This window comes from Neovison vison, chromosome 11 (genome assembly GCF_020171115.1).
Source record: "Neovison vison isolate M4711 chromosome 11, ASM_NN_V1, whole genome shotgun sequence".
NCBI classification, from domain to species: Eukaryota; Metazoa; Chordata; class Mammalia; order Carnivora; family Mustelidae; genus Neogale; species Neogale vison.
Genome location: NC_058101.1, coordinates 204352317 through 204496495, shown reverse-complemented (window position 1 = coordinate 204496495; position 144179 = coordinate 204352317). Strand labels below are relative to the sequence as shown.

The following is a 144179-nucleotide window of genomic DNA, read 5'->3' as shown; positions in this document are numbered from 1 at the left end:
TTGAGACACACTAGTTGATGGCCAAAGATTTTTTTTCCACATATCAAAACTGTTACTTTGATATCTTTCTCCAACTTCTTTTTTTGCCATAGGGATCATTTTAAAGATATTATCAGTATTTTTTTTGAAGAAACTTCCCTCTCTAGAATGACCCTCCTTTTTAGAATCTTTTCTGATTTAATTTATTTTAATAAATGTTTATCTGTGTATTCATATTTCTATAGTATAAATCTACTAAATACATTTAAGTGACAATTTATTTGTTTTCTGAAACAAACTGCTATATAAAGTTTAACTGAAAATTCACTAAGCTTCAGTGAATTTATTTTTATTCCAGTCATAAATAGGAAAAAGTTGTAATATACTACTGATTGTGTATTGCTTTATGTGTTTGCTTGTCACCCTCTGCATTGAGGGCTTCAAGGTAGAACTCTGTTGGGTGCTGAGATATACACGGATTCAGAAGAATAATAGAACAATAAGGTGTGCAAAGATTTGTATTAGAATGTCTGTAATGTAGTTGCTAATGAAAATAGAGCTGATGAGATGTTTGGAACAATAGGATACCATTTTTTTAAGTATATACCATAACAAAATACAATTTTTCAAGAACATTACATCAAAGTGTTAACTCAGAGTAGTTGGGATAGAATTAGTGTGAGTTTGAAATTTATTTTCTGAATGTTTGGTAATCAAGTTATAGTCCTTGTAACTTGGTTCACTATGAAAATAGTTTCTGTAGAAAATATGACCTTCCTCATAGAGGTAAGACATCAGTAAGGTGAACAGGAATGAGACCTGCGGTCCCAAAAGGGGACTGGCACCAAGAAAGCGTTGTGTTGGGAAAAGTGAAGGAGAACTGGATATTGGGGGGGGGTGGAGGGTCCAGTCCAGACTTACTGAAATCTGGATAGTAGTAGAACATTCCTACTGGGATTTTGGTGGAAAGAGGGGAGAATTCTGCTTATGATCTGGAAGGTAACACTGTAAATGCTTTGGCAGAGAAGACAGTCTAAGCAGTGTTTTAGGAACATTACTCTACTTTTGGTATTTAAGTTGAATTAGTGACAAATGGGAATGAGGAGGCTGGATAAAGTAATGCTCAGTTCTTTTTTTTTTTTTTTAATATTTTGTTTATTTATTTGACAGAGAGAGATCACAAGTAGAAGAGGGGCAGGCAGAGAGAGAGGGAGAAGCAGGCTCCCTGCCAAGCGGAAAGCCCAATGCGGGGCTCGATCCCTGGACCCTGAGATCATGACCTGAGCCGAAGGCAGAGGCTTAACCCACTGAGCCACCCAGGCGCTCCTGCTCAGTTGTTCTTATAGGAATAAAAAATATTTGATGATGAACACAAACTAATTTGAGAATTAATCCAGCTTTACTGAGTGTAAAGAAGAAAAGTACACATTGGGTGTACTAGTCTTCCTGAAGGAAAGAGTTACATGTTTCTCTGCATACATTATAAAAAGCCACTTATTTATAGATGAGTTAGTTTCTCTATACTAGGTCTTCCTTAAATAAAGACTTAGTCATATAAACTAGTTTTAAGAACTGGTAAAACTTCCATATTAACTTTTTGATTGACAAAACACTTTTGTGACTGGTACTTTGGCTTATTAGTAATTAGGCAGTTGAAATACAGCTCTTAGTCCAAGAGGAATGCAAAGTGGCTGGAATTCTTTTAGTGGAAATACATTGTGGTCAATTAAAAGAAGTGAGCAAAGCGTCAAAGGATTTGGATAAGGCATACAGATAGGAAAACCATTTCCATTTACCTCTTGTCAGCTCATTTTAAACTTAATGAGTATGACCACTCAGTTTTTAAAAGGCCATTGATTTATTAGAGGTCATAATTCTGATTTTTAAATTCACCTACATTTCTAAAAGTTAGAAAATATCCAAGAATTCTTTAAACTTTAATGGTGGAATAAATTTAGAGGCCTCCTCAGTAGTGGATTCCCCAAATCCTTTTAGCTTTCTTTCCTTTCTTTCTTTCTTCACTGCCCCCCCCACCCCCGCCACTTGCCAAATCCTCCAATGATAGAAACCAGCCCCACGCTTCCAAATTTCTGGAATAGTTGCAGATGAGTTGATTAAAAATGCCAGCTTTCTGTTTTGGTCTCGTGTAATTATTTTGGTGGTAGTTTTGATACTTGGTGCTTTTGAATCCACTTATGAGAAATGCAGCTTTTTTCACTTTTGTTTTTTGGAGAAAATGCACTGAAGCACGGGAAGCTTTTCTGTTATTTCTTAGTTGTTTTTTGGTTTTTGGGTTTTTTGTATCAATGGGGGAAGAAAACACAAAAATCCTGGAAACATCTGTTTTCCTTCAAGTGTCTGACTTTCCATGTCCGTTCCTCAGTTATTACCAACAACTGATTATAAAGTGGGTGATTTTTTTCTAGGATGCTCTGTACAGAAGAACAGGAATTTTAAAAAGCTTGGGGATATGATGTTTCTGAACCCATGAGATAATGCACTTGGGACTGGCAAGCAATTCTCAGCTCTTAGCAAACCAAACCATGACCTGGGTTAACTTGCTGTTTGGAGATGGTTTGCTTATTTCACTAAGCTGTTCTTCTGCATTTGGAGGTAGAAACATTTGGAAGATGTGAAGGTAGCATTGTGGTCCATGGCTTAGTGTAGGACTTGGGTCACTTGTTCTGTCTTAGGAGACAGTTATTCTGGAATTTTCCTAATCCTGCCATGAACTTATTTAACAAATCCTGAGGAACTATTTAAATTATTCTCAAATTTCATCTGCAAAATGGGCATATATACACTTATCTAAATCATTGGAATTTTCTGAACTGTGACAAATACAGGTAGTAGGAACTTTATAACTTAATAGAGAAAGACATTTGATTAGTACTGGCATATACGTTCCTTAGAAATAGGATTGTTATGAAATTAACAGCACTTTTCCAGAGCTTAATGGCATTACACTTGAAATCAAATGTGCCAGAAGTATATTATTTTTTTCTTGTATGTACCAGATTCGCCTACTAAATATACACTAACTGGTATAGCCCAAGTCCAAGAACACTGCTATACTCAGAATTTTCAGTGCTCTTCTGCTGGTGGCATAGTGCTCTTAGTTTGAGTATTGCAACAATTTGACCTAAATGGATTGTAAAAGGGTACTGAGAAAGATGCTGAGCATCTAAGGTGATGGGGTGGGAATAAATTCTTATAGCCCACCTGCAATTTTGTGGAAGAAAAATAGAGTTTGGGGATTTCTTTTCAGTGCCCACGATGCACAAAGCATAGAACTAGATTTGTTTTACATTTATTAGCTCAGTTAATTCTCACAAAAACCCTCGAGGATGTGTATTGTTTTCTCCTTTTCCTTTCCAAATGTAGAACTCGGGGTTCAGTGTGACAAATGGTGAGGTCTGTTGTCACAGAGTTGGTAAGGGGCAGAAGCGGAACTCTAAATTCACTTGTGCCTCTGACATCAGACTACGTTGAAGGCCACAGTTCCTAACAGTTGAAATTAGCCATCTAAATAGGGAGGGATAGGGGATTTCTTATTTTTAGTTTTTTTTTGTTGATTTAACAATGCGGTTCCACTGATGTGGGCTAATCATAAGCTAAGTTCCAAGGTGACCTCAGTGACCTTCTACCACCAGTGTTCCTCCCTTGATTATGTTACCTTATATGGCAAAATAGATTTTTCAGATGCTAGGATTACTGATCATTTCACCTTAAAATAGGTTAAACCCACTCCGATCATTTTCTGATCATCTGACACTCATTAAGTTTCTTGACAAGGTCAAAGTAGAGTGAGTAAGTGCCAGAGGGATTCTTTGTGAGAAGAGTTCACGGCCGTTAAGAGATGGGGAGTCCCTGAGGCCGGGACCTGCAAGTGGCCCCTGCGAGGCACTGAATTGTGTCAACGAGGCGAAGGAGCTGGGGAGCAGACTCTTCCCAGAATCTTCAGATGGAGGCTGCCTGGCCGACACCACGAGGGCAGCCCGTTAGCTCCTCACGGAGCAGCCAGCCTTCCGGGCTCGTGACCCATAGGAAGATGAGCTGGTCAGTGGGTGTTTAAAGCTGCTCAGGTTTTGGTAATCACTTCTGTGGCGAGAGGGAACTAATATGTTGAGTGAATGGTCAACTGTGCCCTTGACACAGTTCCTAATCTTGACCTTGGCTGCCCACTTGGATAACACCATCATTTCCTCATCCTTCAGCCTGAGCAGATGCCCTCACCTTGTCTGAGCAGGTTGACTTGTGCCAGCCGGAACAGTGAATCAGTTCTGCCCCGTTAGTCTTCCTACACATTGTTCAAAGGAGAACAGGGTCTGGTCTAAAACCTGCACTTTCTTGTACACATGAATAAGGAGCCCTGTTTTTCCGAAGAGTTGTAAAGTCCTACTGGAAGCCCAGTGCTGCCTGTAAAACACACACGCGCGTCTGTGTTTGTGGAGGAGACAAGTCACCGCAGGAAAAGCATCTTGTGTACTGTTAAGAATCAAAAATGCTTTGACTCCATTGGAAAATCTGGCAACTTCGCTCTAAAGTCTTGTTTTTATTAACATGGTTTGGGCTGGACCTTTCTTTGATAATTTAAAATTCCTTTCCACTCTCCCTCCTCCCTGCCTCCAACCCCCATGCCTAAAACATTATTGGTATTTTGGCAAATCCGGCGGGCTTAGAAACAAACTACTTGCTGACATTTTGTCAAGCATCTGTCTGACCCAAAAATATGTTGATGGGTCTGCTCTCCCCACGCTGCTCTTGGGCACGTACTGGGTTCTGCCTTGCAACCCTGAGCTGCATGTGGTTCGAGGAGCACTCGCTGCCCTCCGGGTGCCTTTGCAGGGGCCGCCTACCCTCACGGAGGCCAACCGCTGCTGGCGAACTATAGCCTCGGCTGTGGTGCCCTCTACCACCTCTGCAGCCGTCTGGAGTCCCTCTCCCTTCGCTTGAGTTTTTTTGTTACAAGACCATCCATATTTACTATTGTGAGGCGGCAGTAATTGTGTTACAGTCACTGAGTCTATGGGTCAGGAGTTCAGATGGGGAGTAGCAGGGATGGCCGGTGTCTAGTGTAAGGCCTGGGGCCTCCGCGGAGGGAGTTTCAAGTGTCTGAGGCCTGGAATTATCTGGAGGCTCTTTAACTCACATGTCTGGTGTCCGGGTTGGTATGACTCAAAGGCTGGGCTCGGCGGGGACGGGTGACTGGCAGCCACTCATGACCTCCCTGTGTGGGTCGTGGTCCACATGGCGCCGTGGCTGGGTTCTGTGAGGCCACAGCAGGGAGGCAGTGCCTGGAGTGAGTGCTGCGAATGACCAGGCCCATAGAGGCAGCACGGTATTCGGCCCAGTCGGAAAGTCCCAGAGCTTCCCTGCACTGTGCTCTCTTGCTTCAAGCCACCAGAAACCCACCTAGGTTTGGAGACAAGGCACAGGGACTAGATGGTGCTTCTTGATGGGAGGGTAGCCAGGCACACTTGAGTAAAGCATCTTGGACAGGATCTATGTGGCTGCCTTCTTTAGCAAATAGAGCATGCCCCCGTTCACCCTCGGGGACACAGCCATTCACGGTCCACGACACGCACCATAGTCACGGTCTCTCAAGACCCCAAAACTACTCCTCTTTTTAGTTTCCACCTCAGGCTCAAGGCCCAGCATCTTGTCGTCTAAATGGAGCAGCATGTAGGTAAGACACAGGAATCCAGTTTCTCAAGGGTGGGGTCTCTCAGTTTGAACTGTGAACAGGGGAGACAGGTTACGTGCTCCCCAAGCTGTAACTATACAGTGGGTAAGCAGATTGGGATAACCGGAGCAGACTCTCCTAGGCAGCAGTAGACCTACTGTTCCAGAACAACTCGGAAATGGCAGGGACTAAGATACCAGTCCCTGGAATAAGGATTAGACGTACACCCTGAGACATGTTTCTATGACTTTTGGGTCTGTCCTGGGTTCTTTGTTCAACCCCTGGATCATACTTTCTCAGAACCCATAGCTTATGTGCAGCTAAGCAGAGTTTTAGTTACTTTTGGTTTTATCTTCTATCTTGTCTGTAGTTCATGGATTTAAGTTTTGGGGTTTTATTTATTTATTTATTTATTTTCCATTTTGTCTTGCCTGGCCAGTTTAGTCCCAATAAAGACAGTTTCTCTAAGAACTTTGTGGGTTCATTATATGACAGTTTATGAACTTAGCTCTTTAGATAGAATCCATATTCACAAATCTCTTGGAGACAAGCCCATTTCTACCTTGGGTCCCTTGTGTGACTTCTGTGGAATAACATCCTTAAGATTTTTAGAAACCCTGATTTTTCTTAAAAGTCTCTCTCTCTTTTTTTTTTTTTTTAAAGATTTTATTTATTTATTTGACAGGGAGAGGTACAGTGAGGAAGGGAACACAAGCTGTTCAAGTGAAAGAGGGGGAAGCAGGCTTCCCGCAGAGCAGGGAGCCCGATGTGGGGCTCAGTCCCAGGATCCTGAGATCATGACCGGAGCTAAAGGCTCAGGCTTGAGTTTGGGTCATGACCCCGGGGTCCTGGGATCAAATTCTGCGTCGGGCTCCCTGCCGCATGGGGCGTCTGCTGCTTCATCTCCCCCTCCTACGCCCCCTACTCGTGCTCTCTCACTCTCTCAAATAAATACATAAAATCTTAAAAAAAAAATACAAAACCCAGCAACAGATATCAATTCTCTCTCCGTTCAGGAGGACCGGTCTACAGTCAGTGTAACTGGGCAAAATCAAGGCATGGGCAGGGCTGCGTTTCCTCTGAAAGTTCTGGTGGAGAACCAGCTGCTTGCTTCTCCCAGGGGCATGGCTTGTGGCCGTGCTGACCAGGGTCTCCACGTGTGGCTTCTCCACGGCTCAGACTTCTCACAGGCTGGAAGCAGAGCTCCGGAAAGCCGCCTGAGAGAGGGGGTCTGGTCACCATGCACCCAGACTTAAGGGCCTGGGGGACAAGTACGAAGTGCAGCTGAGAGTCTGTGAGGCGAGCAGTGTCACTGAGGCCTTCCTGGGAGTAGCAGCGCGCCTCAGCCCTGCTTCGGTTTCTGGGGAAGTGTTTACAGTATGTGCTGAATTAGGGTTTGGGTTTTTTTTTTTTTTTTTTTTTCTTTTTGCCTGTTTCTGGGTTCCTATCTAAGGTACACCTGTCTTTAGAATAAGGGACAGGGGAGCCCATCAGATCCAGCTTTCGCAGTGAACGAAAGCTTACCCTCATTTGTAGAGTAAATCTAGGCACCAAAATAACGTGCAGGTAGCTCGTGGGAAATGACTGGAATCTGCATTAGGGAGTCAAAAAAATATAGTGTATGTGTTTTTCACTCAATAGCTGGGTAGTTAACAATGAACTTGAGAGCCAGGTGCCCCTCGTTATATCCTACTGGTATCATGTATTATCTCTGTAGTTTAAGGAAGTTTCTTTAACCATTCTGTGCCTCAGAGTCCTCATTTCTAAAGTGGAGATAACATTACCTACCTCATATGATGTTGTGGGGATTAAAGTATTATCCATATGCAAAGCACACAGAACAATATAAGAAGTAGCAAACAATTGTTTCTACTAAAAATGCAATTTTAAATATTCTTGTCACACATTGTTACGAAGAGACATACACAGGTAGCCTTCCCCAACACACTATAAAAGCCTTAAACTTCTATCCAGTACTTCCTTGTGAACCAAATAACTATGAAAAATCTTGGGTGCCATCATGAATATTTATGGGCTAAGCATTCATAGAAGGATTGCCTGACATAAAATTTGAAAAGTCACTGAAGAAAAAGAAATATTTTTTAAAAGATATATGTATTTATTTGAGAGAGAGACAGACTGAAGGTCAGTGGGGGAGGGGGCAGAGGAGAGAGAGTCTGAAGTGGAGCCTGATGCAGGGATCGATCTCACAACCTAGAGATCACAACCTGAGCCAAAACCAAGTTGAGTCAGACGCTTAACTGATTGCACCACCCAGGTGCCCTGGAAAAAGAAATATTTTTAGAAATACCCAAATCCTATCCTTTTTTTGCCTCAATAATTTTCTACAAGGTGGAATTTTTGGGAGACCTGAATAATTCCCTAAGATGCTTGGAAGCATTTCCCCCTTTCATTTATTCTTTAAAATCTTTTTTGTTTTTAAACTATTTAGTGAAATCAGCTTCCTGTTTTCAAACCATGACATGTAAGGAGGGTTGGAATGTTACTATACAGTTATTTGCCAGTTTGCATCTGCAGGAAGTACGTTGAGAGTTTACCGTGGAGAGAAGAGGGAAATAGATGATATATTTACGTGGAATATTGTCCTTCATTGCAGCATTGAAGGAATTCTCCCTTTACAGACCCAAATTAGAACCATCTTAAGAAACCATACAGCCTTTTTTTGAAAATGAGAAGTGAAAATTATCCTGGAATATCACATGAATGCATTGAAGAAAAAAGTACAGGGTGGGAAGGGCCATGGTAAGCCCCAGAATTTCCAAACACAAGGCCTGACTCTCTAAGCACTTAGATGAAGCTTTTCGTTTCATAGGAAGTTGGCCTCAGCCTTTTCTGGGTGTATTTTTGGACTGTCAAGACTGGGATGACTAATGAGTGGTTTGCTCATGGCTTTCGACCTGTGGCAACACTGGATGGCTCAGACTCCAGCACCCCCACAGCGACATGTTCATGTCACGCGTGCCCTTTCATGGAGGGATGATTCCCCCCTCTCTCAGCGCCCCTGCCCCTGCCTTCAATATGTGAGCATCCTCCGTGTGGAAGTCTCTTGGTTGTCCCACAGGGACCGATCAGTCACCTTGTCACCCTCATAAAGACATGCCTGCCATCTCATGGTGAAATAGGTACAAAAGAGATCTGTGACCAGAGGTAGTTTTGAGACTTCTTGTCCTCGTCGGTGCTGTCATTTTTGTCCGGTGGAGGATGCCAGGAGTGTTGTGTTTTCAGCCGGGGCTGCTAACACAGTGCATCACGCCCAGGCAGTCCCCACCCCCTACGCGTGTTCTTGATTTGGATGATATCTACGGACACGTGGGTTGCCGTCTCTGGTTGCCATGAGTATCACCATGGCTGTAAACTTGCTGGGTAGTGTGTGACCTTTGAGAGGCTCCCTGTGGGCTTCACAGTTAAAACTCTGTGCAGCTGAAAGTGAACATTGTTTTCCCTGGTTTGTAATGGCATGGCAGGAAGATGAGAGCTCTCGCATGATTATTCAGGATTTGGCAGATTCTTGAGCTGGATTTTAAGTGATTGGGGAAAAAAGACTTTTTTGAGAAAATACTGCTTCATCATCCCTCGAATGCTCTCGTACTCTGAGCAGCTCTGATATGCATGTGAACATATCAATGTGGTCAATATTTTTGAGCTGTTAGAAACTCTTATTTCTCTTTAGCTTTGAAAGGAGGTTGTACCAGGGGACATTTGACTTGCTGCCTGGATAGAAACCCCTAACCCTGAAAATGTTCTGTGCACGTCACAGCACTCCCTCTATCACCAAGGGCAGCATTGATTTCCTTGCCTCCACTTTGAATGTTGCAGCCTTCCTAGAGGGAGCACAGTTGGTTATCTGTATCTAACTGACAAAAAATCCAAGATGTGGGAGAAATAATGAGTCATTTTGTCTTCAGAATATGTGCTTTTAACCACAAGCTTCTTATTCTCTAAATCTGTAAATTAGAAAAGTTGTAACTACAGTATGAGGATTTCTGAAAAAGTTTTAAAAAATTGTGTAAGGTGCCAAGTGGGAAGCCCTAGATATAGTAGGTATTGCACTTTAAAAAAAAAAAAGGAAGAAAGAAAAAAAGAAAGAAAGAAAAGGCTGCAAAAACTTGATTTAGATGAAAAGGTGCCTGAATTTAGTAAGTTTCCATATTACCTAAAATGAAAGAATTGATTTGCCCCATACATATTACACTTTGAAAAGCCAACACAATTCTGGTTCTCTTCTCCTGAGTTCAGAGTTACTTAAGCAGGAATTAGCTTGTTACTCCTTACGTGGTGATTATGTGATGACATTAGGTCATTGCCTTTTACTGAACATTTTGTGTATGTTATGACTGTTTCAAGGACTGAAGTTTCATGAGTCAAATATATTTTTTTCTCTAAAATTTGGCTGTGAAATGGTCTAAAATTACTTCTCTTCTGACCATTTCTACCTCCAACCTTTTTGTTGTTGTTGTTGTTGTTTTTGTTTTTTTCTCTCTAGTAGGCTAAAAGCCATGGTACTCTACATGAAATAGAATGTAGGTAAGGCTTTGGCTCTTCGGGGATTCTGACACAGAGACATGAGGGATCTCTTACTTGTTGCCTACTCAGAGGACTGAACAGTAACATCTTAGTTTGGGGAGAAAGATTAAAAAGCAGAGCATGTTTGGGGGGCGCCTGGGTGGTTCAGTGGGTTAAAGCCTCTGCTTTCGGCTCAGGTCATGATCCCAGTGTCCTGGGATCTAGCCCCGCATTGGGCTCTCTGTTCAGCAGGGAGCCTGCTTCCCCCCACCCCCGCCTGCCTCTCTGCCTACTTGTGATCTCTGTCTGTCCAATGAATAAATAAATAAATCTTAAAAAAAAAAAAAAAAAGCAGAGCACGTTGAAAATGGCCAAGTTTTCTGAGATCTATGGGAAAATCTGTATTAGTCCCATGTTACTGATTTGACTCTCAAAAGCCAAAAATGGAGGTGAATCTTCCTTATCTTGAGGTTAGGCAAGGTAGATTTCCTCCAGGTGTTTCTGCACAGACAACTCCCTACCTACCAATAGGAATTTTTTAAAAATGTGATTTCTCAATTAAACAACTGAGTAGATAAATTGCAAGAGAGAACATGATCACCTTTGAAGCTTAAATTATTTGACTAGAAGATCAAGTGCAAAAATATTTCAAAACCCAGAAAAAAAATTGAAAATTGAAAAATTGAAAAAAATTTGAAAATCATGATGGAAAAAGGAAACACGTCTGAGATGATAGATTTAAGAAGCCAAATATATTACTGATAAGAATTGTAAAGAAAAGATAAAATGCCAAAGACAAAATAATGTTGTATTAGATGTCCACTGCTATGTAATTAATTATCTCTAAACTAAGTGGCTTAAAATGATTTTGTTATCTCATAGCTTCTGTTGGGGGAGGCCAGGGAACCTTAGCAGGGTAGTATTATGGCTATCAAGAGATTACCGTCAAATCAGGTGTCAAGGCTGCAGTGTCTGAACTTGACTGTTGCCCAAGCATCCACGTTCAAGCAAATTCGTGGCCTAGAGAGAATGAAAGAGTGGGCAAGTGCTCCATAGAGGAGTCAAAGTCTTACAACCTTATCTCTGAAGTGACATACCATCATTTGCACTGTACGCTGTAACAGAGATGTCCTGGCACAGTCTTTGAGGGAACTCCACAGGAGTTCCCAGGAAGTGGGGACCATTGGGGGCCATCTTCAAGACTGCCTACAATGAAAATCATAGAAGGAAAACCTCTAGAATTGAAGGAAACTTGAATCTAGAATTTCAAAGCTCTCAGTCGGTTACAGGCTGGTTAAGAAAGCATGCACGTCTACTCTGCCAAAACCAAATGAGCGACAAGGTTAAACTCATTTATTACTACAAAGAGAAAAACATCAAACTGACCAGAGACTGACTTTTGCAAAAATGCAGACTAGAAGACTGGGGTCCTATCTACAGATGAGTGAGAAGAAAGGACCACAACTCTAAAGCTGTAGATCACTAAAGTAGCATACACTTAAATAAAATAGGAACATGAGTTTAGAATGTATATTACTCATTTATCCCGTGAGAAAAACAATTGAGAAAATACATTAACCAATAACCAGATGAAGTATTATACAGAATTCAAGATCTGGGAAGATAAAGAAGAAAGGAAACAGAAACACGGTAGCATGCAGGTTCATGAGAATATGTGATACCAGTGGAAGGGAAGGACTCCTGCAAGGGGAACATAGAACACTCCGTATTTTTGTAACAGCCTCCGAATTTCTGTGGTTTTCTACAATAAAAACTTAGCCCTCACTTGATTATGCTAATCCTCTTCACCTTGGATGACTCTCCCAGAGAGCTGACCTCTGTCAGGCCTTCTGATTTCAAGCCACTCAAGTTCTGGGACTCTACCATCTTAAGTGCTTTTCCATGATTTTTCGGGGAGAGGTAGACAGAGGCTATAAAAAAGGGTACAAAAGCTTTCTGCTGACTCAGCTTAGAAATGCTCTGCATGACTTGTACTTACATTTCATTGGGTCAAACATGTTCTGTGGCCTCAACGGAGTGCAGGGGAGCTGGAAGTGAAATCCAGAAGGCAAAGGACAGCTATATGTGGATGAGCTCGAAGCCGGGCCATTGTACCGTTAAGTGATCTTAGCAAACATGGGGGTAAGAAATGGAGGTCAAATGCAGTTATGGGAAAAGGCAAGAAAATGAGTAAGAGGTTAGATATAAATTATTTTAAAGTTGTCTTCTAATTGATAAGGGCAGGGGAATACTCTGTCTTCGTTAAAGAAGGGAGTTTTTATCTTGCCTTCATATAAATGCATCTTCTCTCTATGAGAGCAGAAAAAGCAAAGCCTAACAATAAGTAGAACGGACAGTTGAACTGGATTTCGCCTGTTGTATGAACAAAAATAACTGAGTAAGTGACTATAAAATTAATAATAGAGCAAGGTAGAAAAATGAAATCAGTTATATAAGACATTAAATTAAATGTGAGAAATCAAAACTTTTACATTAAAAGAAAAAACCTATATGCTATTTTCAAGAAACAAACATAAGTGGATCAAGAAATATTAAAAATAGAGAGGCAGTTATAAACTCCTCAAAGAGTGGAGATGGCAATGTCAGATGATGTAGTTCTTTAAAAAGGCCAAATGGTATAAAGGGGATATTTGTATAAAACACCCCCATTCCAGTTTACTAAAAATCACTTCCCTGTAATGGACAGAAACGCCTTCTTCATAATTAAACAAGTAGTTGAAATCAGTCATTAACACTGTGCATTGGCTGTGTCACAAATTGGTGCCAGATGCTTGCATTGAACTTGTTTTCATCTTGCAAATGTTCTCATCCTAAGCGCTCTGATACCCTGGTGTGATGCTCTTTGACGTGGTAGATAGCTTGGAGTATGAGATTTGCAACATAGAAATAAGATGGCTGTTTTCAACAAGTATTTCAATATACTCAATGCCGTACATGATAAAAAAAAAATATACCGACGTTCTTCATTTGCCAAGTGTCTGGCTCTTGAACAGGACTTTAAACTGACACTCCAGTCCAGTGACAAAGGTCGCCAGTCCAGTGACAAAGGCCCTATACATCAGGGCTCAAGACAGCCAAACCTCCCAAGTATGAATGGCATCCGTCCTTGTTTCTCCAGTGGTTCAGCTCTCTTGGACTTTCCATGGCTCAACCAGAAATTCAGTTGTAACAATTTAGTTGCTAATTGAATCAGACTTTGTGTTCCACACAATGGTTCTATGGGGCAAATGCATCGAAAACAGGAAACATTTAAAAGAAATCCATTCCATTAGTCTGCTGTTCCTGAGATCTTTTTTTTTTTTTTTTAAAGATATTATCTCAGAAGTTCACTTGTTGAGTTTACTTGGCTATGGAAAAAACCATTGCAGAGAATATGAAATTACATGGAAATATCTGGTTTAATATAAATGGAATTGTGTGGTGCAGAAGCTCACGAGGCCATGGGGGATGAAAGCTGTTTTGTTACTGACAGGCAGACAAGGTCCGCAGGCCACGCAAGAAGAAGCCAAGTCCATCGGGCAGAGTGGAGGACTGACAGCCCGGCCGGAGCCTTGACTAAGACACAAGATGGGGAAGGTGTGGTTGGTGGTACTGAAAAGTACACCTAGCTGGCAAAACTTTCAGGCAGAAAATTCATCAGATTCCTTTGGCGATAAAGCAAAAAATGGCAGACTGCATTTAATATTTCCAAGTGGAATAAATTAACCTTTGAATATTTTACTTCTGTCTAAGGGACAAACATATACACACAAACTGAAATAATGGTTAGAGATGTATTAAAAATGGTATCTAAAAGCAAGCTTCACCCCTTCAGACCACTTGAAGCAGATGGGCCCTCGGAGGGGCGGATGTCTCGGAAGTTTTCATGGAAGGTTAAAATCCAAAAAGAAGACAACAAGGTAAGAGAGAAAAACAGAATTTGAGATCATTTCTGTTGTGGTCCTTCCTTTCAAATAGGACTATTGTTCATAACATCGTGTGAAGAAAAATACGTGGAAGGCTGCCAGGAATAATGTTTTAGATTTGCTCCATTACCCACAACTTCTTTGACTTCTGTTTGGAAACTATAAATGGTATTGTAACCTGAAAGGCCATTTCTGGTTCAGAGAGGCTGGAGGCTGTGTTCCTATTCCTTTATAATTTTTTTTTTTAATTCCCAATAGCATAAGCTTCTACCAGATATCTTTCAGCTTTTAACCAGATGCATTGTTTTGAAGTCTGCTAGGGATGAGCTTAGAGCTGCCTCTTTAGGGTTGAGGTGGGAGGTGTAGGGTCAGGAAAAGAGGAAAAAAGACTAGAGATTTGTAAATATGTGGCTTAATAATGTTTTTATTCTTATGTACTTAGGGACAGTCTTCTTGGAAGTGAAAGAGTGACTTTTTAAAAAGTCATAGTCCATAGTTTGAAACCTTTTAAAAACACATATGTCTATTTTGGTGACCGAAAGAATTGCTTTTTTCAAGCTTATGCAATTATGTGATCCAAACTTCCTTATCTCAGCATTGTAAGTTACTAGATGAAATGGATGGACGCGTATTTATTCAGTGTTTCCTACTGAAAGTAACCATAATATGTGGGAAAATGAATATGAAATATAAGAAAACTGAATGTTTTGAAATGGCTCAGTCAAGGAGAGTTAATTTTTAAAAAGTTGTCCAGGGGCACTGGGTGACTTGGTTAAGCATCTGCCTTCAGCTCAGGTAATCATCCCATGGTCCTGACATCGAGATCCCGCTTTGGGCTCCCTGTTCAGTGGGGAGCCTGCTTCCCCCTCTCTCTCTGCCTGCCACTCCTCCTGCTTGTGCTCTCTCTCTCTGTGTCAAAGAAATAAAATCTTAAATCAAATTTAAGAATTTGTCCAATTAGGTCTGCATAAGCCAACGATCAATGTTTCAAGCTTCTATGAAATGTGGCAGAAAAATATTATTTTTGGGGATTGCTTTGCAAGTGACTTTAATTTCTCAATTCCCTTTAATGAAGTAAAAACTAAAACAAAGCACTGCAGGTAATGTATATGCAGGAAAGCCAATAGTTGACTCCAAAGATAACACCTTGTTCTTGTAACAAAAGTCTAGTGAATTAGTGTACACGCACATAAAAAATTTATATTTAAAACATGATTATATTCTTAATAATCTTCACTTTAACTTCTTCAACTAACCAGTAACCCAGTATGGCTTCTAGTTATCTGTGGTAGGACTCTTCTGTTCCAGTAGATTTTAATCTTTAGATGCAAATTATACTACAAGCAGAGTTGAAAGACCCTTATTATTTTAATATCTCTATTTTGGACGATGCAAATGAAAAACCTCATTCCATACCTAACGCTAAACTCCATGTCAAGCGACAAGTGTGATTTGTCAAAGGACCTCAACTGAAATTTTGTTACCGGTGCATTCAGAGATGCTGTTCCCCCCCACCCCGCCCCGCACTTAATTCTCCTACCCAAACTGCTTTTTATTTTAACAGAGATTTTGTATTTTCATCTGAAGACCAATAACCCAAAATGCCATCAAAAGGGGAGAAGTTATTCTTATATTTTCCTTCTTAGAAGGCAGGTTCATAAGGACTCTTGAAGGGTTACCAGGTTGGTGACAGACAAGCTGCTGGTCCACACTGTTACTGTCTCTGAGCGCCTCTCCCACAGGGAGAGTAGCGCCCTACACCACAGGGAGGTGTAGAGCCTTTTCAGATTGTAGGATGAGGCTTTTTTGACTGTGTTCCCATGAACATCACAGACTCAAGAGGCAGAGGGACTTGGAGATAAAACGCCACCTGCCTGGTGAGCAGGGCATCCCTTCCTTCTCTCAACTTTGTAACAAAATTCTAATCAAGACCCTCCTCCTCCTCCCTAAAGCCTCCCCCCTCCCAATTGATCCATGATATATAGAGTCTGGGAGGAATTTGTCCACACTAGAGGGTTGAAATAGAGCTTTTAAAAAGCTGATGATGGGCCAGTGTTTTGCTTTCTGAAGTAAAGCAGTGAAGAGGACCTCAGTAAAATGGCAAGTCCCAGTGTAATTCTCCCACAGTGTGACAGGTGGCTTGAGAGATCACCAAGGGCTGAGGCAGCTTTTCTCTCCTGCCTTGGTGCCAGGTGTGATGTGGGAACATCATTAGCGGGGCTAATGCTCTCCTCTCCTTCCATCTACATACATCAGTTGGAGATTACAACTTCCAGAAAGTGCCAGTCAGGAGGTTGTGGGGTGATGGTGTCTTCAGAGAGAATCCCCGTGACTCCCGAGAACTAAAAAATGTTCAGAAGAGAAATGAAGGATGCTTGCTGTGCCTACCAAAACTTAAAAATAATTTAGGCTAAAATATCACAGCACTGATGAAAGAATCAAAAACAGATGGATTAAAAAAAGCAGATGGTCTTGGAAGCAATCAATAGTTCATAAGAAAATAAGGCATAATAATGCATACATAGGAAAAGAATGCCATACACAGAACTCACATGAAGAAATAATTATTTAAAAGTATTGGTAGGGCAGTTGGGTAGATGTTTTGGGTAAAAGTTTAATTAAACCACACCCTATAATTTCTGTTGGTTTAGGAAATTGGATTTTGTAAATGCTATTTAGAAACCATTTAGTTTTATAATGAGATTTTTAAAAGAGGGAATGATTGGTATTTTATGTCCTATATTCTCTAGCAAACTTAGTTGTAAGTTTGTTTTTTCTCTGGATAATTTTACTTCCTTATGCTAGATATTATACTACTCTATAGATTTCATATTCTAGGAATAGAGCATGTCCAGTATAATTCTCATTGGTGTTACTGTGTGAAGGAGACACTGAATGTGCCTACCAAGAAATCAAGGTCATTGTTGTGGAAAAGGAAAAGAGGCATGACAGGTTTGCCTGTAGACCTTTTTCCCACATGGAGAAGAGAGACAGGTTCATATCCTAGCTTCAGTATTATGGTGCCTTGTAGATGTTCCTCTGTGATTAATGACACCATTTTCTCAATAATTGGCATAATTCTGAAATAAAGGGAAGGAGGCTATGCATAAAGGACATGAAAAATAGCAAATAGAAAAAAGGTTTGAGTCTATAAAATTAAAAAAAATACGTAAACTATATAAACTACAATAGTAGGCTAAAAACAAATAAAAATTTATGAACAAGTAGATAATCAAAATTAAATTAGTATTGCTGTTTAAAAAGCTCATACAATTTGGTAAGTCAAGTAACCAAATAATAATTGACCAAGAATAAGATTGTCTTGGAGAAATAATACACAAAGGTGTATTCTATTTCACTATTGATCAAAAGAACTTCAGATTAAAATAACTTAAGGTATCTTTTCCACCTACAAATTAGCCGAGATTCTTTTAAAGATAACATTTGTCCGGTTGCAAGAAAACTTACAGCTCTCTCAGAATAGGAGCAGGAGAACTAAAGGTCACATCTTTCTAGAGAATGATGTTGGAACTATGTACCAAGATCCCTAGAAGATTAACAAATTTGACCCATAGATTTTAGACAGGAATGAGCTTAACTAGTCTCTCTCTCTCAAAATAAATAAATCTTTAAAAAAATAAAGCAAATAGAGACTAATTCTCAAAGATCTTGTGGAATTAGACTAAGCAAATCAGTCTTTCTGCAAAGGAGTAAACAAATATGGGGAAAAATGAAATAGATTTTTATTTTATGATATGTTGAATTCTTTTTTTTTTTAAAGATTTTATTTATTTATTTATTTATTTGACAGAGAGAGAGAGAGAGAGAGAGAGAGATCACAAGTAGGCAGAGAGGCAGGCAGAGAGAGAGGAGGAAGCAGGCTCCCCGCTGAGCAGAGAGCCTGATGCAGGGCTCCGATCCCAGGACCCTGGGACCATGACCTGAGCTGAAGGCAGAGGCTTTAACCCACTGAGCCACCCAGGCGCCCCAATATGTTGAATTCTAAAATGGGACACACACACAGTGAAGTGTTGAATAAATGTTTGAGTGTCCTTTACATGCAAAATCCTTTGTTAGGGACTTTGTATACATTGTAGCATAGAGCAGCACTGACAACCAGGGTTCAGAGCTGAGGTTTAGAGAGGGCATGTGGTCCCACAGCTTTGGAGGAGTGTTGGACTTTGAACTCTTCCTGCTAGCCCTAAGGGAATTCTGTCAGAAGAGCTCATTTTGGGCAATCTATTTTTTCATTTCATGTTGACTAAACAAGATATGTGAAAGTGCTTGGGAAATACAGTTTAAAACACTCCTATTTCCGCTATGTAGATATTTTTCCAAAATAAGATGGCTTATAATTTTGGATAGATATCTAGCCACCTTAAAACTGTGAAATCTAGCCTGCAAGGGTTTTGATAGTCTAATCAAAATTTGTATAGATGGAGTGTTTTATTCCAAGGCCAACATGTGGAGGGGGAATTATTATAGATGAGTGTTAGGTGATTACAGTAAAATAAAAGTATCTCGTGAAAGTTGAATTTTGTTAATGATACTTAGGCTTTTTTGGGATTTGCAATATACGGAGAATGGTCCTATTTTACTTTTGCTTATTAGGATTTTTACGTTATATGTGCACACCCTTTTTGGTCTGATGATTTTTATAGTTTTATTTTTATTTTATTTTTAAAGATTTTATTTATTTATTTGACAGAGACACAGTGAGAGAGGGAACACAAGCAGGAGTAGAGAGAGAGGGAGAAGCAGGCTTCCACTGAGCAGGGAGCCCAATGCAGGGCTTGATCCCAGGACCCTGGGATCATGCCCTGAACCGAAGGCAGACGCTTAACAACTGAGTCACCCAAATGCCCCTATAGTTTAATTTTTAAATTACAACCTCCCCCTTTCCCTAGGCTCACAGAATTTTATACTTTAAACTGTAACCTTTTTCAACAAACTATGTTTTGAACTACACTGACTGAACCTTTTGTTGTTCATCTTTTATAAAAGGTACTCTGTATTTCAATAGATCTCTATAAATTTATTTTCTTTTGAAGAAGGAAAGAGTAAAAAAAAATAAATTCAAATCTTCTAGAAATACATGAGAATTCCCAACACAGCTATTTCTGAGTTACGGTATTTTTTTCCAACAGCTGTTTAATAGTTACATCTAATCTTATAAGCAAGTTGTATGTTCAGGACACATTGTGGCCTCCTTTGTTCAGTGTAAAACACAGGAGCATTATGTTTTGCTCAGTGACATTTTCCAGATCCTATTGCTTTTAAAAATTGCAGTAAGAATTCTCTCATAGATAGTGTTTGAAAAATGCTTATTTAAACTGAATTTCTCAGGTTTATGAGCAAAGTGCAGTTTCTTAACAGTGAAGGAAATTCACACCAAAATGATAGGAGAAATTCTTAACCAAGTCAAAATTTGAATAACACATCTATTTCCAACCTGGTGCCATTAATATTTAGATGCTTTTAAATTCTCTCACATTTGTTTCCTTTTTCTGTATTCTAAAATAAATTTTAAAGATTAAGTTAAAACTCCCTTATTCTCAGACTATTTATCTTGCTCTTTCACAGCCTCTAGACTTTGTGTGCCTCTTTACATATAAAAGGGGAAAGAGTTGGAATTGATGTATTTGAAGTACAAGTTTCATGACCTCATTTGACAAAAAGTATGATTGAATTCCAAAATGTGTTACGACATTGTTTTATATAATCACAAGTGGTGACGAATTAAGGTTCTAAAATTTGGACTCAAATTTTGGACTCAATTGGCTGAGTCCTGACATTTACTCACTTTGCTGTCTTAGAACTTTGTGGCAATTTGTAAATGAGGCTGAATTTCTGGACACTTTAATTCTGATTAAAAAGGATTTGGCATTTGGAACTTTCAGAGCTTGTGGGAATTACTTATTGAGGGCTTATTGTGGATCAAGCACTCTTCTAAACAGGAACATATTTGGCAGTTCTGCAGCCAGCAATCAAGGAATTAAAGAATTTCTCTTGGAAATCAACAACTGTGGCCTTGATTCTTGGTCCCAGTGCTGAATGGGGCCATGAGCTCACATCTTCTGCTTAGAAAACCAGTTATAGATCACCACGGTTACCACTTGAGTTCCTTCTGCCAATTTAATAACCAGATTAGCAATATATGAAAGCAGCAGGCTGCTCTGTATAAACTCACTACAGTAGGAAGCATCTTGATGTATCAGCTCTCTCAGCAAATAAATTTAAGACCCATGCTGGGAGCAAAGTATATGCAAGTATTTTACATATTTATACATACAAGTATAAATACAGCATTTTGTCAGCTTTACTTTCAAGTATTTTGTCAGTTTTACCTACAACTCAGTGGAGCTATCACTCAAAACCCCTCAGGTGGAAGTTCAAGTATATCTTGGATGTTCTTGAATTTGTTATTCTCTCGGAAGACCTTGTTTGCTCTGCTTGCCTACCAACATGCAGTACTATTCAGGCACTCTGCCTTGAAGTAATTACTTTTTTGGTCTCAAAATGTTTGATTTGTATTTGACTCTTTCTTGCCAATTAAAATTTGTGCATAAAGAGGAATTTCAGTGGAGAGAATTATGTCCCCTCCAAATTTGTATGTTGAAGTCCTGACTCCCAGTGTTTGAAGATGAAGTCTTTAGGGTGAAGACTAAGGGTAAAAGAGGTCATAAGAGTGGAACCCTGGTCTGCTAAGGCTGGGGTCCTCGTGTGAAGAGACACTAGAGATCTTGTTTACCCCACGTGTACACAGAAGAAAGACCGTGTGAGGACAATGAAAAGAGAGAAGGCTGCCCTCTCCAGCTAGGCAGAGGTTTCACTGGAAATTCCCAGAAACAACATTGGTGGTACCTTGATGGCACTTCCAGCCTCCAAGAAGCGAGGAGATAAATTGCTGTTGTGTGGCCACCCACGCTGTGTTGTGTTACAGCAGCTGAGCTGACGGGGACAGGGCAACGTGTGTTTCTAAGGGGATAAGCTCCCACTCGGCTCCTGACAGAGAATTCGGTGGGTCTAGATGAGTTTTCTGTCTGTGGATTCCAAGTCTTCGGGAAGGTACTCTTCGCAAGGGGAGAGAGAATCGAGGCATATGAATTTGGCCCAAGACTGGCGGCTCATGGCTGGAGGAGATGGGCTGATGATACGTCATGATCACATGGTGCTGCGGCCTGGTCTGAGGCTATGGAAGAGGTCATTCTTTCTAGCAAGGGGCCATGAGAGAGTGTCTCAGGCAGGTTCCACGCCCAGCGCGGAGCCAGCCTGGGGCTCCATCTCACGACCCTGAGATCCTCCCTGAGCCGGAATCAAGAGCCGGACACTTAACTGACTGAGTTCCCCGGGAGGCCCTCAAATAAGTAATTAAAAAAAAAAATCGGAATGAAAATCGTTCCCCTGAATCCCGCTGTGAGCATTGCTTTGGCGGGGACATTTTGCCTGGGGGTCAAGACCTTTCCTCCTGTCCCATTGAGAGCGCAGGGACCGCACGGTTGCCGAGAGCGCGCTTGTTTCCCCCCCAGGAGGGGGACCACGCGCTGCCGAGCTGCTGGCGCCGCCTCAGCCCCTGCGGCTCCGGTGGGAGACGACGGCTGTGGCAGAGCACGGGAGCGTGTTCAGGTAAGTCCGTGACGAAGCCGCCTTTTCGCTCCCGTCCCGGAAGTACCTCACACGCCGCCAGACGGGTCTGCTCGGGAGACCCTCGCTCCCTCCAGATCTCCTCAGCCCGACGGCGAACGCGCGCTGGCGCCCGTCTGTGTGAGACCCCGCGAGTGTCCTGGCCGGTGAGTCGTCGTGGGGACACGGAGCGTGTCCGTGTCTCACGCTCGGGCCGCGCGGTCACGGAACGTGTTACTTATAAAGAAATCACGGTGAGAGTCTCGGGCGACCTGGAAGTCAGGCGAGAGCATCTGCCGTAAAGCCGGAGAAGAGGAAATTCTGTTTTCCCGAGATCTTCTCCAGAGTGTCTCCCTCATTAAGCCACTGAGGTGGCCTCAGGGTGCCCCGCGCACGAGCCATGACGGACGTTCTCTGTTGCCGGACGGCGTGGTCCCGCGGACTCGGACGGGGAAACGCCCAAGTGACCGTCGCGGTGGGCGTCCCTCACGCGCGCTGGGCAGCTCCCCGCGCCGTCCAAGGGCGCCTCAGCAGACCGCACGGCTTTGCGTCGGCCATTCCCGGCCACGGGCTTCAGGAGCTTCCCCGCGCGCGTCGGGGCCCACCCCGCCCTCCCCGTCACTGCCCCGCCGGCCAGGAGACCCTTCCTTTCTTCTCGTTTCCCTACAATTCTAGTGTGGCTGCTTTTTGTCAGTTCTTTTCCTTTCTGATGGTTTCTCGGCTTTCTTCTTTTTTTTTGGGTTATGCTCAGTGAGCCAACGTGTCAGTGTTTGGTTAGTTTACGGATACTCGCCAACCTCATTCGTTGCCCACGTAGCGCGCACCAGCCCATCAGTCGCGCCCAGAGCCCATCCCCACGCGTGCCCTCCCTGATGCCCATCCCCCACGTACCCACCCCGACCCCCGGCCGCCCCTCCAGCCGCCCTCAGGTCGCTTCCTGGAGTCCCGAGCACTCAGGGGTGATGTCCTTCTCGGATTTGTCCCATTCAGCTTGTCCTTTCTGTTCTCGCCTTTCCTTGACTTCCTCCTCCCTCCTCGGCCTGCCTCCCGTGAGCAGTTCCAGAGGCTGGTCTGCGTCTTTCACGTGCCGTGTATCTGCAAGGAGCATCGGCTTCAGAAATAGCTGTTTTAAGACAATGGCTCTTACTTTTGGAATCTGTCTGTGCAACCCTTGCACTAGCATCAGAGGAAGCTGGGGGTGCTCGGTGGGACACGCTCACCTGCGCTTCCCTCTGCCCGGACAGCTTCCCCGAGTAGCGGCTGCCGGAAACGTGTGCCGCGCAGACATCCGGGCCGGAATAAGGAAAAGAACAGGACTTCCGGGTCACTGTTTCCGGCACACAGGAGAGAAAGGGAACAAAATAGTGCGTTGAGAAAAAAAATCTATCCTAGAAAGGAGTAAGGAAATATAACTAGAACACACGTTTGCCACACACACAGCAGGGTAGACTTTGCAATCTTGATGGCAAGAAATCTTCTTATGACACTAATACTGAAGAGAAGTTTTTTTTTTTTTTTTAATTTTAAAAAGATTTTATTTATTTATTTGACAGACAGAGATCATAAGTCGACAGAGAGGCAGGCAGAGAAAGAGCAGAGCAGAGCTCTCTGCTGAGCAGAGAGCCTGAGGCCGGGGGCTCGAACCTCAGATCATGATCTGAGCTAAAGGCAGAGGCTTAACCCACTGAGCCGCCCAGGCACCCTGAGAAGTTTGTTTTTAACCTAAACATGTCAGCGAGAAAGGTTTATTTGTGGAGGTGTGATGATAATCTCAAATTTCCACTGAATTTAAATATATACATTTGAACATAAGATTAATTTTTTTTATTAAAGATTTTATTTATTTTGGAGAAAGAAAGCAAAAGCATGGGGGAGGGGCATAGGGAGAGGGAGAAACAAGCTTCCCACTGAGCAGGGAGCCCAGTGTGGGGCTTAATCCCAGGACCCTGGGGTCATGACCTGAGCTGAAGGCAGGTGTTTAGACAATAGAGCCACCCAGGTGCCCCAGGAAGATTAATTTTTAAAAAGATGTAGAATATGTGTAGCTGCTTTAAAATGAGAAAAAAAAATCTGTGACTTCAACAGCACATTACAAATATTATTATAAAGTCATATAAAGTAGTGTTGAATATACAAGAAACATTTTTTTCTTTTAAAAGTATTTATAAATCTGGAGTTTGCACATGGGTCAGCCACGTCTCATGGAGTCCGATGTATACTCAGCCCCAGTGGGTGAGTCCATGAGCAGCATCTGAGAATTCTGAGCTGTGCACTTGTAGATAATGTGGACGCCAGGTCCCGGTGGTGTAGGCCCAGTACCTAATCAGATCCTGTGGTTGGAACTGCAGATGGCATTGACACTGAAGCCAATCTCTCTGTCAGTGGCTCTGCCTAGGTGACATAGGGTAATTGTGCATCTGATTGAGGTTCGGGACCAATGCACAGGGAGTCTTAAGTTTTGCTTTCTGGTGGAGAGTTGCTCAGTTTTGTTTTTTCAAGGTAATTACTCCTTTTAGCAGTTGAGACTTTCCAAAGTCTCCATGTGTGACTACCTTTGAGATGAAGAAATCAGGAAGAATGTTGCTTTGAGCTATCTAAGTTACTTAGAATTTAAGTAGAATAAGAATTAGAATTATGGCATGAGGGAGACAGGATTTTTCATGTATAATTTTATACATGAAACATTAAAAAAATTTTCTCTTAAGGGGAGGGGGGTCACTGATTTCAAGAATAGAGCTTACTAAACATTTAAGAAATATTTTTAAAAACACTAAAAAAGTGTGTTCCTATTAATGGGGTCACTAATCTCAAGAATGGGGCTTCCCCGAAGTTCTTAGAAATGTTCTATGTGTGTGTTTTGCCCCCTCTTATGTAGTTTACTATAAACTTTGCAACTTCAGAGGTGGGACTGCATACACAATTTTATTCAGGCCCTTCTTTCATAGGGCAAGAAATTGAGACCCAGAAGGTGTTGGTGATTGGCTTAGGGGCACAGCAGAAAAGGCAAGACTAAAAACCTGGCACCTAATTCCTAATCCAGTGCTCCTTCTGTTACAGCATGATTTTTAGGGCAGTGGGCTGTGAACTATGGAACAAAGAGAAAAAAAGAAAGCCGTGAAACTTAGGTTTAATTTTTGTTTTTCAAACCGTCACACCCATTTGCATTTCCACAAGCTACCAGGTAGTCATTCCCCACTTAAAAAATATCTTTAATATATACTAAAACTTCAAATGTGAACAGAAAATGTCAGAATTACTTTATGAAACATGACACTGACTTCCTTAGATTGTTCTCTGGTTACACGCTCTGCCTTTTAGGGGACACTACTAGATTTATTCAGAACTTTCTAGAATTCGTCTCTATAAAAATGAGACCTGTTCCTGTTCTTTCACTGTAGCAGAGTGAAATGACTTTTTAAAAATGTCCTTTTCATTTGCAGTGCAAAAGGTAAAGTCCCCGGGCGCCTGGGTGGCTCAGTGGGTTAAGCCGCTGCCTTCGGCTCAGGTCATGATCTCAGGGTCCTGGGATCGAGTCCCGCATCGGGCTCTCTGCTCAGCAGGGAGCCTGCTTCCTCCTCTCTCTCTGCCTGCCTCTCTGCCTACTTGTGATCTCTGTCTGTCAAACAAATAAATAAAATCTTTAAAAAAAAAAAAAAAAGGTAAAGTCCCCAAAAAAGCAGCCTTTGAAAAGTCTGCCAGAGAAAGCCCAAACCTGGGGAGAGAGTGCAGTCAGGAAGGTGAAGTGAGGGCAAGAGGTCCTTACTCAGCTCTCTGCCTAGCACCTACTCAGTGAACATGGAAGTCACCGGAGCAAGGAGTGTCCTGGGCTTTGGCAAGGTGCTAAAGAAGGCTGTGCATGAGCTCCCCGACCTGCTCTGTCTGTTTCTTCTCCCCCACTGTGAGCGGAGCAGGGACCTGGGAAAGGGGTAAGCAGAAGCCTGTGACCCTTTGTCCTTGCCTTAGAGAAGTGCCTTCTGGGCAGGCCAGTGAATGCCTCTCAAGGTCACCACTCAGACTTCTGGGATGAGTTATATGAGGACAAAAGCTATTTTTAGAAAATCTAATAATGGAATCTATTTCTCTCAAGCCCTTAGCAAATTAAAACCCCCTTACAAAACAAAACAAAATCTGGAAGCTAAATGTTATACAATTGCCTTTTTAAAAAATTTTTTTTATTTGTAAGTAATCTCTGTAGCCAATATGGGGGTCATACTTACAACCCCAAGATCTAGAGTCACATGCTCTACTGACTGAACAAGGCAGGCGCCCCTTCCCATTAGTCTTTTAAACTGAATGGACAGTCTTTGGTATTCTAGACCTAACATTCTGTGTACAAACTTTTAAGATTTCCATATATGTATTAACTGTCCCTGGAGACATCCCGTATTTTCTCATCTTTATCCTTGAGATTTGGCTGGGTTGGTATGTCAAGACTAATGGAGAGTTTATATTCTCATTTTTCTTTCTTTCTTTTTTTTTTCAGCTTTTTGCTGAATCATGCTTGCTAACATTCTAAATACTTACTTAGTCTTATCTCTAGTCTAAACTAGCACCACAGAATCTCAAATATTATAATTTAGTGAAGTGAGTTTTTTTATGGTTCACATAAAATTGTTTATGATATGTCTGGCAATGTATTGTTTTTGTTCATGTTACTTTTGATTTTGGCCAAAATTATATCTCCAGGGACAAATTAAGTGCTATTTTTCTGGCATGCTTCGTGATCTAATTTTTGGTTGAGTGATTTTTTTTTTTTTTTGGCTTACCCATATATTCTAAGAAACTAATTGTCAACACATACTTTAGATTTTTTTTAAAGCTGATAGTAGTCATTGTGCCAGGTTTTATATTCCTTACATGGCCTCAGGGGCCTGATTTGAAACTTAGAATACATTTTTTCCCCTAAGTTTGATAAAAAAATCAATATATTCCCCAGTACCCAAACTGAAAGTGATTAACCAGATTGCTATAACAGATTATATGATGTTTGTTTGCTTACATTCTTGGCTCAAATGTGATGAAAAAATGATTGAATTGAATCTCAACTGAATTTCATAGATGGTGACCAATTTATGCCCTAGGGACTATGCCTCCCCACCAGGTAAAGATATTATTTTGATTCCACTTTTCTTTTGGTAATCATCCCTGAGTTAGTTCTTATAGACACATATTGATAAAGCCGTAACTTTGGTCAAATTTAGTTATCTTTTTTCTTTTGTGTTCTTACTATTATTATTATTATTATTTTCTACTGTGCTAGTGTTTGAAAATGACCTAGACTATGGCTTGAACATAGGATTTACAGTACATAAATTTTCTGCCTAGAGACTTCAGCCATTCTTACTAAAAAATAGGAAGATGGTCTGTAAATGTTTAATGAGAGAATTTCAGAAGATCATTTTCCCCCCAATATTTGAAAAATCTGACTTTTAAAACTCAATGTTGAAGTTATACAGAGCGTATTACTGGACTTCTCTAAACATTACATGCATTACATGTAACATTATTTTAAAAGTCAATATCAGATAAAGGACTAGTATCCAAAATATATAAAGAATTATTAAACTCAATACCCAAAGAACAAGTAATCCAATCAAGAAATGGGCAGAGGACTTGAACAGACATTTCTGCAAAGAAAACATCCAAATGGCCAACAGACACATGAAAGTGCTCAACATCACTCGGGATCAGGGAAATACAAATCAAAATCACAGTGAGATACCACCTCACACCAGTCAGAATGGCTAAAACTAACAAGTCAGGAAACGACAGATGCTGGCAAGGATGCAGAGAAAGGGGAACCCTCTTACACTGTTGGTGGGAATGCAAGCTCGTACAGCTACAACAGTATGGAGCTTCCTCAAAAAGTTGAAAATAGAACTACGCTATGACCCAGCAATTGCACTAGTGGGTATTTATCCCAAAGATACAAATGTAGTGATCTGAAGGGGCATGTGCACCCCAATGTTTATAGCAGCAATGCTCACAATAGTCAAACCATGGAAAGAGCCCAGATGTCCATTGACAGATGAATGGATAAAGAAGATGTGGGGTCTATATACAATAGAATGTTATGTAGCCATCAAAAATGGAAATTGTGCCATTTGTGATGACATGGATGGAACTAGAGGGTATTATGCTAAGTGAAATAAGACAGAGAAAAACAGTTATCATATGATCTTGCTGATATGTGGAATTTGAGAAACAGGGCAGAAGATCATGGGGGAAGAGAGGAAAAATGAAATGGACGAAACCAGAGAGGGAGACAAACTATAAAAGACTCTTAATCTCAGGAAACAAACTGAGGGATGCTGGAATGAAGGGGGCTGGGAGGGCTGGGATGGCTGAGTGATGGACAGTGGGGAGGGTATGTGCTATGGTGAGCACTGTGAATTGTGTAAGACTGATGACTCACAGACCTGTACCCCAGAAACAAAAAATACATTATATGTTAATTTAAAAAAGGAAAAAAATAAATAAAATAAGAAATGGGGAAAAAAGAAGAACAACACTTAAAAAGAAAAACATATTGGTACATGCAACCGTAGGAATGAATATCGAAAACACTGAGTCAAAGTGGCTTCTGTGTCAAAGAATACAAGTACTTGAGAGGACATATATGATTCCATTTCTGTGAGGTTCTCCCACTGGCAAAACTAATCTTGGGTGATAGAAATTGAATCAGAGCTTGCCTCAAGGAGTGAGGGACTGACTGCAAAGAAGTACAAGGAGATTTCCTAGGGTGATAACAATGTCTGTACCTTGATTCAGTGGTGGTTACATAGAGGGTATATATCTGTCAAAACATACCAAACTCGGGCACCTGGGTGGCTCAGTGGGTTGAGCCGCTGCCTTCGGCTCAGGTCATGATCTCAGGGTCCTGGGATCGAGTCCCACATCGGACTCTCTGCTCAGCAGGGAGCCTGCTTCCTCCTCTCTCTCTCTGCCTACTTGTGATCTCTCTCTGTCAAATAAATAAATAAAATCTTTAAAAAAAAATCTTAAATTTAAAACACACCAAACTCTATATGCAAAATGTATGCATAATTACTCCATGTAAATTATACCTCAATAAAATTATTTATTTACTGGAGAGATCACAGGTAGGCAGAGAGGCAGGCACAGCGGGAGAGGGAAGCAGGCTCCCCACTGAGCGGAAAGCCCAATGCGGGGCTCAATCGATCCCAGGACCCTGAGACCACGACCCGAGGTGAAGGCAGAGGCTTAACCCACTGAGCCACCCAGGTGCCCCTAAAACTGATTTTTTAAAATGTAAAAAAAGAAAGTCAATACTGAAAACACTCAGGGCATATTTAAGCCATTGGTCTTTTAAAATATTTGTAAAGAAAACTATCTTACGGCAAAACATGGATACTAATATTCTAAGTAGTCACGGATACCATGTAAAAATGCTTTTGCTATATTTGCAAGCTTTAAGAAGCTCATCTTTATATAGCTCTCTAGAATTTTCTTCTCCTTTCAGGACTTACTGTGTGTATGTGTTGCTGTAGCTGTGTCTTTGTATGTCTTGCTGGTACTTATGCATTCTTCTTTGCTAGCAGCTGGATCGTACCAGCAAGTAATCTTCTATCAATAAGCAAACCACTCATATGGTTGTATTTATGCAGGCAAAATATTTGTTCCCAGAGGAAAGTATTTCAGCGTGATGCCCTTTTAAACATGAGACAAGCACTTCAATTGAGTTACTGAAATGTTTCCTTTTTAACCTGTAAGAGCAATTAAACAGGATTTCCAGTTTATTTTACATGTGCTGGCTAGGAGCTCACGAAAAGTATTCAGCTCAAAGAAGTATTTCAGGTGGCCAGAGGGATTTAAATACTGGGAAGGATTCTTTTTGAGTAAAATACCTTAAACCATCTTAATTTATACTGAGGGATATTAAATCAAGTGATGAGTCTGAATGATCCCAAGGCACTGAATAATTTCCATCACGTGGTCATGCTAAGCAGAGGAACTTATAAGTTATGTTCCATATTGACTCCCTTGGTTATAAATTCCAATGTGTCATGCGCTAAAACATTTATTATCCTTATATTTATTCAGAGATGAATTTCAATAAAATGTAATAGCAACTGTTGTCCCTCTGGAACTTTCTCTCTTAGGATCACACTTTTTCCTAATAGTCAAAATTTGACATCTGGTTGGAGGGAAGTAGGAAGGGCAGGAGGACATGAATGTTTTCATATCATCACGTTTTGCTGATTGTGGAAGATAGTAAGGGACTGATCTTACCAGTTTATAATACAATTTTCATTTTATTTTAAACATTTTGCATGATATAAAAATATTGATCACAGTGAGCTTTACCAATTGTTATTGCTATAAAAATGAATGCAGAAACAATATTTTTAGTGGAAATAAATTATATAGTCATTTTTTTTTTTTAATCACAAGAGAAAAACCTCAGCTCTGGTCATTGGCAGAAAAACCAGTCATTAAAAGAGGTCTTTTGCAGACGAGCTCCAGTCCGTTTCTGTAAAGTTATCCACACGGGTCAGCAAACGCTGACTTCTTTGTCTCCATGGCCCCACAAAGGTCTCTCTGTTCACAGACAGTTCTAATGTGGCAACACAGTTTTCCAAGACAGAAAACTGACAAACTGGAAGATAGTACAGTCTTAGTTCATATGTGGTCTTTTCCAGTATGAAGGGACACAGCGACATACTTCTTCACTAAATAGAAGTCCTTGGTCACAATGCTTCGGTCGATTTGCACACGGTCTTCTGTAACAACTAGGAAAACGAGGAACACATTTTTGTCAAAGGCCAAAGCAATGAGTTCATTATGCTACAAACACGGTTGTTTCCCTAAATTTAAAACAAGAACAAAGTTACTCATTTTATCATAAAATTATTCTTAGGTTTATGTCTTATTGAAGTTTGTGCTGAGAGTTACAAAATTTAGGAGGAATGGAAAAGCCTAAAAGCAGTCTTGCTGACAGAACAGACGGGAGACTTGAGGTGACGTGAGCTTTAGTCCTTTTGAAGTGCTCTCTGCTTCGAGGATGAAAGGAACATAAAACAGAAAGTGTGAGAGTGAGTGTGCAAGGTCTACCGATGTGCTGTAAGCGTAGCATCAAGGTCTGCCCATGTGGTGTGAGCGTAGCAGCATGGCAGAGTCCGCAAGCGTTTGGGACTTGCATGGAACCCAGACCTGTATGGAAGTCCAGCCATGCTGGCAGGATGTGGTCCTCCACGGGGGCCCGCCCCCACCCCGTCCTCTGCTGGGCAGGCAGGTGGCTGAGCCAGGGTGGTCCCCTCTTCCTCTCCACCTGGGCTGCAGGTGAGGAGAAGGTGGTCTGCGGGGGGGGGGGGGCGGTGGGAGAGAGAGAGTGCCTGCTCTGGGAACCCCTCTCTTTGTACCCTAGACTTCCAGCTTCCAGCAGCGGTGAAAGGACATGATCAAACAGCCCCGTTGCTTCCGCAAGCAGGAGCTGTCTTTGAAGCAGCTGTGGGAGTGTGAGCGTGTCCCGTGCGAGAAGGGCTGGGTGTCCAGGGGGCAGTGCAGGATGACCCGGCAGGGAAATCAAAAGCGCACGACAGAGAAACTGCCGATGTGAGTCTGAAGTTTCATTTCTTGTGCTCTAGTAGAAAAGAAGGTGTATCTAGTTAAAATGTTACTGAGTTTTGTTTTGACTTCTAAGTACAGATGCATTATTAGAAGACTTCTGGTATTCCTTTACTAAAAAGATGCAACTTCTGGTATTCCTTTACTAAAAAGATGCAATTCTTTTTTTTTTTCTTTAAGATTTTATTTATTTGACAGAGAGAGATCACAAGGAGGCAGAGAGGCAGGCAGAGAGAGAGAGAGGAGGAAGCAGGCTCCCTGCTGAGCAGAGAGCCCAATGCGGGACTCGATCCCAGGACTCTGAGATCATGACCTGAGCCGAAGGCAGCGGCTTAACCCACTGAGCCACCCAGGTGCCCCAAAAGATGCAATTCTTAATCATCAGTGAAAGTTGCTGATTTAAGGCAGTGGACAAAAAATACATAATCTGCCCCTGCCCCACTTCTGGAATATTAAGAGAAAATGAGTGTACATATTTTTAAAATATTAAATTACCTTTTTTGTTTCAATATATATGTAAACCTGCAAGTATATCCTTAGAGAAATGAACACAGGAAGAGTTTCAGTAAATAGAAAGTCTTCATGAAGCAATGTATACTATTAGGAGAAATACAAAGATCAGAATCTTTTCTCTTAATATAAGAATTCTATAAAAAAATATGATGGCTGGTTAGTCTTATGTAAGCGAAAAATCAGGTATTTCATGGATGACGGCTTTTTCTTTCATTATTGCTTCAGAGTACCTTATAGAGATCCTTTTGTTTCCTTTTTTAGAATATATATACACACACACACACACACACACATATACACACACACACACACACATATATATTTATATATAGGATTTTACTTATTTATTTGACAGAGAGAGAAGACAAAGAGGGAACACAAATAAGGGGAGTGGTAGAGGGAGAAGCAGGCTTTCTGCTGAGCAGGGAGCCTGATGCAGGGCTCCATCCCAGGACCCTGGGATCACAACCTGAGCCAAAGGCAGAGGCTTAACCAACTGAGCCACTCAGGTGCCCCTCCTTTTTGGAGTATTTTGAGCAACAACTGTATTCCAGTTTTTCTTGCATATCCCTACTCTAACTACCAGAAGGATATTTCGAAAATGCAGAGTACTGTATCGATACTAAATCTTACCAAAGATTATTAAATCAATTTGTATACTGAACCCTTCTGAGTGAACCTAGATTCAGGGAAGTTCCCTTATGCAATGGCTAAAATGTTAGTATGGATGGGTCATTAGAGATAGAAATTAAAATAGGAGCACAAAACTCAGGAGGGTTAAAAAGATGGACATGATGAACATTATGAACATTAATGAAGGTACAAAACTGTAAATAAATTAAAGTCTCAAGTCCTGTGAGTGGTCCGCTGCTGCATGGGCATCTCTAAAGACTGAGCTTGGAAGAAGAGAGCCCAGTGGAGGTGATGAGGCACAGACCGTCTGAAAACTGGGAGGGCAGCCAGAGAAGGAGAACGTTATGTCTGCCAAAACAAAGAGGGGGGCTTCAAGAAAAGGAATAGAGAAGACAGGTCACACGAAGACCAACTTGCCCACTGGATTTGGCTGTGGAGTCTACTAACCCTTGACTAGCATGTTAGCCTGGCATTCTAGGGCCTCAACTCGGTCATAGCTGGTTGGATAAACGAGAGAAGAAAGGGGGGAATGCAAAGGCTGAGTGCCTGGATCCTGGAGCGACTCTGAAGAGGACAAATCTTCACTGCCAAAGTGTGTTCAGCACCATGGTAAGATGCTAATAAAACAGAAGTTTAGGAACACTCATAAATTAAGGGGAAAGAGAAGTAGTTAAAGATGTCAAACGTGTGGGAGAGAGAAGGCCTGGCTGGTGGAGCTGTGCTGAAGGAAATGCCCAAATCACAGAGCCCGCCCAAACAGCCCAGCTCACAGTCCGATTAAAGAGGAAGTTGTTCAGGGAGTAACACTGGAAGTGTTTGAGTCCAGCAGTCTCCTTTCGTTGGTGAAGAATGGGGCAGAATCGACATTTCAGGAATGTGTCTTGAGTCATCTTTAAAATACAATTTATTTCTCTAATTCCACTAAATACTTAAATATTTTTCTAAATACAATTCTACATTTAGTGGCACTCCGCTATCCTCTGTAAATTTTCATAAAATTTTCTGCACTTGGAACAGCTGTCTTATATTACGATGGCATCATAAGTTTTGGTGGAGGCAGGGATGCCATGTTTGGATGTTCTGGAAATCCTCCTTAAGCGACTGTCTTGTGCATCTGTCTCCCAGCCCATGTGAGCACCACCGCCTCAAACTCAGCCTCTGGGATGAGCATTAGGAGTGCTTCCTGGGCTTGGATCTGGTTTTGGTTCCCAGGGCTCCTTTCAGGAGCAAACACAGTCTCAAGGAAATTTCAGTGAGAAAATAACAGAAGTCATCTTCCAGAACTGACGGGTCTCATTCTAAAAAGCCTCTGCCATTTTGGTTGAGGAAACTGTCCTCAGTAAGAGAAAGGAACATACTTTACGAAGATTTCTTACCTGCATGTTTGATGTTGAAATTTCTTTCCTTTCAAGAGGCATTTCTGTGAATTTTCTGTACATTCACAGGCACATTTTCCGGCGTTTAGGGGTTGATGTCTTGGGCAGGTTCTTCTGCATACGCACTGGCATGTGGTTTCGTCAAATTCCCTGTTGGCCCCACAGGAGCTGGGTAAAAGTTTGTTTTTACAGACACACTGGCACGAGTTTCTGTCTAGTTCTTTGTGGGGTCCACAGCTGGAAGGCTGGAGCCCCCCTTTGCAGACACACTGACATGTTTCTTCGTCGAGCTCCTTGTTGGGTCCACAGATGTCATGGAATCCATCTGCAGAGTCTAGACAAAGACAGTCCGACATCTTCAGTACACCTTACTGGTGTGAAACAATTAAAAGCACTGAAAGCCGTCTCTATGGTTTTCATTAAAGGGTGTGCACAAACATGAGTCTGTCCCTTTACAAGGAAGTTCAAAACAATAGCAATGTCAAGTAGACAGCGTCCTCTCTGGTAGTCTCTCATTCCAGAGCATAATCATCAGAATATTGTTCATGTGGTTTTAATACTTAAATGTTAACCAAAAGAGAGGCACTTGGCATTTTGTCTGTAAAGTATCATTCTGCTTAAAATAAATAAATAAAAAAATATGATTCTGCTTACCATCTCCAGAATTTGAGGAAAATATAAAATCTTGCTGAGCCAGGCATCTGCAGAGGTGATTATTCCAGAAGAAGTTTGTGGGGCAAGTCTTGTTTGCAGCTTGGCACCTTGGGGAGAGACAGAGGAGTTAGCAGTCTAACTGGTACACGGAAGGCACCCTCTCGTTTCTTCCCTGTGTATTGCAAAGCCGGAACACGCCTGTGAAAAAGCTTTAAAGAGATGCGAGGATATCTGAAATGAACTGTAAAAGTTCCCTCTCTGAGTGTCTCCCTCCCCGACATATGTAGCCAAGTTCTAATCCCAGAGGTGACCACTTACTGGTATGGTCTAGATCACTAAACACTTTGATCTTGTTAAGGCAGATACATTTATTTGTATAATCACATGGTGGTTTAGTTGGTGCAAAAAAATGGGATAAGCCTCTTCTATTACTCCGAAGTTTCCTTCTTCCACTAAACAATATATTGTGATATCTTCGTAGTTCTTTGCAGAATGTCCTGCTTGTTAGTGGTACATAGCCCTCCATGAAATGAATGAGTAATAATGTCCCGTTGGTCACTGTTGAAACTGCTTTCAGTCTGTGGCTCTTCTAAACAAGTCTACAGGAAACCTCTTTGTACTTTACCTTTCCTGACTTATTTCTGAACCAGAGATATCTATAACTATGAAGGGTCTACTGATCCAAAATTTCTACTCGACACTGTACCAGAAGGGCATCAAAGCCCATGCTTGATGTTACTGCTGCTCTAGTTTTCTCTCTCTTCCTCTCTCCTCTTACATTCTCTTTATCTGTTTTAGTAAAAGTTATGAACATATGGGCTTCCATCCAATACACCAAGTGTTCCTCTTCTCCAGCCATCCAACTGCTGGCACGTGTGAAATGAGCCTTGTGGAGGACAGCCTTCTCTGTCCCCTGGGATGAGCAGATGTCACAAGCCTCATCTTGCCCAGTGTCTCCTCTACACCTAGAATCAGCGGTTCCTTCCAGAAGCCCTTGTTCTCTGTTGGGAAATGCCACTTGGGATTAGGTTTGCTCAGTGCCAACAGCTTACATGACTACTTAACGTTTCCAGGGCGCAGAGCTACACAACGCATGTATATCCCACAGAAGGTCTTCCTAGTAGATGTTTGCCCACTAGAATTCTGGGCTCTTAATATCCTTACAGAGTATCTATACACCTCTTACTACCTTATTTTTCAACTGAGGTTGGTGCAGGGGAAATAATTGTATCTTTCACACTCAGTATCGTGAACAGTATGTGAGGGAAGAGTGCTGAGTTCCACGTCAGGTTGGCAGAACAGAACAGTCACGTGTAGACCTCTTAACAGGTGAACCGAGTGTAAACAAACAGGTCATGTGCTTTGGATGTTGCTGAGAAAAGTTCCAGAGTCTTACTGTGTGATGACGCCATGCCATGCCTTTAGAAGCCCACCTGATGCCTCGCATAGCACCCCAGGAAGGACTTTTTGAACCGTGTAAGCACATCTATGGTCGGTAACCACCTTTCCCTTGACAACTGCCCCTGAGGATTTATGGACTTTCTCCCACTCGGCGGTCTCTACAGCAGCTCTCAGACCCAGAGAGTCTCTGCTTCTCCCGCTCAGTGGGAGAATTTGCCTGAAACGCACACCTCTCCACACAACCATGAGTCGCAATGACTGTCTTCCCCTTATCCCTCCTCCCTTGTAACATTCTTCAAGGACCATGTCTTCAGTCTGATGAAGACCGTCTATTATGGAAAGCTTTCTTGATTTTATAACAAGTTTTTGAATGCTGTGTGTTATTTGCTGTCCCATATCATAAGCTAATAATTTCTCACTGAGCATGCAAATAATCCAAGTAGTCACACATAAAGTAGCCATGTGTTAACAAGCATAGAAATTGTTGGATGATCAAAGAAACAGTGTTTGAGCTTTTTAGATCCTATCATGTAGTATGTTACTTTTCTACAGGTATTGTGTTTAAGCTCCTTGTAGGAAATGAGTTATGTTTGGGGTTTAATTCTTCACATTTAAGACAATACAAATTTGTTTGGAATGTATATTTTTGAAAATAGGCTACTGATCTTAAGTAAGAGATACCTGTACATAGTTTAGGAGGAAAAAAAAAGCAAAACCCCAGTCATAGTGCGATTTCCAAATGTAATTTAACATTACTGGGTTTTAAACTTACTTCTTGACATCATACTAATAACTTCCATTAAAATTTTTGTTCCTAACAATCTTTATATTTGCTTAAGTATATATTAGGTATGCCTCTATATAATAGTAAGATATTTGTCTCCTGCATATATCATATGCTTTTTTCTTTATAATTTTATTTTTTAAAAATTTATGTGATTTCAGTTAAAATTATGAGAAAATATACATTCAGAGGAGTTCATTCTGATCCATGTCCTCAGCAGGCTGATCCTTTTTGCATTTTTTGGTTTATGTTTTCAGTGTTTCTTTTTATAAATAAAAGAAAATATGTATATATGTATATATCTTTCCCATTCTGTTATCCCAAAGATAGCCTCCCTTACATGCTCTTCTAAACCTTGTTTTTCCAGTTAACTGTGTGCCTTGGGGAACATTATACCTCCCTAATAATTTTATGTATTCCCAAGAGCAAGTCTTTACTTACCACATATTTTGGTCATTACTGTTTTCTTGGTTAATCATTAATGTGCATTGTTCCACAAAAAAATTGGACAGTACTTATCAATTCTCCAAAACCAGTATCATTTTTTTTTCATTTACCTCCTATCCAAAGCTTTAGTCCCTTCCATCAAATAAGATGTTGTTAGGTTTAGTTATATAATAGTAAAGCACTCAATCCTGGCCAAACGCAACTCAGACCACTCTTCGTAAATGAAGGTAGATCCGTTTGGGCTGTGTTGCAAGGTGGACACACACATGATTTAAGTGACGTACTCCCTTGCTGTAATCAGGAGGGCACAGGCCTATGGTGGCTGCAGAAGGACGGGATCATTTTGCCAATATGTGATTTCTTCTGCCATTACCTCAGCTAGTGTTCTTCCAGTTGTTACTTGTAACCCATCAGTGGATCACGAAATCAACGATAAGGGTTGGGAAATGCATTCATAAACTCAAAGGATGACATGTAATAAAAACCGCTAGAATGCATGTGATATGGATCGCTTTCTGCAGTGACAGTTCAGTTCTCTTTGTGCATATGTTTTTGTTATACGCACATATAAACAGGCATGTATATGTCCTCACACATATAACCTCCCCGTCCCACATGTGGTGTATGTCTGTCTGTGTGTATGGTAGCAATGTCCAGTGTGTCTGCTTCTTAGTTACAGTCGTTGAAGTTGATAAGCATATCTAAGCTACTTATTTTCATGGGAAAAAGTGTTAAGAATGATCTCAATCACTAGCCTAAGTGAGACTGGTCCATCCTGAGGTCTTTAACTGCAGGAGAACATGCTAATGTCTCTGTACTGAAGTGAAAGTCGGTTTGCAAAATTGTTCAGCCTAAAGGGGTAGGAAAATCATGTCCTATTTCTCATGTTGTGAGGGAAAAGAAAGAGTTCTGTAATATCTCACATCCTTAAAAAGATAAATCCAAAAATATGGACTTTGTGTAGAAACAGATGAACGAATGCACTTCTGAAAATGTCCTACAAAATAACAAGGTATCTAGTGCCTATTTTACAGCATTCATAATCCCCTAGGATCTGGCTACATCAGCTCTTCTGGTTTTGCACACGCATGCTGAATAAAAATATGGCCTTCAGAATAACAATTTCAGTTGTTATACCTGACATGTTTTTGTCAACATGAACTTTATATTATGGACTAATTATGCTTTGTTCAAGGTGAACCAAATATTTTAATTTCTAAGATTCTTAAAACTTAAATTTCTAGAAAAACATCACTGTAAAAGCTTTGCCAAAAGAAACTACTACTTATCAACGTTAACATTTTAATACTGAAATTTGAAGTCTTGCTAGATGCCATGTAATGAAGGATACAGATATTTACATAGGATGCATTTTCATAATTACTAAATGAGGTTCCCTACTCTAAAAGTGAAAGGCAAGTTCTTAGCATAAATCTTCTCATGCAAAAAAAAGACATTTCCAGAACAGTATCTTAGAATGAAAGAAAATGTTTCTAATGTGGATAGAAGGTAGCACAATTTACTTATCTCCTACATATTTTCATCTCCAAAGCATTTTTATCCTATTGAAATTTTTCTTCAAGTTCCAAATATTAGTGTGAACATATTAAGACTTTCAAAGAAATTATTTTTGTATACCGTCTTTATAAAATACTGATCCAAAGATGCATTTTGTCTGCAAAGCCAATGCAATTATTTGTAAAGTAGATCTGTGTTGAGAATCACATGTAAATAAAGTTTCCTACTTTGCCTTTCCCATCCCTCCCCAGCAAACACAACCACAATCCTGTTTATAATACTTACGAAGGAAAAAGATGCTTTTCTAAGAATTATTTCATTACCTCATTCAACTGGTTAGGTAACTGTTGCTAGTTAGAACTAGAGGATAAAAACGTAAGGGCATATGGTTCAAGAATGATGGATCTAATGATTAAAATGATTCTTATCTCACCATTTACCTTTTGAAATTTTGAAAGACTAGTATGTTCCATGTGATTAAACACTACACACTGGGTAAGAGTTGGTAGCTTCTGTGCTCTGGACACTGTAGCAGGCTGTTTTGTCCATCGTGTTGTTTGGGTTCTTTCCTCATCTCTATACTTTGGCCCTAGAGTTTCTACATGCTTGGAAATTCTCTGACTCCCCTAATCCATATTTAAGGAACGCAGACACACTCCTACATTTTGTTTGGCATTAGTAAGCACTGAGTTGAATGTAATATAGTTTGTAATATATTTCTCAGTGGAAAAAACCCTCTTCATCTGGATTTGTTTAACTACTTTTGATCCACTTTACTAACTATCTCTTAAAATATTTCATAGATCATTCAAAATGAATGTCAACATTAACTGAATACAAATTCAACTCCTAGCACTCAATGGCTTTTTAAAAAAGCAAATTCTTTCTGTGGACATGAACTGTGCTATTAATCGAATGCTCTCATTGGCATCTCTTTTCATAAGGTGTCTCCACAGTCACCCAGCTGATTAAAATTCTACTGATCACTGGTATCTGTAGTACACAGTCATGTTCCTCTAATAGCTAGCCTGCCTCAAGTCTCCCTAAATGTGGAATGTGATCAGTGATGCGAGTCTGAAAGCCTGTGCCGTGAGCACTCATACGTCCCTTCTAAGCATCTTCATATCATCCAATGATCTATCCAGTAAGATAATCTATATTCCATTAAGAGAACCTATACAGGGGCAGGATGGGGGAGGCAGACTCTAACCATGTTAATAATGTCGATAAATATCCGAGCGCATTTTTGATTCCCTAAGTGCGAACTGTTAATGTCATCTGAACTTTCACCCACTGTGATTAACAATCACTCAAACCTGTAATTATATTTTGAAAGAATATCCATCCAGACCCTCTGGCCCAAGACACTTGTCAGAATAGCAGCCGGAAGGGCAATGTTTTCTTTCATTATTAGAGCCACAGAGCCCTAGGTAAAATACTTCAACGGTTTTATTCCCAAGGACTTTGAATTGCTGTGTTCATCTTGAGTTCCTCATGTATGGCCCTTGAATACACTTGACTCCCTAAGGCAAGGTGTTAGGGGAATCTGGGGAAGGAGGGTAAGAGGTATATGGGAATTCTTTGTACTTTTTGCTGAATTTTTTTCTATAAGCTGAAAACTGTTTTAAAAGGTCTATCAAAAATACTTAGGAAATGACTGATAGATTTGGTCTAATGTAGACATTTCTTAAAAATCATTATCAGTGCATTTTAGTTGAACTTGACATTATGTTGACAAACTCTTTGATCTAATAGTTCCCGCCTCTGGGTGACAATGCAGTCACAGCCTCAGAGCAGAGGATACACTGCTGGAATATTCTCAGCCACAGACCTTTTGCTTAATTTCTACCAGTTGGCAAGTCACAGGAATGCTGCGCTTCCAACTGTTCTCTCTTAGAAGGCAGAAACTAGAGGGTCCAAGGGAAGGAATACTGGACAGCACAGTTAGATTCCTTTTAGAAAAAAATACCCTCCTGGGTCTGGAGACTCTTACTTGAGCTCCATGGGTGAATTCATATCAATAGGTGCTCATTTGAAGGCATTAGATAATATTTAGATAATAATGAACTTTGTTAAAAAGAAAAAAAGAGGATGAACAGACATGAAAATAAAAGTTCAAAAATAACTGTATAGTATCACAGGGGTTTTCAACCTAGAAAGGGGGTATTTTCAGGGCAGAATACAGATGCATGTTTTAAAGTACTGGAAAAGTATTTATTTCTGATCAATCAGCACAAGACTGCGTTGCAGTTTAACTGACAGATATGTTACCTTTGCATTTTTGCTCTGATGCAGTTTATTAAATGTATCACGCTATTCTATCTCTATTTTTGGTGAAGCAACAACATATCTTAAAATTAAAAGAAAAGAAGAACATTAAAATGAGAAGAAACCCTCATGGATATTCAGGCTTCTAAGCATTTGGACCAAGGATCTGTTACAGATTAACAAAGACACCGAGCACTCAAGTTCTACTTCAAAGGTTTCCAGGGACATAAATCTACTGTGTTCCTTGGAGAAGAGAAGACTTCTCACACAAATGAAATTTTCCTTAATAAGCCCGAATAACTCAAACTTCTTAGAAGCAAATATGTTTTAGTTGGCGTCTTGGTAAGCAATGTTGACATTTTTGTAAAAGAAATGAAAACCAGTAAATAAATAGAAACAAATGAGCCTTCAGGCTAGGTTTTTCCATGTTCTCCTCTTTCTTCACCCCTTCTTTTCCTCTCTCACCACACCAGGCCTCTCCCCCAAAGACTGATGTAACCTCTTTATCAGGTTGAAATCACCCATGGTTGTTTTTTTTTATTATCATTAAAAAAAATTCAAGGTACCCTGGCTCTGCTGAGCACAGTCTTGTCATTCCTCTACCAAAAAACTCCCCACGCTACGCCAATCCCTCTACAGAAAAGGTGAAACTCTTCAGGCTGGTGCTTCCGGAGCACAGGGTTAGCGTTGCCTTTTTAATTTAGTCTCCTCTGGCTTTCACCAATTAACACCCAAATAAATTATTCTCTATCCATTGTCCCCAGAATGTGCTATTTCCTTGAGGAACCCTTTGGGACATTGTCAGTGAGAACCAACTGACTAATATATTTGCCCCTGGGTAAAATTCACTTCAAGGCACTTGGATATCAAATGTGACATCTCTCTCTTTTGATTTTACCCTCTTCCTAATAAGTAGCATAGTGCCTCCCCTATAGTAGGTATCACAGAATAAGCATGAACATTCACTCACTCATTCATTCATTCATACAATGGAATATCATACATGTATGGAATGAACAAGCCAGGCCTATAGACCTCAAAACGATGATTACATGTCTAACACATACCATTGAGAGAAAAAAGTAATGTCACCATTTTAACATAAATATTTTAAACAAAGCTGTACTATACATTATTTTTTCCTACGTTAATATATCCGTATGCCATAAAAATGGAAGAGCATGAATGAGAATACAATTTCCAGGCAGTGGTTACCTCTGGGAACAGAGGATGCAGAATGGTGACTGGGGCTTTGGGTTGTATCTTAAGTGAATATGACAAAATGCTTGTTGAATTTCAAGTCAACATATGGAAGAATATATCCATATCTAACAATATGGAAGGATAGATCATTTTGTGAGTTTTTTTTTCCCTTGTCCTTTAGTATTTATTTGGAGATTTCTTTTGAAATTTAAAAAAGTTAAAAATGCAGTAATGACTGGATTCCCAGAGGAATGGATTGGCTCCAATTGAATCTCTGGTTTGCTCCTCTCAGTCGGGTGATGGTGGGGAAAATGACTTAATCCCTCTGATTCGGTTTCTCATATAATAATTGAGAATTTCACCTTCAGAATTCACCCTCTTGGTTTCCTCTGCCTCTTTCTCAAGACTGTTGTGCAACGTGGGATATCAATAAATAAACACGTTATCTCCACTCTTTGTCCTTCCGATAATGGAGTCAGTCCTGGTCATTCTTGAGTTTGACCTAATTCTTGATCATCCCGCCACTTTTTTCTTTGAATTACTGGTTTTTGCAATCTCCTTTGAATTTCATAATAAACCATTATTAGTCTTAATTTTTCTGGCTGTTCTTAAGTCTCCGGCACAGAGCACTGTTTCTTCCCAGTTTCTTAAGTAGCGATCATCCCCAGTGTCCGCTGCTGCTTCTCTTTTAATGGTCTCTATTTTCCTTGTGGGTTCATCTCTTCCAGTGCTCGACCAGCTTCATGCCGGTAGCTACCGGAGAAGTGTGCCCACCTTGGGGCAGCTCCAGATCCCACTGCCTATGGAATATTTCACTTTGATTTCTTACAGACACCACAGACACCAATATGTATATTCAAACCAAATTCCCCGTTTCCATTCCATTCTCCCCGTGAACACACGTTTCATCCTTGTATCATCCGTGCACTTTCATCCTTAACTTCTGCCTCCGTGTTCTCCCACACACGTGGCCCCCAAGTGCTGGGCTTTCTGAAAAATGTCTTTCCATCTCTTTTTTCTCCATCCCCATTTCCACCACCGTGGGTCCCACCCTTATTATTTTTGTATCAGATTATTTCGTGAGCTGCTTCCATTTTTCCATCTCCTGTTTTGCTCCTCCAACCCACCTACACAGGTTTCAGGATGTTCTTTCTAGAATATACAATGTAAACATGACAGGTCCGACATGTATCTTCTAATGGCTCTTGAGAGACTTGAAGAAAAAGTCCATCCTTGGCATGGCGGGTGCAATCCTGTGGACTTTTGCAGACCCAGGCCGGTCCTCTCCATCTCCAGCGTGATGGCAGGCATGCGTCCTGCATACACACTTCCTCTGCCACACTAACTCCAGTCCCTTGTTCGCACGTCTGACCCGCTTATGGGATTTCTCTAGAGGAGCAATCCTGTCTACTGTTCTCTATAGCCTGGCATAGTAGCTGCACCACACAGACACACAGTGACTGTTTGATGAATGACTCAATAAAGCACAGCATTGTGTTTCATGTACTTACTATACTAGATGTAGTTGTGTTTGTATTCTGGCACATGAGCTGTTTTAGTTAAGGAAGTATATTATCCATTGTTTTAATATCCCACATCTCTTAGGATGGTGTGGCACACATGTCAGACTCAACATAAATGTCTCATGAGTGAATGAATACTACTTTTACCAACGAACAAAATCTAGGGCATCCCTTCTTAATCACAAATGACTCCCTCCATAGAAAGAGACCTTCCATGTAAGGGGTCATGGGACTCCACGGTGTTCAAGCTGATGGAAAATATAAGAGGAAATAATTGGAAGGAAAGAGAATAATCTGTGAGTACGTCAATATGAATATTGCTATCTACCCTCTTCTCAATAAAATCTCTTCCACCTCTGGAATTTGATTATTTTGGCTCTGCTGACATTGAGCCTTGACAAGTTTTCTTCTTTCTTTCTTTTTTTTTTTTGTAAATACTAGAAATTCTATAAGATATTGGGGGAGAACATGGGTTTAAGAGCTATAAGACTTGAATTTTTATTTTTTTTCTAGCACTTTTCTTAGCTGTTAGGTTTGTATGTGCTAATTAACATTTCCAGTGCTCAATTTTCTCATTTGTAAAATGTCTGTAAAAATAGCAGCCAACATTTACTGAATGCTCACTGTCAGGCATTAGGCCCTGTGCTAACATTGAGCAGGGATTACTGATGATGAACATCGCTGCGTCCCAGTGTGTGAGGTGTTGTCCTCCTCATTCTCATTATTGCTCTTATTCTGTTACATCATCACACAGTATCAGATGGGTATGTAATAGAGCATAGTGTCATTGGATAGGTTGGTCACGAGGATTAGGTTATGAAGTTTACACTGCATTATTAATAACACTTTGATTTACATTTTGTTTTGTAGCTGAGGGAAATGAGTAGCAAAAGGTTTCTAGAAGTTAGTGAAACCCCAAGCAGAAAATGAATTTCTTAACCAGGAAGCTGTGGGCAGGGTGCACACCCTTCGTCCCTGTGCTCTGGGGCGTGAATCACTGGTGTGGCCTCCTTGTGGGGCTTGTATGAATATGATGTGGGCAGATGCTTGTGCAGAGTGATGTCTAGTGAGCTACTACTGCTACTACTAATCCAGCTAGAACACGGGTCCTACCTCCTTGACTGTCAGTGCTATGAGGCCAGGAGCAGGCAGGCTCATGCTTGTCCTCTCTCTACTGCCTTGCAGCGTTCTTGGCCCATTTTAGAGACTCAATTATTTTATGAATCACTTATTTTATGAATGATTCATTTAGTGATTGAATTATATTTCTTCGTGAATAATGTGAAACAAAATGGTGCACTACTTATTTAATCCCCTAATAATGGGCATATGACGCCGTGAGAAAGGAATGCCTTGTTTTCATTGTGCTGGTGGCTCCTGAGAGCACGTGCTTGGGAAGAGCTGTGGCCACGGCTGGGAAATTTCAAACTCCACATGAAGGAGGGTGGGAAGGCTCTCTCTGCTAAGGAATCAGGAGAATCTTAAGAGGTTTGACTTAATTACAATAAAGATTTTAAGCAAGCTACCATTTTAAACCTAAATGAATTTCAAATCTATAGTTAGCAAAAGGATCTGTTTTTCTTGCCTTTTCAAAAATCAATTTTTTTTACAAATAATTTGCATAGGATAAAATGCTATTTTAAATTCCCCCCCCCAAATTTATGCACCCATGTAACTATGATCACAATCAACATACAGAACATTTTCTACTACCGCACAGGTTCCCTTTGTCCCTTCCAGTCAATCCCTACCACCTGTATCTTCAGGCAATTACTGAAATGCTTTCTCTCAATCTAGATTATTTGTCTTTTCTAGAGTTCTTATAAATTGAGTCATATAACATGTATTTTTTAGTTCAGCTTGTGTTACTCAGCTTAATGTTCTGAGATCCATTCATGTCGTGCACATTAACAGTTCGTTCTGCTTCTATCACTCAGTAATGCTCCACTGTACGGACACAGTGCAGTTTGCTTACACACTCCTCTTTGACGGCCATTTGGGTTGCTGATTTGTTGGCTAACGAAGCTTATGTGAACATTGGTGTGCAAGTTATTGTGTGGAAATATGTTTTAATTTATCTTGGGAAAATACCTAGAAGGCAATTTATGGACTATATTTGTAAGTGTATCTTCGAGTTCATAAGACTCTACCAAGATGTTTTTGCAAAGTGGTTATACCATTTCACATGTCTTTCAGTGATACGTGAGCATCCGACATCCTCTCCAGCACTTGGTTTTGTCATTTCTTAATTTTGGCCATTGTGGCAGCCATTCCTATTAATTTTTAACAAATGGTTGTATAACATAGTTATATATTCATTTTATATAAATTGCCATTATAGTAGTTTTAATTAAATTGTGGGTCAAAATTCATAGTGAGTAGAGACCAACATTCAAAGAAAGAGAAATAGAAGAGAAGAGTAATTATCTAAGTGCATCACAGTAAGGCAGACATTCACAATGGAGGCAATGTCACTGTAAGGGAGTAAAAACTGGGTATTGAGGAGGAGGAATCTTGAATCTTGCATTGGTTTTTGGCTCTCCAAAACCCAACAAAAACTTCTGAATCAGTATTTAATTTTTATTGGGTTTTATGGGCTGTCATGTGAGCAGCACTGGCCCTGAATATATACAAAGAGTACGCAAGATAAGGGCTTTAAAATTATCCTGAAGGGGTGCCTGAGTGGCTCAGTCACTTAAGCTTCTGCCTTCAGCTCAGGTCTGATTCCAGGGTTCTAGGATGGAGCCTTGCATGGGGGGGAGGGGTTTCCTGCTCAGCGGGGAGTCTGTTTCTTCCTGGGCGCCGCCCCCTTCTCATTCTCTTTCTCTCTTAAATAAATAAATAAATAAAATATTTTAAACAAATAAAATTATAGTGAAGAGAGGGCTGTCACTGAAGTACTTTCTCTGGACCAAGTGCTCAGTATCAAAGTCATTGAGTGACACTGTTTCATGTGTCTGTTAGCCATCTGTATGTCTTCTTTGGAGAAGTGTTTGTTTATGTCTTCTGCCCATAATAATAATAAAATCACAGAGTGACAGGTGCTTGTGTGTGCTTGGTGGCTGCCTGGCAGCTGTTGCTTATACTCTATCTCTGATACTTTGGTAGTGATGTGGGCTTTGGAAATTTAGTAGAAAGAATTTACATTTTATTACTTAATTCCATAGAATTTATTCAAGTCATAGTATATCACAGGCTGAAAGGAAAGAAGGGGTGACACTGGATGTCTAGCAGCTACAGAAGTTACAAGTTGTTTTCTCATAGGAAGCAAAATTACATTCTCTAAAAAATATGAAACTATTTAAAAGAAATTATTTAAAAACATATCTTCCTTGGAAAAATAACTGTTATGTTTTCCTTAAAAAATGTTTGTACTATTTGTTATTTATATCAATTGGTACGTTCCCTTTGGAATTTCATGTATTACTACTAAATAAGTTAGCTTAAATGTTTCTCAGCAGAAATTGTAGTTCTAAAATTATGTTCAACGTTAATAGCTTTTCAATTTCATTTTCTTAAAAGATTTTATTTATTTATTTGAGAGAGAGCACAAGAAGGGGGAGGGTTAGCGGGAGAAGCAGACTGCCAGCTGCGCAGGGAGCCTGACATGGGACTAGATCCCCGGACTCCGGGATCATGACCTGAGCCGAAGGCAGATGCATAACAACTGAGCCACCCAGGTGTCCCATAGCTTTTACATTTTCAGTTTAACTTTTAACTATAATTTTTTTGTCACTTTTAAGCCTATGTTACATTACCTTTTTTATGTATAAAGCCCAAATATACACATGACACATGCAGAGATATGAATAGGTCTATGGTATTACAATTTTATGAGTGAGGCGATTAGAGAAAAGGTCTATAAAAGAATAGTTTGGAGATGATGATAAAAAAGGGTTGGGTAGCACTACAATCAAGGAAAGTGTATTAAAATGATATTGTTTTACTTTTATAATTCTATATGATTATAACTACATGTAAAGTTACACATTTATTTCCTTTAAATCTATGCCCTATGTATGCTATATGCATATCATATAAACATAGATATTGCATTTCTCATTGTAGATGGTGGTTAAAAAAAAAACCCGAAAAACACCGATGCGTGCATCAGATGTGAACCGTAACGGGAATAATAAATCCGCCCTCCGCGCGCTCTCAGGCGCCAGGCTCTGGGCTGCCCACCCCACGCGTGCGCCGCGCTCCCTTCGCTCTCTGCACGGCTTTGTGCTTTTACACGCAAGCGAACTGCGGTTCACACACATAAAACCCCCAGCCTTAAAGAGTGAACTTAGTAGCCAACCGGCATTCGTGCTCAGACCCAGCTCACTGGGAGGCACAGGCTCTTTTTGCTCGTTTTGTCTGTTCTTGCCGTTGGCGGTGTAGGAGCTGCAGGGGGAAGGAAGGATGAAGATCTGGGCAAGCACCAGTTGCTACACCACACCGCGGGTGACCCGTCACTTCATGCAGCGAGCGCGGTGGCCGGCAGAGGTACTGCTGAGCCCGCGGCTCTGAAGCGTGATGACCTGTCAGGTGTCCAGTAAGGGAATCCTGCGAGCAGCTGCCCAGGGGCCTGGGGCGGGGGGAGCTGAAACGCGGAGGAGAAGGGCTGGGCGCAGAGACGTGGCTCAGGCACTTCATCGCGTGATCAGCCGTGGTGGCTGGGAGCCTGCCCGTGGCTCAGCGGCTCGCAGGCCAGGCGCACAGGCCCGTCTCCGCACCCCCACAAACCCGCGCCAGGAGAAAGCACACACAGGGATCGCTCTGGGCATTCAGGAGGCGGAGACGGCAGTGGTGTCTGGACACGACAGCGCAGGACAGAGACCCTCACCTGAACTCCGAGGGCTGGAGGCGGCTTTGGGAAGGCACATGACAAAGCGCACTTATCTTATGCCAGGGCGAAGAGAAAGGAGATGCGCGGCGGGAAATGAGCTTGGTGTTCAGGGAATGAGACTCTGTGAACCCAGATTCGGTGAGAAATGAGATGTAAGACAAGAAAGGAAGGCTGCTCACGGGACAAGGAGGTGAGACATTTGTGCTCAATTCCTTTGGGTCGCTGAAAGCCACGGGCAGTTTCTGGTCAGATGAATGGCGCGGTGGCTTTGAAAGCTCAGGGGTGACATTATGCAAGGGCTGGGGAGAGATCCGACCCAAGGGAACGGGTCTGGACACCCAGCAGGAGACCAGGCATACACGCAGAACAGAGCGGACGAGGATGCCAGGGGTGGAAACGAGATATAAGCCTACGCTGGAGCCCGTCTCTCTCCGACCCCACATCACCTCCCAAATCAACAGTGCTGGTGTGTGACATCAGGAAAAAAAGCAATTAATGACAACCGTGTGATTTCGAGGTCTCCAAGGATATGAGAGAAAAGTGCTATGAATAATGGAGAAGTAAACAGAATAAAGCTTTGATGTTTGTACCTGTTCTATCCAATATAGTCAAACACACAGCAATATAAGAGATTTCAATGTAATATTTTAAGTCCATCTGAAACGTAACTTTGGGAACAGCGTGGGGATAATGGCTGAAGCTCTCAGGAGGGATGCGTGGCCACAGGAGCTGGGGACCCATGTCTGAGCTGAGTGAGTAAACGTGCACATACAACTTTGGGTACTGTTGGTACTGTGCCCCAAGCAGTGGCCTCAGTTTACGCACAGATGCCGGTAAGGCCTCTGTGTGCCCATGTGAAGGACAGACTTCATTCCAGTTAGGCTAGCCATAGTTTTTTGTGTGTCTCTGGAGAGATGAGGCTCCAATCTGCCACACTAAGTAAAGCAGCTCTGGGGAAAACTGCTAGCATTATCACATTTATTGTCAAGTCCCCTAAATGCAAATTTTAAATAGGTTGGTTGGTTTGTTTTGGTAATATATATGTTTGCACACCGATTTATTTAAAGTTTTGTTACAAATGTCAAAGTTTGGTAAGTTTTATCCACACGCATTGGACATCCTGAAAACCAAAGAGCTGCAGCTTCACGTTGGGGCAGAAAGCAGAAAGTTCCTAGATTTTTAATGACAATGCATAACGAGTCATTATAACTCTTCACAGAGTCAACACTCAATGCTCTAGGCAGGTCCTTCTGTGTGACCAAACACAGCATCTGTTGCCCTTTACCAGGCTAAAAAAATATGCTGAGAAAGGAATTTGAATAGCAAATGTTACTTTGAATGTTAATTTGAAGTAATAGTAAGAGAAAGTTTTTTTCAAGTACTTTAGTGTTTCAGTATTCAATGCTTGCTGAAATAAAAAATATGAATAGAGGAAAAAAACATTGAGATTGAAGAAAGGCAACTGGATGCTAATAGATGTAAAATAATTTTTTAAAAATATTTTTGTTTTGGATCAAAAATCTTACCGAGGCTTAAATGGCTTTAACTTTCACATCAATTGTGAGTTTGCACACTTGGTTGCATGGGTGACGAAGAGTGAAGGAATCTGTGTCATCTCATAGAAATACTTGTTTTATGTTGCGAACTACTCTATTAAAAGGACTTCCTATTTCAGTTTACTTTTACTTTTGTGCTGCAGTACCAAATACATCTTCTTTTGTATCTGATGCAAAGTATATTATAGCAAATTTCACAAGAATTCTTGTAATAAACCGTATTTACTTGAAAATAATTTTAGCAGAGGACGCAGAAAGCAAAAGCTTTAATTCATACTCACTGCGGTAGTGTTGCTGGCAGGGAACGTCTAATAATGGAATGAACTTGTCTGTAAACATCCAGTTTAGACATGCAGCGGCAGGAAGTATGATTGGCAAAACTGATTGTTACTGGTTTGGGGCCTTGAGAGAGAGGCACTGTGATTTCAAACAACTACAAAGAAGGGACAAAAAGAAGAAAAAATTATATAGATGCTAAAAAATACCTTTATGGTCAATGTTGGAGTCCCCCAAGAGTGAGATAATCTCTTTCTAATAACATAGAGCTCGTTCTGCATGCAGGATGCAGAAGGCTTTCACGATCACACGGTAGAAACTGTTTTGCTTCTAATCAGTATCCTTTATCAGAATAATAAACAGTCCGTTTACTTATCGCATGCACTATGATAAAGCATATTAGAATTTTGATAACCAGCTAACAATCATGGAGCAGAGATGCAACAAACCACCGTGTTCAGGGAAAAAGAATCTTTCCAGAGTCCCAGATTGTTCCAGGGGTTGTTAAAAAGTGGCACAGATATAAATATCTTTGTGAGAGAAGAGTACAAAGCTATTGGCCACACAACCTAGAAATATCTGGTGATGTCCTGTTCTATGCAAACTGAATACAGAGACACACAATACAGAGATGTGAAATCAGTTTTCATTCCAAATTAAATTTCTACCTCAAAGTAGTTTTACATTTGTCCACTCTATCTTATCATTATGTTCAAAAGAAAAAGGAACACATTCATCACTTAAAGGTTTGTTCCTGCTATTTTGGCAAAGGTGTTATGAAAGTAATAAGCTTAAAAGAAGGTAGGACGTGACACACAATTGTGGGCTAGAGTCTCGAAATTTCAAGTCTCATTCTGAATGCCTTGTCTGTGGGGAACTCTAATTCTCTTGTTCCTTCTCCAAAATTAATGGAATATATAAACGAATTAGTGATTAAGTAAAACTAAGTGGATTTAAATTCCCAGGTTTCTTAAAATCTGAATTACTAGTAATGATGGTGAAAGTGAAATCTTGGCCATTACTTGCTTGGTAAGATCAGTCTGTAGTCCTGTAACTGATCTGTAGATCTTAGTCCTGTAGCTAAACTGCTTTGGTATTATTTGGTGCCTTTTCAGCAATACGAGCCATGCTAAAAATGGTGACAAACTTCAGAGCTTTGTGATTTGGCCAGTCCATATAATTTCAGGCCAACACTTAAAGATCACTGAAAATCTTTAGGGAATTGTATTAGTTGCCAACTTAGTCCTACAGGGAGATTCATGGAAATGAATTTTAAAGAATGAAACACAGAGATAGCTAAATTATAAACTGCACATTTTCTTCATTTGAAATGTATTCATTCTATAGTCACTGAAAAATTCAGCTACTTTCTAAGCACAGGTGCCTTAGGCAGAAAGAGCCCAGGGTTACGCCCCGACAGTATTTTTTAAGAGCAAACCCACTTGTAAGTTGTGTGAACTTGGAAAAGTCATTTAACTTATCTAAGCTGTATATTTCTTTAAAAACCAGTAAACTGAGGAAACATTTGACCCATTGTTCATGGGACTGTTAGAAAAATTACATAAACTAATGTATATGAATGTGATATGCATCCTGATTGCCATATAGACTTTTTATTATTTGAATATTGTCTCAAGATTCTAGATGTTCTCCAGAATACTGTCCATGCTATGTAGATAATCCCAGCATATAACCTCAACATATCCCAGTATTATGACGCTGACCAGTTTCTTCCCTAAAAGGACATTTGTTTATGCAGTTTGGGAGAAACCTTTTATTAGATGAGCTGTCACTGACAGAAGTCCTTTGCACTAGGTAAAACTATTTTAAGAGAGAGAATTGTGCAGTGTCTAAATACACGACAGTTTCTCTGCCTCTTAGAACATTTCTGGACCCTATGTTAAGAACCAGTGCAACAGAAGAAACATAAAGTTATTCCAAAAATAAGCAGTGTTTAATAAATGGCTTATTTAACTTTTATATGTCTAAAGTTTATAAATTATTTAAACCCGTAATAGTAGAAATGGTAGGAAGATGTACAGGTCTGCTCATAAAATCTTAGGAATTTATGTCTACTAGGCCATTAGATTTGTGTCAGAGCTTAGGAGAGCCATTTAAAAGGCAACAACGTTAAAGTCGTAGTGGAAGTCCTAGACCCTGATGAGATTACTTGGTGAGACCATGACTGGAAGGTGGAAACGTCTAATAATAGAAACCTGGGGAACAGGTGCACTTGAAGGATGAAAAAAGGCAAATGAAGTAGTAAGTACGTCTGGGAAGGTCTGGGAAGAAGGAAGACATGCAGATAGAGAGCCAGGAGGGGGTTACTGCTAAGCCAAGGGACGCCAAAGGCAGAGAGGAGAGCTTCACAAAGGTGTCTGTGGCCACAGGGTCTGACGTCTCGGGGCAATGGAAGTAAGTGTAGGGATGGAGTGAAAACAAATGGTACCAAAAGCAGCTCTAAGGACTCTGGTGGGCTGGGCTATGGGACAGGAGCAGCGGGCAGGGTGGGGATGGAGAGGAGAGTGCCCTCCAGTGACCAGAGGGAATGCACTTAGGTAGCTCAGGTCAGATAGGGGGAGTTCTGCCTGGAGGATGGGAGGCCAGTTATCACTGCAGGGTTTGGCACCGTCTGAAGTGACAGGAGGCAGAAGAGAGCCTAAGCGTGAGGGGTAAGGGGCTTCTGGTGTGGAAGCATGCCTGGTATTCCCCAACCCTGTGCCTCACAGCACCTCCCCTGCACCTTTTCTCCCGGACTGCTGCATCCCAGACTCCGTTCTGGCACTTTCTCCTAAGGGCACAGAGATCACAGCAAGCATGGACAGCCTTCAGCCCCCGCTGGGGGTGGGGGGCGCTGGGGGATAATGTCCGCAACCAGCACCTGCCTGTGAGTACCAAGTGCAGACTCAGGAACTGGGGCTTTGAAGAATGTTCTAGTGAGATCAGAACACTTCAGTGCACATCAGGAAAGCATCTTCCTGAAAATAAGCCTGGTAATAAACTTTCAAGGGGCGGAGGAGAGTTGTGGTCTGTGAACACATGGACTAAAGGCAGAAAGGGGCAGGTAAAGAGGGGCTAAAAAAATACATCACTAGATCAGTCTGCACAATCACAATCACAGTCAACTAATTTGATCACATTCATAAGCATTAGAACTACAGTACAGGGGAGTCTGGGTGGCTCAGTGGGTTAATCGTCTGCCTTTAACTCAGGTCATGATCCTGGGGTCCTGGGATCTAACCCCACAACTGGCTCCCTGCCCAGTGGGGAGCCTGCTACTCCCTCCCTCTGTGCCTCTCGCCCTGCTTGTGCTCTGTCTCAAAGAAATAAAATCTTAAAAAAAAAATAAACTATAGTACACTAAGAGAGAAAAATTTACTTACAGTTAAATAACTATAAACCCCAAATTTTAACTACTGATGTTTTCTCTTCTTTGAGTCTAAGTAAACAACTGACCAGTTAAATTCAGTTAATTTCCTCAAAATCTTCTGAAAATTTAAAGTAAAAAAAAAATCTTCTGAAAATTTAAAGTAAAAAAAAAATCTTCTGAAAATCTTCTTCTGAAGATATAAAGTAAAATCTTCTGAAAATTTAAAGTAAAAAAAAAAAAATCAATCCAAGTCTTTCCTTCTCTTGAAATACATATCTTCCACCTCCAAATTTTTACGTGAATGTTCTACCTAGTTTCTTTAATTCTCTACTTAACTGTCAGTGTGGACAAAATTCAAGAGTCCAGAGAAAGATGCCTTGGCCAATATTAAAAGTAGAAAGGTTCTTGATAATTAACCTTTCCTCCTCTACGACCTTGAGGACGAGAGCACGCCATGTGTGTGCATCAAGGCACAATTGTATGTATCGTGCCTTGTCATATACTGAAGGGGTATCTTTCATTTTCCAAATTCTGTCTGCACTGGTCTTAAGTGTGTATATTGATGGACTTCTCTCACTTAAAAGGATTATAAGGTTTCTACTTCCTTTTCAATAAGTATGATAAATTCCGTCTTCTCCCTTACAGATCAGTTTGTGAATTTTGAATAGCTATATTGAATCCCTAAATTACTAAAAATGTCTGCAGGCCCTTTTTCCTAATCAGATAGTGTATGCTTAGAAAATGTAACCTTTTTTGAACTAAAAAATATTAATAATTTGAATCACCATATAAACTCACAAGGTGCCACCTGCAAGTAAGTAAATATACTTTCCAAATATCCAGCGACTTCGCTCCTTTACTAGAGAGAGAGGAAGAACCAAGAGCAGAGTCTGGGCATGTGAGTCTGCACCTGCCCCTTCCAGCTTCTGTGACTGGGAAGAATTCTCTAAATTCCCTTTGCCCCAGTTCTGTTACCTATAAAAGAGGGATAGTAATGGTGTGATTTCATAGTGGTCTTCTTTGGATGATGATTCTCCTTCAAAACTGAGTTGAATCTTTGAGGAATTACAGTGTTTTTGTTTAGAATTTTTCCTTCTTTAGTTTTCAGTAACTATTGATTCACTAACTAGCCAAGCGCCCTGCTAGCTTCTCAAGAGCCATCAATGCATAACCCTTGCCACATGCAGCTCTCTCTGTACCCCCTTCTCTCTCATATATATATGCACACATGTATATACTACATATACATATATATCCACATAATATACATATACATGTATATATATAAATTTACTAGGTTAGAATTTTGAACTATCAAATAGTTTTATCACAAATGCTATTAGCAAGAACCTGCATTTTAACCCTCATGAAATCCATGCTTGCCATTATAGAAAGATCTAAACCAACACAGTAAATAACTAATTTTCTCTCAAAAGAGTCAAGGTCTACCCATGCACACCACTGTTGAAACAATCAATAAATTCCTTAAATTTTTATAAAACAAGAATGCTTATATTAGACCGTTTTGTGCCTTAATGGGTGCACACTAGTATTTTCTATTTTGGATTTAAGATCATAGAGTGCAAAGTTTATGTATTATATTCAGCGTGAGCTAATCATTCCTTGTCTATATGTGTACTCAGCCAATATTAATTGAGGATGATGACATTTATACTTTGATATTTTGAACATGATGATTTTCCTAAGACAGTTTCAGGCTATAAAGTGAACTGTTCTTGAATACATGATAATAGCTTGTACCTAATTTAGGATCTAAGTAGTAATAAAATCCATAATGGAGACTGATGGTATATGTTTTGCTTATGCCTGTTAGAGCAGTTGCTGGTTTTGAAGAGCAAAAGGTTTATATAAAGATGGCATTTAAATAAGCCTGGAAATTGAGGGGAAAAATCTGTGTATTCTGTAAAACCTCCCAAAACAGGAGAAAACACCAAACATTTCCGAATGAGAGGTTCCCAGTTGTTCGTTATCTAGTGGAATTCCTTCATAAGAATATCTGATAGCCGATTCTCACCAACAAAAATGGACTTCAATAAAGCCACGTTTGGAAGCAATAGAATTGTTCACGCCAGCATAGCAACAGTCGCAAAGGCAACGCAACAATCCCTACTTCTACTTATCTTGCAGGCTATTCAAGAGAAAGGTGTAGAACTTCCTTACTGACAAGATCCTGGATTATTCCTTTGGAATGTGTATGTGGGAACAAATACCAATCCAAAAAAGGGGGGGAAAAACCAACCAACAAAAAAACCCCACCCCCTTTACATTTTTTTTAATACCCCCCAACATAGCCAGTTTCTCTTTATAGCATATCTCATTGCTATTTTTAATTTAAATATTCCAGCCCTGAGTCCATTAATGAAGCATCAATGTGTAGCTTCTGGACAGTGTGGTAATAACTGTAAAATGAGAGAGAGAGACTACATGGCATTTAAATAAATAATCCCTAAAAATGGGCAAAGGTGGAAACTGAGGGTCCACTGCCAGCTTTTCAAGGGAGCATCCGAACCACACGGCCACCCTCTAGGACCTACAGAACTGAAAGTGGGTCTGGGAAGAACGTAGGAGAGCAGATGCTAATGGATTCATGTTTGTACTGAGTTACTTTTTATGTATTACTACACATAAAATGCAGATACAGTGCTGCAATTAAAAACCCCCATTCAGGAGTTTTAGAAATTCTGGATAAAATATGTACACAGGATCAATACCTTAAGTTGGAAGAAAAGGGTATTTTTAACGGACGCATCTTTTCCTCTTAATGCAAATGATACTCTTAAACTCCCGATAACTCGTATTGGTATAGAGCTTCTCTCCCACATCTGGATAAAACCTGATTTCCAACAACTGTGCCTGCCAGATATTAATTAGCTAAAGATTCCAAACAAATCACATTCCACTTGTTGAATACATCTGAATGCAATCTTTCAGACTGCTGCTCTGCAAAACAGTATCTCTGGGTTGCATTCCATAGTTGCACATTTTACTTAGGTTTAAATACGTTTTGGTAAAAAAAAAAAAAATTTTCGTGAAGCACTCAGCTCAACTCAGATATAATCTGGGATGTTTTTGCTAATATATATGCTTGTATTATTTCTTTATAAAACAATACAAAATAGATTAACTTGCTGTTTTTTTTTAGAATGGCAACACAGAATTTTAAATCCTGCTGTGCGGGTCCCTGAGAAGGAACTAGGGAAGACCCAGCTCCCACACCGTGCTGGCTCCTTCCACCCGCACTCGTGAACCCAGCAAAGAGGCCGAGCTTTCTTTAGCTCCAACTCCAAGATTTCCAAGGAAGCCCCATTGGGTTTGGTAGTTTTTCTTTCTCATTCCTATCTCCCAAAAAACTATGTAAGGTAAATACTAACATTTAAATAATGTTTAATCCAAATGTTTGGCTCAAAAGCAGATGACTTTCTTCTGCTTCTCTATTTGAGTCATCAAATAATTTATCTTCTGCAAAATTCACTTTCTCCTTTTCAGTTATATCTCTTAAATATACAACTTCTCATAAGAAAATATACTGAAAGCATATGTTTATGAAAGAGGTCAAAAAGACGCCCAATGTACTTCTCAGAAGCAGATAGCTGGGGGACTTTGAAGCAGTTGTGACCTACTAGTTTGTTCTGGAATGCTTCGTGCATCTGGTTTCACTTTTTGACTAATGGCTGTGGCTTCCTCACACGTTCTGCTAACCTGCCCTTCACTGAGCCCCATAAAACAAATTCTAGGAAGTTTTTATAAAAAACTTGGGTTTTAAAATACTTAAGGTACATTGTCCTTAAAATTTATATGATTCTAATTGGTAAATTTTGTTGCTAAAGGATATGTCTGGAACTCCTTTAACAAGACAGAAATTCTTCTTTTTCCCCTACAGAAAATACAGCAATAAGGAACTTCCCCTTTATGTTTGAAAGAGAGCCTCCCATGCTCCCCTTTATAGTATATTGAAAATATAGTATATGAAAATAAAATAAAAAATATACATAGGAAAGGTACTACTTAGGTGTAACCTTTTATGAGTTGAAATACAAGCAAAAATGTTAAATACGCATGAAAACCTTCCCTTCACGAGTTTATGTCTCACTGTCCTTGATGTGCATTTCCATAAAGCCCTGCATTTCTCTTTCACACATTTAGACAACTTTTATTTACTTGACAAATGTTGACTGCCTTTCCCTGCTAACCTTTGTGCTGAGTGCAGGATCTGTTCGTCACATTAACCCTTTATATGGCAGAGTACGAACACCACATGGTGGGTGCTTCACCCCACTTGCTTAATTCAATTTAAATTAAAGTAATCGCTTTTATTATTAAAAGTAGATTCTTCAGGTAGGAGAAGAGCATGATATTAAGAAATCAAAAGGAGAAATGGATGGGACTCTCAGTGACTGAATGTTGGCTTTCCCTTGGCATTGGCTTTTGCTCTTCCCTCCTGATACGTGAACTCTCTAGGTAGTAACAAGGACGCCCGGGCTTTGAACAGCATTTATCAATATGCTGCTTCCTCTCATATCTATAGCTGTGGATCCAATTGCCGTGGCAGAACTCTAGAATCACATGCCCAATCTTCTTCGGGTATCTCTACCCAAATATCACTCCGATTTTTCAAAACCAACACATTCATGGCTCTACCCCTTGACCCTAAATCTGTTCTCTTTTCTTTATTCATGGAATTTAGTGCCTAATGCTTACTATGTGCCAGCAACTGTGCTGTGATCTAGGGTAATGATCAGTCTCCACTGTCATGGAGTTTGGAGCTTAGGGACTAAAGCTGTCAGACAGATGAGGTAATGATGCTGGCATATGGGCATTAAAGGATGCTGCAGACCACACAGCAAGCTGTCTTAGAGGGTGACCTTCATATCTAGGCCTAAAGAGCAGCAGAAATTCTCGATGAGGTGGGTATCGGAAGCTGTGTGAGGAGATGGTTCCAACACAGAGTATTGTAGTGACCCTATGGAAGGAGGTACTGACAACATTTAAGGAGTAGGTGAATTTAGATCCTTGTGGAAAGTAGTATTTGGGAGAAAGCAGTGACAACTGGGACTTCAGATTTAGGCAGCAGCCAGATCATAGCAGGCCTCATAGACCATGCTGAAGGACTGGCCTAAAGAAGACTCCTTAATTAAGGAGAGTGTCGTTCTAAATATGTCACAGCTTAGAGCGTTTGCATAGATCAGTCAGAACACATGTTAGCCTGGGCAGAGACAGACTTCTCATTTAGAAGACAAAAACTCACTCCTGTCATGTGGCCCATGCCTGGGAGGGAGATAGGGAGATACAGGATGGTCACGAGGCTCGCCCACGTGACTAATGAATGTGGCCGACATCAGATGAGATCAGCAGAATGATGACCCTGGGTAGATTCTAGCCATGTTTGGAAGGGAGATTTAACTGGAATTATTGACTGGGCTTTTAGTGAAATGGAGAATAACTGCGATTAACCAAAAAGATGGTGGTGTCACGTACAAAGAGAATACCGGAAGAGGCAGAGGGTTATTTACTTGCTTGTCCATCTGTGTGGGTGTGGTGGGCTTGGGGGAACGGGTCATAACTTCAGCATGGTGCTCATGAAGCAGGATCCACCAGAGGGGAAGCCAAGTCCCAGGTTGGAGTGTGGGAATCAGGAGAGATGTACAACACAAACCAACCACGAGAAGCCAGACCTCAAAAGCTGTATAGGTAAATTCTTATCTTTCCTACGAGCAGATGACCAGGAGGCAGCAGGCAAAATGAATGATTTCAACATCCTAAATCTGCTATAAAAGGCATCCTAAATTCTAGGAAGCCTGGAAGAGCCTGAAAGGATGAAATTCAGTGAGAACTGATTCCGTATGATCAACATGGACTTAGTTTTCTCTTAGAAAAAATATCCTACTTGGGGATACCAGACCTAATTCCTTTTTACCTACACATACCTTAAATTTAACACTCAAAGCTCTTCTTAGCCTGGAAGGCTTCTACTTTCTGAAGCCTGCAGCCTTCTGACTGACACCTCCAACTTGACAGAAGCTCGTGTGCTGTTGTGCAGACACACTTATCCTAGAATAAATGCCTTCACTCTGGCACCCAGTAAGTCCACATGGGACCTCCTCCAGGCACTGGAGGTAATAAATATGCAGTTGTCCCACAGAAACCAGTGGTGAACAGAAGACTACGTTCATTTTGTTTACTAACAATGGTTTTTCTGTTTTCTAAGTTTAGGTTTTTACCTAAGGCAGTCCTGGTGTCATTTGGCACATGTGTAAAATGTGTATTTACTAAGACAATAGTAAGAGGAATAGAATGGTGACTTCTCCTATCAGCTGTGAATAGGGAAAAAAAGAGGAGCATTTTCTCCTCCGTTTGTTCAAAAACAGACATTTAAAAAATACTGTTCTGAAATTTATAGCCCATACTTTGATTAGGCAATAGGCTCAGTTTATTTAAAAATTACACACATGAGTTAACCAACTATATTACTATTGGCCTTTAAGGCAGTAGTTTTAAAATCTGTTTCGACAGATAAGGACACCGCCCTTCCTGGGAACTGTGGGATAAGCACTAGGGATGTGTCCATATCTTCATTTCTTTTTCTCTGGTGAGAGGGTCAGTTTTAATGTGCTTCCAAAAGGGGATGTGTGCCAATTCTGTGCCCGACACTCAGGGAACTGGTGAGCAACACAGATGTGTTCTTGGCTTTATGGAGGAGGTGGACATTCATCAAATAATAATGGCTATATTGTTATAAACTAGGATTATAAGATGAAGCAAATGCTAGGAGAGAAAAGTATGGGAAACTATAAAGCCTTTAAAAGAAATACATGATACAGTCAAGGAGGTCAGAAAGTCTCCCCCAAGGACTCGTTGAGCCATGTGACAGATTGGAAGGACTGGGTACTTCAGCAAGGAAGAGACAGGCAGGTGAGGGAGACTGACCAGTGTGAGCGAGGATGGCGGGCCAGAGGGGACACTGGTTCCCAGAGACTCAGGGAAGTCGACAGCAGTCGGGAGCACCGTAAGTTAAGAACAAGGGGCAGTTATGTCCCATGGTGCCCTGGAGGAAGGCAGGCACTGAACGTTGTGATAGAGACTTAGGTCTTACTCAACAGCAGCGGGCAATCCCTGAAGGGTTTTATGCTGGAGACTGACACCACCAGATTTGTGTTTTAAAAATATCACATTTAGGGGTCATTAAGGGAGTGCATGGGGATGAGGAGCAATGGAAGTGGGAACACAGAGGGGCATGGTTTTTCATTAGCCGGAAAGCATCAGAAGCCTGTTGGGCTACAGTGATGGGGGTTGACACGAGGAGTCAAGATACTGAGGGGACAAGACGGACTTCTGATGTGGGGACAGGCTGGGTGTGTGACAAGAGAAGGGAGACGGCAGGGAAGACGCCTGTGTTTCTGACTAGTGATGAAGTCACACATCAGGAGGGGAAACCACAAGGCCAGGGTGTTGTCTGGGCTGAGTGCGGTGCTGGGAACAGGAAACTCGTCTAGGCAGCTACTGCACAAAACATCTAAGCATCTGTATCTAAAGAAGACGTACTTTGAAATATGTAATTTCAGTATTAAAATAAGGAACATACCTTAACGCATGAGATGTTAAGGTTAAAATAAGACATATTTTTTGAAGAAAATTCATTTTAAAACATTTTTTCTATCAACAAGCCATAATAGAAGAATCTGCAGAAGAAATTAGTAAAGAGCAATAAATAGCTTTACATATTATCAACTAGCAACTGATTTTCACCAAGAAAATAAACTAACTCCTACAGAACAAAATCCTGCTAAAACACTTATTGCTCAGCCTTATACTTTCACAATATGGGCACTTTGAAAATAAAGTTTTATCTAACAACCAAATCCAGTAAGGCATTTTTGAAATGATAAGTAACGAGCTTTTAGTAGATACATCTTATTTGGTGAAATAATTCTTCAAGATCTGTCTTTTGAGGCTATTCTATGTCATCCCATTTTTATTTTTGTTAAAGATTTTATATATTAGAGAGAGAGCATGACAAAGGGGAGGCTTGGAGGGAGAAGCAGACTCCTTGCCGAGAAGGCGGCATGATGCGGGACTCGATCCCGGGACTCCAGGATCATGACCTGAGCTGAAGGCAGTTGCTTAACCCACTGAGCCACCCAGGCACCCCTGTTATCCCATTTTTAAAAGAGATATAGCCTTTCAGTCTTTGCAAAATGTAACTGGTATATCTAGGCCTTTGAGCCTTAAATCAGTATCAACCAAATTGATACCGATTTAAGTCAAACCCCATAATAATGATTTATAGGATACATATCACATTGTTTAATCGAAATATTTAAAAACATGCTAGTAAAGGCATTCCGAAAATGTAATTTCCTCAAACACTCACTTTTATTTTCTCTGACTTTTAAAAAAATGACATTTCAAGAAACTCAGAAGGCCAAAAATCCTTTTATGGAATTTGGCTTAAATATAAAAGCAGCAACATTTTTAATATTAACATCTTTTAAAAAATGAATGTTAGTTTTTTGGAGGCTGTCCTACTGGAATAAATATTTATTTTGATTTTAAAAAAGGATTAAGTTCCAACATTTATTAAAGGATTTTTAAAATCACGTTTTACTTCAGCGTTAAGATAAACACCTATTATCCAGTAAAACCCTTCAAATTCGTAGTATTTTATTCAGAAGAGCGTACACTAAATCTACAGTTTCTTAGCTAACAAATTCCTATTTACTGTTTGATAAAGATGGAGGGGTAAGGGCGGGGTGGGGCGACACAACAAAGGAGTTTCACTATGCTCAATTTCTACAATTATATGTTATCCTATTAAAATATTAGAATTTTATCAAGCACATAAATGTTATCCCATGACTCACAAACATATATTCTACTGATTGTTTCTACATGCACAAATATATTTAGAATTATGCTGCGTCTCTTGCTAATGCTTGTCAGAAGGAATGCTGTGTCATTGTGCTGGCCTGCAGAAGGTAATCAGGACTAAAGAAACTCCTGGCTGTGCTTAACTCTGATGATAACAGCATCACTCCTCAGTTTTGTTTTATTTTTTTAAATCTTTAAAGTTTAGGTACAGGTAAGTTGAAGAGAAAATTCAGTTTTATAGTTTATTTTTTGTTTCCTCTTGCAAGTCTTAGTATCTGAAATGGCTTATTCCATCATCAAACGTATGTACAATACAAAGAAATACAATCTATTTTTCCCAAAAAAGCAGTCTGGATTGTATATTAGGACAGTGTCTCCAAACCCGGAGCCCAAATGATCATCAGAGCAAAAATCTTAAACATTTCTAACCAGATGAGAAAGCACAGTTGAAGAAACTCAGGTAATCTTAATTTTCATTTTCACTTAGTTGTATTAAAATAGGAGTAGATTTTATTAATGGGATCCAAACTTTCATTCAGCTCCAGTCTCTGTGAGAAGCTTTAATGATATGTATTCCAAGCATAGACACTATTTGACTAAAAATGTTAATTTTTGGTCATTCCACATTGTATCAAGCAAACCTCACCATCACATTTTTAAAATTATTTTGAAGGTCAAAGTATAGTTCTGAATGAAGCCAGATTGCCTGTGTTACTTCAACTCTCAAAAGTGATTGGAAAAGCCTTTCAGGCAAACACAGGTTTGACTTTCGGGAAGTTTGCATCAGCTCAGCCCATAGCCTGGGCTTCTCCTAACATCCCTGTGCAGAGGCCAGTGGCACACAGCGCTTTAAGCCACACTTGGTGGTTGTCCTGGTGGTTATCACAGCTCCTAATGTGCCTTCTGATAGCAGCTTCCTCGCCCACAGGTGACCTCAGTGCACGGTAGCGCAGCTGAGCCCAAAATCCGGACCCAGACTGAACCTCGAGATAAGTTTCTTGGTTATTATACTAAAAGCTTCACATCTAATGTGATGGGACTTTACGGGTAACTTGGAATATTTGAGATTCAGCGTCAGAATATTTTCTTGGCTTTCTAAGTGGACACAATGAATACACCCCGAGGCCTGGCTTACTTCAGTACCGTCCCCCGGTTGCACAAAACACAGATGTTTCCTCGCACGCTCTGAATTTGTGATTCGTGCCGTAGCTCTAGAATCAGAAGACTTAACTGTTTAAAAGTAATCGATGGCCAAATGACAACATTCAGATCACACACACACACACACACACACACACACACACGCGCGCACACATTCATACGTATGTTGATTTGTTTCCCTTGGCTGGGTCATCAGAGCTCCTAAAGCAAGAGTAAGTTTCTCTGCGAGATTAAAGCCTCAACACCACAGAGGACTGAGAAGTTCCCTTCACTCCCCAAAGACAATATAAACCGCTCAGAAGGGCAGGGGGACCCGCGCCACGGCAGGGACTGAGCGGGCGGCCCGTGGGGCCAGGGACCTACCGTCTTGCTGAGGTGGCTTGTGCTGGTGTTCATACACTGTAGGCCCTCGCTGTTACAGCAGCCCCCACATCTGTAGACGGACACACATGGAGGTTTAAAGAAGGTGTTTGTGGCAGCTCCAAACTCCTTCCCCACATCTATACACACCTCACGGGGTACGCACTGAGTTTTTCTCCACTCATTATCAATACCTGTCGGGTCACAGGGAAGGCCGTAAGTTACACAGAAGCCAGCGAGGGGGGCAAGCCCGCAGCGAGTTGGAAGTCACGTTTGATCTCAGATATTCAGACTGAAGTATACTACATGAGGTTAAAAAAAGAAATAGTTGACAGGATTCTAAATTGCCCTGAGGATCGGAATGCAATATAATATTTATTTAATACTGAACAGAGAAGCGAAGGATATTTTCTTAAAAAACGAATTTCTGTAGTCCGGTAACAAGGTAAATTAGGATTATGCTTTCTTAAAACAACACCAATTTTTTCTGTAGCACTTATGTTTGGTTTTCTTTGCTTCTGAAAATGAAAATTTAATAATACAGATGTTTGCAGGACCTGTGGAGAGACAGTCACGCTCATTTGCTATAGCATGTACTATTTTTGCAGTTTCAAGGCAAAGATAAACAACATGATTGAATTTTTCTTTCTAAACTGAGATGTAAATGAGGAAATTGCTCTGGGTTTGGGCTGAATTCAAAGATCGTTTTCAGGCAGGCTATCTGGCAGCTTTGGGTAACTCACTTGAAATGCAAGGGTGTTTTCCATCAACTGGGACATGTATCCTGAACCAAGTGTCTTCAGGAAAGTCAGATGCTCTCTCTTGGAATTCTGTTTCCAGTGACCTACAGGCTTAGTTCTAACACTGCGGACTCTTTAAATATTGCATTAGAGATGACGTACTTCTCAACTGTTCTGGCTTCTTTTCCCCAACTTCTCCCTCAAGTAAAACTTTTAGAAGAAAGGATATAAACTATGGGCTATTCAACCTTGAAGCCATTTTGCTTGCATGTCTTTTCAAAATAATTTGCAATCGCAAATCGTGATGGCGATGACTCTCTCCCAACTGAAGGAATTAGTTTTTTTTTTTAAAGTAGCCCACCAAGTTATGCTATTGCCCTTTTATGCAGCAAAATTTCTTGTGAGATCTTTCAGTAGCTTTCCAAAAGTCTAGCTCCCAAGCCAGTTACCTGTGAAACAAGGCAATAAGAAGTCTTGGAAAAGATGATTTGGGGGTGATTTAGAAATTAAGCACTTCTGAATCCGAGTCAGAAAATGTATGTATAGCAATTATTTTGTAAGATACAGAATATTTAAATGGGGAAACTGACCCATTGTGGAAAATACTTCTTCAGGTTTTTAACATTTTGCAATGGAATATCACCTTAATAAAAAAAAAATGTGTTGGTAGGCGTGTACCTTTCTATTTTTATATTTCGAGAATTCCTCTTTACCACTCACAGTGAAATTATAAAATGCTGTATTTTGAAAATCTTCATTCTTATTTTTTTTTCCTTTCAGCCCTAAGGCATTTAGTGTTACAAATGCTGAAATTTAAAAACAAAAACAAAACAACAGGCTGGCAGATTTCACTGGGCTGATATATAAAGCTTATCATATATTTTCTTTCCCATACTTACTTTTCAAGATCTCTGCATTATAATGTGCTGCGGCAAATTTTACAGTCTCTTCTGTTCTCGCATTGATGTTGGGCTGTTCTTTGTAACGCTGCCAGCCGCCCTTCCTTAATTGACACTTGTACATTTTCCAGTATTCTGGGTAGAGTACGGTCATGAGCTCGTCCACACTAGACACTGACCGCAACTGTTCCTCCAAATCTTTGCCTGCATACGCCTGTCAAAGAAACGTGCGTGATCAGTTATCAGATTGAGATTTGAAAACAAATGCACTAAAAAACCCTCTAGGTTTAATGTTATATATGCCAGATCCTTATTAAAAATGTTATTAATTTAAAAAATGTTATTAATTATCCTTGAATTACTTCATTTACTTGGTAAAATTATATTCATATTTTAATTTGAATCAATACCATGATTAAAAATGAAGTACGCACAACCTAATTTGTAAAGTATATATTTGATTTTTAAGAATTTTGTGAGACATAATTTTATTTTTTTCTATTTTTTAAATTATTTTTATTAACATATAATGTATTATTAGCCCCAGGGGTACAGGTCTGTGAATCGTCAGGCTTACACACTTCATAGCACTCACCATAGCACATACCTTCCCCAATGTCCATCACCCAGCCACCCTCTCCCTATCCCCTTACTCCCAGCAACCCTCAGTTTGTTTTGTGAGATTAAGAGTCTCTTATGGTTTTGAGACATAACTTTAAAAATAATTTCCAAAGTAGCTTGTTGGATTTATAGATCTACATAACTGGCAAATTTTTAAGTCTGAGAATGTATTCAGGCCTGTATTATCCTCCAATACATATAAACTGAAGTCCGCTCTAACGCTTTGCTTCACTTTTAGTTATCAGCATCAGTAAAATATAATGGAGCAGGATGCTTGAAATGAGGAAAGTCTGTTTTACAGAAGTAGTTTTAGAATGAATAATTCCACGAAGGATGGGATTTCAGCAACAGCACCCCAGGTTTATATTCTGGCAGAACCTCCAAGTATTTCCAAAAAGCCTGATTGTCAAGATTAATTTTGCTGTGAAAAAGACATGAAACAGTTTGGAGAACATTAATTCTGCTCATAAATAACTGTCCACATTACTGTGTCCAATTAAGTAGACCATCCCATGTTATATTCAGGTAGTTACCATAGATACAAAAAAACCTCAGTTTTCTAAACTATTCTTCGAAATTAAGGGAAAATGGGACATTGTTTAACTTCATCTACAAAGTGAAATACAACATGAAATGTTTATTTTACACTGCCTTGCTTTTCCCAGCTTTTAAGTCTAAAATGTGGGAGGAAATGCTTTGGACACTGGTTCTTACAGTTTAGCATGTGCAGGAATCAGCTAGAGAGTGACCACCCCCACTGGGGGGTCTTGGATGGAGATCAGTAGTCTACATTCTGGGGCGTCTGGGTGGTTTGGTGGGTTAAGCTCTGCCTTCGGCTCAGGTCACGATCCAGGGTCCTGGGATGGAGTCCCGCTTCGGGCTCTCTGCTTAGCAGGGAGCCTGCTTCCTCCTCTCTCTCTGCCTGCCTCTCTGCCTACTTGTGATCTCTGCCTATCAAATAAATTAAAAAAAAAAGTCTATAGTCTAACAAGTTAGAGTTGGGCAATAAAATTGGATAATACAAGTGTTAATTTTAGGATTTCCCCTTCCTTTATTTATTGTGTCAGTGAAGTATACACTTAATCTCTTTAGGTCTGTGTTCTGAAAAGAGGGATATTAATCCATAACCTTCTGGAATTCCTGATATGCCATCTGGCTATACAAATATAATTCCCTTGAATAGATGGAGGGTGGGGATGGAGAAATCGCAGTAAATGAAAGCGACAACATCTCACACAGTTGTCCCGTTGTTTATGAAATATTTGTCTCGGGAAAATCTCATCAATGACACAACATTCAAGAATCAAAAACGTCCTGGAATCTTAAGAGGATTGCAAGTGGAGAGAAAGGCTGCAAAAGTACATGGGTAAATTTTTGGTCATTACTACCTAAAACGCAATGTCACGGATGGGGATTCCGTCTGTCTCTGCTAGCTTGAATAGCCCTCAAACAGCAGGAACAGCATGGGACTGTGTGACTGGTGGGTCCCTGGGAATCTTTTCCCCATAATTCGGCTGGAATTAAAGTCAAGTCGTGACCTCAGCTGATCACACGAAACTCACAGGAACAGGCATGAGTGTTCCCTCCGCCAGGAAGAGCTTCAGGACCACACCCACCAGTGTTACATGACAGAAGGAGAGGAACACGCCAAGCCGTACGGCACAGAGAGACTGTGGGGAAGTGGGGCTTTCAGTGAAATATTATTCGAAATTTTAAGACAAATCAAAATTGTGCTTCACGTTTTGTACTTCGAAACTTAGGGAAAGTAACAATAATTGTATCTAGGACAGAAAATGCCATTACTTGTTAGATAAATAGAAAAATATAAGCATGCAATTCACAACAGAAAAAACGCAATATAAAAAAGTGGAAAAAAAGTGCCAAAGCCAACCTACAACATAGGAATAGAAAATAAGGTTTTATTTATATTCTTTGGCTGAAAAAAAGGCTTTTTATGTAAACTATCTATATGGTAGAAAATACTGGAAACAATAAAGTAGGGAAACTATTTGCAATATACATCACAGATGGAAATGGACTAATATTCTTAAAATACCTCATGAACATGATAATGACAAAAAATAAACAGGTGCTTCAATAGAAAAATGGGCAAAGATCTTAAACTGAAGATTCACTGAGAATAAATATGTTAGTATGTATTTGGCGATGGTAAAAGTGAAGGAAGCCCTAATTTCTTTCAATCCTGGTGGGAATATAAATTTGTAAAGCAATTTAAGGCAAATGTATTATTTCAAATTGGAGAGGGTTGAGTTAAAAACAAGATCTATTTTAGACAGCAAATTCACTTTGGAATTAAATTTTCCATCCAACAGAAGTGAGACTATCATTATGCCAGATATAAGTACAAACTCATCATGGGGCTATCTATCATATATGAACTTAAAAACAATCTGTACAGACAATAAAAAAAACTGATTAAATAGTACAGAGTACAAACATAAATGTAATAATACAATAACTGAGATATGTAAAGAGGTTCATAAGTGCTTTATGAAGAAGTATACAATTTAGACACAGTACACAGATGTTTATATACGTAGTAAATATTTTTATAAAACCAAATTCACATATAGATTGTATGCATATATTTGCATATATAGACAAGAGTAAAACATATGCAGCTGCATATATATATATAGATATACCTATCTATATATATATTCTCCAAATTGCAGAATTAAGGTAATTATTATGTCCTTCTTTATAAATTTTTATACTTTAAATTTTATTTTTTTAAATTTTTTATTTTATTTTTTTTAAGGATTTTATTTATTTATTTGACAGACAGAGATCACAAGTAGGCAGAGAGGCAGGCAAAGAGAGAGAGAGAGAGAGAGAGGAGGAAGCAGGCTCCTTGCTGAGCACAGAGCCCGATGCGGGACTTGATACCAGGATCCTGGGATCATGACCTGAGCTGAAGGCAGAGGCTTTAACCCACTGAGCCACCCAGGCGCCCTAAATTTTATTTTTTTAAAAGGTTTTATTTATTTGAAGGAGAAGGTATGAGTGGGGAAAGGAGCAGAGGGAGAGGGAGAAGCAGACTCCCCGCTGAGCAGGGAGCCCAACTCAGACTCAATCCCAGGACCCTGAGATCATGACCTGAGCAAAAGGCAGACACTTAACTCACTGAGCCACCCAGGCACCCCTGTATTTCAAATTTTAAATAGTGTACATATATAGTTTTGAACAACAGAATGGCAGTTTGAAAGTAATTGTCTCTAAATGTACTGGCTCTTATTTCGGCCTTCATTTGCTTTTTTTTCCTTCTGTTTCTATAGAGCATGCTTTTGACATATTAATTTATAGCAAACACTGGCAAAAGCAGAAGCTGTCATAGACAAAATGGTATTAGAATAGCTTGATACTGAGTAATTAATTTATTTATTCCCATTAGACTTTAATTATTATATCTGTAGAAGAAAAAGAATCCTTAATATCAAAAGACCAGATTTCCACCTTGGCAAAAAGACCTATTTAACTAAGGAAAATTAGATTTTGTTTTTTCAAGTCTCCCTCTATAAAATGGAAATCACAGTATCTTTCTCATAGAATTTTTGTGATGATCCAAATAGACATTTAATACAGAAGTATGTTACACATCTTATAGGTAAGGGTGAATAACTTGTCATTATAACCTCTTTAGACGGCAAACGCACAGTACAGATAGTTTTTTAGGTAAACCAAAAATTTTTACTCGATTTTGAACTGTAACTCTCAGTATTGTACCAGTTCTGGCATCATATTTCTTTCAATGTGTCTTCTGCATTTTTGTTCTAAATGAGTAGCAACCTGGGAATTCAGCATCGTCAGCTAAGTGATATGGCCCATGTGTGACTCTGGAGAAGACCCCAATCTTAAAGATAAAACAGTGCCAGTTTGCCACGGTACGTTCACGTTCACATTCTACTTTTAAGGAATTCGAAGGGGTCCCAGTAAACCTAGAAGGAGTTCTGAACCAGGAACACCCTCAAATCTTTGAAGCAGAAGTGTATCTGTGTGAAAGGTTCCTTCTCAAAGCTTTCTCTTTTTTCTTAGTACGATATCCTTAACTCCCAATGTTCTATTAGTTTTAGGTGTACAACATACTGATTCAAAAATTCTATATGCTTCTCAGCGGTCACCATGGTAAATGTAGTCACCACCTGTCACTGTACAACTTTATTCTAGTATTACTGTCTACAGGCCCCATGCTAAGGTTTCTATCTCCATGACTGACTTATTTCAAAACTGGAAGTCTGTACCTCTTAATCCCTGCTTCTATTTCAACCATCTGCATGTGCACCTCACCCCTGGGAACTACCAGCTTGTTCTTGTATTGAAGAGTCTCTTTGTTCTGTTTTGTTTTTTTAGATTCCATAGTTCCATGTAAGTGAAACCGTATGGTATTACCTTTCTCTGACTTATGGTGTTCAGCATAATGCCATCCAGGTCTAACCATGTTGTTGCAAATGACAAGATCTCACTCTTATGGTTCGGGAATATTTCATCGTGTGTAGTTATATGGATGTGTGTGTGTGTGTGTGTGCGTGTGTGCACACGTGCGCAACACATGGGTAACTTCCATATCTTGGCTATTATAAATAATGCTACAATAAACATAGGGGTGCACATATCTTCTCAATCTAGTGTTTTCATTTTCTTTGGGTAAAATAGTAAAATTACTGGACCATACAGTATTTCCATTTTTAATAATTTGAGGAATCTCCGTACTGTTTTCCACAGTGGCTGCACCAGACTACACTCCCACCAACAGTGCACGAGGGTTCCTTTTCTCCGAACCTCACCAACACTTGTTATTTGTCTTTTTGATACTAGCTATTCTGACTGGTATGGGGTGGTATCTCATTGTGGTTTTACTTTACATTTGATCATCATTTGATGATTAGTGATGTTGAATATCTTTTCATGTGTCTGATGGCCATTTGTACATCTTTAGAAAAATGTCTCTTCAGATCCTCTGCCTATTTATTAATTGGATTGTCTGCTCTTTTCTGGTATTGCATAAGTTGCTTATATAATTGAATATTAATTCTTTATCAAATATATCATTTGCAAGTATCTTCTCCCACTCAGTAAGTTGCATTTTCATTTTGTTGATGACTTTCTTTGCTGCGCCATGGCTTTTTATTTTGTTGTAGTCCCAACAGTTTACTTTGGCTTTTGTTTCTCTTGCTTGAGGAAACATGTCCATAAATATGTTGCTATGGTTGACATCTAAGAGATTACTGCTTACTTTGCTTTTTGCAGTTTTATGTTTTACACCTAAGTCTCGAATCCATTTTGAGTCTATATTTGTGTCTCGTGTAAGAAAGTGGTCCAGCTTCATTCTTTGCATGTCCAGTTTTCCCACCACCATTTGTTGAAGAGATTTTCTTCACCATTGTGTATTTTTGCCTCTTTTGTAATAGGTTAATTGACCGTATAGGTGTGGGTTTATTTCTGGACTCTATTCTGTTCCATTGATCCATTATCTCCTTTTGTGCCAGCACCGTACTGTTTTGGTCACTACTGCTTTGTAGTACATCTTGAAACCTGGGATTATGGTACCTCCAGGTTTGTTCTTGTTTCTCAAGAACATAAAATAGCTTAAGCTATTTTAGGCCTTCTGTGGTTCCATATAAATTTTAGGATTATTTGTTGTAGTTCTGTGAAAAATGCTATCAGTATTTTGATAGGGATTGAACCAAATCTGTAGATTGCTAGGTAGTATAGATATTTTAACAATATTAATGCTTCTACCCCATGAGCATGGAGTGTCTTTCCATTTGTTTGTGTCATCTTCACTTTCTTTTGTCAGTGTCATAGTTTATGGAATACAGGTCTTCTCCTTAGTTAAGTTTATTCCTAGGTATTTTATTTCTTTTTGGTGCAATTGTAAATGGGATTATGTTCTTAATTTCTCTTTCTGATATTTTGTTATTAGTGTATAGAAATGCATCAGATTTCTGTATATTAATTTTATATCCTGTGGTTTTACTGAATTTTGTCATCAGTTCTAGTAGTTTTTTTTTTTTTTTTTGTGGAGTCTTTAGAGTTTACTTTGGGGGGTTCTATATATAATATGTCATCTCCAAATTGTGATATTTCTTCCTTACCAATTTGGATACCCTTGTTTCTTTCTCTTGTCTGATTGCACTGGTTAGGACTTCCATTACTATGTAGAATACAAGTGTTGAGAGTGGACATCCTTGTCCTTGATCTTAGATAAGAGCTGAGTTTTTCACCACTGAGTATGTTAGCTGTGGGTTTTACATATATAGCCTTTGTTATGTTGAGGTATGTTCCCTCTAAACCCATTTTGTTGAGAGTTTCTTTTCTTTCTTTCTTTTTCTTTTTCTTTTTTTAATCATGAATGGAGTAGTATTATGCCAAATGCTTTTCCTGTATCTATTGAGGTGATCATGCAGTTTTAAACCTTCCTCTTGTTAATGTGGCATATCACATCAATAGATTTGTGAATATTGAAAGACTCTTGAATCCTTGGAATAAATCCCATCTGACTATGGTGAATCATCCTTTTATTGTGTTGTTGAATTTAGTTTGCTAATGTTTTGTTAAGGAATTTTGCATCTGTGCTTGGCATCTAAGTCAGAGGTACTGATCTGTCATTTTCTTTTTTTTGTAGTATCTCTGTATTCAGGGTGCTACTGATCTTGTAGAACAAATCTGGAAGTTCTCCTTCCTTTTCTATTTTTTTGGAGTAGTTTGAGAATAGGTATTAACTCTTCAAAGTTTTGGTAGAATTTATTTGTGAAGCCATCTGGCCCCGGGCTTTTGTTTGTTGGAGTCTTTTGATTACTAATTTAATTTCATTACTAGTAATCTCTATGTTCAAATTTCCTACTTCTTATTCAATTCTGGAAGATGCATATTTCTAGTAATTTATCCATTTCTTCTGGATTGTCCAATTTGTTGGCAAATATTTTTCATAATATCCTTATAATTCTTTGTATTTCTCTGGTATCGGTTTTTGTTTCTCCTTCTTCATTTCTGATTTTATTTGAGTCCTTTCTCTTTTTCTCTTGATGAGTCTGGCTGTTTTTGATTTTGTTTATCCTTTCAAGATTCAGCTCTTAGTTTCATTAACTGTAGTATTGTTTTCTTTTGTCTTTTTCTTTCATTTATTTCCATTCTAATATTTAGTGCTTCCTTCCTTCTACTAGCTTTGAGCTTTGTGTGTTCTTTTTCTAGCTCCTTTAGGTGTAAGGTTAGGTTGTTTGAGAAGATTCTTCTTGAGGTAGGAGTGCATCGCTATATCTAAATGCTTTCTTGAGTCTTCATGTTCATCAATGTTTTCCAGCACATTGAGGGCCTTTGTTTGAATGTTATATATTCTTTTTATTTTTCCAAAAGAATTTAGTACATCTTACAATAGGAAGGATATTAAAAATGGATATTCAACTGTAATAAAAACCTTCAAGTAATCTAAAAATGAATATAATTTTGTACTCTATCCTTGGAGGGATTAATTACAAGGGCCCAGTGATGACTCTTAGGAAATGTTCAGTCTGTGTGCATTTGCAAACAGCCACCTATGTGACATTCCATGGAGGATTTTGAGTGCTATGGAAGTCAAGTTGAGTGTGCAACATCAAAGACGGGGAGCTACCATCAGGAACCAAACCGTTGATAATTCGTGTACCTGAAATACATTCCCTTTTTACCCTAACAGAAGAATGATGATTCCAGAAGTTACATGATGAGAAAGAGTTTTGGGGATTCACCTTCAATCTGTAATTCCCTTAATTATGAAGAATCATAGCATAAACTGAACACCTGAAGTGGCATTGACTGTGGATCCTAATCACCTTTACATTTTACACACCTAGTCTGCAAAACCTAGGTTTCCTCCTCCTTCTCTTTGTTGATTAGCGGTTGTTCAGACACCTGCTAGGGACAAATCAAGAGTCCATGTAGGTTGTCCTTCCTCCCCCAAACTGTGACAACCCAGAGAGTCAATGATAAGTAGCAAGTAAGTCACTTAGGATTTATGTCAGTAATAACCAATGAATGGAAAATTGGTTTTTAGAAAACCCTCCAAATCCAATGTCAGTAATCTCTTCAAACAACAATCTTAAATTAAATTGCTATGTTGTATCTAGACTTGACACTCATTTGATAATATTATGAAGCTGAAAATTCATGAGGAAATGCATATACTTTAATTATGGGAAATTTTCTTTCACTTAGAAGCATAAATTGTTACCAGAGAGTAATAATCAGAATTGAAAGAGTGGGCAAGACTCCATCCAAGACAGGTTTGATTACACTACTTTATTTTCATGAAATGGCCAAAAATGTCAAAGGCAAATCTGTTTGGTTGTCCCATATATCTATACTTTGAGGGAGAGGAGGTAAAAAACTTATTGTTCAAACTGGAAAATAAGGGGTGTTTGCATTTTTTTCATAAACTGTGTATATTTTGTCTTTAAAAGTCTGGCTCAAATTCTACTTTATATTTGAAAAGGGTATATTTTCATGGACAATTTCACAAGACAAAGCAAAAAAATTATTTGGTCAAATTATCAGTTTAATAAAACAAGAAATTTACTAAAAGTTGAAAAGAAAATATTTTTCATATTATTCCCATCATATACATCATTCCTTTGTCCTAGGAAACCAAATTATCTGTAGAGATCAATTTAAGGAAATTATCAAGATCAATAACTCTGTATTACCATTGGGTTTTCTTTCTTTCTTCTTTGAAAATAGGGTCAGATCCAATCATTAGAATAAGTAGTTGCTGAAATTATTGTTTCCCTAATACAGCAGAGGAAATGTTTATTCAGTCCTTTTTCCTTAACAGGGGCAATTGTATGACAGGTGAACTGTGGGGTGTTCTGTTTCCTTCAGACAACTATCCACACTAGGCAAATTTGTAAATTTTACAGTATATTTTGATTAATGAAAAACACCTTTTAAAAACCAAAATCTGGAAAAGGTGGCAGAATGTAGAGAGCTTTGGATTTGAAAAATCATCCAATACGTAGCTGTAAAATTCATTTAAAAAATCACCCTTTAGTAGAGTCATAAATAAATATGTAAGATGAAATGTTATCCTTCTAAGGAATAGGAACTTGTAAACGTTTTATATAAGCTTAGGTCATTCTACCTAATGTTTCAGGGAGGGTTTCAGAGTCAGGTATTTCCCCCCACAGATTAACCATCACCCATGTCTACACCAACCTGATATGCCACAGATAAGTATACCCTGAAAGCAGACATTTACATTTCAGTTTAACACTAAGTTTTTTATTGGAAGTTTTAAGTTTCAATTTTTTTCTTAATCCCCTGAAATATTTTATTGTAAATTTTGAAAATAAGGCCATAATAAAGAATGGAATCTTTTTATGTCTATTATTAATAGCATGGATCGCTCTTTTTTCTTTTCCAAAAAAAGAAAAGTCACTTTTTTAGTTTATCACATATATGAATTAAATTAAAAAATCAAATATTTAAAAAATCAAATATTTATCTCATTATCTAAGTAGACTCGTAGAAGATATTTTAAATATTCACTTTCAATTGTTATTGTGGAAACAACTTTCTAATTTAATGCCAAAGCAGACAATCATATTTGCATAATCCACAAAATGGACAAGATAGCTCTATATACGCTGACTACTTGCACCCAACACTGAAAACCACTCACTTCTTATTTTTGAACAGAATTGGTCGTCCTTATAGAATGACAAACTGATCTCAGAACTATTAATTCCAACCTTTGTCCATGTACAATGGCAAAATAAGCACCAGGCAGATGAAGCGAGAAATCAGGAATGCTTTTACTGACAACAAGGGACCAAGGGACTAAAACCATTCACTCAAGAATGACTGACAAGCAAGGAACTAAAACATATTACTCTAATATTCCAATATTTACATATTGTAGAGCAATGGCTTTAAACCAGGGATGATTGTCCCCTTGGGTCATTTGGCAACATCCACAGACATTTTGACTTTTCAGAACTATGGGGTGATGCTACTGACCCTAGTTAAGTGAAGGCCAAGAACCCTGGCAACCGTTCTAAAATGCACAAGACAGCTTCCTAAAGGGAAAAAAAATTATCCAGGCCAACACTCACTGGTGCTGTTTGTTGGGAAATTGCAGCTGAGTTAGAGTGGGCTTTGCCACATATTAGCCTCTTAAAAATGTGTCAGAAAGTTAAAATTTGCATGTATTTTACTTTTTAAAATCCCCAGTCAGAACGACTAAATGAATGAATTTATGGTTTTAAAATATCCCCTGCAGGTGGACTTAGTAACATTCTCAGAGATACTTTTTTATCTTCAAGGGTAACATCTTTTCTTTTTACACAGGCATTTCTCAAAGCCCTGTTTCCTAAGAAGAGAATGGAGTAGTTTAGACACAGTCTTCCTAGGTGAGTAAATTCAAAACATTTCATAATTATTTTCCTTTGATTGCTTTCATGTTTTCTTTTGAAGATTAATTTCAAAATCAACTTATACATTTTTTTCGATGATGCTCTTTTAGAAGGTTATTTTGAAATTACAGAATGTAGTGGGTTATTATAAGATTTCTTTTCAGTAAAAGTTTTTCTTTGATATTTTAAAGGCTAATTTATATTACTGCTGCTTAATTCTGGAAGTAATATTAATAATACTTTTAAAAGTCCTTAAAAATATTCACACAAGAAAGTGAATATAATATATAATATATATATTATATATTATATAATATATAATATTATACATATAATATATATAATATTATACATATAATATAGGACAGTTTCATAAATTGTACAAATTGAACACACCCCTGTAATTGTCCCCAGATCAATGATACAGAGTATCAACCACATTCCAGAAACTTTTTTTTTCTCTCAGTGATTATTCTCTACCAAATATTGTCACTTTGTTATATTTCTGCATTTCTGTTTTCTGCCAACATAGTTTTTAGTCTTTTTCAAATTTTACATAAATGGTATCCAAGAACATACAGTATTTTCCGTTGGGTCCTTTTCTCATGCTTTCGTTTGTGTCACTCATGTCTGTCATGAAGCAGCTGGTTTTCCTGCTCTCTTGCTTCTCATTGTATGACTTACTGTAATTTATTAATCTAATCTATGCTCAGTGTGTCTTCTGATAGACATAATATGAATGCAGGGGTGGTCTCTAGAAATAGACTAGAAATAGGTTTGGTGGTTCATGAGGTATGCAAATATGGAGAGCTTATAGATAGGGCCAAACGTTTTCTAAAGTAATTGTGCCAATTTATACTCCTGAGGGCTGTGGACAAGAATCCCTGGCTCCTTATCTTTACCAACAACTAGCAGTTTTTGGTTTTCCATTTTAGCCATTCTGATGGGGTTGTGAGAACACTCGTGTGGTTTTAATGTGTAGTACGCCTCGATGACAGATGATACTGAGCACTCTCATGTTATTTGGACATTGGGTTATCCTCTTCTAAAAACTGCCAGTTAAAAGCTATTTATTCATCCCTGTTGGCTGTCTTGTCATTGATTGGTAAGAGTTTTTAATGGACTCTGGAAATAAGCCATTTATCAAATATGTGGATTGTAAGTATCTTCTTCCGGTATGAAACTCATATTCTCTCTCAGTGGTATTTGCTAAGAGAAATTAAAGAAAATCCACATAAATGAAGAGACTTGTCATGTTCACAGACTGGAACATTCAGTGTTATTAAGTTGATAATCCTCCACATGTTGATCTATAAATTCAACGCAATTCCAGTAGAATTTCTTACAGAAATTTCAAGCTGATCCTAAAATGTGTGTAAAGAATCGAGAATAACTAATTTTATTTAGAAAAAGAACAACAACCTTGGAGGACTCACATTTTATCAGGTCTCCAACTTTTTACAGTAATCAAGACAGTCTGATACCAGCTTAAAACTACACTGATAGATTAGAATACAGAATGCAGAAAGAAACAAATAAAAAACATCTAGTCTGATGATCAATAGATTTTTGACAAAGTTTCCAAGGCAAATAAATGCAGAAGAGGTAGTCTATTCAATAGAAGGTGCTGGAACAATCAGTTAGTTAAATGCCAAAACAGAAATAGTAAAAAACAACCAGAAAACCCACAAAAAACCCAAAACCAAAAAACAAAAACCAAACCAGAAAACAAAACAACTTAGACCCTTTTTTCTCACAGACTTATAAATCAATACAAAATAGATCATATACCTTAAAGTAAGCATTAAAACTATAAACATATTAAGACAAAATGTAGTTTTACCTTTGTGAAGTTGGATTAGGTCACAGTATCTTAGATGTGACATCAAAAACATGATTTATAAAAGAAAAACTGTAGGCCTGACTCATCAAAATGGAAACTTTTGTTCTTCTAAAGACATCAGTAGAGGCACCAGGGTGGTTCAGGAGGTTAAGCCTCTGCCTTTGTTTCAGGTCATGATCTCAGGGTCCTGGGATCCAGGCTTGCATCAGGCTCTCTGCTCAGCAGGGAGTCTACTTCCCTTCCTCTCTCTTTGCCTGCCTCTCTGCCTACTTGTGATCTCTCTCTGTCATATAAATAAATAAAATCTTTAAAAAATATTTTAAAAATTAAAGACATCAGTAAGAAAATTAAAAGACAAGCCAAACATGGTGGTAAGATGTTTGAACATCATATTTCTGATAAAGAACTTGTATCTAAAATATACCAAGGTCTTCAAAATAAAAAAAGAAAGACAACCCAAGTTTTAAAAAGGTGGGAGACAGAAGACTTGAATAGATGTTGGTCCAAAAAAGATATTCAGATGGCTGATAGGTAGTTGAAAAAATGTTCAACATCACTAGTTACTAAGGTAAATTATGCAAATTAAGCCCCAAGTTTTCATTACACACACCCACCAGAATGACTATAATTCAAAAGAATAACATACCAAGTATTGGTGAGGAGGAGGAAAAACTATAACCCCCCATTTTGTTCACATGAATGTAAAATATATACTTTGGGAGCTAGTCTGACAGTTTCTTAAATAATTAAACATATATTTATATGGCCCAATAATTCCACTGCTAGTGATACGTCCACACAAAGATTTATATGTCAGTGTTGACAGTCACATTATCCATAATAGCCCAAAACTGGAAAAGATTTTACAAACCTAATAACTGGCTAAACATGAGTAAAATGTGTTATATTACATAATGGAACACTACTCAGCAATTAAAAGGAATAAACTACTGATAGATGAATGAACCTCAAAAATAAACATGCTAAGTGAAAAGAGCCAGACACAAAAGACTATGCATGATATAATTCCATTTATAAAGAATTTCTGGAAATTGCAAAACTATAGAAAGGAAACACAGATTGGTGACTGCTTGAGGGTGGGAGCAGGGATTGAGCACAAGGATGCTTTTTGGGGTAGTAAAGATACTATAAAACTGGACCATGATGGTTGTTGTTTATCTAAAAGTCATTATCTATTTACAGTGAGCAAATTTCATGGTATATGAATTATACTTTAATAAAGCTCTTAAGAATGGAGATTCTTCTCAATATCCCCACTTGTGATGAGCACTGGATGTTATCTGGAAGTGTTTAATCACTACAACTGAAACCAATATTACACTGTGCATTAACTAACTGGAATTTAAAGAAGAACTTTAAAAAATGAGATTCTTCTCCAAAATGAGGGAATAAGCCACAAAAAAGACCTACAACCCAGGAAATTAGCATTCTCATACTGGAAAGACATGAAGAGATGTACCTAGGACTTGAAACTTAACTATGGCAGAGGCCTCCAGAAGATAAAAAAGAAAAAAATTTGTAATTTCTAAATTAACTGCTATGTTTTGTTACCAATTTTCAGTGGCCTCTTTTACTTATTTTGGAAGGACTGTAGAACATTCGTGGCAGGGCCAAGCAAACAGAAATAAATAATTATTAGTTCTAAAAAACCCCAAAAATTTGTACAAGAAGAAAAGTTACTCAACGATAAATAGTACAGTGCATGATAAAATAAACAAGGTACATCTACCCTCACATTCGGATATACTGTAGTTCCTTTATGAAGATGAGTGGATAAGAAGTGTGTGTATGAGATGCAGAGGATGAGTCGATCAAAGGAGGGATATGGATCAGATCCTTATCTTCTATAATAACAAGACAATAAATAAATCTAAATGCAAAATATCAAGAGAGCACACTGAAATATGGAGGTAACTACCAATAACAACCATCAAAAGACCTGAAAGAGGTTGTATCTGGAGAACAGGACTTAGGGATATGAAAGGCTGTGCCAGAGGATACTTTTTCATTAGCAGAACTGTGATACCATTTTACTGTTAACTCTTCCCATGTATCATTTAATAAAAAGTTAAACTTGCCATCATTCAAGAATTTGGTTGAAAGGCACAACCCAATCTCTTAGCATATGAATCCCACAACAGTTATGGAGAAATCCTCCATCATACCCATCCAACTTCTCGCCCAACTTCTATCCCTGATGTCCCCCAACATGAATCTGTACCAAATGGTTCTCCTTGTGCCCAGGTGTAACTGGCCTCATTATGCAGTCGCTCTGTGTCTCCTCAAATTATTTCTTTCCTCTTTTCAGCCATGAAAATGATACCTATAGTTCAAGACCAGGTTTACCTGTTAATTTCACCCTGAATTTTTCTTTAGCCATTTAAACAAACTTCCATGAACATGTTGGCTCTTGATTATTCACTCTTTCAATGTGCGGCAACTGTAGTCCTCGTACTTGCTGAATTCTCTTTTGTAAGAAAAACTATTCTGTTTGTAGACATGGAGATTGGTAAATAGACTGGAGGGCTGTGGAGTGCTAAAATGTAGAATACTTGGTTTAGATTAACAAAGTGTGAGAGAGGGACGTGTCTGCGTGAATACAGAGTTTCTGGCATGAGTGACAAAAGGTGAAGGCAGAATACTATGGGAGGACCCGATCTAGCTGCTAAGAAAATACAGAGTGAGCACACAGCCATGGAGAACCTGGTCTGGGAGCTCCCAGAGCTGACACTGAAATTCCAGAGCATGAACCAGTGAAATGGCAAAAGGACAGTTTGGAGGAGCTGGTGTCATGAAATTTAATTTAAGGTAAGGGAGTGTTTCTGAAAGGAGGGAATGGCTTAAAATGAAACTTAAATTCTTCTGCATACCTTGTAAGATGACAACCCAAGCCATCAAAAGGCCCAGAGCATGGGCAGTGATCCCTAGCCGAGTGCAGGGCAGAAAATGGGCAGAAAAATAAAAAGCTGATGATTCACTGATGGGTGAATTACCCAAGAGAATGGGAATTCTCCTAACCAGTTCTTACTACTTTGTTAAGAGAATACACTGCAGTGTGGAAGCTTGGGTTGGTTTAAGGAAGCCTGACTAGGTTCTGAGGGAAGCCAGAAAATATCATTCACAAAATGTGTGACTCGCCAGTTTTCAAGAATAGATTTCAATAACCACCTCATGTTTTCATAGAATTTATGAAAGTGGAAGGAAAAGGTATGCATAAATAGCTTCCAAATTGCTCAGATAGCCAGGAAGTGAAGCACGGACAGAATAAACACAAAACATATATATTAAAAAAAAAAAGTCTCAAAAAAGTCTTAAAGGTGTAAAACTCACAAAAATTTCTAGAAGAAAATCTTTGTGCTCTTGAGGGAAGCAAAGTGTTTTTTAAATTTAATACCAATAACAGGATACCTAAAATAAAGTAAAATAAAATACAAATTGTATATTTGAAGAAAACTGGAATGTATACTTCTGGAAAGACACAGAAGGCGCACACTGAGAAAAGATACTACCAAAGCACGAATCTGATAAGCACTTGTTTCCAAAATAGAAAGGAACTCTAAAAACTGAATGATGAAAGATACAAAAATGCGCAAAAGATCTATCAGATATTTCACCAAAGAAGAGAAAACAGTTGGCAAATAAGCACATGAAACAATGTTCAGCATTATTGATTATTAGGGAAATGCTCACTATGGACTTAATGAGATGCTACTTCACATCAGTTAGAATGGATAAAATTCAAAATATAATCCTACGTGCTAATAAGGGATAATATTATTATAATAATTATAATATGGGCACCTGGGTAGCTCAGTGGGTTAAGCATCTGCCTTTGGCTCAGATCATGATTCCAGGGTCAGGGATCAAGTCCCACATTGGGCTCCCTGCTTAGCGGGGAGTCTGCTTCTCCCTCTACCCTTCCCCTGTGCTCCCGATCTCGTGATTCTAGCCATTCTAACTGGTGTAAGGTGATATCTCATTGTGGTTTTGATTTGAATTTCCCTGATGATTAGTGATGTTGAGCATCATTTCATGTGTGTCTGTTGGCCATTTGTATGTCTTCTTTGGAAAAGTACCTATTCAAGTCCTCTGCCCATTTTAAAAATTGGATTATTTATTTCTTTGGCACTGAGTTGCAGAAGTTCTTAATATATTTTGGATATTAACCCTTTAGTAGATATATCATTTGCAAATATCTTCTCTTATACAGTTGGTTACCTTGTTTTTTACTGATAGTTTCTTTAGCTGTGTAAAAGGTTTTTATTTTGGTATAGTCCTAATAATTTAATTTTGCTTTTGTTTCCCTTGCCAGAGAATACATAGCTACAAAAATATTTCTATGACAATGTCAAAGAAATTACTCTCTGTTTCCTTCTGGGCGTTTTTTGATTTCAGGTTTCAAATTCAGGCCCCTAGCCTACTTCGGATTTCTTTTCGTGTGTGGTATAAGAAAGAGGCCCAGTTTGTTCTTTTGCATGCCGCGGTCTAGTTCCCCAAAATCATTTGCTCAAGAGTCTGTTTTTTCCCATTGCGTATTATTGTCTCCTTTGTTGTAGACTGACCATGCAGGTGTTGGCTTATTTCTGAGCTCTCTATGCTGTTCTTCTAATCTATTTTTTGTGCTGGTCCCATACTGTTTTGATTACTTCAGCTGTGTATTGTATCTTGAAATCGTTCTTTCTCAAGAGTGCTTTGGCTATTTGGGGTCTTTTGTGGTTCCACACCAATTTTAGGATTATTTGTTCTAGTTCTCTGAAAAAAGTATTGTCCGTATTTTGATAGGGACTGCATTAAATCTGTCCACTGTTTTGGGTAATATGAACATTTTAAAATATTGGTTTTTGTAACCCATAAAGTTATCATAGAGTATCTTTCCATTTGTTTGTGTCGTCTTTAATATTTTTCATTGATTTTTTTTTTCCTGGATGTTTTATAGTTTTCAGAGTGCAGATCTTTTACCTCCTTGGTTAAGTTTATCCCTTGGTATTTTGTTTTTTGGTGCAGTTGGAAATGGAATTGTTTTCTTAATTTCTTTTTCTGCTACTTCATTATTATTGTAAAGACATGTGACATATTTCTGTATATTTTGTATCTGGTGACTTTACTGAATTCATTTATCAGTTCTAGTAGATTTTTGGTGAAGTCTTTCAGATTATCTATATATAGTATCATGTCACCCACGAATAGTGAGTTTTACTTCTTCCTTGCCAACAGGAATGCCTTTTATTTCTTTTTTGTCTGATTGCACTGGCTAGGACTTCCAGTAATATGTTAAATAAAAGTGGTGAGAGTGGACATCTTTGTCTTATCCTGATTTAGAAGAAAAGCTCCCAGTTTTTCACATTTGAGAATGATATTAGCTGTGGGTTTTTCATATATGTGCTTTATTATGTTAAAGTATGTTTTCTCTAAACCTACTTTGTTAAGAATTTTTAACATGAATGGGTGTTGTACTTTGTCAAATGCTTTTTCTGCATCTATTGAGATGATCGCTTTGTTTTTATCCTTTCCCTTGTTAGTGCGACGCAGCACACTGACTGATTTGCAAACATTAATACACCCTTGCATCCCTGGAATAAATTCCACTTGATCACGGTTCCAATATTTTCCTTTTAATGTAAATGACTAGCAAGGCAAGTATTTCTGATTTTGCTAAAGATGTGATCTCCTGCTGTTGAAGGAGTCACTCCCTGGTTGGAAAGAAAGTATTTCCAGTGGATTTTTCTGTAATGTAGTTTTGTTTATTCTCAATCTGCTGGCAATCTTTTTTTTTTTTTTTGCAGCATACAGTTCTCTCTTCCCTTGGAGCTCCTTTCTACATGACTTTCTGACTGTAAATACATTAAAAAACACCTTTTTAGGGATGTCTACATAGCTTAGTTGGTTAAGTGTCTGCCTTTGGCTCAGGTCATGATCCCAGGGTCCTGGGATTGAGTACCGTATTAGGTTCCTTGCTCAGCGGGGAGCCTGCTTCTCCCTCTGCCTCTGCCGCTCTCCTCCTTATGTTGTGTTCTCTCTCTCTCTTTCTCTCTCTCTGACAAATAAATACACAAAATCTTTAAAAAAATTTTTTAAATCCTCACATTCTATTAACATTTCCCAAAACAGTCTTTCAGGTACAAATGAAAACTTGTCTTCTTTACCTTCAGGTATTTTTCAAACATTATTCTCTTTTTTCCAGCACTTTTACCTGTATTTTTAGGATTGAATACAAGATTATGAAGTACTTCACCATGGTAAAATTAGTGATTATATGTTTTTATTTTCATAATTTTAAATTTGACAGTATAGAATAACTTATTTTTCAGAATAGCACAAATCTGTCCACCTTTTGGATCTAGAAAGGCAAAATTCTGACTTATAGGTCTTTGGCCCAGTTCTAATACTTACACATTATAAAGCAGGAGTGAAAAGGGAAAGAAACAAAATATTAGGAGCTATACACCACCACTGCTTTTTCTTTTTTCAGCACTGGATGTTTTGGACAGAGGCTCTTAGAGGACGTCTTCCCAGAGATGAAATTCTTATCTTTGCCTATTTGTTTGTGTAGGAAGAATTCGATGGAGTAAGAGAGTGTAAAAAATCATATTCAAGAGCTTGCAAATGCACGTTTCTGAATGGTGACACTTTGAACAGAACAATGCAAAATTTAATCTTGGAGGACCTAACATTGACCTTCAAGTGTAAGGAAACACTTGACCAAATAGCATCAGAAAGCGTCAGAGTGGTGCCTCCCATTTGGATCATTTTCTTTTTTTAAGGTTTTATTTATTATTTGACACAGAGAGAGAGAGAGCGCGCGCACGTGCACAAGTAGGCAGAGCAGCAGGTCAAGGGAGAAGGAGAAGCAGATTCCCCGCTAGAAGCCTGATGTGGGGCTCGATCCCAGGAGCCTAGGATTTCATTCATAAGTGGGATCTAAAAAACAAATCAAGGAACAAATAAAAAGCAGAACTAAACTTACAAATACAAAAACCAAACTGATGGTTGCCAGAGGGGAAGGGAGCTACGGAGTTGGGCAAAATGAATGAAGGGGAGAGGGAAAACAGGTTTCCATTCTAAGATGAGTAAGTCATGGGAATTAGAGGCACAGAATAAGGAATATAGTCTATGATGTTGTAAAAACAATGTATTAGGACAGAAGGTGGTTACACTTGCGGTGAACACAGCATAATGTATAAACTTGTCCGATTACTATGCCGTACCTCTGAAACTAATGTAACATTGTGCTACCCATACTCAAATAAAAAATAAGAGATGATATGTGTACAGAATTCAGTTTAATTCTTGGTATACATAATGAACACCACCTAGTGTGAAACTATTTTCTCTGAGGCTTCAAGAAAGTGTGCATGTTAAAGTTAAATTTAATAACATGTAAGGAATGAAAGACTCCATCTTGGATCTACACATTCATTTTAATGAGAACATCTCTTGTAGTGATTTTTAAAATGTTTCTTCTTTTATGGACTTGTTAAGTATCTCCCAATTGTTTCAACATTTTTCATATTTCTATAAAGGGTGCTGTTCACCAAATTAAAAACAATTCTTAGCTAAACATGTATAGATAGAGGAAAACTACAGAGTAAATATTTATCAATGAGCTACACAATGAACATAATTAATTTAGTTCTATTTTTTAAAAGATGTTATTTATTTGTTTGAAGACAGAGATTACAAGTAGGCAGAGAGGTAGGCAGAGACTGAGAGGAGGAAGCAGGCTCCCTGCTGAGCAGAGAGTCCAATGTGGGACTCGATCCCAGGACCCTGGGATCATGACCTGAGCCGAAAGCAGAAGCTTTAACTCACTGAGCCACCCAGGCGCCCCTAATTTTATTTATTTTATTTTTTTTTAAAGATTTTATTTATTTATTTGACAGACAGAGATCACAAGTAGGCAGAGAAGCAGGCAGAGAGAGAGGTGGAAGCAGGCTCCTTGCTGAGCAGAGAGCCCGATGCGGGGCTTGATCCCAGGACCCTGGGATCATGACCTGAGCCGAAGGCAGAGGCTTTAACCCACTGAGCCACCCAGGTGCCCCAGTCCCTAATTTTATTTTTAAGGATGCATTTAAAAATGTGATCTTTCTAGTTCAACAAATGATAATTGTTTTTTTAAAAACCATTCTTAAACAAAATATCTAATGTATCAGTGTATAAATTTCAAATGGTCATATAAAACATGCACTATTTGTAAACCGGAGTGGTAATATTAAGAAACCACCCATTTTGTTGTATTAACTAATAAACACCCTAAAATAAAATGTAAAGCAACACTGAAAAAGAAATGTAAACTACTATAAAAACTCATTAATTAAAGGAGGAAGGGAGGAATTATTATAAGTTTGTTTGAAAATATTCTAAAAAAAGATTAATGCAGAATTTATTCAATGTTTCTAAAAAAATTTTGTCTTTCAGTGTTCATATAGTTCATGTAATGCACATAGTTAAAAGTTATTTGAAAAGGAGAAATACTTTCCTTCACTTTATAAAAAATGCCCCAAATAACGATATATAGTGTTCTAAACAGAATAATCATATAGTCCAGTTATAAAACTTTTATAGCATAACTTGGCTTTTTTCCCATTAAACTCTCCTTGGAAAAATTATACCAACTCTTCATAATTTATGATATTTTATTCCTTAGTGGCTACTTAAATACAATCCATGATTCCCATAATAAATTATTTCAGATCTATAAGCTGCAGAGGCAGAAAGCACAAAATGAGCAGAATATGTTTTGGAAATTCTGAGAGATACTTTTCCTCGTATTTTCAGTTGATGAATAAAACTGTATTGATTTGGGGGATGATAATAATGTGAAGAAAAATCTTTCTATCAACTTGACGGAATAAAATGCTCGATCCGGGCAAAACATGGAAAGAAACTGCAGCTGGAAATTCGGAGAGAAACGGCTTGAAATTTTTTTAGGAAATAAAACAAGATAAGTCACGGGTTGAAGCTTTTAAATCGAGATGCCAGGCCAAAGTGAGGTTATGTTGTGGAATTTCAGTAACTTTGGAGGGACAGGTAACCCACGGGAGATTGTGCGTGAAATCTGAGTCTGGGCCAGACTGTCCTAGCGCGCCGCTGAAATCAGACTTCAGGAGGTTAATGTCACTTTGTGGACTGCCTTATAAAAACAAATCAGACACGAGACTTTTGGTAAATACCACATTTAAATGTCTTGGTGACTTGGTAGTTTCCATACTGATTGTTGGTATTAACCAAGTTTTTGCAGTTGGATGATGTAGTGCTGGCCCTTAAAGAAATCAGCCTCAAGGCTAATTAAGCAAGTGGAGGAAAATTTAAGGGGGTCTTCAGCTGGGATCCGTGTTTCTCTGCTTGTTAGCTGCTTGGGGTTTTGTGTCTAGAGGCTGTTAAAAAGGGTTAGGAATGTGCCAAAACCATAGGTTTCAGATTTGAAATGGTTTTCAGAACACACACACACACACACACCCGTCACCTTTTTACAGTACACAGATAGTCTGATCACAACCAGCCTTCCCTAACAATTGGAATAATTCACATTATTTATAGAACTTGGCCTCAAACTATTTGGGCTGTTATTATATTTGGAATTATTTAGATCATTTTGAAGGATATGGAGACATTTTCAAAAGTCAGTGTTTCAAAAATGTCTTAAGCAAATCTGTCCCAAGTTCAGGTAATTTTTTTTTTCCATTGCACCTCAAACAGTTCTTTACATAGAGTATGACCTCAGGTAATACTTACTGATTGAAACAGACAGCAAGTACTCAACAAATGTTTGTTGCATAAAGTTGGTAATCCATTAATTAATGAGGCCAACGAGAACTCCCTGAATCTGAGAGATAAAACAACAAAGAAACCCAAGGAATAACTATTTCGTTTTACATTCTTAATTTGCCCATGTCACTGTCCAGCGTCACTCAGAGATTGGATCTCTTTGTGTGTGTGCCACGTGGAGCTCAGTTTTTTTTTTTCCCCAATTTATTTATTTTCAGAAAAACAGTATTCATTATTTTTTCACCACACCCAGTGCTCCATGCAAGCTGTGCCCTCTATAATACCCACCACCTGGTACCCCAACCTCCCACCCCCTGCCACTTCAAACCCCTCAGACTGTTTTTCAGAGTCCATAGTCTCTCATGGTTCACCTCCCCTTCCAATTTACCCAAATTCCCTACTCCTCTCTAACGCCCCTTGTCCTCCATGCTATTGGTTATGCTCCACAAATGAGTGAAACCATATGATAATTGACTCTCTCTGCTTGACTGGTGGAGCTCAGTTTTAAAGCGAAAGCTCCATTCTGATGAGTTTGTCTTTATGGAAAATCATCATCTTAGAGTAAATCGGGAAGTTAAAGAACAGGAAGTTTTGTGGTTGTTTCACTTGAATCCTAACTTTGTAGCATGAAAGCATTCTTAATAGAAGAAACACACACAGAAAAGAGAATATGTTCATTCCAGCTGGTTTAATTGTTGGAATAATGACTTGTTTTATGTAAGTCATGTGTGTACTCAGGGCTGTGCCAGCTGGACACATCAACATTGATGGAGATTACACTGGGATGTCCTGCAGGCTCTTTAAAATGTGAGAAATCCAGGCCAGCATCTACTTCGGGGTTTATCTGGTATGGTTCGTTATCTTTAGGATCACAGCAGTTGGGAAACTGCCAGATTGCTACTGAATTATGCTGTTTATGTGATGTCTTGTACCTCTAGTTCCTAATTTTAAGCTAAGAGAGTACATAGTGTCCCATACATCCTAAAACACTCTGCTGTGAATGATAAAAAAAGATAAAGTGTAACCTTCAGTTGAAAAACCATTTAATGGGTATTTTAAAATTGAGCTGTTCCATACAGCTGTTATTGATTGTACTGTTCATTAAGAAAAAATATTCTGGACTACACCCAAGATCTACAGTAGGGAAGGGAAAGGGGCATGAGAGTTATTATGCTTTTTCTTGGCAGTTACCACATTTAAGAAGAAAAACCATAACTGATATAGTATTTAATTAATTCTCTTATTTAGTTGAATGTTGTTGTTCTTCTCTTTCTTCATACAGTTCAAGCTCATGGTTTAAGGGAAGATCATAAGTTTGGGACCAGATAGACCTTGGTTCCAATCCTAGTTCTTCTATTAACTTTTTCACTTCCCTTCAAATAATTATTTGTAGTAATTCTGAGTCTCAATTTTATTACATTTAACTGTATTTCATAATAACTATCTTTTGGTCATCCTAAAGATTAAAATACTCAACGTGTTCATCTTCATGCATTTGGGGGGGGCACTAATTTTTAAGCTGTAAAATTCTGAAAGCAACTCTATTCTTAATGAATTCTGTTCAAATTCTTCTGTGATTGGTGGTTTAGTCTTGCCCATAATGATGTGAAAGATCAGGAATTAAAATTTATCCTCCCAAAAATATTTACTTGGCAAGAAATGGGCCAGGTGCTAGGACGGCAGGTGGAAAATGTCTCCTAACTTGAGATGGCAGTGATGCTCCTATCAAAGCATCCACAGTCAGCTAGCCACACAAGAGAGCCCATTTGGGTGTTGGATTGAGGAAAGAGGAAGAATCAGACACTGAAGGCCAGATATATTCAAGGAAGGGCTAGCAACCCAGGGGAATGAGAAGATTAAGAGGAAACTCAAGAAGGAAGTCAAAAGGTAGACATGGGCCATGGGGCAAACCCCCTTGTTGAGCAGTGCCTCCCATTCTGGTCATACAGTCTCTCCCTTCCTGTCCCTGGAAAAGTCCTGTGAACTCCAAGTCCTCTGGACACAGCAGACAGAGCTTGTTTTCAAAGTATTTATTTCCATTTATCTTATTTCATTATTATTCATTTATTTATTTTTATTTATATTCATACAGAATACAAATGTTGAAAATATTTGGGACAAGAAAATCTAATAAATTTTGTATGTAGCTACTTGATATGCTCTGCTTATTTAAATAAGTGAAGTGCAGCGGGTGGCTTGGTCATTAAGCATCTGCCTTCAGCTCAGCTCATGATCGCAGGCTCCTGGGATGGAGCCCCACATTGGGCTCCCTGCTTGGCAGGAAGCCTGCTTCTCCCTCTCCCACTCCTCCCTGTTTGTGTTCCCTGTTTTGCAGTGTCTCTGTCAAATAATAAAATATTAAAAAAAAATAAATAAATTAAAATGATACCCAATTAAAATTATGTAGTCATCATATATGTATAAGTATATAATATGTATAATATATAAGGTAAAATATATTACGACATACAAATAATATATAATATAGTTACTATATATATATATATATATATATATATATATAGTTCTCCAGGGTTGAGGATACTTAGTAAGGGCTTTTCAGTAGCAATGGAATATTATTTTATATTTCTTTTTTTTTTTTTTAAAGATTTTGTTTATTTATTTGAGAGGGAGAGCACTGAGGGACAAGGAGGCTCCACACTGAGCAGGGTGCTCAGTGTGGGACTTGACTCCAGGACCCTGGTATCATAACCTGAGCTGAAGGTAGATGCTTAACTCACTGAGCCACCCAGGTGCACCTTTATTCTCTTTCTACTGTTTTAGTCATATGAATGACAAATGCATGTAGGCATTTAATAGTATATATTACTCAGTGAATTTTTTTTAAAGATTTTATTTATTTATTTGACAGAGAGAAATCACAAGTAGATGGAGAGGCAGGCAGAGAGAGAGGGAAGCAGGCTCCCCGCTGAGCAGAAAGCCCGATGCGGGACTCGATCCCAGGACCCTGAGATCATGACCTGAGCCGAAGGCAGCGGCTTAACCCACTGAGCCACCCAGGCGCCCCTACTCAGTGAATTTAAAGCATTTACTCGGCAAGCTAAGTAACAGCAACTTTCTAAACATAACATAGCAAGAGTGTAAGCGTACAACAAGTACTGTTTTTGACCAACGACTCCACATCTCCACCCTGGGCTTCAGGCCACATAAACTTAACAAAATTTTCATTTCCAAAAATGCCGTCACCATCCTAAAAGGAAAAATTTGCCACAGTTTCAAGAAACCTTTGTTCTTCTATTTTAGCTTGAGCTATCTTTTCTCAAAGCCATTATGTGGCTCAAAACTTTTCCTGCTTACAGCATTAATGAAACTTGAATGTAGTAGGAATCCCCATCCTAAGAAAGAAAAATCACTTTATGTTGAAAATGTTTGTCAGCGATTAATCCTGGATCCTCATTCCTATGGATTCAGGGACTCTGTCTTGCCATCAAGTCATTGGTTACATAAGTATTGCAGTGAGCTAAGGTGTATGATACCAGCCTTTATTTTATACATACGATTTGTGTGGATGGAATCTGAGATGAGTGAGGTTCTGAACCGGAATAAAGAGAATGCTCAGAACATCGAGAGAATTCAGGGCAGCATACACACAAAGGAAGCAGACAGAAATACCTTATTTTCTCAGAATGCCAGAAGGGCCATGGCAAACATTTCCTTCTGAATTATCAAGGTCCTTTTCTAAATGAAAAGGTAACTTTCCATTCCCTTCACAGCACAAGGTCTGTATGTGATGGGCCCACAGGGACAGAGCTCAGGAAGATGTTACCTCTTTCTTTAGGGCCTTAGATTAAGTACGATGTTCAGCAGGAATGATTTCAGCATGTCTGCTCCAATATTTTGGCAATCCTCATGTAATGATACAGAGGTGTTGATAGGAAGGAGGGCAGTCAACTTGTATAAGATTATTATAATAGCAATAATTATTAAAATTCTTATTGTTAATGACTAGAATCTGTGCTAGTTGTTTAAAAGATACATTATTGCTTCTCCCATAACGGTACTTCTCTACAAGGTAGAGAATATTAACCTTATTTTATAGCTGTGATCTGAAGTTTAGAGAAGCTGAATAACTTGCCCAGGGTATGCAGCCAGAAAGCAGGGAGGTAAGATTCAAATCCATGTTCCCATGAGGTCACAGCCTGTGCTCTTTGCATTGTAGTTCAGTATTTCTATGTCATTCCGTAAATCTGTAAACTGTATAATTTTATACTCGCCAGTAGCAGCACACACTGGGAACTGGGTGCGTCTTACCCTTTCTGTTTCCATCCTTCCCCTGACAACCAACTTTTCTCCAGTCCTGCTGGTGAAAGACATAACTGACTTGGTGAGCGTCAGTAACCAGGACCAAGGTTTTGAAGACAGACAGCCCTGCGTCCGACCGCAGCCACTTCTCCTCGCAGACTTCTGAATGCCGCCTTTCCCTTGAGTGCTCTGGGCAGCTTCTCGATTCCCCGCCGTCAGCCCGTTGCTTGGGTACCGTAGCTCAAACGCCCATTGACCATGCCCTCAGTCTACCAGTGATTCCAAAGCTTTTGCTAATGAATGTGCAACTCTACAAATATATATATATTTCTTTGTGTTAAAAATAGAAGTTCCTCAGCCTGTTTCCTATAGATACCGACTGATTGTTCTTTATCACTGGGCCTCACTGCGTGTGGGTCGGATCTCTGGCCTACTCTTCCCACAGCCAGCCCTGCAGGGTGGCTAGTCTGACCCAGCCAGGAACCCTGGGGCTGTCTGACTTCTCCACTGCCCACGGAAGCCAGATCTGGTCCCAGGAGCTATGCTGCTAAGCCACGTCTCAAATAATACTGCTAACGGCCTGGCCTAACAGCTCATGTGGGAAAGTCTGAGTGTTTCAGGTATTCCTAAGTTCATCCAACATCAGAACTGTGATGTCACACTCAAGTGGCACGGAAGCCTGCTTGGTCACAGATGGCAGCTGGAGCACTGTTTCCACCTGCGCGCCCCTCGTGCCAAGATGCAGGACGATGATCCAGATGGGGATGGCGGGGACAGTTAGCACTCTGAAAGCCAGGCCAAGGAAGGGACTGTTAGGAGCACTAGAGATGAACTGGGTGAGAAAATATAAATTCAAAGGAAAATAGATCTTTTCCCACCAACTTATTGTGTTCAGATTTGGAAGACATTTTCTTTACCCAGGGAACAGAGCTAGAACCAGTGTGCAAAGGCAAACTTATGGTTCATCTTAAGAAATAATTTTCTGAGATCTAGAGCTTTCCCGTAGTGTAAAGTACTGAGGTCAACACCCAGCAGAAGCAAAGGAACTTGTGAGGGATGGTTCTTGGCCAGAGTGCGCTGGAGAACTTATGGACACCAGAAGGAGAGGCTGGAGGGTATTTTCGATTCAGCAGTCACTAGCCTCCCTGCACCCCACCCCCCACCATTTATATGAACAGACAAGTAGCGTGTCTCTAGCTCCCAGAATTAGTGTCCCTCCCCCAACTAAAGTCTGTGCTACTCTTCTGCTCTGTGCCTAGAGAACAGTAACCTGTGCTAGGCCAACAGTGTTCACTCTTCTGTTCCAAAGTCAACAAATACAGAGAGAGATGGCCTTTGGAGCCGGACACGTGAATGTAAATATGTCTGAGAGAAAGGTGTGAGATTTTATTGCTGAGATCCAGGACCGGTCAGGAAACTTCCAAAGTCTTGGCTATGCAGTCTTGGTTCTCTGCACTAAAGCTGTATCTTTTTTTTTAAGGAAAAAGAAATCCCTTTTAAATCAGCAGTTGGTAGGAGTCAGTGTCTTACTTGCTAAAAACCCACTTTTGAACATCTCGCCCTCCCTCATAAAATAGAATTCCTAAATATTATGTTTGTTGTTTTTTTCTCTTGATGCTATATTTTGTAAGGTTCTTCAAGTTAAGGTACAGGGGATAACACTGAAGGCTACAGAGACATTGGTTGGTCGATTCTGTGATGTCTAGGAAGTGTAAAGCAACCAAGAGGAAGTTGGTTACGATAGGAACATTCACAATAACACACACACAACATTAAGCCACTATTGAAATTCCAAGCGACCGCAAAAATGATCAAAGGTCACCAGGCATCAGTTATTCATAGAAAACCACTAAAGTAAGGCAGATGCCAGATGTTGATAAACTCTTGTTTGGTTAATTTATTAACCAGATGCAGAAATTTACTTATTGCTTGAGTGCTTGGGACTCGAGGCATGCACTTTAGGAATATGCAGACGGGGAGACAAAAAGCTTCCTCTGTACAGCATGGCGTGTGACCGTACATAATCAATGAGCGGCACCCTTCTGGTCCCATTCCATAATCCAAAGATCTGATATCATGAAAATATGTGATGGGATTGTATCCTGTGACTTTGCGTATAAAACCTAACAGCGCAGTTCTATAAGCTTCGAAAACGGAAGCAAAGGCAAATGAGATGCACTTAAAAACCAATCAAGATAGAAACAAATTGAAGTTACAAACTGATTATGTTCTTCTTTTAGGGTGCTGTATTAAAATGCACTGATTTGAATTATGTATACCCAAATGATGATGCCAGTCTTTTTTCTGAATAGTAAAAATAAAGGCAGAGATAGAGTACATAAAAAAGCTCCACTATTTTTAAGGGAAATATCACAGTCAGTATTCATTCAGAACTATAATGAATGTGATTGCAAAGTCTGGGACAGAAGCAGAAATTGGACAAGCACACCATGCAAAGCTTACAATAAAGCTTTATGAAACAGCGTATGATACAGGAAGACGACACGAGGGCCAGGAGGAAGGGAGAAGGTGGCTTAGACCAAGCATTATTTACTTGGCTTTGATCTGCCATGAATTTAACTTCATTTCTATAAAAATATTAAAAACAATTCCTTTGGGATTGCCAAAGGCTTTTTAAATATGTATTGGGGCATTTAATACGTGAACCAAAAATCCTGGAATTTTAAATTATAGTAGGAATGCACCAGATTGATTTTGAATTGGATCCCTTTATTTTTTTTTAAAGAATTTATTTATTTATTTGACAGAAATCACAAGTAGGCAGAGAGGCAGGCAGAGTGAGAGGGAGAAGCAGGCTCTCCACTGAGCAGAGAGCCCAATGAGGGGCTCGATCCCAGGACCCTGAGATCATGACCCGAGCCGAAGGCAGAGGCTTTAACCCACTGAGCCACCCAGCAGCCCCTGGATCCCTTTATGATGTGATGGGTTACCTTATGATTCCATAGGTAAAATTCATTTTAAACTAAGAGAAATTTTTTGTGTGTCTTAGTAACAGCTCATAGATAATTGTTGAGGTGATGAATTATTACTCTAGTATAAAAAAACACACAAGGCAAATCAACATAGAAGTTAGAGCATGGAACAAACCCATATCCGAACCCAAGTCTGAGCTTTATGAGGTTAGGGCTATAAAATCTAGATTTGGCTGTTACTAACTTCATTAAGCCTCCATTTCTTCAGTTATAAAATAAGAACAGTATTTTCCACACATTTGGTTGTTTTGTGAATTAAATGTAAAAAGCAATGAGTACAGTGACTGGACATGTAGGTGTGAGATAAGTGGTATGAGTATAGACCGAAAGAAAGAGCAATTAGATGAACACCTGCACGTTTCATGTTAATTCTTTCTGTTTTAGTTTCCTTATCTATAAAACAGACGAACAAGATAAGCTCTATTACCCTCTATAACATTTGATACAGAAATGATCATTAAATATAAAAATGTTATTTTTTGAAAACTTTCATTAAATTGTGTTAAAACTTTTGAACTGGATCTTTGCTGTAAGTTGCCAGGAAAATACGGGGCACAATTTATATGGAGAAACGAGGCGTGAATAGTAAGTCCTCTTCTGGTGCTGGTGTGGTTTCTTTGTCACTCATTCCGGCCCCTGGAATGACCTCCTGACTTTCCATAACCTGAGTGCAAAAGAGAGATCTTCCGGCTGTGAAGACACGAATGACACCAACCACCAGCACCAGCACCACCAAAATCACCTTCCCCTTCACTCTGCCACTTTAGGACAGCACAGAGGCATTTAGATAGGAAGGGATGAAATGCGGAAAGAATCATTCCTTCTACTCCCTACTAAAATGGAAATTTCGTCTTTTGGCAGTTCAGTTGTTTCACAGAGACAAGCACATCCTCTCGTGAACGTTTTCCAGGTAACATGTACTGTGCACACACAATTTCACCAGGAACGGTGCTTCTCACACAAAACTCGGAAGCACGACTTTCCCACAGGAGAGCTGGAACGTGGCCAGTAAGAAGCGAGGCCGTGCGGCCAGGGAACTTGGGCCTCCAAGCCCTTGGGCTGGGCTCCTCACCAGCTGGATGGGTGGCTTGGGCCTCTCAGCTTCCTCATTTGTAAAGTGAAGACATGAATACCGATGGTCTGATGTGAATTTAAAGACCAGAACGACAGTTGACAGCATATGGCTTATTCAACGAATGGGGCACATTACGATTTACTGATGGACGGCGGGAACCAAGTGCAGGCAATCAGGTCCAAAAGAAGCTGGCAGGGACAGCCAAGACCTGAAATCCCTAAGAGACACTCCGACATACCCGGGGGCCCCCTGCCTCTCTTCTCCATCTCCGGGCTGATCCTGCTGAAGCACTGACAGGTTGCAGCTGTGACATTCTTAAGGGTTGTTTGATGGCTGTGCCATCTGTAATCAAACAGCAAATTGTTTATTATTGTTTTGCTCTGAGCTTATTTTTGGTAGGGGCACGAAAAGGCAGGGCGTGTCAAAGAATGATGTATGGGCCACAGGATAAAAAATCCGCACACCAGTGCCTCACCTCTAGGGCTTAAGAAGAGAGAAGCCCACGACCTGCCTTACGGAATTCATTAGCTATGTGTGTTCCTCCCCCGCCAGCCCAGGGCAGCCTGGCGTCCTGCTTGGCAGGTGGCTGGTCTGGCTGCAGCGAGGATGACCCTTTCATCAGAGCCGGTTCGTCCTTGTGCCCCCAAGGAATCTTTGCTAATATTAAGACAGAGGCAAAGGAAGACTCAGAATGCTCTTTTGCCAATGTTTCAGAAAAGCTCGAACAAGAACACAGTTTTATAAGCCATGCTGAAGCAGATGAGGCAGAGTTCAGTACCTAAGAGCCCACCTAAATGTTTTATTCCCAAATAAGTAAGCTGCTTAAAAACTCTTCTAATTGAGGGACAGAAAAATGCAACTTAAAATATAGGACAGAAAAGTAACAATGATGTTGTCACTCTCAGTAAACATCCAATCGTGTAATACAGACTTAGGACTTGTTGATTGTAAATCTATTACAGTACTTCTTCATTTGATCCAGAAACACTAAAGAATCTCTCATTGGACCAGAAATATGTGGCTTAATTTGTATCTTTTGAGTTCTTGATTTCTGAGATTAAGTCTTTTGCACTAGCATTTCCTAACAAAGCCAAGTGAGACTGCCTATACCACCTCGGAGTCTAGAAAGTACTTTTACGTGGATTATCTACACTGAACTTTCAATAAACTCCTGAAAGAAGCAAGAATGTTAATACTGTCCCTACATTCCAGAGGACAAACTTAAAGCTAAGAGAAATGAAATGTTAACTGAAACAGACAATAATGAAGCAGAATTCCAAGCCAGTTCTGTTTTTTCAAATTCCAAATTCTTTCCAGTGTTCAAAGCACAGCATTCTTTTTTTCTTTTTTGCCTTTAATTTTACTCATTCATTTATTTATTTTTTTAAGTAGGCTCCACACCCAACATGGGGCTTGAACTCATAAACCCGAGATCAAGAGTCATATGCTCTACTGACTGAGCCAGCCTTAAGAGGCAAAAAGTCACCATATGAGTCAGGATCCTGTCACGAAAACAGAATCTGTTCTAGATGGTTTCCATGGAAGGGATTAAATCTGTGGCCCTTGATGACAAAAACTATGGAACAGTCATGAAGACAAACAGGGAATGTTTAACTCCAGTGTTGGCGGGAGCAGGAAGCCACTCTCACCTCTACAGCGAGGGGTGAAATGAGTGTGGTATTCTGAATCCTAGAAGCAAGATTTATGCGATGGAAGCTAGAGCTGACAGGAGAGGAGACCCCGGAGACATCCTCACTACATAAAACACCAACCTACCACCCCAAAGCAATCGCTGATTGAAATACTGTTTGCTCTTACGGCTGAAAAAAAGAATAAAATAAAATACTTTTTACTTATTCTTTAAAACCTTTTTTTTTACAAGATGTATTTATTTACCTATTTGAGAGAGAGCATGAGCAGGGGGCAGTGGCAGAGGGAGAGGGAGATCACAATTTTTAATACAACAGAAAAAAGTTATTAGGTAGATTTTGTCTGTTCATACTTTTACTGAAATATACACTAAAATGTATGGAAGACCCATCTTGCTCCTATTTCAACTCATACCTGATCATCTTTACTGAAAGCCCAGCATTGTTGACCATATTCATCTATCTACCTGTATGAAAATTGCTATGATTTACAAAACACATTTGGTCAACATTTTTCCTTACTCTAGGTGACCCTATGTTTATGTTTGATTAGGTAGCCTATTAGTTTCCCACAGCTGCTGAAGTAAATCACGTGACACAATGCAACTGCATTATTTTACAGTTTTGGAGATAGGAAGTCCAAAGTGGCTCTCACTGAGCTACAATCAAGGGCTGTGGTTATTTTTAAGAGGCTCTAAAAGGGAATTCATTGTGTTGCCTTTTCCAGCTTCTAGAAGCTGCCCACGTCCCTTGGCTTATGTCCCCATTCCACCTTCAAAGACAGCAGTGCTCAGTAGAGTCTTTCATACCACCTCACTCTGAACCTGACTCTCCTGCTCCTCCTTTCACTTACGAGGACTCTTAAGATTACATTGGACCCACTGAGATAACCCAGTATAATAATCTTCCCATCTCAGGTTCCTTAATTTCACCAAGTCTGCAAAGTCCCCTCTGCCATGGAAAGCAAAATTCCAGGGATTAGCATGTGGGCATCTTTGGAAGCCATTATTCTGCTGGTTACAGCTAGGTCTGAGTCATCAAAAAACTATGTATTTATACCAGTGGGTTTGGGGGTGGATAACTATAGGGAGAAGTACTGACAAGTTTGTTAGGTCACCTGCTGATACCTTATTCTAAAGAGGACTGCTCTATATTAAATAAATATGTAACTTTCTGAAATATACCAACAATTCCTAAAACACAGACTGTTACGTGGTTTGCATCAGCATATTCATTGAGAGAAACCAGTTTATAAAAGTATTATCTGTATATTCTATCTTTGCAATTAATCTAAGTCTCTCTGATATTTTAGTTTTCATTCACTCTTCTATTGGTCCCAATTCATACCAACCCATACATGCATGATGCACAGAAATCGCCATATGCATATGGGTAGTTCAGAAGACCCTGTTAATACCTTGCCTACAGGTCCCCGCCCTCACTATTTCAAAAAATCCCTGTCCTACTTCATCTGCATCTGCATTTTACTGCTCGGTGCTTGTTTCTACTGCCAGAACTCATTCTGCCCACGGAGGGCTGTTAGGATATACTGGAAAGTGTGCTCCGCAGAGAAGTCCTCAACCAAAGATTAACAAGAAGTTGTGTGCAAATATAAATACCCCAGTTCCCTTGCTCCTTGGCAGGGCTAATGCTGAGGTTCATGTTCCACACTGATTCCCAGAGTGCCACAGTGGAATGAAACTCCAGATGCCCATAGCTGTAGCATGCTTGAGAAAGTATTATTCATTGGCGCCTCTCCCATCCTGTCTCATCTTATCACTTCCTTGTAAGTGTACCCTGGAATCATCTGCTAATTAAACTCCTTGCCTCAAATCCCCCATCTCAATGTCTGCTTCCAGGGAAACCCAATTAATGATCTCATTGATTACACACATATTCATAGTCCTATAACCATGAATTCCCAGTCCGCGAGTTCCTATCTTTATCATGAACATATTACTGCATCATTGTAAGGCCAGTCTGCTATTTTTAATTTGGTAATTCAAGTAAACAGATAGGTTTACTTGATAGGTATCTAGTTAATTCATGCATGATTTGTTGTATAAGGACTAAATCCCTATGCCAAAGATTATTTTGTAGATACATCCTTTGATATTGTAACATAATAAAATAACTTGGCACAAGGGTGTAACATGGCACAGAGATTGAAGAACACCAGTAAAGTTCTAATGTCTGACAGAGCCAAGTTCAAATTCTGCCTCTGCCACTGAACCTACTGGATGGTTGGGGGCAAGACACTTACCTCTTAAATCTTTGTTTTTTTAAAAAAACTTAAATGACAGTAATAGCATTAAACTTATAAGGATCTCAGAGTTGTGTGAGATTATATTTTCTTATTTATTAAAATGTACTCAATGCTTATAAACACTTTTTGAATGCCAGACATTATTCTGGGTTCCAGGCATTTGACTGTAAACAAAACACTCCAAAGCCCTTAGAGTTTCCAGTAGGGAGAGAGACTCAATCAAGAAATGAAGCAATAAATACAAAGGAGAGTGAATGGTGATGACAGTAAACTAGGCTCATGATAAAAACCAGGACCGAAGGCTCCTAAAGAATTGTATGGAAGCTGAAACCTCAACCACAACAAAAGAGCCAGCCATACTTCTCCAGAGAAGAATCTTCCAGGCTCTCTGGAAAGAATGTGTTTACATGGTAGATAAAAAAAGGGTGGGGGGTGAAGATATAGTCTTTTGAAAAGGGATGTAGCAAGGGTGAAGGTGAACAGGTAGTCAGGGGTCATAGCTTACTTACAGTCCAAGGTAGGGAGTTTAGATTTTAGTCTGGATGTGATGGGAAGAAGCCACTGGTGGGTTGAGATTTAGGAGTGATATTATCCCATTTACAATTTTAAAAACTCCCTAGCAGCCATGGGTGGATTGGATTTAAAGAGCGTAAAGAGTGGACACAGGACAGTTGGGTTCTATTGCAATCATCTAAGCAAGGGATAATGACGGCGTACGTTGCAGGATGGAGGCTGAAGCAGAGAGCAATCGCTGGACTGGGGATGGACATTAGAGGAAGAGAAGCCTTGAGCTGCCGCTGGATGGCTGCAGGGTTAGGCGATGAGGTAAAATGAAACATCTGGGATGTCTCCCAGATTCATTACGTCAGCTAGGCATAAAGAGCTTTGCTCGATGCCTAGAACATACTGAGCCCTCAGTAAATGGTGGCTACACGATAAGGCTTGATGGATAGACAAGATAATTTAAATGTAGACCAGTAACATGAGGAATATAAATGGAAAGAATATGTTAACACGCAGCAGAAATAAGGATATGTATAGAATAATTATTCATTAACAATATACATTTTTTTTCTGGGCACCACTTATAATCCACCCATACATAACTGGATACTGAGTGTTAAGAGTTGTAAAGGGACATGCATATGGTACCCGTCTTGATGTTAATATATATTAAATGCTGGATGAACGGAATAGGCAGTGATGGCCACAGAGGCGTTCAGAAGACAGAGGATCTCTGGATCTGTGACATAAATTCAGAATTTCAATAGAGAAATAACATTATCTACTTCTAATCTAAGTCCTTCAATGCCAGGCACAAGAAATTCGACTGTAATTGTCAGCTTGATCTGTTAACAACTTTTTAATTTCTTTTTAAGATTTTTTATTTATTTATTTTAGAGAGAGAGAGAAAGAGAGAGCAAACTGAGGGAGGGGCAGAAGGAGAGAGAGAGAAAACCTCATGCAGGAGCATGGAGTCCAGTGCAGAGCTCGATCCCGGGACCCTAAAATCATGACCTGAGCCAAAATAAAAAAGTGAGATGCTTCACTGACCGGGCTACCCAGGTACCCTGTGTTAACAACTACTTTAAATAGACAATAATAGAAAGTAAGACTCACACTGTTCCCTGAATTAAATCACAGATGATTACATTCTTTTTTTATGAGAACATGATTAAATTTTAATTTAATATCACTTTTAATAAATCACAGATAATTACAGTCTAATGTAAATTCTAAGGTATGTATTACTAAGACCAAAGGACTTGATGGAATATCAAGCAAACAAAAAATTCTCATGTACTACTTCATATTTTATGCTCTTTATTAATATTTCTTATGATTAGTCATCTCATGAGTTCAGTTTTTAAATTCTTTCTTCTAGTTGAACATACATCCCACCAGCTCTTCAGTATTTTTCAGCAGGTTTCAATTCTTTTCTCATACATCTTATTCTTGTATAATTAGTCCTGTGTATAAAGAGCAACAAGCCTCTGAGTTCTCTGAAAATTAACCTAATTATAGGTTCAGTATCATTTTAGGAAATATTAACTTATTATATTCAATATATTGTATTTTCCTAGATTTCCATAAAAGTGATAGCATAATTTCACTGGACATTTTCTGTATTTAATGAAATTATGTGTTCCATGTCTTAGTGCTATCTCTTGTAAGTTTCTTACTCATTTATTCAATAATATACATTTGTTGACCACTCGATTATGTGCAAAAATTCTTTGTTTTTAAACTCTAAGAGGGAAACAGGCAATTTAGGCATGGTCTTCTTAGGGTGAGAAATAAAAATATTCCCATATAACAGCCATTAGAAGAAGGAAGGAAAGACTGGTTACTAGCAGCAAATAAAACCCATTATATAGCTGAGGTCACATTTTTAGAGGACAGATAAGTGTAGTTGCTTCCATTTTTCTCACAAGGTTTATTCCTCATTATTCTGAGATGCCACACTTTAGTTACCATGCTGATCTGAAATACTGACGGAGTATCCTGAAGTTAAATCTATTTCCCAGTAGGACTTTCATATTGAGATGGAAAGTATCAAGCATCAGTCACACCAGACACTTCGCAGTGCTAACACATGCACATCCGTTTGATCGCTGGAAAACCTCCTTCTTGCTGACTGAGGTTGAATTACACGTGGACTTGATCCATGTCAGGGAGGATATATGGCACATCACTAAGTAGCTTCCCAAATGGACACCATTCTGGACTTTCTGCTTTTTCTTGCTCTGTGTAACTTGTCCCCAGAAAATGGGCACCCTCAGACCCTGGTTATCAGTAGTACAGTGTATCTGAATTCTCGTATCCAAAATCTGAAAGCTTTCAATGACATCCGCCTCATGCCCCATACCGTGCTCAAATACCAGACTTTAGTTATACCCAAGCTGCCACTCTGTTTTCTCCTTAGATGCTCAGGTTCTAACTCTTCTGCACTTACAGTCTCACATGGCCATTCCTAGAACAGACCCGTGGTTTCTGCATGTATTTGGTCCTGACTGGCACTTGCTCAGTGCTATCCCAACCCTCCTGAGCTCATGACTCTGCATCCACACCCTGGGAGAGCAGAGCCACGATCACTGGTCTTCCAGTTCATTGCTCTTGAATTACATTTTAAATATACTAGAGGAGCTTCCTATTGAGAGAACCAGGAGACTCTTGATAAGAAACTTTCTAGGGGGACAATTTTTACTATCATGAAAATGAGCTACCTTTCAAAAAGAGAATCAGTAGAATGTCGCAAATGAATTGTAAAAATTCATAAATAAACAAGAAGCTAAAATAGCATCTGAACAACGTAAAAACTCAGTAACTGTGAAACTAAATCCTGAAATTTAGAATTGGCAGGATAAAATTTTCTTCATTTATATTTAGAAATTAAATCTAATAGGCTTCCCCCTTTGAAAACACGTCTTAGATGTGGTATTTCTTGGGGGAAGCCAATTCATTTAGGAGAGTGGGGTGAAAAGGTACTTGTGTATTTGTTTATTTATCACATAGAAAAGTGGAAATAGTTAACAGCAAGGAGGGACCAAAACAAAAAATGATGTAATGCCTTCATTAAAATCATATTCTTATGGAATAGCTTCTGATAGGAAAAATAGAGATTATGTTTTAAAATTAAGTTATGAAATTGTATTTGAAGCATGGTTTTATTTTTTCCAAATACAGCTTGAGAAAATATAAAGCAAAGTATGGTAAGCACTATTACAGATAGTCATTTTAATATATTTCTGATTTTTAAAAATTACCTACAAAGATCTAATATATATTTATAGAAACAATTCAAAATATAAGGTTATTTTTAATTTGATTTTATGCATATATTTCAAGTAGCTCACTAAGCAATAGTCTTTCCATTTATAATGGTTCCCAAGGAATTAAAAAAAAAATTCTCCAAGCAAAACTATCTTTTAGTGGTTGGTGGGTTTAAGCAGATTCAATTACAACAGGCTAAAATGTCTTCAGATGTTTTTAGGCACTACTCTCTACATACTTGTAATAAATATTTATCAGCCTACTGACTTAAGACTTTCCAGAGCAGCAGGTAAAGAGGAAATGATAGAAGCATTCTACTCTGTAACAAGCTTTTACTGTTTCCTTTTCTTAGCCCACACTCCCCCTCAGAAGTCTACTCCAGCACTTTCCCCATATAATCTCAAGTCCTCTGAGAAACAAGGCATGAAAGAATTTCATTTTCTCTGGCCAGTTTTCTCTGGCCAATTTTTTCCCCATGCCTAGGGTTTGAAAAATTCCTATTTATTCCCCAGAAATTTGCCATTCATTAATGATCTACTGATTCCAAAACAAAGTATTATTTTTTAAAGAATTGAACAAACACCACATTGAGGCAGCTCCAAACGGCATCAATCTCGGTTAGGATGTTGTCTAAGCTGATTACAACTCATAGTACCTGCAACTGTTGTTTCACCGATGGTAAAATCACTCAAAGTCAGCATAAACAAGTCTGGCATACTGCAGGTCTGGCCCAGTTAGCAAGACTACAGCTTCCAGGAAGTTATCTATTCCCTAAGATGAAAGTCCTGTATTTTCCCACTATCAAACTAATAAAAGCAAGTGACAATTTCTGAAAACAAAAACAAAAACCCACAAAAAACTAGTGTACAATAACAGATCTTTTATGGAATTGTCCTAAAATTGCTATGAAATTAAATAACACAAATGAGAAGGAAATGTATTTACCTCCTCTTGCTATACATTTTCCCTCAAATATTCATGAACATTCTAATATAAGTATCTTTAACCTCGTATCAGTGAATGTAAAGACAGCTGATATCATTTGTGGTGCCTATATACACATGTGAGTTTTCTGGGGGAACAAATAGTTTTTATAGGTGATCCTTAGACCATAAACAACTGTGTCACATAGTAAGATTATAGGAATGTGTAATGTTGAATACTGCATCAGGGACAACAATAGATTAGTGTGTGTGTGTGTGTTTGTGTGTGTGTATGTGTGTGTGTGTATGGCCTCTGCCTTTGTCAGACAGCTTCTCCGTGCACATTATATACATGCCTATGTAACACTAGAGAAAGAAACATATACTTAGCCCGTATGTTAACTATATCTAATGGCACACAGAAATGACAGAGAGGAAGTGCGTGTGGGCTCATCATATGCAGATGGAAGGATCAAAGGGAGAAACACAGAGAGTATAAATGGGATGACAGGAAGTATAAGAATGCAGAGCTGGAAGAAATCATCAGCCCAAGAAGAAAATCTGGTCAGAGAGAGAAAGGTAAGAAAATGAGAGAAAGGAAAGTCCTACTGTCTCTGACCTATGCAATTAGTTTTATTTAGAATAGTAAATTTATTCACTACCTACCTACCTACCTTCACACATATAAAACTGCACATGTGTGTGGACACGTGTGTGTGTGTGTGTGTGTGTGTGTGTGAGCATCTCCATACAGAGTGATAATCAAGTAAGAAAGTAAAGATTTCTAGGAAGCCAAAAATGAAAGAGGGAAATCCACAGACTAAGCAAGCACTCAAGTCATATTTACTTTGGGAACAGGTTTGGCTGATGAACTTGGGCTTTGAAATTGACTGTGTGACAGGAGACAGAGCCCAGAATTCTTCCAGTGTTGGGAATCTAAGAGAAAATCCATATTAAGCTAGAACCCCCAAAGTCTACATTGTCCTTTCAATACAAGGACAAACTGGGAAAAAAGTTTATGTCCACAGATACAGCAGGAATTGCCACCTCACCATTTGTTCTGCCTGTAAGAGGGGAAGAAATCTCTCTTGTGAGATAGTCACAAAAAAGTCCTCATCCTGGTCTGTGTTCAAAAATAATACACCTGTGCAGTTCAAGGAGCTTTTAACCAAAACTACCTTTGAACGTGGTCTGTATTTATGGTGTCTGGAGGTTCCTAACAAAAATCTGCTCTACAGAACCTCAACCCACTTCAATAGGGCTCAAAAAAAAAAAAAAAAAAAAAGAAGAAGAAGAAGAAAAGAGCCCTAAGTGAAAGATCAGAAAACATATTTCCATCTATGGGAAAATACATATTTGGGGCATATTTTTGTAACACAATCTCATTACACTGAAAAATGAGGGAGGTATCAAGGAACTACAGGTACACAGGTACAAAATATTAATATGACCTACAGAATATTAACATGACCTACAGAGACTTGACAGAAAGGGAATTAAGAAAAAGGTCTGATTTTCTAATTACAGATGATAAAACTGAGCTTTCAACAGAGAAGTGTTTCAAACAGAGTAAGTGGAATTCAGATCACAAGCCTATCCAAAACTTTGTTCCCTTAGTCCCTAAGCCATCCTAACCAGATGATTATTAAGACGGTTTATTTAGTGAATGGCACTTCCAACCATGTTGGAGCAACTGTGACAAAACAGTGCTTCTGCCCAGAACTAAAACACATGAGATAAAACTTAAAACAGCAAACACCTATTTGAATATCTAACTGTAGAGGCAGCCAAGGCTTTGGGTGCCAAGATCTTGGATAGAAAAAACTCCGAGAGGTGGGCTGATGCTACTCTTGGACGTATATACCAGTCCTTGACTGTTGTCCAGGCCAAAAAGAGATTAAAAGTGGAGAGTTCTAGGTCTTTCCAACCTGTTCTGTTGGGTTGGAAAGATGAAACCCTGAGTTTTGGCACTGTGGGGGAAGTCAGGGTTTGAGGGACCCAGATCCTGAGAGAAGGTAAGATAAGGGAAGCGGTCTGACATTTACAGCTTTCCTCTTGTACTTGCTGAATTTTCAAACTGGTCCAGGGCAAGAAGCAAAGCAGCCAAGTGAAAAATATGAAAAGAACAGGATGTTTTCAGCAGTAGCAAAGCACTGAGGAAACCACAGTTGGAGGTCAGGATCTACCAAAGAGGTAGGATCATGCTCCAATGACTCTCCTGAGTCAACTCCACTGGAATACGGGTGAACCAGAGCAGCCTGGGCCACACCCAGACTGCAGACAAGCCACTTGGCATGCCACACTGTCCCTGCACTGCAGTGACCTGTCCCCATTTCAGTGGACTACCAGAGGACATAGTAAACCCTCTCTGAAAGAACGAGCCTGATTCAGTTATAATTCCTCATATATCATGTCAAGCACTTCGTCAACAATCTTCAACCATACTTACAAATGAAACTAACAAAACAAAAACACAGACAAAGTAGACGATAGAGATAAACCACAGATAAGCCAGATACTGAAGTGGGTATTGTAATGTGGTGCGACTAGTATGTTTAAGAAAACAGAAGACAAGGTGAAGAATGTTATCAGGGAAATGGAATTTATTAAAAGAAAACCACGCAGAAATTGGAGAACTGCAAAACATAGTAACTGAAAAAAGAGATCTCAGTAGACAAAGACTACTGGTATTAGGACAAAGCGAGGACTGGTACACTGGAAAACAGATCAGTAGACAACATCCATCCAGAGGAAATGAGAAGAAAAGTGTAATAGACACAGACAATACAGAGATGTGATATGGAGACAGAGGAGACAGTGAGGAGGTCTAACATACATTCAACTGGAGAAGGGAGACTACTGGGCAGAAGGAATATCTGAAGGGAGAATCTAGAATTTTCTGAAATAATTAAAAAAGAAATCATGCTATAGATTGAAGAACTGCCATGATCTTCAAGCATATTAAACCCAAAGGAAGCTACCCTAAGAGTGTAATAGGACTACTGAAATCCAAAGACAGAAAACCTGAAAAGCCAACAAGGAAAATCATTTCTTGTTTGAAGGAATAAGATTGACATTGGAAATGATGAAAATCAGGACAAGGTGGCGGAAAAAAAAAATCTTTAAAATATGGAAAGAAAATAAATGCCAACCTAGAGTACTATTCCCAGAAAAAAGACGATGAAATGCAAGGCAAACATCCTTTGCGATGGCATCAACCATGTCAACTATCTGGGCACCAATAAGAAGATGTGCAAGAGCTCTCCACAAAAAAAAAAAAAAAAAAGTTTTTAAGTAACTGAAAAAAGTTTAAAAGACCAAAATAGAAGGCTGTATATGCCAGTTTTCCTTACGTCAATCTTCGGATTCAATGCAATCCCAGCATATGTAGCCCAGACAATATTAGAGAACAAACCAGAAGTATTTGAGCCACGTATCAAGTCTTTCTATGAAACTACACAATTTAGGAAAATGTTAACACTGGCACCGGACAGAGTAAAATAATAAAACAGACAACTCAGGAAGGAACTGTGTGTGCATAGAGAGAACATTTACAGCAAGGTTTAACACCGAGGAGCAGTGATAAAACATAATACAAAATTAGAAATCTAAATAGAAAATATTTATCCTGATGCATACCCCTCTTGCTATACAATATCGATTTCAGGTTGATTATAAATCTGTGAAAGGTAAAACAATAAAGCTTCTTGAAGACTACTTTTATGACACCGGGCAAAGATTTCTTAAACGAGATATAAAAAGCTGCAGAGAGCATCATGGTGTCCCTCCTGTCCCCCAGGAGCCTGTGACAAGCAATGACCAAGCACTCAAAGGTGCGGCAGCTAGGACGTATCCCAAGGTCCAGCATCCGCGGACACCCCAGAACTGGTAACAAGCAGGAACAGAGGAGTCCGCAGGGGCCCAGGACCGATTAAATCCCTTTAAAAGGGGGAGGATTTGGGCAGTCAGCTGTCAGACTCCTCAGACAGGACCCTCGTGTCTGACCACTTAGAAAGGGCGGCGGCCTGGGAAGGCTCTGCCGGTGGATCTCCGAGCAGATCCGAGATCCGCTCTGACAAAACAAGCAGCAGGTGCTGAGACCAGATCCGGACCAGACCAGACCCAGGCCGTGTCTCAGCTGTGGGCCCGCAGACCGACGGCGTGTCTGGTTCCTGAACTCCCTACACCCTCCTGTCCGCTCGTGTGTTGTGTGGGTTGTCTTCTGTCCTGCTCTGCGTGCTGGGTAAGAAGCCAGCTTCAGTCACGTGGTGACATGTCCTTGAGTTTGGAGTCCTGAACCTGCGTCACAATGGTGATTGACTTGGCTTCATGGCCGACTAGGGCTGCCACTGTGGAAAGACACAAGCCATGTGTGGGCCTTCACAGGGTGCTCAGGACAAAGCATTAACTATCAAAGAAGAAAAAAAGAAAAGTCATTCTACATTAACATTTAGAAACCGTAGCCATTAAATAAAAGAAAAAAGGCCAGTAGTAGGTGGAAGGAAATACTTGCAATTTATATCTTATAAAAGTCTGGTATCCAAATCATATAAAGAGATTCTAAAAATCAATTAAAGAAAAGATATACAGCCAAAAAGAAAAATGAGCAAAATATTTGAGCAGGCGTTTTACAAAGAGGTTATCCAAATGGGCAAAAAACTTATAAAAATGAGTCCAACTTCATTATAGTCACCATGGAAAGACAAAATAAAACCACAGTGAAATACCATTACATAACGACCAGAATGGCTAAAATGGAAAAGGCTGATAATATCAAGTATTTGACTGGGATATGAACAAAAAATGGGATGGGACATTTACTCTCTTCACTCCCTTCCTTGCCTCAGCACAGACAGGGAAGTGTGCCCCTTCCACACTCCAGATCCTGCCGGGCAGCCCCTCAGTCACGGGGCCAGCAGTTTCCAGGGCTGGTAACACCATTCCCTCACCCTGCCCCTGCGGGACTGAGGTGGTCAGGCCCTCCCCACCGTCGCGAAGTCCCTGGGTGTTTCAAGAATCCCACACCTCCTTAAAAGCTAAGGACCAGTCACTAAATTCTTTTAGATGAGAACATCTCCAGAATCTCATTGCTATTCCTCTGCAGAGAATTTGGTTTCTGCTCTGCGCAAAATAGGGAACAACTCTGTTGGGCCTTCAGTAGAAGGGGGCTGTGGTGGGACTTGCTTTCTAAAAGGATTATTTTTACTTCTCTGTTGAGAACACTCTTAGGAGGGGGTGAAGGGCGGGATCTGAGAGACCAGTGAACAGATCCCTCCTGTAATCCCCGTTGAGACCCAGTGGTGGCTCCGATCAGGACAGGAAAGACATGGTGGTTAGATTCTGGATATAGTTTGAAGGCTCAGCCAAGCAGATGCCATTCCCAAATATACTTGGGAAAGAAAGTCAGGGCGGACCCACTGGATTTTGACTTGTCCCACTGAAAGCACTTTGTGGCCACTGACGGAGTCCGGGAAAGCTGCGGATAGAGCACTGGGACGGGAGGTGAGGGAGAGCAGAAGTTCAGTCTTGGACTGTGCGGAATGTGGACCGTCTCTCACCCATCTGAACGGAGATGTCAGAGAGGGAGTTGAAAAGAGAGTCAGTTATGTTCTGAAGTTCAAAAGACGGAACTGGACTAAAGGCATAACTTGGGGTATCTGGGCCCATGGGACGGGACTGGATCGCCGAGAGAGTGAGCAGAGAGCAGAACACGGGGCATGAGGTGGAGCCGTGGGCACGTCACTATATAAAATTCTGGAAGAAGATGAAAAAAAAATGCAGGAAGAAGCATGGCTGAAAGTTAACGGTTCTCTGCTCTGCACTTGCTCACAGGCTGGTGGGAAGGGAGTGTCCCTCCCCACTGGCCATTTCTTAGAGCTTCAAAGAGCACAGTGAGGAGCACCGTTTTGATATGCAAACTAACAAGTCCAGACCCAAACCTCCTCTATCTGGCACTTTCACTCCCTGAGGCACTGCTCCTTTGTCTTAACGTCCCAAGGCCGGTTACCAGGGAGCCGGGCGCCAGTCTTCCAGTTTAGACCCCCTGATATTTTTAAGACCAGCCAATCCCATCCTGTCTCCCCTGCCCTGCCATGGCTTTCCTTTGGAAATTCCAATAAAGGGTCTTAGTCCCTGCTTTCCACTCACTCCTGCTTCCGGGCTCCTCACCAAAATCTCCCCATATGGCCAAGCATGGCATGCCACGACCTCCTCCTCTGAGTGGAACAGACTTTGATTGTGTTTCCCTTGTGACTCCTCTTGTTGCTGTATCTGACTGACTACCACAGAAAGGCACACAGAACAAAAAGTTCTAATAATTGTGCATTGTGCATCTAATAATTGTGCATTAGCAGCATGGAGGTCACTGCTACCTTGAAAACAGCAATGCATTATTTATATTTAATTAGTATGTATTTAGCCAGTAGATACTACATCAATAAACAGATGTTTAAAAAGATTTTATTTATTTATTTGACAGACAGAGATCACAAGTAGGCAGAGAGGTAGGCAGGGCTTGATCCCAGGACCCTGGGATCATGACCTGAGCCAAAGGCAGAGGCTTTAACCCACTGAGCCACCCAGGTGGCCCAATAAACAGATATTTAGATGAACTTTATTCTACTTGTGGGCCTTTGGTGACAAAACCTTAGTTAAGGGCCCTGAAGGCGAGAGTGTGAATTACAGCGTTGCAGGTCAAGACTTTCACCGGTCCTAGAGAGGGAACCAGTGTGTGCAGTTAACACAGCACAGTGCTTTAAATGAACTCTCCTCCAGTGCGCAAGGTGCACGCCGTGTCCCCCAATTTTTAGTGGAGAACCTGACCCAGACGTGTTAAGATCCTACAGCTACTAGGGCAGTGCTAAATTCAAATTCAATTCTGATCCCAAAGTCCAAACTGTTATACTACACTATGCCCTCCAACAAGAAAACAAAATAAAATGATTACAGAAGGCACACTTAAATTATCTGAGAATCAAATCTGGGTCCCTGTACTTCTCCAAAATACTATTTCCTGGCAACCTATGCTTAAAAAAAAAAATTCCATAAAACATATTCCTACAAGGCTTGGGAAGAAAATCTACTTAATTAGAAGTTTTCAGGCAACTTTAAAAAAGCTGATAATTATACATGATCTTGAAAAGTAATTCTGAAGTACAAAATTCAACTAACTTTAACATTCAAAATTCTAATTACAACTGATTTTATTCCTCTTTTCCTGTTACATTGAAAATATTTAGAGAAGTTAAACTAAGAAAAAACCAGCTACCTAAAGACTTCAATGAGTATTCTTGCTTAAAATCCACAGGCTGTTTTTAAGCTTTGTTAGTAAAAATCTTTTCTAAACACGTTTGTGAGTATATTCAGCCACCAACAAATTCTCTTTCCAAACATGACAAGTCATTTCCAATGAAAAAGGGTAAATCCTAATATTACCAACATTATTATTGTGGAAAATGTTTAATATATTAGTCACTAGGATGATTTTCTAAATATATTTAGCAGGTTTGTTTGGCTATATATGAAGTCTCTTTTCAAACCTGACTTGTTATTTCCACTGACCTGAATAGGGTATTTCCCTGAGAAAGCAGAATGGCATCAAGTTTCAGTGCAGACTTTCCAAACAGAGAATAAGAATGCACCTAATATGTTGTCAGCTTTGAAATGATCTAATCCTCACGTAGTGTCCCCTGGACCACTGCCCCTGAAAAATCACTGGGCTCCTACTTTAGCAACATTCTTGAGTTCGTTGAGTAGGATACAGAGTTCAACTAAAAGCTATGGGAATTCCACTGAAGGTGGAACACATGAAGGCCTGTTATATAATCTTGGGTTTTTTGTTTTTGTTTTTGTTTTGTTTCCATATGATGAGCACCTTCCCACTGCTCCTCTGCTATCCACAGAGCAGCACTGTAGAACATACGAGAAGATGCTCGTATCTGGTAGCGAGGCTCTGCCCCCTCCATCTGTCCTCTGTGAGGACCATGCAGCTGGGTCTGTACCACTTGCTTTACCCGTGGCGGGAAGCCATCTGAATCACCCATCTCTGTCCTAGGGTTAGTTTTTTATCCTTATCTCGTGGTGTGCTATCTGCAAATCAACACAGTCTAATCGGGATTATGGTATTCTCTCTTATCAGAGCGGCCTGTCATCTGGCAACAGCTGTTCTCCACTCTTCAGACAGATCTGTGTGAGGGAAAGGAAGACTGGAAATCTCCATCAATACCAAACTGCCTCACAAATACAGCTGCACGGAGAGGAAACAAGAGCACAGTAAGTCTATGCATCAAGCAGTGGAGATGAATCCATTATTGTCGTCGCTGAAATCGACCTTACTTGGGTATCTTTCAAGAACATTAGCTTCTCCAAGTTTTTCCCCTTCTCTGCTACTGCACTTACTTTTGACCCAATGCAATTAGCAACTTTAAGTGCTCACGTTCTATAAATGTTTCCTATAAGCACCATCTCTCCAAACTAGATTTTTAAACCTTTTGAAGAGTCGAAGTTCTTACATGATACATTCATATTACTTAAAAATCAGCACTTCAGATAACGTTAACCTTTCGGATAAGTATGTAAAGGACACAGCAACACTGCAGGCATGAAGGGAAAAGTGCGAAATTTGGGGGGGGTACTAAAAATCATATTGACATGGTGTCACAGATACTGCTACTCAAAATCCATACTTTTCTTCCTTCAAGAGTTCTGAAGTTGCATGTGCCTTATTTCTCAGCCTCTTCTGCAGCTGGACATGGCCAAAGGAGTTCTAGTAAGTGTAAGTGCAAATGTACTAGGGATTTCTGAGAAAGCTACTGCTTTTTCTGTTAAGGCACCCACTTCCTGTCTCCTTCTTCTTCCTTCCCTGACATCAGACAGGGTGCTGGAGAGGAAGCGGCTCGGTTGCATCTATGAGTGAAGAAAAATAGAGGATTTGGTCACTTTGACAGCATAATGGAGCTCCACGCTGCAGGAGTCCTTAACAGCCCATTGGGGAGAAAAATAAACTCTAGTTTCTTTAAGCCACTGCAGCTTAAACAGTATTTTTTTTTTTTGGTACATACAGCCAAACCCTACTTTAACAGATACTCTTTAAGTAGCTGCTGAGATCACCAGAGGCCGAAATAAAATTCTTTTAAGGTGTGGCCACAGCAATAAAAAAAATATAGAAATTTGAAAAACAAAAAATACCTCCTTAGCATCAAAGAACAAAAGTACAGAAGCATTAGGAGAAGGAAACAAAAGACAAGTATAAAAGCAAGTTTTTTTTAAAAAGTGCAAAGGCCACTGCAAATAGAAATGGAAAGCAATGGACGAATGGGAAGTAACCTTAATTCTTATTTTGTAGCCAAATTATTAAAATGAGGTTATGTTTAATCTGCTTTACTCAGCAGATGTAAATATGAGGTATTATACTCAAAAGGGCTATTTACAGGAGTGCAGAAAATTCACTTAAAACAAAGACAACCTCATTTCTTTATAATACTGGAGAACTGATAAGTATGTATACTCTGCTTGTGGAATTTGCTTGCTCCCAGCATGTTGCTAGGAAAAAAGAAAATAAAAATAAAACCAGTACATGCATAATATACAGTTGATTTATGACATGCAAATAGTTGTAATTCTTGAATAATTTATAGCATAGGACTACTTAATATATAATTAATCAAATGATGTTTAATAGGATGAAGCTGAATGTTAAATGTGAATTTTGGTTGATATTGTGAATTATTTGAATTCACTAATAATTGTGAAAATTAACTTTATAAGTGTTAGGTTTTAAATATGCCAGCAGGTAATATGTAGTTAATAACTTCAGAAACTAAAATTGAAGAATCACTTTTGCTGGAGACTCAGTAACTACATCTAGTTACGCCAGGAGAGTCTACATATGTGAGGCATGTCAAACTACTCTTCTGGCAAACAATTACCCTGATATAAAATGGCTACACCATGTAAAATAAAAGAATATGAAACTGAAAATTTAAATATCAAAGAAGCAAGAAATGGAAAAATATGACCAATTCTAGAAATTAAAATAATCCCAATAGAAGCTTGGTAAGTAAAAATACACTTCATGGTCCGAATGAAGTCTTGAAGGAATACATTAGAACACATACTTTATTTAATGTTGCTTCCTGCAAATGACAGGTCTTGATTCGTAGCCTCTAGACTGTCGGGTAAGAATATCTTAGATATCAGTCGGTTCAGCCTCAGAGTAGAAGAACCACAATTTAATGACCAGATACGGTCAGAGTGCCTTGAGCATAGATAGGCAGTCCACTGTATGAATGCAGCTAACTCAACGCCCAGCAATCCCCCAGATGGCACATAACGTGGCAGAGTGAATTTAAGACATTTACCCACCCTGGAGTGGAGGATAATAAATCCACAGCTTCAAGGGGAAGCCAGTAACCTTCAGGGAGAAGGCCTGTCAAGTATAAAATCTTTCATCATTTCAGATTACTACAGTTTGGCCTAGGGGCTCCAGCTCCATAATTTTATAGCTAAGGGAAAACAAACAAACAAACAAACAAACAAACAAAAAAACCCACAACTCTAACTGAAAGAGACATGTATTGTGTTTATAAATAAGCCATTATTAGAAAAAGTAAACTGAGGTTCTACAACTCATTTGATGGTATTCTCCCTCGCAAATGTTAAGCTGAAACTCTTCATCCATCTAGAAGGGACTGTATACATTTAAAATTTGTGTTGGACAGAGCTTTCCTTAAGAATGAGTGCCCTGTGTGCTGGCCAATCACATTCTTGGAATCACCTCTAAACATTCCACTGAGTTTTATAATTGCGGTTAAAACCGTCCATGTGGCATCTGTAAGCACTTGTTGACAGATGAGAAGATGGGCCTCAATGCCATGTATTATATTTCCAGCTGCTTTAAATTTAAATTAGCATGCTTTCCTAATTTCCCATCTTGATGCAATGATAACAAATTCAGGCTTGTAAAGGCCTGGAATCAAATGCAATTTTTGCACAGTCCAGGTATTTAATTATTCATTAATCTGAATGAAGATATGAAAATATTTTCTTGTTTGCACACTTTTTCCCTTTCACTTCTGAGACTTCTCATCCAAAACACACACACACACTCTCTCTCTCACTTTCTCTCTCTCTAAATCCCGGGAGAATTTTCTCTCTCTCTTCTCCCTAGCTACCACCTTCCAAACACTGAGAGTTGGTTAGGAGTCACTCCCAAGCTAGTAACACTTCTAACGGTGAGAAGGGACAACACATATAGACTTTCTCCAGAGACAAAATTTTTATTTATTTTCAATGTGGTTTCTTAAAGTATTTACACAATATGAACATAAATAACATTTTAAGAGAATCCATCAGCCATGCAAAAAATGTTGGAAATAAAGATACAAATTATTTTAACTCTAGGGGCAACAGATGGAAGACATCGTGCAGATTTAGAAAGTCACTCCATGGCCACATGCTTACATTAATAATTATAAAAATTTTAGTCCACAGAAATCTAAAAGTGTTCTTTTGATAAGCATAAAGTATTTTTTTAATTATAAGCGATATTTTCGTATTCCCAGGGAAGAAAGCAAAGCAGGAAGAAAAGCAGTGTCTTATCAGAAAAGTGTCTTATCAGAAAACTTACTATAAAAGTTTCTCCATAAATCTCTACTAGAGTCTGTCTTATATTTCATTGGCCAGAACTATCCTATGGCAAAGCTATCTCCAAAGAAAGCTACGAAGTAAGTTTATATATCTTAACTGAGTACAAGAAAACTGTCCCATAAAAAAATGAGTCACTATTATATACAACAACTTTGAGCATATAAAAGCTTACATCTTAGAATTTTTAGCATTGTTTCCCTCAGATATTACTTAATACCTTAAATACTGATGCATGGAAGGTGATAACTACTTGCTGAACCAATTAATCAATTTCATAAAGAGACAGAGATCTAACAGTTACTCTTGGTAGACATAAGGTATCCATTTATAGGCAGAATGTGCCTAGACATCTAGTTCTTTGAGTTAACTCTGCTTGAAGCTGTAATTCTAAATAATTCTTCAATCTAAGAACTTGATGTCTTTTCTGTGTGCAGTTCAAAATGACATACATTTTTATTCTGCCCCAAATTATTGAAATATTGAACTTTAACCAGAATAGTACATACAAAAAAAAAAAAGTGGGGAGCAGAGGACAGTATGACTTTACATGCTGGTGATTTAGCTGTGGCTGACGCGGTTTTCTCATAGTAGACATATTTGCTGGTGAGTCTGATGACTAAACCATGCTGGGTTACAAAGAATTTCTATTGATATTTGTTTACAATTATAATTGGAAATGACAAAGAAAATGCCACATACCTACACACACGCAGACAGACATGAAGAAAGCAAGTGAACAGGAACTTCTAGAAAGGAATGCTACCAGAGGGAAAACTATTCCTGAAGATGACCTAAATCAAAGGAAACAAGCATTTTTTCCTCCAGCAATCATTAAGCCAGTATTTAGTGCTATGACATCTATTATAATCAGATGTTGATTCAAGTAGGAACTACCCAATTAAATAATTTTGACGAAAGCACCTGGCCCTAAGAGCAAGTTATTTTGCTGACAACTAAAGCGTTACAAAGGCTAATGTAAACTACACTCCTCTTTAATTACCAATCTCATTTAAGCCAACTTTTGATAACTAAACATGACCTAGTTATATTTCAGTTCCAACTCCTGCTGCAAAACATCTGGTCTGATCCCAAACACCCTCATTCCACATGTGTAGGAACTTACCTTCTCAATTTCCTGAGTGTCTCAATTTCAAATATTCTTGTTGTTGTTATAAATGCTAGACAGAGCCTCGAAAATTTTCTGATTTCAAATTGCAGCAAGAGCATAAATCGGCTTAACAAAACTATGATAAATTTATACATGTTGCCCCCCCGCCCCCCCCCCAAAAAGCACTGAAAGTCTGGAAAAAATTCTGGTTCTTCACTCTAAATGCACATATCATTGACATGCTGTTTATACACGTGTATTTATGGACACAGAATAGGTACTAAGTTTTCCAAGCCACAAACAGTTCATGGTACATGAAAATTGAAGTGACTGATGTAACAGCATCACTTCTGCATCAAAATAGTGGGAAGATGCACTGAGGGGCAAAGACAGTGGAACCTGGAACCTGGTCTTCCAAAACACTGAAATTCAAATTTAAATTTACTCTAAGAAAATCTACTGTCACTAAAAATGTTAACAATCGTCACAGAATGCCATTTTTATGCCATTTATATACTGCAGTACGAGGTGGTGTCAACAATGAAAAACTCTTGGCAAGTGGCAGATGTAGTTATTTTGTAATGAGCAAAAAGTTATCTAAAGGGTTTAAAAATATTTAACTGCAAAATATTCCACTAGAGTAGAAAGATGGACTATAGGAAAAGATTGTATAATTTATCAGAAAGAGTATGTGGCACGTGTCTGAAATTTTGGTTCATAAAAGAATGTTACCGTATCTATCTGCACCCAAGAGCACATTATCAAGGGAGGTAATTTGCACTGGACTGAAATATTAATCCTTAACCGGGAGTTTCGGTAATTTTCAAAAGAGACCATGATCCTGGAATTACTACACGTAGGACAGACCTACTCATGTCAGGGGGAAAGCAAAGCACCCAGACGGGAAAAAAAAAAAAAGAAGGCATTTAACTAACTAAAATGGTAAGAGTTTCAGCTTAGACTTAGAAAACTAGAAACTGTTCTGGAAAAGACTACACATAAGTATGGAAAACAATGTTCAGTGTACTGCTCCTGAAATCATGCAACATAGGAGAGTCATGTACCGGTCAGTCTAAATGACACCTATAGTAACAGGTATTGAAATCCATGTTTATGCTAGGTTGTGACATTTTGTGAAAAATTGAAAGGTTTTAAAATAAATATTTAACTGGAACTCTTAAAGTTCAGATGAATAGCAACTGTTTGGCACTTCACAGACATATCTGTTAAAACTCATTTATAACCCATTTGCTGCTCAAGCATTTATTTTCTTTTTTTAATATTTATTTATTTGAGAGAGAGACCACGCGTGCCCAAGCGGGGGAGGGTCAGAGGGTGAAGCGGACTCCCTGCTGAGCAGGGAGCCTGATGCTGGACTTGATCCCAGGACTCCGGGACCATGACCTGAGTTGAAGGCAGAGGCTTAACCAACTGAGCCACCCAGGCACCCAAAGCAAGCATTTAATACTTAACGTGCCACACACAGTGCATATGGCATAGCCTACAGTTCGTCTGAATATCACAGATTTAATCTCATACATAAATATCTTAGTGTTTAAGTTAACCACTTTAATTTTGGGGCAGAAAGTCAAGTTTATATTGATCTGCAACAACCCTGGTGGGGAGAAAACCCACTGTTAGCCCTGAGAGGGGCAGAGCTATTAGGGAAGGCAAATCAGGCATGCCTGTTCTCCTTCCTGCTATACTGCAGGTGTAATAAAGTTAAAATCAAGTTAAAAAAAGAAAAAACTTGGCATATGAAGGCAAAAGTTTAGATATTTTCTGCTAGAGGAAGCTTGAGGCAGTCACACTAACATCACCCCCAGTTTAAGAATGCAGAAGGGCTTGCAAGGTCAAATAAGCATGGCAGAGAAAGTTAACACTGATTTTAAATATTTTCATCTCTCCTTCACTAGGGTAGGTGTCTCCATATGCTACATTACGGTAATAGAATTATGCTGTGCTCCTGGGGCCATGACACAAGGGTGCGTTTTCCTAAAGTAAAACAGAATGGGTCTCCAAAAGAGCACGCTCTGCTGCTATGAATGTCTAGGAGGAAAAAAATAATTTGCACAAAATGGTATAACATCATTATTTGCTTAATCTGTGTATCTAAAGCAGCTTCAAATTACCCAATTTTAAGTGTGATGGTCATGACTCATGAGTAATTCTGGCCTTAGTAAAACTCTAATTCGGCATGGATGGCCACCAATTTTTTTTTTTTTTAAAAGCCCTAGGATTCAAAGAGAACAAACAATGATTCACGATTGTCCCCAAATTTAAATGTGGCTCTGAGACAAAAGGATTAGTTTGTTTTTTAGGGAAGTCGTAAGTGTCATGACCCATAAGCAAACACGGATCTAAATCAGTATTCCATGTTTCAAAACATAGACTCAGAAGAGGACATTAAGATGGGCAAAATAACTAAATACACACAACAGATGCAAACAAAAAGAAAGAATTAAAAATATTCCACGCAGGCAAGGATACTGTAGTAAAGTAAACCACGGTGGTTTGGGATGGCCTCACGTCTGGTATTGGAGATTAACCGGCTACTTCCAAGGAATCTAAGTGAGAGGAAGTAACAGTCCCCCTTTCCAGATTATAGGAATTCCACCCAAAGATTCATGGCAGCTGTGTGGTCACTCGGGTTAAAGGGAATCGCTGCCATTTTCCTGTTTGTCAAGTTTATCCCCAATTGGTTTTGAGGGGAGGGAAGGGAGCATCAGAAGAAAAGACGCCGTGCAACAACGTAAAGAGAAGAAAATGCACTATTATCTTGAGGAAAGATTATAGGGCTCTTACCAACACATCTCTTAGTAAAATAATTATTTGTGCCATCAGGAAAAAAAAAGGCATTAAACCTTTGAACACTAGTTGGCTGAGAAAGGGATAAGCAGTCAGCCTCCCCCAATCCCGGCCAGTTCCCGGGAGTGTGGCCCTTCTCCCAGGGGCACCCATTCATATATGTGAGAAGCTTCCAGAACAACCACAATGTCAAATGTGTTCTTTCCTTTTAGAAACTTTTCATCTATTTCAAGTACTTCACATTGGAAGTCTTATTAATTTCACGAATGTTTCCTCCACACAGAAAAGAATATTAAATATGCAATGTTATTTTAATCTTGTTTCTGACCAAAAAACATAAGTATGGTACTTTTAACAGAAAAAAAAAAAACTAACATGAGAATAAAAATGACTGTGAAGAGAAAATTACATTACACTTTAAATTTGAAAATGGAATGGAACTTAAAATATAAAATGCATTTTATATCACAGCATACAGTTCCAGTCCTGTAATAAAGATATGGAAAATCAGTTTAAAACAAGATGACAGCAGTATCTGCAGACAGATTTGTATAGATAATCCACATGGATATGTATGGATTTGTATAGATGATGTATTATTTAATTCTTTATTCATTTACAAATAGGCTGCTTTATCTTTTGGTCTAGATTGAGTCAGAAATACATTTTCAGTTTAGAACTATGGTTTCTGATCAAAAGTCCTAAAATACTTCAACTAACATATGTATTTGAACCTAAGGAAGTAAACTTTCAAGATGCTACTGAAGAAATAACATATTGTTAGCTCTTGAAGAGCCAGAATCTGTCTATACCACTCATTTTGAATTTCCTCTTCCTTGTCTGCTCGCCACCTCCTACACTGCCCACTCCCGTCACCATCCAGTTTCTGCACCAAGAAAGTCACAGTGTTTACTGACCGTCTGGTGAACCAGTAAACAGAACCGTCAAACAAAATCAACTCCTATGATGAAGGAGGGCACTCAAGTAAATCAGACATGCCCTAGAAGTAAAGTATCTACTCCATGATTCATCTCAACGACGGCACAGACTTTGCGGGTTCCCATTCTGGAAGAATGCCCCAAAGAAGCAGGGCAATTACATTTTTCTAAACAAATCTACACAAGTTTACCTCTTGTGTTTAACATTCTACCATTATATTTTCTTTGTTGAAATGGTATTCTTAATATTTTAGATCTTCTGGAATGGTTTCCCTGTAAATTTAGAATGTATATTTTTATTTCTCTTATGCCAATTAATAATATACAGACTTGAGAGGTTTACACACTGAAGTAGCAACATCAGTCTGCTTCTTTAATAGAGATGTAAATTTTAGAGTATGTAAGCTTTGGGGCGCCTGGGTGGCTCAGTCTGTCAAGCGTCTGCCTTCAGCTCAGCTCATGATCCTGCGGTCCTGGGATGGAGACCTGCATCAGGGACACTGTGTCCCCTGCTCAGCAGGGGGTCTGCTTCTCCCTCTCCCCAGGCTCATGCTCGCTCACGCTCTCTCTCTTGATCTTTCTCTCTTAAGTACATAAAGAAAACCTTAAAAAAAACATAAAGCATTAAAGCTTTGAAGTATTCAGGATGAGGTCATATGAAATTATATGGCATTATAACACTCCTGTGTGGACCAGAATCCTTTTCAGCTATGACTTAAGTACAGGGCACTTCAGGGGATGACCATCACCACCTACCAGGCTGTCACACTCACGGAAAAACACAAACCCAGGCACACAGGAGATGTGGAAACCCATTCTAAGCCAATCTACAACACGTAGCCTCCATACACTGAGGGATTTAACACCATGGATTTTCCCCAACTTTCTCAAAATCAAATATCAATATTACCTCCCTGTTCCATATTTAGGAAATCAGGAAAATTGTCAGTAAGCTTATAATACAAATGTAATAAATTAGGTGGAAGGTGCTGGAGAATCACTCTGAAGACTATCACGGTTACTTCAGATGTCTAGGACCACAGTACTTAGGTCTGTGATGTTTTTTTGACGATGAAACCTATCTATTTAACAAACATTTACAGAATTTGATACCTCATTTCTGCTTCTCCTCTGCCTAGTCTTACTGTTGGTAGGAATATTTGCAAGCAGATTTTTTTTAAAAAGAATTGCTGGGGTGCCTGGCTGGCTCAGTTTGGTGGAGCATGTGGTTCTTGATCTCAGGGTCTTGAGTTCAAGCCCCACACTGGGGATAGAGGCTTCTTTAAAAAAAAAAAAAAAAAAAAAGGAACTGCTAGACTGTAGACTGCTCGGACATTTCAAGGTTATCAATCTCTCTCTCACCCTCACTTTCTGGCTCTTTAATTGCTAGCTGAACTACAAATCAGTGTATAGGCTATAAGGAATATAATATCGTATACTCTGACTTAGTTTTTTATTCTCTTTCAGTGGATGTCCAAAAATAATTAGCTAGGTGAGAAAGAATACATAAGCCATGGCTGGCAGTCTGAAGTGTGACTAAGTTTGGGGGGGAGCGGAGAAAGGGGGGCAGAATGTGTGTGCGTGTGTATGTGTGTGTAACTAATCATGACCACTGTTTACACTGCTTGCTCTGTTTGGAATGTGAACCATAATAGAAAAAATGTCTGTTATTAATATATTTTACAAATGTTTCCAGAGAGTGCAGTGATGGGTGCTTACATAAGTCCGCAGTGGTCTTCACTATCCATCAGAAATAATCAGGAGCATATCCTGGAGCTCAGATACCGTATATGGGTGGCCCAGGGAATGAAAAGAGCTAGGCAGTGACAGAGGCTTCAAGGAAGGCTGCAGTTGAAAATGGCTCCGGGGAAGCTTGTGGCCAGCTTCTACTTCTCTTTTTTTAGACACTGCTGCACAATGATACCCAATTAAGTTCCTTAAGACACCCATTTCAGCCTATCACACAAGAATCTGCGGTGGTCCTACTGCTTTCAGCCAAGTTCCAAAGTTAGGTCCTGCTCCTTGGTTTCTTACACCTTCTACAAGATTCCCCTTGGTTTCCCTTATAGCTCTGGACTCCTCAGCCAAAGCGGTCCACTCCCCGCTCACCTCCCCAATCTCCTCTTGACTGCACTGGCCTTCCTGCCTCTTTGCTTTGCTCTCAATACCCCAGATGCCCCCCTCCTTTGTTTCTGTAACCAGCATCCACTTGTTTTCTGCCGCTGACAGAACGCCAGTCCAGGCTTTCCATGCTTGTCCATGCAGCCGCCAGGGGCTTCCCCAACAATTTCTGGTAAATCAGGAGACTTGCTTACAACAGCTCTGACACTGTCTGCATTTACGGTGTAGCCCATTTTTGGTATTTTAAGTGAGTAAGCTTCTCGTTCCTCACGAAGATCACATGCTTGTTACAGACACGAATCGCCCCGCACTGTATGCCTCACTCACCGCATTGTCATTTCCTGCTTCGGGTCAAAGCTGCTGTGGGTGAGAATTCATTAAAATGCTCCTGAACTGTCATAGATTCGAGTAGGAGAATTTGGAGTCAGAAATCCACAAATCTCATCCTAACAGGGAAGCGGAGTTAGCGTATCACCATGGCCTCCTTCCCAAGTCCCTCAGTTTCCCCTCCGGGTGGTCACTGAGATGATCAGGGGAGTGGGGGAAGCCTTTGGGAAAGAACTGCTCTTCTATCCAATCCCGTACCCCCGCCCTGGGGGCCGCGCTAACTTCAGATCACAGAATCCTTCAGGAAACTCAGTGCCCGCATATACATTTTATACGTAACCAACATACAGCCAACTCCTGGCAAGGCTGATCTCATCAGTAAATACATTACTATGTTTTTAATGAAATTAGAAATGTGCAAATTTAGATGATAAATACTATAAAGAACCTTTTGTTAGAGCAGATCAGGGTTACAGCACCAAGTAATTTATGAAAATGAGCTTTTGGATTTCAGAACTGCACCAATGCCCCCTCCCATTTGAAAGCCACTGGTGCAGGATCAGTACCAGGACACAGCAAAAATGTACCAGTGAAGGGCATCTCAAGGCATCCATTTGATTGACTTCATGATGGATGCCCAGTAATAAAGACAAAGTCTTCTTTCTCTTACGGTTAAACTACAAACTCTGAAAAAGAGTGAGTCGACTAATGATAGGAAGCATCTGAATAATTTACATGAGGGAATTTCAGAAGAAACAATTAAACCGACTAATTTATCATATTTACTGTAAATTTTTGAATGACATTGTAAGTTCAATGAACTATCATCATTCAATGAAATATCATGTCTTTTTCTAACGTGAAAAATCCATGATACCTTAATTCACAATTTATACAGAGCTGAACTCACAAATGTGCCTTCTGCAACAACTGTAGGACTAGGTAGTATTTACAGAATGAACACCGACCTTAAATAATGTAACTGGTACAAGATGCAACAACGCATGCCTGGGAGTCCATGGACCTGAATGCTTCTACCAACCACAGTTTGTTCTTTCCAAACCCAGTTATCCCTGAAAGGTCACTGGGCATAGGTAAAACCATAATCTTTCCACTGAAGTTGTATTAGTGCAACTTAGAAAAACTATGTGATAGGAATTCTGGTTAGAATTCTTGTTACGCACGCATTCTTGCAAGGCTTCTAGGGACTCAGGTCATGTATGACCACCTTTTCATTGGAGGCGGCACCATATGGTAAGACTTGGAGGAAAGTAAAGTTTATTTCAGAGTTGTCCAATTGTAAGGGAACGGGACTTAAATAAATGTAACCGGATTAGGCCCCATGCGCAGAGTCCCTCTTCTCTCTGCCTTCTTGCCCACAGCTACCACTCGCAGGAAGAAAAGACTATCTATGGTCATGGGCCTTTCACAGATCCAGAAGGCCCAAACCCATGGTCACACTTTTCTAAAATAAGTGCTGCAAAAGCTTTTTTTAAAAAGAGAAACTAAAGAAAGAAAGCCCTATCCTCGCTCCCGGCTAAGTCATTCGAGTCTTGGGCTTATTATCTTTAATGAAATAAAATAACATCCATCTCAGAAAGACGTAATGAAAAACAAACTGAACTTGAACAGCTCTTGGCACAGTGCAGGGCACACAGAGCTGCTGAGGATGTTACAGGGAAGACCTAAAGATCATGGGAATGCCTACTCAATATACAGACGTCTGCACGGTCCCCAGGGAGTCATCTGAACCTGTAAATACCCCGATAGCTGCCAAAAACACCAGTGCCAGGGGCAGAGCAACCTTCTGTGCTCTCCACCAGTCTCTGAGTCCCAAAACATCCTAGAAAGAGCTGTGAAACAGAACTCCTGGTTGGTGCCATGTTGGTCAGGAGGCCAAGACCTTCACCTCAAGAGCCGCTGAACCGAAAGGGCAGAAAGCAGTCTCCCCAGTCCACCACCCTCCCCTGTCTCAGGTCAACTTGGACAGCCCTAAAGCTGTGCGACTGATACCAAGAAGTGCTTCCTACAAAGTAAAGTTGATGATTATCAATTCTTGAACAAATGACTGTTCATCAGGTGTCCTGAATTCCGAAGAACAAATTCAAAGAAGTGAAACCCAAATCAAAGAGGAATTGAGCTCTTTTATGTCCCAAACCATAGATAACCAGCATCACTCAGAGCCTCAGACAAAACACTTAATCGTACACTCTTAAAGCAATTCATAATCGTAAAAACTGTAGATGTGCCCTTAAAGCGTAGATGCTTGGGAAAAGGGGACAAAACCCCAATCCTTCCATTATGTAATCCTTTGCCCTCCTCAGAAAGGCGCTCTTAGGGAGTGAAACTCTGGGCCTCCGACATAAATTGATGTGGAGTGAAGTGAAGACAAGAAAGTTTGTAGGTTTCCACTTTCACAGACATTTCGTATTTCCCTATTATTGAACCCCTTTCTAAAGACTGCTGCCAGAGAGTATGGACATTTGCAGAACATCTGAGAAATGTCATGGGTCCTGCAACATGTAGCACAGAGAAGGCCGCAAGTCAATGACTATGTATTATAGTTGTGCTTACAGCCTAATAATTTAGTGGAATAAAATTTACCTCTCCATTTTCAATGCAGAGTGGGAGGATATGCAGACTGTTAATTTTCCTTTCAGGATTGTAATAGTACTTGTCAAATGCTCACATACTTTAAGGATATTACACAGTTTAAGTCCTGTTGATCCTAGGCAATGATTTTCCTCCAATGGGATGTTAGTTTGTAAAGCTTATTTTGCTTCTCCAAAGAGTTTTCAGACTAGTAAAATCTTAAGCGATTTACAGAATCATGCTGTTGTCAGCCATCATGGATCCCTGAAAACCAGTCTCTGCTCTCTGCAGTGCCCTAAACCTGCAAGGACCCACGCTGCCCTACGATTAAAGTATTGATGCCAAAGTTCGTTTCTTCTACTCCCTCATCTTTCTTGTGAATGAGTCCACAAATCTATGGGTTCTTCTCTGTGACAGCTTTGACTTCTGCTCCTGCTGCCTCAACTCTGCTCTACATATCACTTCCCTTCTAGAATATTGTTGTTGCTTCTTCACTGGACCATGTCCCCAGCAAGTCTTTATGACTTGTAATCAGTCCCAGAATGATTTCAAAACTTCTCTTATTACCTGTGTCTTTCAGGTGCTCAGAGCATGAATCACCCTCCATAACTCACCTTCAAGTGGCTTGGGTCATACATGACGCGACCACAACCATTTCTAAAAACTTACTCATAGTTAAGATTCTTCACTGTTATTCTATATAACCCCTTGCCTTCTCACCTTCTCACCCCATCCACGACCCAAATGGGATCCCCATGCTTGATATAGTCTAGCATGTGCTGGAAATTCTCACCCAAGTTACAGCCCAAGTTCTGCCTCTTGCCAAGGCACTCCAGGCCACGTGGATGACTCTCGTGCGAACTTCAGGACACAGACGATGCTCTGGGACTATTCCCTCAATACCTCACAGTATTTTTGTGCTTGAGTCTTTATTTTTTCTATCTGAGCTGTATGCTCCCCGAAAAGAGGAAAAATGGCTTATGTCTTTTAAGATACCCCCTGCCTAACAGATTACCCTGCAAACTCAACAGTTACATAATGAAGATGGCAAAACCCATGAAATTAGTCATTGTTACATACCATAGTTCAGTGATTCTAAAACTGTCATTATGCATGAGAATGACTTAGGATGTTAGTATAAATGTATATTCCAAGGCCAAACCTAGAGATTTGGTTGGTCTCAGGTAAGGGGAAAAAATTTAAAGACCTCTAGGGAATTCTAATATAGTTAACCCACACATGTTTTGTTGAAAAACATCATCACTGATTAATTTGAAACAGTAAACACAAATAAAACAAGTACAAAAGTATGGAGAATTATAAACAGTGGAGAAAGAAAATCTGGCATGTTGTAAACGGGTTACCATTATTAGGAAGTTTTTTGTGATAGTAAGCATAAACCATATGTTCTTTTACTATTTTAATTTAAAACAGCTATTCTCATTAAAGCAATTAGTGTTAAGATTAAAATAATCTTTTTTGCATTTAAATTGTAAAGTAGGGTTATTTAAAGTTATTTATGTAAAACAAAATAAGTTATATTTGCTTATTCAATCATACTTGATCTAGATTATTCCCTTAATTGAGACATTATAAACCTTTAAGCCTTCTTTTGTGGATTTTGATCTTCAACACAGACATGTGCAACATAAGACATGTTCTCCTTGAATTCATTGCTCTAAAATATATAAAGACCTAGGTATTTATACTCCCTGCTAACCCCTTTTTGGAATAAAAGCATACTACTTGTAATTCTTTTTTCATGATAAGTAATTTTTTTTTTCTTTTAAAATAAAAACTCCCCAACTCCAACCAATCAGAGTGAATGCTACACAATCTCATGTTGGCAAATCTAGCAATTGTATTTAGCAATCTAGTGCTCTTGCCAGGTTTTGCAGGTTTTTGAGTTAGACGATAATTTTAAATAGTTCCTCTTAATTTTAATTATATAATAATTATATAATAATGTTATAATACTTTAATTATATAATTTTAATTCTATAATAGGCAGTACTTTGCCTGCCATACTTTTCTCATGTTGGCTTGCTTGTACTAATATCCTTCGGGGAAACATTCTGGGATCTGTTAGTAAGTCACATAACCAGGAAAAGAGGAACCTGATAAATACAAATATAAGTCAAGGGACAAGGGAGTCTTGTTCATATGCGCTTGGATGTATATGATATATATGTTTGTATATGCTTGTTCACGTCTGCGATTTTACCTCCCATTTTTTGTATGGCTTTGGGGGGCAGTGTGGTGAAAGGCTTGATGGCTCGGTTTATAGTTTGTGAGCTGTTTTGTAATTTTTTATAACACTATAAAAATACTTCCTAAGTGTCAATTACTCAAACTCTGCATTTATCGAAGATTTTGTATATTTAGTGTCTCTTATCTACCTTCTGAAGTCTCTTCTTGGGGTCGGGTTTCCGTACCACCTAGGACGTTAACAATCAGTTCGTCTCCCAGCTTTACCTCCTCATGAGCCACTTGTTTAGGCCACTAGGGAGAGACATGGAGTCTCTGGACCATGTCTCTTGGGAATCTCATGGCAAGGAACCAGCGACTTCACGAAAGGCATTAATGACGCTTGCCCCGTCAAGCTTCCACTCAACCAATGAGGAACATTTTGGTGCAGAAATAATATACCGTCTTAGGGGCTGCAGAACTCAGAGACTTAAAGTGATGTTTCATCGAGTGGAAGAGAGTCCCTGTCACATACAGAATATCAACTCACCTTCACCATACGGGATAGAAAAGATGGCTAAATACGAAAAGCAAATAAAAGCACGCGAAGATTTTTACAGCCAAAGAAAGATTTGATTACATCACCGAAGAAGATGATTTTGAAGATGAAAAATAACTTTAACCTCCAAACGCACACCCACACAAAACAAACATGCATGTGCACACATGGGCCCAGTCCTTCAAGACTGATCCAGCAGTGACTGACTCCCACACAGGCTTTTGGCTTATCAGGAAAGACTTCTCATTTTACTTCCTTCTTCACCCTTTCCTCCGGCAAACTCAAGTAACTTACCACAGGTAATAACCTGCTCTCAAGAGGTTCCCTGATCTCTTTCACCAGCCACCTCTCTGAGTGTTGCCTTACTAAGTCATACTTTTAATAATTTGACTTTGCAGAGACAGAAAGTGAACAGATATCATGAAATCCAAGGCATTCCAAATTACAGGAAGTGTAAGTGGGTCTAATGTTACGTTTTTCGTGGCATTTAAACACAGGGAGACATTCTCATGATAATAGTTCTACCAACATTAAGTATCTGTGTTGAAAATTATTTTACAAATCACATCATACACTCTGTTCTGTAATTTGACATTTTTTTTCCTCCCAAGGTTTTCTTTCCCTGGACCCATATATAATTACAAATTCTGTTGTTGTTTTTCTTTTTAAATAATTTGTCCCCCAAATTTAAAGTTTAAAGATAGTTTGATTTTTTAAAAAAATTAGTTTTCTGCATCGTAAAACGTATTTCAAAATATAACTGTGGAGGCACGTTCAACATATGTTCATCAAGTCACGTTCCAGCTGACAGTCACACACCCCTGGCCAAGGGGTGAAATAAAGCACCGCATTCTGGACCCAGTCAGGGGCTCTGCACGACCCAGTCAGGGGCTCTGCAGGCCTTTGAAAGGAGGCGTCCCACAGTATGTGGAATACAAAACTTCTCCGGGAGTTCCCAAACTCTGTAGATCAGCACAGTATCCATCCTTATGTCAGAGCTGAACGTTTTACGTACACATTTTGGAAGAGCACAAGCAGGCACAAATACAGTCACTCCTGTTTGAAAATCAGAATATCTCAAAAGTACCGCGGCAACATTTTCTGGCAAAGGGTTAAACCCTCTTTTACTTAATAAACAAAACTATCCACCTTACTTCTCAGTACTTCAGCGCATTTCAGAAACGCAGAGTTTATGAAGCTGGAAAGTCTTGCCTGACTGTGGTCTACAAGCGATCGTGCTGCAGCCCACCTTTGCCCCCTTCTCCAGGGGAATCTCAAGTCTTGATCCCAAGCCGGTGACTACATTCCTTTTACACTTTCCCTAAAAACGCCCGGTGCTCCGAGTAAGAGCAACGCTCCGGGAAAACAAACCTCGGCCGACGGGTCGCCCCAGCCCCCGGAGCTGCGTGGGCGCCCACTGATCTGATGCGGGAAGAGACGAGCCGTCCCGACCGGACCAACCCGGGCTCCCCCGAGCCGCGCGCCCCGCGAGGGCTCCAGCCCGCCGGGTGCACCCGCGGGGACCGCTCCCAGCAGGTTGCGATCTGTACCACCCGCCGCCTCTGCGGCCGCCGCTTCTCCTGACTGTGCTTCCCGACTTAGCAACAACTCCACTGCAAAAAAAAAAAAAAACCAGGAGAAGAAAACTTTTCTCCCAGGAAGCGTGCGGGCAGCTCGATTAAGTCTGGATGCAACGCCCAGAAGGTGGAGCAGCACCCCACGCTCGGCGCGGCTCCCGGGTCCCCGGGACCCCCAACACCGCAGCGCCCCCCGCAATCGCCCCCAGGCCGGCCCCGGCGCGCGCGGCCCCGCACCTACCTGGGCCTCGTCCGCGTCCGGCTCCGCGTCGGAGAAGCCGAGTCCCGATTCGAAGGCGGCGGCGGCGGCGGCGGCGGCGGCTGGCGCGTCGCGCGGACCCGGGAGCAGCGCAGCGGCGAGCAGGGAACACGCCAGAGAGAAGAAGCCCAGCAAGTGCATGGTGGAAGGACCCGGAGCGCGGCGGCCGGGCCGCGGTGGGGGCGGGGTGGGCGCGCGGCGCCCCCGCGACGCTGCGCTCCCTCCGCGCGGAGCCGCCGGCGACCCCCGAGGGCGGCCGGAGGCGGCGGCAGCGGTCCGCGGCTCGGCGCTCCCCACGCGGCGCGGCGCGGTCCCGGCCAGTGCCGGGGAGGGGCGCGGGGTCAGGTAAAAGCCTCACAGGAAACCGGACGTCCGAGCTCCCCGCATTCGGGGCCGGCGAGGGCGAGGGCGAGCGGGGACGGCTCCTCGGTTCGCCTTTCTGTTTTCGCTTTCTGGCACGAGGGGGGCAAAGCCGACCCCCTCGGCGCTGCTCGGCCCCTCCGACCCCCCCGAGCCCGCGGCCCCCTCCTCCCTCCCCTCCCCTTCCCCGGTGCAGCGAGCGGCGGCCGGGAGGAGGGCGGCGGGGCGCCGCGCGGCCAGGCCGGGGAGCTCGGCGGCGCGGGCGGCTCCGGAGCGCTGGGCGAGCGGCGGCGGCGGCGGGCGCAGGGGCAGGGCATGGCTGACGCGCCCTCTGCCTGCGCTTATGTGAGAGAAAGCGGCCGAGGGAGGGAGCGTGCCGAGCCCGGCCGCCCTCCCCTCTCACTTTCCCTCGGAAGCGCTCCTCGCGCTCCCTGCGGCCCGCGCCTCCGCCCCGGCGCCCCGCGTCCCCTCCCCTCTCCCCTCCCCCTCCCGGGAGCGCGGCCCGGGGGGCAAGTTCAGCGGGGGCAGGGGGCGGCCGGGGCCGGGCGGAGCGCGCCTGGGTCGGCGTCCCGGGGAAGGCCGGCCGACCCTTTGTCCTCGGCCGCTGCCCGGCTCCTGCCCCGCGCCCGGCGCGCCTCGCCCCCTGCGGCCCCGCTCGAGGTTCGCCAGCCGTCCCGGAGTTTCAGGAGGTCCGAGGGCAAGTCCTCACAATGGCGGGGACCCCGCCGCGGGCCCCTCTTTCCCTGCCTCTGGGTCGCTTCGTGTGCAGCCGAGCACCCCGGGAGAGCTCAGAGGGCAGGGCGGGCTAGCGGGATGAGTGCTGAGGAGCCCCTCGGATCCCAGACTTTTGGCGGGTGGGGAACGTAGAGCCACAGTCTTCCAGGAGAGGAAAGACACGCACTGTCCGTTTCTGCAGGGAAGTTGGGTTTCAGGGAGAAAGGGAGTGATCAAGAGACACGTGTGCTGTTCACAGCGTGGAAAGTGACATCTGCAGAGAAGTCACTGCATTTCCCCATTGGAAAGTCACGATGTGGCGCCGATCGCCTGGGCTGTCTCCCTCTTTGGGGCTGTCTGGTAGAGTCGCCGGTGACCCAGCCGCAGGGTTTCCCGAGCTACTTTTAAATACACTGATCAAAAAGTCTTGGACAGAGAAGAGACTTTGTTACCTGATTCAACTCTCCAAGTTCAGAACCCCCACCCCCCACCCCATTACATACTAGAAGGCTCAAATATCTTCAGGACAGGGAGTCCTCTGCCTTTTGAAAATCAACATTGCCAAAAAGCATTTCCTTCCACGTATCCATTGCTTTCGACTTCTGGACTTTACACAATAAATCTAATCTAACTTCCACATGTGAGTTCTTCGACTATTTTGGAAACATCTGTCATGTTCTCCCTATGCTAGCTTTCCTTCCAGATAAATATCCTTTTTTAGGAAAACGACAGCTCCACATTCCCTCATCAACTGTAATCTAATTTTCCATGTTCTGGGTAAAGGATACCACTCAGGACGAGCTTCAGAGCTAAAAGCGCTCTACAAGCGTGTAGAAAGGGTCTTCTCGTCTAGCCATTGCGCATGTGTTGATACAGCCTCCAATGGAGTTTCTTTTCTGGCAGCCAAATGAGTGTTGACTCACGCTATGCTTAAAATCAGCTAAATGGGGACGCCTGGGTGGCTCAGTTGGTTGGACAACTGCCTTCGGCTCAGGGCGTGATCCTGGAGTCCCGGGATCGAGTCCCACATCAGGCTCCCAGCTCCATGGGGAGTCTGCTTCTCTCTCTGACCTTCTCCTCGCTCATGCTCTCTCTCACTGTCTCTCTCTCTCAAATAAATAAATAAATAAAAAATCTAAAAAAAAAAAAATCAGCTAAATGCCTCAAGAATTTTTCGTGTGTATTGCTGCTCAGTCCCATGTACGTTGCCCTGCATTTGTAAAGTTGGCTTACTGAGCCCAAGATTTGAGCTCTGTAATTTTTTCTTTATTATGTTCTGTCCACTCAGTGAGTCGGCCCAAGATCACAGCATACTGAGATGTTTGGGGGGATGCTAGCCCTCTGGGTCTGTCATGCTTCTGTCCTTGTACTCGTATTTCATCAGTTTGCCATATTTGTCCTCAGATACCCATAGAGCTGTGAGAAGGGAAGAGCCGAAGCCAGACTAGTAGGGCTGAAGTCGAAGTCGGAGCTTCTTTTGAACTGTTCCCTATTGTAGCTATTCTCAGCTTTGCACGTAGAATACCGAAGGGAAATTTAAAAAAAAAACACGTGCTCAAGTGCACCATCAGAGACTCCTTCAATTGGGCCCAGGGTGACATGTGTGCTTTGGACCCCCATAGGCAACCACACTGGAAATCTCAGGCACTTGCAGCGCTCCTAGGGCCTGGCATAGAGTGAAGACTGTCAATCAACAGAATCAAAATGTATCAAAAGGCGTCATGTTAACTGATTTAGTTTATTTGAAATACAGCTGTAAGCACATACAGGCTTTTTTTCCTCTCAAAAATGTTATCATTTTATCACTTATTATTTTAAGTAAAGGAAACGCCGGCAAAAAGTATACTTGAGAGAAAAAAAAAAGATGGCGGTCTCAGAAGACCGTCCTGGTTTGGCTGTTGGGAGTGTGTTCGCTATAAAAAGGGCCACTTTTGGGCGCCTGGGTGGCTCAGAGGATTAAGCCTCTGCCTTCGGCTCGGGTCATGATCTCAGGGTCCTGGGATCGAGTCCCACATCGGGCTCTCTGCTCAGCAGGGAGCCTGCTTCCTCCTCTCTCTCTCTGCCTGCCTCTCTGCCTGCTTGTGATCTCTCTCTGTCAAATAAATAAATAAAATATTTAAAAAAAAAAAAAAGGGGGCCACTTTCTCTGCTCTACCTTTATCTGCCACTTTTGGTTATTGTGCCTTTCTTGAAGAGCAGTTGTAAATTTATCTTAATTTACTTAGGACTTTTTTCTTTGAGACATTCAATTTTCTTTTGTTGCTGTTGGAAAAGATTATGTTTTTTTTTTTCCTAATAGTTTTTAATTTTATTAGACTTAGTTGTGCTATAGACGATGTTGGGTTTAGAGCTGTGCTGAGACTTTCTTGGTGACTTTGTACACAGTTCATTTTGGAACCACTCCTTCTGTTGGATAGTTCCAAGTTTGAGCTTACTGTAATATTTAAGTCTTGAGAGTGAATTTTTAAATTAATTAATGAATTAATTTGATTTTGTTTATTTATTCATGAGAGAGGTAGAGGGAGATGCAGTCTCCCCACAGAGCGGGGAGCCTGATGTGGGACTTGATCCCAGGATCGTGGGATTGTGACCTGAGCCAAAGGCAGATGCTTAACTGGCTGAGCCACCCAGATGCCCCTTGACAGTGAATTTTAAAATGAAGTGTTCTTGATCTTTTAAAATTTATTTTTACTTTTTTTAAAAGTGTATTTATTTGAGAGCAAAATGAACTAGAGAGAGGAGGAGCAGGGGGAGGGGCAGAGAGAGAGGGAGAAGCAGGCTCCCTGCTAAGCAGGAAGCCTGATGCTGGGCCTGGCTGGATCCCAGGACTCCTGGATCCTGACCTGACCTGAAGGCAGATGCTTAACCTGCTGAGCCACCCAGGCAACCCCATCATGTTTTCTTCTTCTTTTTTTTGTTAATCAAAATTTTCGTTTACTGGTATATACCCATTTTTGTAACATCTGATGTTTTTATTTGAAATTCTACTTTTATAGGTATTAAAATCAGAGTCTTCGAGAACTGAGACCGTCTGTGAACATGACTTGTAGTCAACCATAAACCCACTTATAGCAAAGTGATTTAGTTATTCCTTCTAGGAAACTTGAACCTAGGAAAGATGATTACAAACTAGTAATTAAATCCACTGTTTGCTTCCAGAAATGCCCACAAATCAGTAGAGTCAAGACAATAACTGCACACTGGCAAGTAGCCTTCTTATTGTAACAGTTTACTCGGGACCCTCACCTAGATGTGTCAACCAGTCCTAAACTGTGACATCACAGCTTTGCTCAGTCCTACTCAACTCTCCACTTTGAAAGACCCCCTTAACCTACTTGAGTCTAGTCCTCAAAGTCCTATAATAATTCTACTTCTGACTTATCTCTTCTGAGACATGCTGTGTCCCTTATTGCAGTAAGTTCTACTAAATGTGACTTTTGTTTATTGAAGGGTTATCTGGTGATGTTTTGAGGAGTTCAACTACCTGGAAGTCCCACCAAGATCCTACTGAAAACCTCCTTTGTGCCAAAGCCTAGTCCCTCTCAGAAATGGGCCACTGAGGCCAGTGATGAGGTAAGTCTTGCATTAGATCTCAATTCCAGCTTCTCGTCATCAAACTATCAAATGGTAAGTGTATTTTGTCCTGGAAGATCGCCTTTTCAGGAATTCTTTGATTATTTGATGAGATTTGTAGACGTATATCCCTGGGAGAAAGCTGCCTCATTACTAGCAACGTTACTTTCTGTCACTACTCTTTTCATTATTTTCTGTTGTTCATGGTTAGTAGGAACTTCATGTCCGAACATTTTGTCTCCCAAGACCTGTCAGCTTGGCTACTGGAAGCTGCCTAGCCATTAGTTTGTGTGCCCAGGACATAAGGTCAACAAATCACTGATTTGACTGACCATTGCCAGACTATCATGTGTTCCTCTCAGCCTGAACGCGAGTGTGTGTCTTCTGAAGGTGTTTTGCATGTATTTACATAGTAACTAATACATGTGAGTTGCTTCCTAAATGGCATAAATTTACCAACAATAGTTTAACTTCGGTAGCCATTTTGGGAAACCTTTCATTGGAACAAAATTACTCTTTTTTGAGAAGTGGTTTAGAATGGAAAGAGTAAAACGGCAAACGTTCAATGACCTGTATTTTTTTTTATTGGTATGCAAAAGCTTGCAAGAGAATTCAGATTCCACTGTTGCCTCTCTAAATATTCTGGTGAAGGAAACCGATGAAAAATGTGAAAGACTATCTCTTTTCTAGATCTGCTTAAACCACAACTTGAACCTTAAAGTTCTGATCGTACTCTTGTTCGGTCCTGTGGCCCTCAGTTACCCTGTTCCTCTACCACTCTGAACAGCTCTCCTCTCCGCTGGCCAGCCAGCCAGCCACTCCGAAAGCTGAATTGTCTCTTAAAGTTAACCAGATCAGAACAAGCCCCTCATGGTGGAACTTAAGCCCTGATTGTGGTTTGAGCTGAGAGTGATTTTCAAAGGCTTCCCAAAGCCTGTGCAGGACAGGCGGAAATTTACAGAGCAATTTGCAGTGGTTATAAGAACGCTTAATTCAGTGTTCCCAGATCTGTATCCATTGATTTATATGTTATTAGGAACCTCAGAGGTGATAAAATTCAATAGAAAAGTTACTGTGAACTTTTTGATTGTGGCTTAAAAGACCTCAAATCTCATAATAAAATCAAAGGAACTTAGAAAAACTATAAATATTAGACAAAGATTTTGGAGACCATGCCCACAAACAGATGAATACATTGGAGACCTTAGGAATAGGTCCTTAAACCCCTTTGGAAAACATTTAGGTGTAGCTCTTGGAGCAGATAGGACTACCGCTGTTTCCTCACTGAGTGGCCTTAAGTCAGAACTAGGGGCTTTCATATGCAACCAAAAACTGGAATGGAGAATGGTCCTTTTGCTCCAGCTCTAAGCCCTTGCTGAGTGAAACCAAAGGGAAAAAAGGAAGTATGAAATCAGTGAGGCTGCCACAAAGAATGGTCATGCACTCAATTTCTCATTTTCCCTTAAACTACCAAAGATTTTTACTGAGGAATATTTTTTGTGACATAATACCCGTTTTAGAGTACGACGATATTTTGGCCGTGGTGGGGGGGGCGACAAACACATGGGGATAATCTCTGTCACTTTGGCCGCTGGGTATCTTCAGAAACCTTCCACTGGAAACTTGCAAACATTTAAAAGAAATTACCCACTTCAAGGAAGACAAATTGATCACTGACCTTTTATCAGCAGTGGTGAGAAAATTTTATTAAGGTTGCTGAGGATGTCTCTGGTTTCGTGTCTCATCTGCATCACATTAGTCTTGGTAAAACTATAAAGATGGAATGTGGAAGAACTCAAATTTTAGGGCACCCTTGAACACTCACAAATGAGTTCATACAATTGCAGCTTGTGATGGAGTTTGAATACCCTGGTTAATATTTGCTGATTTTCAAGGGGGAACGAAACTTTCGTTTGGTGGAAAGGTTCTTATAGTAGCAAAAAAATTACTTGACCTTGTGTTTTCAATCTGAGGAATTCCAACTTCTTTTTCCAGTAACTGAGGCACTCGATGTACTGGGATAGTTACTAGAGAACTTTTCAAAGCCTTAATGTTCCCTCAGAAATTTTATTGTTCATATTATTCTCAATCCTCACAAAACACAGAGAAGGTAAGTGATATTTTTAAACTCACATGAGCACTCACTAACTCTTACCATAAGAACACATCACAAGTGCCCTTTCAGGGCTCACGTTTCTACCCCGATTCTGGCTCCACTTTGCTTTGGGCAGATGTGGCAAAACACTTTAACAAGAGACTCTGCAATCTAATCAGTCTTAGTACTAACAGGGATGAGTTACATTTCCTTCATCTTCTCTCAAGTGGCCTCTACATGACCTAAAAAGCACAGACTTTGTCAGCTGGAAGACACTGTAAAAAGCGCGGAGGATCCACAATGGGTGGGAACTCTTCAGTAATTATTGATCACTAGACGGCAGATAAACGCGAGAAAGTAAATACTGAGATTCATGTGTCCCAGCTTAAAAAAAAAAAGATTTAACCCACTGACAACAGGATTGATTTTCCTTTAGAAAACTTAAAATTAGGAATTCTTAAGAATTCTTAAGAAGCATTTGGTCTTTGAGTGGAGCGAACTTACACAACAGAACTTTGTGCCAACACGGCAAGATGGCAACCGCAGGACACGGCCAGAGACCTAAAGAACCAGATTTAGATGCCTGGGACCATGCTTGAATCTGAATTTTTTTTTTTTTCTTTTCCCTCTTAGCAATTTTCTGTCATGATTGTAGGCCTAAGGTGCTGGGTAGGTAACCAACAATTGTTATTTCTTAACCATAGAAAAGTCAAGGTCTCTAACTTTAATATTGCTTTCTCTGTCCTTAGTCATTCCTTGCTGTGACTCAAAAACTGGGAGAAATGTGTGCATGATTTATCCAAAAAAAGCAATAGAGCTCCGTGTTTGGTACACATTTGCATATGAGTGCCAACTGGCCAGTGCCAGTCCTTTGTTCTGAAATATTTGGTTTCATCCACAATTGGACTCAACCACAAATTGGCCTTTTATGTGGAAGAGAACACAACAGGACAGGTAACCAAAATCCAAACTCCTTCAAAAGAGAGGTTTCTGCCTCCACAGAAACCACACTCAAGGACCATTTCTGAGAGATAACGTCTGTAAACAAGCTTTCATGGAGGAAAGACTCAGAAAGGGAACAAAGAACAGATGGTTTGTATTTAAGATCTGTCTCACATTTGCAGACCTTACAAAGAAGCCTTAGTATGGAGATACTCTTGATTGCCTATCAGTCCTACCCCGACTGACCTTTGGTGAACCTCTCTTCACCTCATGAGGTTTATGTTTCTTTTTAAAAAAATTTTATTTTTTTTTTAAAGATTTTATTTATTTACTTGACAGAGAGAAAGAGATTACAAGGAGGCAGAGAGGTGGGCAGAGAGAGTGGGGCAGGGTTGTGGGGGGCGGAAGCAGGCTCCCTGCTGAGCAGAGAGCCCGATGTGGGGCTTCATCCCAGGACCCTGAGATCATGACCTGGGCTGAAGGCAGAGGCTTAACCCACTGAGCCACCCAGGTGCCCCGTCATGAGGTTTATGTGACTATTAAATTAGTTAATATATGTAAAAACTGAAAATAATACTTGACATTTAACACTCTGAATGAATTTTGGATAAAGAATGACTAATAATTATGAATTAATTTTTAATTATATGCTATTAATATGTCAATATATTAATTTTTATTCCTTCCTTACATTTATTATAATTTTTCTGTTATTCACACTTATAATCAAATATTTGTTCAAGCGGATATAAAATCACACTGTCTTTTCTTGAGCATTTTCAAAATGTTATTTCTTTGAATTCCTCCATCAAATACTGCTACCGAGAAATCTGAAAACAATAACAGTTTATAGCCGTATAATGTCTATTATGTATTTGGCTGTATATTTATGGTTTTTATCTATTGTAATGTGTTTAGAACCCCCAACAATCTTATGACATGGAAATTATTATGATCTGTATTGTATAAATGAGAAAACTGAGCTACAGAGACGTTAAATATCCTGTTTAATGTTAGCTAGTGCTCGTGTTTGGCAGACCCTGGATTCAAAGCTGGTGGGCTCCAGACCGGGAGTGTGGGTATTGTGCCTCTTTACTGCTTCATTTCAAATATCGCTGTAATGCTTTCCCTCATTAGATGATCAGCCAATTATTTTTTTTTTCTGTAAATTTTTTTTATTATGTTCAGTTAGCCACTCTCTAGTACATACTTAGTCATTGATGCTGTGTTCAGTGATTTGTTGGTTAAGTATAACACCCAGTGCTCATCACAACACGTGCCCTCCTCAATACCCATCAACCCGCTACTCCCTCCCGCAACCCTCTTCCTCTCTGAAACTCTCAGATTGTTTCTCGGACGCTGTAGTCTCTCGTGGTTCATCTCCCTCTCTGGTTTCTCCCCCTTTGGCTTTCCCTCCCTTCCCCTATGGTCCTGCATGCTGCTGCTTATGTTCCTAGCAGCTGTGTCCACATTAGCCAAACTGGAGAAGGAGCCAAGAAGCCCTTCAACAGTCTATTGGATAAAGAAGATGTGGTCCATATACACAAAGGAATATTACTCAGCCATCAGAAAGGATGAATACCTACCACTTACATCCACATGGATGGAACTGGAGGGGATTATGTTAAGTGAAGTAAGTCAAACAGAGATAGACAATTATCATACAGTTTCACTCATATGTGATCTGCCAATTCTTGCTAGAAAATTTTAGAATGTTCCCTTTGTCTTTGCTGTTACTGAATTTTCCTGTAAATATCCATAGTGGTTTATTTGTAACTTCTTTGGCATGCTTTGGTTTTTTTCTGTCTGAGTTCATGTCTGTGTGTATGTGTGTGTTTGTGTGTGTAATTTCTGCAAAATAATGGGTCCTATTTTATAAAAGCTGTTTGCCCTTTATATTTTTCTAGCATGTCTTATATACAGATGTTGACATTTAACCTTTATTTTCATGTGTTAACTTGTATTGTTTTCCATTCCATCTGCTTATCCTTTTTTAATGGATCCTAAAATTTTCCCCCTGATTTTGATCTTATCCCCCTTGTTGATATCGATGATTCTTCTTTCTCCCTATGTATATATACATATGTAACTTTTCTGCCATAATGTACATGTTCACATAATTCACTATTTTGACACTTTCCTGTGATTATTACAAGGATTCATGAAATTCTACCGCTCACCAATTTTGATTGCACATCCAACCCTCAAGCTCAAGAAAGAATGTTGGAGGGGAACCAGTCTGTAGAGAAGAGTCTGTAGAGAAGGCAACTCTTGATCTCGGGGTTTTGAGTTCAAGCCCCATGTTGGATATAGAGACTACTTAAAAATAAAATCTTAAAAAAAAAAAAAGAATATTGGAAAGCCAGTTACCAAGTATAATGTATTAGAAGGAAAAAATCTTGATCAAGTTTTTAAACTGCATAATTTACAAACATGAGTGGTATCATCATTATAATTAACATCATTTGTGAGCCTTCTCAACTGATCACACAACTGGTAGTCATACTGTTGTTTTAAAAAAATCCACGTGCTGGGACATGTGGGTGGCTCACTTGGTTAAGCGTCTACCCTGGGCTCAGGTCATGGTCCCAGGGTCCTGGGATCAAGTCCTGCATCTGACTCCCTCCTCAGTGGGGAATTTGCTTCTCCCTCTCCCTCTGCCTGCCCCTCTCCCTCCTTGTACTCTCTTTCTCTCTGTCAAATAAATAAATAAATGAATCTTAAAAAAATTTAAAACACCCATGTGTTTACAGAATTGATTTTACACTGCTTACTATGGGGTGTGGTTTGTTTCACAATATTATGACAGACCAACCTTTCTAGCTTAATTCCCCATTACTGTTCCATTATATGTCCTATTTGCTGACCCTGATAGAGGAATTTTTGTTCCTCAGTCACACCAGATAAACTGTCTCACTGATGCATATTTTTCATGCCATCCCTTAGGAGGAGCAATTCTTTCCAGTCTTGATGTTCCTTGAAATATTTTTATTTTTATTTATTTCCTTACTGTCATGGTCATGGTCAAACATTCCTTTTTAATCCATCAGAATGAATTCTTTCCTCCCTCATGCTTTATTATTTTTGTGTATTTCAGGATCTAAATGTATGTTTTATCTCATCATATGCTTACTTACTAAAAGTATTTTCTCAGTGATGATCATGGTGCCTGGAATCTTATAAATACCTAGTTTATGCTTGAACAGTGAGGGAATCTCTTGTTTCTTGGGTTGACCAAAGCACAGATCTTTCTTCTTCTCCTGCTCATTCTTCTTTCCTTCCTCTCTTCCTCCTTCCCATTCTTCCTTTCCAACCTTCTCCAAATCACAATCCATAAAAATCATATTTGCCACTGTCTTAGCTCCCATGTTTAACGCTAACCAGCTTCTTTGTAGGGACTGGATCTCACTCAGTGTCTATTGTGGCATCTAGTACAAGAGTTTGTTGAACGTAATTAAAAGTGAGCAAGGAATTTGAGAAAAAAACTTACTCATTTTTTATTATAACTGCTTTTAAAAGATGTAACTGACGTACAGTAAACTGCACATACCTAAAATATGGAATTTGATGAATTTTGACGTAAGTATACATCCATAAAATAATCACCATGATCAAGATTGTGACTGTATCTATCACTCTCAAAGGTTTTCTCAAGCCACCAACTTCTGCTCCCCCATGTCCAGGCAGCCAATGAACTGTTTTCTGTCATACAGATAAGTTTACATTTTCTATTATTTTGTAACACTGAAACCATAAGATACGTACTTTTCTGAGTCTGATCTCTATTATCCAGTATTATTATTTTTTTATTTTTAAAATTTATTTTATTTTATTTTTTTTAAGATTTTATTTATTTATTTGGTGACAGAGATCACAAGTAGGCAGAGAGGCAGGCAGAGGGGAGGAAGCAGGCTCCCCGCTGAGCAGAGAGCCCAATGTGGGGCTCGATCCCAGGACCCTGAGATCATGACCTGAGCCAAAGGCAGAGGCTTTAACCCACTGAGCCACCCAGGCGCCCCACAGTATTCTTATTTTTAAATTCACCCATGTTGTCAACTACATGACAGGTTTATTCCTTTTTGTTGCTGATTAGTATCCCATTGTATAGATGATATATCATAATTTGTTTATCCATTCATCTGTTGATGAGCCTTTACATTGTTCCAGGTTTTGGCTATTATGAACAAAGTTTGTATGAATATTCTTACAACGAACTTTATGTGACAAAAGGATAAAAGCTTTCATGAGGTGATCATAATGTTTTATCATTTTTAGCTGCTTAATATGGTGAATTACACTGATTGCTTTTCAAGTATAAAAACCAACTTTTTTTTTTTTTTGCTAGAATAATTCCAAGAGTTTGTATAGAGTTGGTATTTTTTCTTATTTATTTATTATTACTTTTTAAATTTTAATGCCAGTATAGTTAACATAGAATATTATATTAGTTTCAGGTGTACAATATATATGTGGAATTTAAGAAACAAAACAAATGAGAAAAGATATTATTTATTTTTTAAATGTTTGGTAGAATTCATAGTTGAAGCCATCTGGACCTTGAGTGTTCTTTGTGGTAGATTTTTAACTGTGAATTCAGTTTCTTCAATAGATATACGTCTATTTAGATTATTGACTTATTCTTGGAAGAGCTTTGGTAGTTTTACCTTTCAAGGATTTTTTTCATTTTACTTAAGTTGTATAATTTTTTTCACATTTCCATTTTCCTTTGAGTATGTATTATGTATAGTATCTGTCATGATGTTACTTCTCTTGTTCCTGATATTAGTGGTTTATATCCTCTTTCTCTCTCTGTCTCCCTCTCTTTCCTGATCAGTCTGGATATAAGCTAATCAATTTCATTGATGTCCTCAAAGAACCAACTTTTTATTTCATTGATCTCTCTCAATTTTTGTTTTCTATTTCATTCATTCTACTCTTTATTATTTTCTTATGCTTAAATTGAGATTAATGAATTTTTTCAGAGTTTCTGAACTAAAAGACTTTTGTCTTTTATGATTAGCTTTAGTGTTACAAATTTCTAAGTAC

The 144179-nt window shown here is 39.9% G+C and overlaps 1 protein-coding gene across 1 annotated transcript; it reads right to left on the bottom strand.

Moving 5' to 3' along the window:
• Positions 1-29994: 29994 nt before the first annotated feature.
• VEGFC (vascular endothelial growth factor C) lies at positions 29995-131697 on the bottom strand. Its single transcript, XM_044225698.1, has 7 exons — positions 131432-131697; positions 65729-65942; positions 64093-64283; positions 50318-50469; positions 34503-34609; positions 33849-34182; positions 29995-30491 (listed from the first exon to the last, which is right to left on the bottom strand). The coding sequence occupies exons 1-7, from the start codon at positions 131588-131590 to the stop codon at positions 30377-30379; spliced, it is 1272 nt and encodes a 423-aa protein (XP_044081633.1). The 5' UTR covers positions 131591-131697; the 3' UTR covers positions 29995-30376.
• Positions 131698-144179: the final 12482 nt, after the last annotated feature.

Bases quoted from the DNA above. Each gene is read 5' to 3' on its own strand.
- VEGFC (XM_044225698.1), bottom strand. From the start codon at position 131,590: ATGCACTTGCTGGGCTTCTTCTCTCTGGCGTGTTCCCTGCTCGCCGCT. The intron at 34,610-50,317 runs GTGAGTATGAAT...TCTCTCCCCAAG, and splicing joins CTGCCAGCAACACTACCGCA to GTGCCAAGCTGCAAACAAGA. The intron at 34,183-34,502 runs GTAAGCAGAATC...GTCTTTGTCTAG, and splicing joins TTCCTCAAATTCTGGAGATG to ACTCTGCAGATGGATTCCAT.